Source organism: Mugil cephalus, chromosome 18 (genome assembly GCF_022458985.1).
Source record: "Mugil cephalus isolate CIBA_MC_2020 chromosome 18, CIBA_Mcephalus_1.1, whole genome shotgun sequence".
Classification (NCBI taxonomy): domain Eukaryota; kingdom Metazoa; phylum Chordata; class Actinopteri; order Mugiliformes; family Mugilidae; genus Mugil; species Mugil cephalus.
In genome coordinates, this window is record NC_061787.1 from 13,061,258 (window position 1) to 13,205,436 (window position 144,179).

The window sequence follows — 144,179 nt, forward strand, 5'->3', positions numbered from 1 at the left end:
AAATAATGGAAAGGCAATTGATCCAGTTTAATTAACCCAATTAATTAAAAATGAATGAATTTCCCAAAATGCTGATTAGTTATTAAGCGGCTCCATAAGCAGTCCCTGTAAATAATATTTCCTACTTCAGTGATGCTATTGACAGTGTCTCTATTTCAAGAACAAGAAAATTAGTTCAATAAAGATGACAAAAATGAAATAAATCCTTTTTTTTTTTTTTTTTTGTCCTTTTACAGTCATTTCTGAATGGAAAGTTTCTGGAGCATTTCCTCCAGCACAGTCTGTGGGAGAGAAGAAGGAGAAGAGAGAAACAGATATGACACGCAACAAAGGCCTCCAGCTGTAACTAAACCAGGATTTTGTGGTTGATTTGATGGTGTGTGCCTTAACCAATGAGCCTCTAGGAAAAGAATGAAAAGTCGCCTGTTAGCAAGCAACTCCATCTCTGCTTTCAGACAAAAGATGTGATGTACATTCAGCATCGACTGGTCTACATGTAGCTGGACATCACGTGTGTCCCTGCGATCTGTCTTTTGTGTTAACATTTATTTGATGCCGTGCAGTTTGATCATGTGGTGTCACGTGACAGCAGAGGTAAACACTCCTGTAATTGCAATGGTATGACTTTAAGCTTTTGGCTTTTTTTTTTTTTTTTTTCCAGTTGGACTGGGTTTCCAAATTTGTCTTGACCTGAATCTTGGCACCTGAATCTCACTTCTTACATACTGCTGTTGGCTAGGCTAGTTAGCTGGTGTCTTCTTGTTGTTTGCTAGTTGATGGCTGACTGGTAGCCTGTTGACTGGGGGCCTTTGGGTCCTGTGGGTTGTGGCGAGGGGCCTCCGTGGATCATCCCACTTATGAATTTGAAGGCCAGGTCAACACTTTGCACTGTTTTTCATGTTTTTTGAGTTGTTCTTATGCCCTTTTTTGTGTGTGCACCTGTGTCAGGCCGCATCCTGCTGGGGATGGTTGCTGCCATCAAGGAATGTCATTGCTGTGGCACTGGGGTGTCCAGTCTGGTCTTGGTGGGTGGTACATGTCTTTGTCAGAAGATGGTCAGCATTATCTACTTCTCCTGTCAGTGGTTTTAATGATGTGGCTGATCGGGGTGCAATGCATGCTGTTATTCATAGATTGCTGCCCCTTTTTCCACGGAGAACTGGAATAAAATGCAGCAGAGGTCTGGCATTCAAACTGAGACCTTAGCTGCTAAGGGCTCCCGTAGCAACTTCTACGCCATGCTGCATAGCCACTGACCCCTTTCTCTGGCCTGATGTGCATCACTTTCCAAGAAATGCAACCATGTATCACAGTGATGCAAACCCCAACTGCTGCGACAGGTCTCAAATGAATCACCTTGTCCACATATCTCAGCGGTCGGACAAGATTGGAACATTCTCCCACAGGTGCCTTCTTTGTTTTCTGTGTTTCCACAAGTTCAGCACAAGTAACCTCAATATTTATCAACTTCATCTTCAAAATGAGCTGTTCAGGATACAGAGAGACTCAACTCTGACTGACTAGTCACCGTGTAATTACAGAACGATGTCCACTGCGCAGAGATATAAATGTCTGCTATGTCATAGGTTATTTGTAGACCCAACGCTGGAGAATCAAACAAGCTCTAGCGATCATGTCGCCTCATTACTGCTGTTATTTTAAAACACTCAATATAAGATCTTGTCTGTAAGTACATTTTTCTCCTCTAGCATGAACCCTGCTTACAGGAAAAACAAAGGAGCTCTGACAAATACAATGCATGATGCCCACCTGACAACAATGAGCAAAATTTATGAACCAGCTGGTGAAGAAGATTTAACAGCTGAGGAACGATATTTCTTTTAAGGACTTCATCCATAACTAAATGGATAAAGTATGAGTTAGTGGATTCATTTACATCGACAATATGACAAGAACACAGCCTCTATTTCTGATCGGAGACACATGTGTTTACACGTGCCCAAAACATCACACTGTATATTTTCAACACTGCCCACATTGATTCCAGCTTCATTCATCTTCTTGGCACATGTGGAGCAAGTATGCACAAAAAGAATGTGTAATCATCTGCAGCAAAAGCCTAAACTCAACACATTCATCCCATTCTCCTCTTTCCAAAACACACTCCCAACAATAATCTGTGATCGTTGCACCTGTTTTTAACCGCTTTGCACCACTCGCTTTTAGCTCATACTTTTGTCTTGTGCCGCGTGTTTTTATATGTTGTGTTTTATACATATTGTGTCCATTGTTTCACTGTAAACGAGAAAATGTTCTCAATTGACTCACCTGTTTGAATAAAGGTTTAAATAAATAATTTTTCTTTAGAGAAAAATGGTTCAAGCATTTACATGGTTATTAGTTATTACATGCTGCCAATTGATCGGATTATCAAAGCTTTACAACAGCCCTCTCAATCTGATTTAGGATTCCCTCTGATCGGGCTGGGCCTTTCCGATTGAAGTGGTTCCATGGCAGATTTTTATTCTGGCTGGGGGGTTACTCTGCTCTAAATTAGTGGAAATATTTCCTTCATTAATAATCAAAGACTGCTCATGTGTTTATCATTTCAATCCGCCCTTTTGTTCTTTCTTACCATACTGGATGTCAGGAACAAAAAAATCTACTGCTTTGGTCAGTTCAGAATGAAGCATGGCAGTCTTGAGGGGTTCTGGCTGTTTCATTAAATCATATAGTGAATAGCACTTCTGTACACTGCCTCCATTTTTCTTACAATACCAGTGTTGCATAAGAGGGACCTGCTCAGGTCACCAGGCTTTGTAGCCTCAGCAGCCTTCACACTGGGAGACTGCCGCCCTTGGCTTAGACCTCCATCAATAATTACTTGGCTTTAGAAGTTTCTTTTGGGAAGCTGTGTTATGTTGTTAATTTTCTCCTGCATGAGAAGACTGTCCGCGGGTAGCCTGTGGTGAAATTCACTGCGATAAGGTGATTTTCAGACAAGACTAATATGGGGTTGAGCGGGGTGAAGGTTTAGGAGCGGTCTGTGATGACACATCAGAAAATGGCTTCGCAGTTGGCTAAGTCAGCTTTGTTTACTTTCAAATAGCTTCACAAACTGCTTTCTCGATCCCTCTTTCCCAAAACGTGGGCATTTGGAAGTCTGACTTGAAAGATATCGCAGTTTAAGTAGCCACCAGTAGACAAGGATAAGAGCCTCCCCTTCAGAGACTGTCACTTGAGTGAGGGGGATCCCTTCTTGACGTCTAAACTTTACTGAGGCTCAACTTTGTAGCGCCGTGAGAGAATCCACTCTTGCACACTCACAACCCCCAAAAAGGCAAGTGCTGAGTGTATCTCCAGAGCAGATCATTGTTTTTGAGAAGAATACGGCTCCCTTGCCTGTCTTGTCACTGAAATAGGGCGGCATCATCTTGAGTTGCTTTGAACACTCTGACATGATTTCAAGAGGCATCTTAAGGGAGCAGAAATGTGAGAAATTATCTCTCAAAGGTGTTGGAACAAAGGCGAAAAGTTGAGGACTGTTGAAAGTTTTTTGCTCTGGAGCCAATGCCAGACTATTTTCAGCTGCATAACAATTGACTGTTGTCGATGGCTAGTACACAGACCTGCCCACGAGCATAAACATAGTGTGATAACCATTACAGGCAGAAACTGGATCTCATCTCCGCAGAGGAGCACCTCCATGTGTAGCTGTGGAAGGGTTTTGAAAACTTCCAGCAACTCTAATAATGTAAAGCTTTGTAGGAACATGTTGATGTATACTGTATATATATTAATTCATTCATAGGTCCATAGTGTCCAAACTTGTTCACTATATATATATATATATACAGTTTTTATTGTAAAAGTGTTGTGAGAATCATGCTCACAACGGAGTTAGAAGCATCACATGATCTGAGCAAAGGTTATATCACTATTTTATAGACAGACAGAATGGTTTAAACCAGCTTTTAGAATGTAAGTGTGTATCTTCTTTTCTTTTGGTGTTTGGAATTATATGCATTGACTTATAAATGTAGACTTGTTGTCAAGAGAATTTTACTTCTCTGTAAGTAAATGTGTGCATTATTAATAAATGTACAAGGTTGTTTTTGCTCTATTCAGAATAATGGAGTCACTGTTTGGTTAATATTAATGTCTTTTTATTGTTGTGATATGTACAGTATTTTGGGTTCTGTATTAGCAGATAAATAAATAAATACACGCAGAGAAAAGGGTGAATTGCTTTCTCTGAATTTGGATTAATTGCACCCCCAAGCAAAGGAGTTCATATCTCTTGGGATGTTACTCTCTGGTAACTGTAAAATGAAGCTAGTAAAGCACAGGTGGATCACATCACATCAGCTGTAATGTCTCAGGTTATGTACTGGACTGTTGTGGTGGAAAGGGAGCTGAATCATGTGGCAATTATGTATATATTTTTTACCAGTCTATTTGTGTTCCAACCTGTCATGAACTTCGAATTGGGACCCAAAGAGTACCATTGCACATACAATTGGCTAAAAATTATTTTTCTCTGCAGAGTGGCTGTGGTCATTCTTAGAGATTGGCTTCCAAAGGATCCAGTTGAGGTTGCTCTTACATGATGCATGTCCCCTTTGAGGTTTACTGGGCCCAATTAGCTACGAGTAGCCCCATGGGTAGACCTAGAAATGCAGCCTGGGAATGCCTTTGGATCCTTCAGGAGGGAATTAGCAAATGTTGCAAAGCAAAGAGACATCTGGAATACATTTCTTTGTTCACAATCTTCAATCAAGCTTTGAAGTAAGCACCATAAGAACATAATTGCAAAACCTGTGGATTCCTGTATGTCCACAGATCAACAAGGTGCATCCACGTAGAAGAATTGGAAAGTAAAAGTAAATGAAAAGCTTGGTTGAAATGGTTGAACAAAGAGCACCAGCTGGTTCAGAATGTGAGAGTGTGTTCCGTACTAATTGGAATTTGATAAAGTTGCTTGCTCAGATACTTTGACGATTGCACATGTAAATGGTGTTATAATAATTACGTATGATCAAGCACAACTTGGCAACCCCCCCCCCCCCCCCCTCCTTTTTTTGACTGAACTGACTCAATGCTTTTGGCAGAACGGCATGTGCTTCTTTTCCTTAGGGGTCCTCCAGACTTAAAACCATGAACCACAGCATTTCCACTTCTGGCCCAGGACTTTTGTTGTATTTTTCTCCCTCATTCCATGTCTTCTTTTCACTATAATTCAACAATCAGTGTGCATGTCTTGGAATAATTTGACAAACGAAGCATTGCATGTTTTTTTTTTTTTTAGCCTGTCAACTATAATATCTTCAAACAAGTCCTTCAGTATGCTAGCTTGTTGAGATAAACTACCTGAACAACCTTATGTCATTATTTGACTGCAAGTAGAAAGGCTGTAGGCAGCTGTCACTCTCTTACACCCGCCGTATATCTGGAAATGACTAGAATGGTAATGCTGAATTCAGCATGTTTCATTGTGCCATATGCCCCAGACCAAGCTTTTTATTTAAATATAGCGAGCACACAGGCTCTGCAGAGCTCTGGAGCCCCAACCCTTTTTTTTCTGACTCACATTTTTGGCCAGATTTCTGACTGACAAAACCCTAACTGCAATGTGAATAATGTAAACTTGCCACAAATCCAGTGTAAAATACAATGAGTCTTACTTCATTAGGCAAACGTCCATCTGTGTATGAATACAAGGCCACTCACCAGTGGAGATAAAATAGGGTCAATGCATTGTAGGAAATGCACTGAAGCCTATCGTGAATTTAACCGTTAGGCCAATATCGGGGGAGAAAAAAAAAAGATATATAAAGTAAGAGACGGGCAGTCATGGATGACCACACTGATCTCCGTATCTTCCAAACACAGCCTCGTTCTCTGGGGTCACCTTGTCTGACTACTCCACTGAGAGGGCCTTCGTGCATAATCCGCCACTTACTAGCATGCTCTAAAAACACAGGGCTTACAGGCACACAAAGAGTGAGTTATGCCAGCAAATCCTGTGTTCCTGTGTTGATCCACGTCTAAAACGCCCATGCGACCAGTCGAGCACACGAGGGACGCATGCAGATGAAGCTGGAGTCACTTGTTGTCTTACAATGAAATGATTTGCATGTAGCCTTGGAGAAGTGAGAACGCGGATTACGGTCAAGTATAATTATTTTTTTTTATGTTTTACAAAGTGGTTTAGCATGAATTGTGTGACATTGTGTGAGATCCTACCAGAATCAGTGGTGCTGGTGTGATTTTCAGGTAAACCGATCATATTATTAGCCTTTAAAAATTACCACAAGCAATTATAACATTGTGGGGCAACATTTAATGACAAATATTCATCGCTCTTCATATCAAGAGTCTTGAGCATTTGATGTTTATTGCCAGTTGTAGAACAACTCTAGTTTTTTTGTATTTTCTTATATATTATGTACATAATGATATTCGGCGCTGCTGTGGCTAAGGTTGCCCGCAAGCTAGTGGGGTTAGCAATCCGATCCCAGAGCATTGACCACATGCTCAAGTCACTGAGCCCTGGGTTGCTCCCAGTGCTCGGTGAAGGTGTGCGAATGTGTAGATGCTTGTGTGAACATGTGGGTAGACGTATCACTGAGACTGTAAACCACTATATATAAATGCAAGACCATTTACAATTTACCATACACCTGCAATATTAACACCAGGCCTCCAGCAAAGCCTCGAGCTGTCTAGTTACGCTAAAGGACCTTCTGTATTTCACACATACTATATTTGGTTCATGTTTATGAATGTGCTTGGAAAACCATTTGTAGTGTATTCTGTTCATCTAATAGCCTCTGGGGGCAAAGACCTGCTCAGATGTGATTAATCAATACTGCTCTAACCTACTTGGATTAAGGACAGAAAAAAGAAAGCTACTGTGATCCTACCAAACGTCCTGTCCCTTGCCTCCATATCTGTATTTGAATATGCAAAAATCTTTTATATAAGCCAAGTATTAAGCATTGAAGTAGATTTCTGGACTAAGCTTCAGTAACCTTTTGCAAAGCAACACAGTGGACAATACGGTGGTGGTACTTTCTGTTTGTATGTTCATGGGCTGGAAAATAACTACTCTGTTGTGGTTTAACATTGCTCCTGCCTTAATTGTTCTCTGTATGCACACTCTGTATTTAAATGTTTAGATGTATAATTCATCTTATTAAGGAAACTATTTATAGGATCAGTCCCTTGGTTTAGTCTTTGCTGGGTGTATGAAAGATATGAAGCTAAAGGATTCATGGCCCACACAGATAAAACACACACATACAGCGGTAGGGGAGAGACATTCAGTGTAACTTGGAATAAAATCGTATTGGAGTTTTTTTTCCCAGCCGTGGTTTCCCCTCAAAATTGTCCCGTGGGCTCAACCAGTCAACTAACTCTCACACGTTTATTTCAAAGAGGTACCGCTTATTGGCTGTGACACTCATCTGTCAGTATATTGATCCGTTCCACCATTACATCCATCTAATAGTTGCCTCTCAATGTAGTAGTTATAGAAGTCTCTGAAAAGAAAACTGACTGCACCATGAGCATATTAAGGACAAAAAAAAAAAAACATGCTCCTCGCAATTTAGCTCGAGAAAAAGTTGTATCCTTGGGCAACCCTGCGTGCGTTTCATGTTCACCAAATGCATCAAGTGTATGAAGGGATGACTAATGAAATAATCACGTCTGAATCCAGTTTTCATCCCTGGTTAGATACTTCCAAAGGCGTACCTGGGTAAACATCCAAAAAGAAGAATTATTTCTGAAAGCTCTATGTGGCTATGGTTACCAATGGCCATGCCTTGACTAAGACTGGCTGTTCTTGCCTGATTATATTGTGTCTTCCCAGAAACCAATCATTTCAGCCCTCTATGCAGGCAATCCAATTTTACTCAAACTATACACCCATAAATACAACCCATAAATAGCTCTTTAGCTTTGCTGGTTTGCGCAGCTGCTTTGGTTTGCTTTTATAACAGTTTATCTGTATGGGGTCACGGGACTGTCCATCCCTTCCTACAATTGATACATCCCGGGTAGGTCGCCAATCCATCAAAACACATTCAGAAATACCTAACACTGTCAATTAAAATATAAATCAATTGTATTGTACCACATAATATATTATAATACCTTAGGGGCTGTACAGACTCATCTAGTCAGTTTGTTGACTTCAGTGACTAGTTGACATGGTGTGTAAGGCATCATGGCAAAGCAGTGATCATGTGAGAATTATTTGTACGCCCCTGAGAAGACCGGTGATGGGCCCAGTGGGTCATTGCATCAGACCAGCAGCAAATTGTACTGTGATGTAAAGAATATATAAGTAAGGTCTGTGCACACTCACCTGAAAAGGCATCCGCTAACGTTAGCAGAGGAGTGGTCCAAATCTTCCGCAATCAGTTGATTTCATTGTTGCAAAGCATTATTTTCTACTTTGTTGTTATTAGCGATGTCATCAGTGACTAGCCGGTGTCGACTTGACTTTCATCACATAACAGTCGACTCTAAAAAAACGTGTTAACAAGATTTAAATAGATTCCATTTCAGCACCGTTAGATCAGGCGTTTTCTCACAGTTCTGACATTGCTAGTAAGCACTTTCCAGCATCACAAATCACTTTATTGTTGCCGAGAAACAGGACAACTAAACTTACCTTTGTCTCTCTGACCTGTCTGTGTCAGATCAGAGAGAAGGTCTTATTTGATGCTTGCATGGTCAACCAATAAACTGCCATGCACAAGACAGACATTTACGCAAAATTGCAATAATTGCAAGTCCAGGTGCTTCCTGTTTACAATATGGTGTCAGTGCATTTTAAACACAATTAATTGTGAGAGGATAAATGAGCAGTTGCATGTGCCTCCTGAGCTGCACTCTTCATCTCCATCTTTAATAAAACTCTCCATTCATGTTCAGAATCGAACTGTAATCATTCACACCATTGTTCAGCAGAATCCTTTAATGACACTGAGAAATATGGATACTTCATTTGGTTCTTTTTCTTTTCTGTCTTGTATTTAGCGTTAGAGTTAACATAGTAATGACATTTATGATGACATGTCATAAATAAAAAATGAAATTTCCTCTCCAGACTGCACATGTAGCCAATTAAACATTTCAGCGTCTTTAGATTAATATTCTCCATTCTGCACTTTTAATGTCAATTTAAATAAGCTTATGTATAACGACTATTGTTTCCATAATCCCTACACTTCGTTTTAATTCTTTATGTCCTGTCAGCACCAAAGACGGAAGAAAAAAGAGAATGTATATTAAAGGTAATGAGTAACATAGTATGATACTTCACAGTCGACAGTAATAAAACACAAAGTCTTGTGTATATACAGTGAAGACCCTTGAGAATAACACGCAGTAAAATAGCGGGGTACTTTGACTGAGACAAGTTTTCCCTCACTAAAAACTTTATCGGTATTTTCCACCTCCTCTGCGTTTAAAATTAGCTAAATTAATGTTTAGTAGTGGTTAAATAGGGTTACAGAGGTGAAATGATCATGAAATGAGAGGAGATCTGTAGAGTATTTGGCTCTTCTTAGTCAAGGAAGCCCGCACGCCTGAGTATTTCCTGTTCAGTCTTTCTCTGGGTTTCTTGTTTCTCCCCCTTTTTGGATACTGGCGCCTTTTGTTCCTTGGTGTGTTAGTTATTATGAAATTGTACGTTGACTTCCTACTCCTGCATTCCTCCATGTCCTGCATTTGGGTCCTACTTCACCAGAAATTTGCCAACCCAACCCAACTACCACAGCTGTCTCGAAATAACGATCTTCCTCAGCGACCATGACCACATTGTTTTGCATGTTTCCAGTAGAATATATACGTGGTTTGACATCATTGTTCTGTCACAAAAAAGTGACAACTGATCCAACAATTTGGGAACAGTTATAAACTGTAACAGGTTCTAGATTCCCATCATTTACATGCACAGCTTAATTGAGCTATGTTCGAAATTTGACTGTCTGAATGAGGTCCTTGTCCCAGTTTACATGTAACGGAGAAAATCAAGTAACTAAGGGGAACACGTCCTCCTCCTTCACAGTAGGTGAATACCATGTTAATACAGCCCCCTTTCCAGTTGACCTAATATATCATATAATAAACAAGAGTTGTTCATGCAGTACACCACCATTTCAAACAACGACCAGATGGATAATAGCACAGCTTTTTTAATCTCACACATGATGTGCCTGCTATTTATGGTGCAGGTAACATGCGTGCTATCTCTCAGCTGGTTCTTCTACTGGCTCTATTTACCTTCTTCTTCTGCTACCTGCTTTCTTGGGTGTTTTTTCTCCGGAGTCATACACCAGCTAAGCGGTGGTGGCACATGCGCACACGTGTTGCCCATCTATCTATCCCTACTTTCAGGTTTCTTTCAGCGGTTTAAACAAAAATTTCCACGAAATGTTGTTGAGGAAGAGCAACTAGCAACTTTATACAAAGTCTCCTCATTTCAGGGGCTCAAGAGTAATTGGTAATTGGATTGGAATTTTTTTAAGTATTGTTGAGAATCCTCTACAGGCAATGACTGCTTGAAGTCTGAAACCCGTGGACATCATCAAAAGCTCTGTTTCCTCCTTTGTGATGCTTTGCCAGGCCTTTACTGCAGCTGTCTTCATTATTGTTTGTGGGTCTTTCTGCCTCCAGTTTTGTCTTAAGCAAAATGAAATGCATGCTGATACACCTACTTCCTGGAGAGTGTTCTTCACTTGGGTTAATGCCGTGAAGGGGTTTTTATTCACCAAAGGCTGAAAGGTTGCTATGATCATCCACCACTGTTGTTTTCCATGGAAATACAGGCCTTTTTGAGTTCCCGAGCTCACCACTGCACTGTTTTATTTCTCAGTATGTACTAAACTGATGATTTAGTCAGTCATAGCATTTCCACTATACTTCTGACAGATTGTGTCTTTTTTTTTTTTTTTTTTCACCCAAAGGATTGCCTGTTTCACTTCCACTGACATGCGTTCACAGCAACAGCTTCTAAATGCAAATGCCACACCCGGAATCAACTCAGATCTGTTACCTGCTTAAATGATGGTGGATTAACGAGGGAATAGCTCAGGCAGCCCATGAAATCTTTTGAGTCAACTGCCCAATTACTTTTGGTCCCTTGAAAAAGAGGCGGCTGCATATGAAAGAGCTTTAATTCCTAAATCCTTCCTCCAATCTGGATGAAAATACCCTCAAATCACAGCTGAGAGTCTGTACTTTAAACCCATGTTGATTATATAACTGTATCTTAAAGGTGTTTTGGTAAATAGCTAACATAACAAATGAGTGTCAGCGTCTAAATATATATGGACCTAACTGTAAGTCATACAGATGATTGAAATCACAGTGGACAATGAGAGCATTCTCTATTGAACTCTATTGGCCACTCATGCAGTGCTTTTGGTCCAGAAGTCAAGAATATCTAAGTATAGCTTGGGCTTTACAGTTATATCTAAGTCCTCACATAAACATTATTTTTATTTATTTATTTGAGTCTATGGAACACCTGGTTTGCTGAGAGTGATTACCGTCTTAGGTGAAAGTTCCATCCTTTTTTTTATTTTTTACTAGAGTGATAATGAGAACAGAAATACATTGAAAACGTCTGCACTTACACCCGAATGAAGTGGCTAGTTTAGGGGTTACTATAATCTTTCCTTCATTCCCTCTCCGCCCTAGGCAATTGTTGAGTTAGAGCAGCGCGCCTCTCATCAGTGAGCAAAACTGACACGGGTAATGAGTTTCCTCATTTTCTCTTGGCATGTATCTATTTCAGCAACAAAGGTGCATTTGGCAAAGTCATAAGATCTGAACTCGTGCCTTTGTGTTTGTGTGGCCATATTTTCTGCATTAATTTCACCAAACAATTCAGCCACAGTCGTTTTCAGTCATCCCAGCTTAAATAAAAAACACTCACCCTAATGACCAATTTCAAAACCCGATGCACAGATTGTTTCTATACTTTCTTGTTTTTTTTGTTTTTTTTTACGTATCTGTAATTTCAATTTCATTCTTACCCATAAGGATATCTGAACTTTCACACATTCAGCATTCAGTTCTAGTGAAGAAAGATTTGGTTAAGATACTATTGAATGATTAGAGGATATGTCCCAGTCAGTGATCACAGGTGAAGTTTTGCAGGAGAAAGCTTCATGCTGAATGTGTGGAACTTCAGATATCTGTATTATGACTGATTAAGACTGATTAAGAATGAAATTTAAGACAAAAAAAAAAAAATGTCGAGACAATCGATCTATCATGTTTTATCGGTCATGGAGAGTATTTTGTATTTAAGCTGGTGTGATTTTTGAAAATTAGTCTGGCTGAATTGCTTTGAAAATTTAAATGAGTGTGTGCGAAAAATTCTGCTGGTGTGGATCTTTGGTCTTATTAATAGGAAGAAGAAAAAAATTACACTGCAGAAGCTGTTGCAAAGGGTGCCATTTTTGTGATAGAATATTCATAAGTAATAATTAATAGGGAGTATAAAGACATTAACAACTAAATCAATGATGAGCAGACAACAGAGAAGGATTAAGTCCATACAGTTCCAAGAGAGATTATATGAATGACATAGCCTGACTTGAAGATATCCTCTGACAGGATTAAAAATACAGTGCAGTTGAAGTCAGACTGAGGCAACACAGATCTTAAAACCCTGAATCAAAGGACTTTGTTCTGGGCATCTTTAACTATGAAAGGTCTAATAGATGGAAGATGGAATCATGCAGATCAAAATCTGTAGCACCCTCACCTTCAGACCCGCTAATCCCTGAATCCCTGACATAGACATACAGACCTTTTTTCTTTTTTGTGGAAAAAAAATATTTAGTAAAAGTTAAAACATTAAATTGTCTGAGTGTGGGGGTAAAGTAAAATCTATTCACTGCTCATAATTGACTCGGCCGAATGGTGAAGACATAATTACTATTATCAAGCTTTCTGAATTAAACTGACAGTGTGTGTCACTTCTCCACTGACAAGTAAAGCAGGCAGTGCATGAAAGCAAACATGCCGTCTTTGTGCGCCAACGGGGAAAGGCAGCCATTAGCGACATAATGTAACGAGGTGAATTGATAGCATTTACTTGCCAGCAATATTTTAAATGACAATGAAAAGCAACATTTATTTAAACAGCCATATTCATACAATAGAGCAAAAACATTCAAGTTTGAGACTTTTGTTCAGGAAACGCCCTACACTTAAGTCTTTAAGACATGGGGACAAACCAGATGCTTTTGTTAATAAAATCTTACTCCAAACATAATTAAAGAAGTCTGAATCTCAAAGTTCAGGTCCACTTGTGGTTCCTAGAGTTTCAAAAAGTAGAAAGGGAGGTAGAGTCTTCAGCTATCAGGCTCCTCTCCCTCTCTCCGTCTTCTTGTGAGCGCCTCTGACCTAGATAGAGTGCTGTATATCTGACCTGCAGAGTTCCATCACCTACATCTGCTGTCGTGGCCCCATCAACCGGCCCAGTCCTCATGGCCTGGAGTGCTGTGTGTCAGAGCTGTGGAGCTCCAAACTACATCTGTTGTCATGGTCTCATTAACCTGCCCAGATGGATGAACAATTCTCCAACCTGCCTATGATTCCTCTTATACTCTCAAACTGTCACATAAGATCATCAGCTATATCTTGTATTATTAGATTCTACATGTTTCCTTCAGCTCGATGTATGTATCTATGACAAAAGTTTGTTTATCTTGTCTCTCCTGTTCTTCTTTTCTCTCTATCTTCCCTGTTTCTACCCGGCTGCCCTTTGGCAGATGGGTCCCTCCATATGTGCTAGGTTCTGCTCAAGGTTTCTTCCTGTTAAAAGGGAGTTTTTCCTTGCCGCCGTCACCCTCAGGCTTGCTGTGGAGATTTTTTGTAAAGCATCTTGTGACAGCTTGCATTGTTATTGACACTATATAAATAAATTGAATTGAACTGGATTGAATCAAACTATATATGGTATGGTAGAAGAAAGTAGGGAATGAGAATGCAGTGTTGCCAAAGATGGATAAACATTCACTGATCAGACACAACATTAAAACCAAAAACAGGTGAAGTGAATAACACTGACCATGTTGTGACAATACAATGTTGTGCTGTGAAACTTTTGGACCGGACATTCAAATGGTTGTCTCTTAGATAGGTACCACCCACCTAGAACAGACCAGGTCCCCCCACCCCATAGCAATGACACTTCTTGATGGTAGCAGCCTCCCCCGGCAGGCTGGAGCCTGACACAGGCACACACACAAAAATGGTTTAGGAACAACTAAAAAAATAGCACAAGGTGTTGATCAGTTTGGAATCTCATTCAGAAGCCAGGTCAAGTATCTGTGGGATGGACTAGAACAAGCATGATCCACACATCTCCCCCCTTCCCTCAACCAATGGGACCAAAAGGCCTCCATTATTTTGCCAGAGGTCTTCCGAAGCCTATGTTCATTCTCTGCTGAGTTTAAACTATTTTGGAGGCACAAGGGAGATCTGCACAATATTAAGAAGGTGGTCATAAGGTTATGCCTGAAAAAACATGGGGTAATGTTGCCTAGACCTAAAATGGTTGTCTTGTTGAGCAGCAGCGGTAGAAAAAGCATTATTCAGTCATTAAGTAAAAGAGTAGTGCCACACTATAAAAATGCTCAAGTGATTTTCTGCAGTCAAAGGTATGCATTGAAAATTCTACTCTAGCAATACAAAGGTCGATGACACTAGGTAGGACTCCCAGTTCAGGCTCTCCCAAGATGCCCCTGAGACAATCCTGCACACAAAAGTGGGACGCAAGATACTTGCAGGTAGTCCTTCCATGGAACACCATGGCCAAGTTGCTGGCATGGTGGAGGAGAATGTACATCAGTATCTGGAAGTCTCCCAGGATCTTAGCTCGGCCAAAGGGGTTGATGGCTAACCAATCAGAGAAAATAGTGATGGAGAAATGGCAGAAGAGGAGTTTAGTGATATAGAAACTCGAGGAGCTTGTGGAATATCAAGGCCTGAACTGGTGGCTATAAAAGAAGCAGAAGGTGATTCTGCGTTGGACCCTCCAGCACCCAGACTTGAAGGAAGAAGGCCGCCAACAGTGACAAGAGAGGGGATTTATAAATATGTGTACGTGTGCGTGCGGTATTACTGGATTATGGTAATTGGTGCTTAAATTTATGACGAGTGTTTTTCCTGTTGTCCCCGAACACCTGCGTTTCACCGCAGAGTTGAATAGATGTGCCATTTCACAGAGCACAGGGATAATCGCGAGCCCTGTATAATACAGAGTGCTTTATACGGTATGGCTGAAATCATTTTTTGGTTGTTTTTCCAATAGAATGCAGAGCTTCTGAATGCTGCATCACTGACCCCGCTGGATGTACAATAGCATCAGTATTCTTTTCATTCTGCTGCAGCAAATGTATTCTAACATTAACTGTTTTTTTTTCTTTTCAGATCAGGCTCAGTCTGCTTCCATCACATTCTATTCAGCAGTTACAGTTATAGCCATTATTTAAATCCGAGACTTTAATTCATTTGACTCATCAAGCTGTACAACAGGTAGCAAGACAACAAACAAATGGTTAGAATTGCATGACCAGTACGACATATTTGCGGAATCTTTTCTCCTAGGAATCGCACAATAAAAAGCACAGTCCAAACTGCAGCAGATTAAAGAGAAGCCCTTGAAATAAAGTGCCTCCGCACTCAGTTTCACTTTCCACTGGTGCCACAAGGCTGCAGGTGCACGAGGTAACGCCTAAGTGCACAGCAAATTTGACAGAGTGAGAAGGGGAAAAGGTGTATTAGGTGATGAAGTGCACCTGAAGAAGGCTCTTCCAGCAGTTTTTGACTGGCGCATTTACAGATCATAGTGAACCAGAGGCAATGTTTTCATAAATAATAAATAACATGTTTTACCTAAGCAGAAATACCTTTATGAAGCTATGCCTTCATTAAAGGTATTACTTGGCGTTTTATGAGCTGTTTGCTGATTACTCCTGAACTGTGAGTCCGATCTATTACTTCAGGCATTCTAACAACTTATTATGTTTAAACAAAAAGTAAATCTTTTCCCCCAAATCATTAAAACTCTTTGTTGCTTAACCGAATCTGAAAGCCCAGATTATCTGCCAAATCTGAGTGTATTACAGATCCACACTTAAACCTTATGATTTTAACAGGGTTCCCCCGATGTCAGTTTCTGTGAGCAGTGCAAACACAAGACTTCTAGGCCTTGAAATCTAGATGATTAAAGTGGATTTAGACATTGAGAGACATGTTTAGGAGACAGAGAGGCTGTCGTTAGACCACAATACACATCCAGTTTTTTGAAGCTAATATTACACCAAGACCAGAGGCGATTCAAGATTCTGTTGGGCCCTATGTCCATACATTTCACATTTGTCCGAATGTCTCTCCCCGAGATAAGGCTAGACTAGAGGCAATCAGTTTAATATTATTCAATAATCACCTAGGACAAATAAACATATTCTATTCTATTCTATTCTATTCTATTCTATTCTATTCTATTCTATTCTATTCTATCTCTGCTTAACTTACCACTGCCATGTAGTCTCAGACCAGCATTAGGGAAAGATGACAGATACACATTAACCTCTTCGTCCCTATGCCTCCTGTGTGAAAATGACATATAATAATAAAAGGATTATATCTTCACAACTCTAAGGGCTGTATGAATAATTTTGGTCACCTGTGACACAAATACCAGTGAGATAGCTATAAAAGTGTCAGAATAAAGATATATGAAAATTCACCTGGAACAAAGTAGGAAATTATTATTCCACATCATTACACATTATTTAGAGTAAAATCCCCTGATATGTGGTTTAAAAGCCCAGTTCAAATGAATTATTAATGTAAAATCTGATGAGTAACTGTGTAAAAGTAGATGGTAAAAAGGTGAATCTGAACAATTTTAGAGATATTTTAGCCCATTTATGTCCAAGCAGAATCACACATTATCCCATTTTAGCACCATATGTGCCATTTGACCTTTCTCAGTTACCAGTCTGAAAAACTAATTTTATTTCACTGATATATCACTAAATACAAATACGTAGTAAGCAGTTTTGACTCATTCACCCAGACTGTGTGTATAAGGAGGCCTTTGGAGGCCTCAAAAGAGAATATCTCGAGGACCAATTGGTCAGTTTTAATGACTGACACCTCTATTGACCAATCAAAGTCTATAGAATCAAAAGTCATGTCGAAATTTACTGTAGCAAACACCAATGACAATCCAGAGAGAAGTAAACACAAAGATTGCATATGGTCAGCGACCCTACACTCCAACCTAGAATCCTCTTCCTTTTCATGTAAACAAACGGGAGCACCATGATTAATTTCAAACAGACACAAAGTTATTAGCCAGCCAGTTATTAGCCAGCCAGCCATTAGCAGCGCTTTTTGGTGCTAGAGTATAACTTTTAATCACAAAAACAGCAAAGCTAAGACATACTTTATGTGAAATGGTATTTTCGCGACTCTTTGGCTTCTAGCTCTCTGAGTTTTTAGCCTTTGTATGGCTATCTTGAAGTGGTGAGGTTAGCAGAAGCACTAAATAAGACCACGCCCTATTTGTATTTTAGTCATGTTCCCAATCACAATTGCTTGGAGTTTTATTTGTGTTTCATTTAGGTGGCAATGCCTGATAGAGGCTTTTAGATGAGTTTCTCCCTGTCATTTTGTTGTATTACATGTTAAGAATGGTGCATGCTATCATGCATTTAGACCGTCTGTAGTACATGTATCTCACCTCAGCCCCTATATGGGGGCCGCTCAGGTCGAAGAGCAGGCAGGACATTTTATTGGTCGTTCTTACACACATTTCAATATCCCTTGACTGAATCCAGGTTTTATTAAAATAACCGGCCTAGATAAAGTCTTGAAAGAGTTAAGAACTCTCCACTGTTAATCAGCAGTCTAATTTTACTGGTCTGTGTTCACATCTTCTCAAGGTGTTTGGGTTTTCCACACATTTACTGTATCAGTAGTGCTTAAAAGGAAAGCTTCAGGCAAGGATGCTCCACTAAATTCAATACTTTTGCTCTCAGCAAACTCAGACCCTGACTGGGAGCCATAGTGAAAGGTGAAGGAGTTGTACTTAAATAGCACATGCACATTGCTGCCTTTGACGAAGACTTGAGAATTGCATTTTAAATCATCTTGACCCAGTTATTTGGAGGCTCTGCTCATTGCAATCGTACAGAACGGACAGGTCTGGAAAGTTGGAGTAAACAGCTTCTTCAAGCATGCGAAATGTGCACATCCATACCTTTAATTCAGTATTTTATCAAATCATTTCAGGGTTTTACCAAGGCAACTGACCTGTAACAAACTTCGAGCAAAACAAAAAATAAATTCATGTTTTCTCATAAATGTGATGGAAGGAGCTTAAAGAGGAAGAAGATGACAACAGGGACAGAATCCCTACCAATATTACTTTATCGCACATTACACGGCCACAACTTTATGGTAGTTTGTTTGGTAATAACATACACATTTATATCTCGCCGGGCAGCTTAACCTGCTTTGTATTGGCTTTAAAAATAGCACATGCTCAGTCCCCCGGGGCACACACCACGTTGGAAATGGTCCGTGTCTGTTGATGTTAGTAAAGCACACAGGCATCTGACTGAATGAATAAAGAGAATGAGTTAAAGCCATGTGCACTCTGCATTTTAAGTCTGGAAACAGCACACAGCATACGGTGGTGAAATGAGAAGGTGCTTCTCCTTGGTTAATGAACTGGCAATGATAATAGCGACTGAGTAAATGCTATTTATGGATTCCCGATGGTTACGTTTCGTGCTTCCAATCATGAAAGCTACTATCAAAGTGTCTAAATCTCTTGAACTGTGCGTTACAGAGCATTTCTGAAATATAGTCGTTTATAACCGTAAAGTTAACATTTCCAGTAGAAGGAGATTTTGCACTACAAGATGCAATCGTTTTTGTTTTTTTTTTCATTTTTTTTGTCAGTTATTTTGAAGCATATGAAACTGTGTATGCTGCATGCTGTTATTTGCTGTTTAGCAAGGAGGTAGGACCCAACAGTGTTGCCAGATATAGGATAATTATGATATTTATATGATAGGGCAAATATATGATAGTTTGCCGTCTACTGGCAATCAATAAATCAGCAGTTTCATTCAAATGGCCAAGTGTTCATGTTTATTCATTAGGTTATAGGCTAGATTTTTCTCAAGTAGGTTTAGTACGCACGAGAGATTGGGTCAAATACGATCATTTTAAAGCAATAGTATGATATTTCTTCATTTCCGATCTGGTGACAGGGACGCATATGCAAATACAAGAGGAGACGGGAGCAGAAAAGCAGAGATCTTGAAGAAATGTGACATGTGTTAGATGTTGAGACCCGCCCACCCAATTCTCCGCTACCACTCAGCTCAAGCTACCACCTGTCACTCAAAGTGGCAACGCTTTTAATTATGCAGAATTTTAAACCTTAATAAAAAATAAACAAATGAGTTAGAAAAAATTCACAATATTAAGGACCTTTTGAAGAATCAGTGATCACAAATGTAGATCATTATATACAATATGTTGTCTCTCAAATTACAAAATAAGATTGAGATCAACATTCTTGTACTGAGTTTTGTTTTTATATGCACAACATGATTGTGCTTTTTCATTTTATTAAATTTCTTGAATTTTTTTTATTTCCTTTTCACTGCTCTAATGAATTGTTTCTCCTAGTTTCAGTCAGTATTCATTTGCATGTGCAATATGCAGCTGTGGAATTACATGGTGGAAATGTACTGCCAGGAGTGTGATGCCGTGCTGCACCATGAAAGTGTGCAGTCTGGCTAAATTTACCAATCCAGGTAACAAAACGTATTATCAGACATTTCAATATGAAATGGGTAATCCTGAGTATTGTGTGCTCTCGGCTTTTCTCACCGAACAGGCAAATAAAGTACGGAGTGGAAAAAGAGATTTAGTTTGACTTGTAGCGGGATCACGCTGCTGCTGGAGAACAGTGACAAGTTCTGTAAGACGCTTCACAGAAGGGAAGCATTTTGAAATTGGTGGATGGATTTAAAAAAGTTATTTTGTGGCTTAATTTTGATGTAATACATTCAAAGGAAAAAAAAACAAACAAAAAAAAAAACAACAACCCCGTTTTTGTATTCCCAGGCTGACTTTTTTCACTTTGTTCTTTTCAACCCTGTCTCTAGTGTAATACCGGAGATAGGTTTGTGTTTGGTAGCTGAGACTTCTTAAGGGATTTCCAATTAAATGAGCTGTACAAGTACCTTTATAGTGTCACCGGTGGTGCGACACGCTGAATGGATCACGGTGAAAATGAGCACTATGTTCACCCTCCCCGATACAGTGATACAATTAAATGCCAACTGTGCCCTTCAGAATAAACCCATTCAAGAACTCTGTAACACTGTGTGAACAAAAAGTCAGCTTTTAAAGTCTCATAAAGATCCAATAACTTTTCTATTTAATTGTACATGACTTTGGCCATGTAGATTAACCTAACAAACTTCTCATTGTACGTTCTCCAATCAAAGTGCTTTTCTCTACATTTTCCTTTTTTGGTTATTGTTGTTACTCTATCACAAAATGTCTTCATTATTGCTTAACACCCCAGTAAACATGTTCTTAAAGTGCTGTAATGACTGCTATGTTTACTTACTTGCCTCTGTCTGGAGGTTAGTCATTGCTGCTGCTGGTGCATAATTAATGGGGTTAACCAAGGTTAACAAAGAAATGCCTGCACACTAAGATCCTGTACAGCCGACCTGTCAACTTGGAGAAGGCTCGCCAGCCGTGGTGACAGCTTTATTTCCATATGCATATGCAGCAGACTCTCAGAAAACACCCTGCATACAGAATAATACAAAGTGACTGTTATTAATTAAAAGTACCCATATGGATCAGAACTATAATCCCTAACCTGCAGCTGTGTGCCATTCAGCGGGTTCATTAGAAACTGAGGCACATTTCCATAGCAAACGGAAAAGTAATAACATTGTGCTATTGGTGATGCTGCGTATTCATTTGTTTCAGTCTAAGCAAATTGTTCAGGGCCTACAACAATGACGGGGTTTATTCAAAAGGCGCCTTGACAACTCGTTGAATCATGACAGCTACGCTTGTGCGGACTTGTGTGACTCAGAAATTGAATGCTGCAAACAATGCTAGCGGTGAATATGAGTGCCTTATAAAATGTGATGTTTCCAAAAGTTAAGCTGTGGTTGTGATACAATTGTCGACTTACGAGAAAGAGTCGCTCCGCTAATGCTGCAGAAAAACGGCCAGAGAGGAGTCTGAACAATGAGACTGGACAGTGTTGTTCTCTGGGCCACATGAAGTTGTTCCCAATCCAATACAAACGGTGTCAATGCCATCATTTCGTTTTGCTTTAACGTCACGGTTACCCTCCCCTGAGCTAATGGATGGATTGTGCAAGTTTTTTCATGTGCATGCGGGACCCACCATCACTCCTGTTTTAGTGCTGATGTCTCTGTGTGGTCTGTCTACACACAACAGGGCTTGAGTCATAAGTGGCGAGGAAATGGTGTGTTCTGGTAAAGCATATGTTTGGAGGAAGTGCAATGTTTACCGATCGCAACTGGCAGTTGTTTGAATTCAAAGGTCTCTGTCACCTAGAGTGACCACACACATGCGGGCAGAGCTAGCGGTTATTCTCACTGTTATTTCCCTTCAAGAAAAGATGAATAAATTCATGTCCACACTCCCACATCCCAAGATACTGTCTTGCAATTGTTCCTTTTTTCTTGATAACAGTTCTGGATGTGTACATGTTCACAGCTCTGAGGCCATCTACTATGTGTTTAGACAGGGTGGTGCTTTGACTTAAATGCCATCGCTGTGCTAATCATCCCAGAGTGAAGATTAAGGAGGTATAAATGTTAATCATGTTCATAGTTTAGCCTTTAGCTTCCTCACATTTCTAAGTAGCCCTAAACACGAAGTGCAGCAAAGGTTGATGAGGATGCCATATATTTTGCTGACGTTTAGTCAAGAACCAACGTATCTAAAATCATCTACATCTTCTACAACGTGACAAAAAGCCATAATATGCAGCATTATCACTGCTCCTGTTGGTGTCATTTATAGAGCATCCTCATTCAAAAGGACAATTCCTGTCGCCTGCAAGGATCGTGGATTACTAAATGTCCATTTAAACACAATCACAACACATTTACTGAAACTCTGCCTTCATAAACCTGATGCGTACCAAAAAGGGAAATCACTTCATAGGTATTGGTCAAAGCTCGGCATTGTGTGTCACTGCCTTCCATTATGTCATCACTAGACCATGACAAGAAAGACCCAAGTCACGCCATCGGGTCACATGGAGAAACGAGTCATTTTGATACCTATCTGAGCCTAAGTGTGACTTGCAATTCATCCAGCTTGATTGCTTTTCCTCAGCGTGGGGTAGTTTAGTTGGATCTGGAAACATTCACTCCTAAACATATTTATTTATTGATTTGTCCAAGGAAAACCAACCCCATAAGCAGCAAGAAGACATTTCTTTCATCTTTAGCATGTTTGTCAAGATATTTACAGCTGACGAAAAAAATGGACCATTATCTAGCCAACATTGGCACCTATATTGCCTAATTCTGTTTATAAAATAGATATAAATTGACATTTGTGATTTCATGTTTCTCTACCCTGCTTGGTCTTGGGAAAGACAAAATGCTGCTTGTTTTACATTTATACAATTCTACTTCCTGTATAAATTCTTGAGTGGTACGGTACATTAGTTCTCATCATATATACTAAACAGCTAAACATTAAAACCACTGATAGGAGAAGTAAAAAACACTGACCATCTTACAATACAATTGTATGGCAACATTCTGTTCCCAGGCACCACAGGACACCCTCAGAAGACCCATGTCCATTCTCTGATGAGTCGCAACTGTTTTGGAGGCGCAAGGGAGACCTACACAATATTAGGAAGGTGGTCATAATGTTATGCCTCATCAGTGTACATTACATTACAATAGCAGTGGTGGATGAACTCCAATAAATCAAATACGAAAAAAAAGTTTCTGCCCAAGTGTGGTTTATTTAAGAAAACAGTGCTTATTACACGACTGAACTGCGGTATTTAGCCCTAATTCTTTTTTTTTCCTTTTCTTTTTTACAACTCTAGTACAAGTCTATTCACATGACCCACCAAACAGAAACATACATTTTCATGTGGGCCTTGATTAATTACAAAATCTTCGAGTGTCTCCAAAAATAAAAAATACAGACTGATGACTGAGAGATAAATAGATAAATACACAAAACAACCGAATCAAACTCAGTCAATAAATAAATAATAACAATAAATAACATTCAAAAACATCTTTGGCCAAACTCGGGCCACCTCATTGTCCCCACAGAGTTGACGTTGGTCTCGTTAGACGCCTCGGCCAGCATGGGGTTCTAAGAAACATCACTGAACATGTGGCATGAAATAGCAAGTGAAAGAAGAATCATATTGAGGCACTTTAAAGGATGTTCGAGGAAACGGCAGCATTTCCGTGTGTTTGCGTATTCCCAGAGAGGAAACGAGATGTAAGACAAGAAACAACTTTCAATTGAAAGGAAACTGAGTGGCCGCTTTGCTCATCTAGTCACGTTACCGCATGTTCTCTCGTGTTTGTTTTTTTTGTACAATTTTGGGACTGAGCCTGGTAAAGTACCACATGAAATACAGTGAACAGTGCGCTTGAAGAGAATGGAAACAGATAACATGGAAGAAAGATAATGGTAAAACATAGTGTGTCACAATCGACCGAAAAAACACTGTTACATATTCGCTTTCGGAGTCTGTGAACGACATCAATGTGTGTTCTCTGTTGTTGTTGAGTCCGACTGAGATTCTGATTGTTCCCCAAAAATCCCTGCCAGTGTCTTAAAGCGGGGTCCCCAGTCACTGAGGTAATCATAGTCTTCCTCGAGGTCCATTGTGCGAGACTCAATAGAGCTAAGCGACTCGGCCACGGAGCCATTGCCCTCGTAAGCGTACGTGGCCAAGGAGTCGTAGGGCGGGGCTGAGTTGTCCGTGTCATGCTCCTCCAGTCGCTGGTTGATGAAGTCTCGGATGTCAGAGCTGTCCTGCGAGACAGGCAGCCTGGGACCTCTCTTCAGCTCAGGTTTGACGTCCCTGCGGTACAAGTTCTCTTTAACAACCTTGGGATTGCGAAGCGTGCCCATGTCAAACGCGTGTGTGTCCTCCTCCCCTCCTCCTTCGTCGTCGTAGTGGATCACGTTATCCCGGATGTCCTCTTTGGACGACATGAGGGTCTCCTTTTTCTTCTGCCGTCTCAAGCCCATGTAGAGGACGACAATAACTGAACAAATAAACACAATCACATGTTAGTGTACAGATCCAGACAGCTGCACCTCGAACACTTTTACCTGTGATGAACAGACAGTTGGGGGCATGGTCTTCAACAGGGTCTTCAACATTTTTCAGGTCAAAGACCCCCAGACTGATGGGAGAATAAGTAGAGACCTCCTACCTACTATACGTGTTCTATATTAAACTTGGCGTAGTACTATTTATAAATATACATTATTATCATCATTTTGCATTCAATGCTAAGCTATAGAAATAATACACTCGTTCAAATATTCATTTTTTTTTATAAATTTCAAACACGCAACGGTAGGGTGGAAATTCTAATTTACAGAACATAAAACATAGCGATCCATTTTGGCCTCAGTAGTTGGTTGATAATAATAATATTGCAGTGTACTTCTGAATAGGCTTTCAGCCAATTGTGGGGAACCTGACAGACTCAACGTGTGATATGCGGCCTCGTGATTGGCTCAGACGTGATAGGGCCTACTGTGTACAGGAAGGTTAGATTGACAGGGCTAGTGTGACGGTCTGTGGTACGGTGCGCTGTTTAGGCAGCTGCTTGATCTCTGAATAAGCAAAGTGTTGACTGAAAGATGACATCTTCTGCCTCCATTTATCCCTTTATGGTTTTGATGGATTTATGGTTTTTTGATTTGCAGCTCAAAAAATCTGGCAAGGTCGATCCATCTGTTGGTTGTTAAACTCTTCTCAACTTTTTATTGACTGAAATTGCTCTGGACATCACTATGGCGGTGAACCATCTGCTGGCAATGCCAAACATGTTATATTTAATATGACCTCTAAAAGTTTTTTGCTTTAGATGTTGGTTCATGACAAAACCAATGTTATGGTCACGTTGTCAGCAAGAATTCTGAGATATTTAAACATCAGGTTGGGTATGTAGGACGCCTAGCGACTGGTGAACCCTAAAGACCTTGAGGCTGTATAGTTGTTGAAGGACAGGGAAGGTGGAAGAGGTCAGAGCCCTTTTAGGATATCTAGGTTATTACAGGACGTTTACACAGAAAGGATAGCCAAGCTGTTTTTTGGGCTCGTAGAAAGCTCTACTGAGTGTGGTACACAATCCAACCCAGTCAGATCAAAGACCAAGCCGAGGGGTACAAATAATGGTCAGCCTTCTTCCAAAACACCTGTACTAGTACAGTAAAAGCTACCTCAATCATTTCAAAGTAGCCAGTCTAGCAATATTAGTTGTCAGACATCTGTCGGATGTGAGTCGTGCCACAACGTTGTAAATCATATCGTTGTTCATTATTGTGGCGACCATATTTGTTGCCGCAGGAACCATGTCGGTGTATTTAACAAACTGTAACAGATACTCCATGCTGTTCTGCCGGTAAGAGCACATTGAGAGAAGGTGTAAAACCTACTACACGAGCACGACTGTAGACCTCAGCGCTGTTCAGACATTTAGACTCTGCCTCATCCGTTGTTTCAATTACATAGTTAGTCTGGCGTCTCACTTACATAGTTATTAAAATAACAGTTATATGCAGCCTCAATTAAAAACAGTATTTCATTTCATTTTAGCCGTTTTTATCCAGATGCCTTGACATCTCCTTAGCTGTAATTCAGTGCCTTTGGGGATTTATTTATTCATTTATTTTTTTTTTGCTTTGGTGGCTTGTAATAGACAGCCAGCACATTGTCAAGGGTAAAACTGCACAGTTTATTGTTTTAGAACACAGCCCACCAGCAGTCGCTCGAGGGATTCTGCATATTTTAGACACTGTACTAACACCCGGTTATTTTCTTTTCCAACACACAGTGTTGCAGTAAATATCCTACTCTCCCTTCTTCCTGTCACTGCAATCTGTCTCTCTGTGTCTGTCTCCCCCTGTGTCCCATTCTCGGTCTGCTCGGTGAAATAATCCAGTAAAATATGTGTTTTCTTTTCTTTTTTTGCCCCTCTAGGTTTTTTAATATACGGTTGCATCTAGGAGGTAGAGTAATGGCCAGGATAAAACGGAAATCATTCAAATGAAAGAGTTCAATAAATACATTCAGAATGAAAAACACCCTAAGTAGGTCTCTTCCTTTCAGCCTCTCTGTATCTCACTTCCTTTCTGCCTTCCTGCACTCCCCAAGTGATTTTAATCTACCTTAACGTAGTGTGCCAGCTCCCCCCAGTGGCGCCTTTGCAGATTTTTAGACGGTCATTACAGGCCACGCTGGTTGAACGCGGCTTGTCATTAACTGCAGCCAATCCACAGCAATTTGGAAGAAATAGCAATGCAGATGAAAGTCTCAGCAGCGGGGTTGTTTAATTTACCTCATCGCTTCTGCTCACAGGACAACTGGGTCATCCTGACAAATCCTGCACAGAAACTTAGTGACTCTATGGAAATGTTCTCAGTGTGAGTTCTGATTTTCTCTGCCACTTCCCTTCCCGGGGACATCGTGACAGTTCAGCGTCACCCTCAGCCTTAGGGTTGAGTCGACTTGGAGCTTTGATGACAGTCTTCTCAGATGAGCCGAGCACACCGTCCAAGCTCCGCAGCTCTACGGCACACCACTGCAATCTACTGTGCGCTTTTATGTTCAATCACATATAGGACAAAGGAGCTCAAGACCATATTTCACATGAATACATTCATGAGGGTAATGAAAAGGGATTAATGACGAGACACTGTTGGAATTCGACAGTGGATTCTTCGTCGGGCCGTAAATTAGAAGGAGATAGAGAAGCGTAAATACACCTAAATTCAAAGGTCACGACTACCCTTGACATCCAGCGTAAAATGAGAACTTCTTTAACGACCGTCCACCTCAGAGTTACAACTCAGAATACGATGTCATAAACCTACATTCACGTCATGCAGACGAGTTCGGACAATAATAGTACAGAATTAAGGGGGGAGTTTTACAACCGTGACCTTGCGGGAAGTGTAAAGGCTTCAGGTTTGGAGGCGGCACACAGAGCAGCAAGATGGGATTTAGTTTATGGAGCCGAGCGCACCTCCCTCCAATCTTTAAAGTCGTATTGAATGGCAAAATTAATATGAGTGCTATAATTAATTGTGGTGTGATTTTAGCTCTGTGTATGTGGAACCAGGTACTGTCAGTAAAGGGATTTAGGTGTACACCAGCGCACATATTAATCTCTTCTTTTGTGATATTACAAGCCATGCACGGTCAAATAAATTGAGGCGTGAAGAGCTATTGCTAGGATCTAAAGAGACAATTATGGATTTTTTTTTTTCATTTCGGCAGAGAATCTCAAAAATGCATCACTGTAACTTTAGAAAACTCTAAAATGAACAATAATAAAGGCATAGTTGTACAACAGAAAAAGGTGAACAATTTCATAAAATGTCAACTCGTGTCTTTTTGAGGAGAGATGAGAAGACAAGATCGATGCCACTCTCCCTCTTGTCGCTACAAGCTTGCCAGGCAACCGGAGGAGATGCCAGGATCTCATCGCACGCAGCCAAGAAATAGTTGAGAATATAAAGTCCAACTCCTAAGACCTTTACGCTTATATGGATTAAGCAAATGAGACATGATGTGTCGTGTGTTCGTTTGGCAATGTTGGACTGAGTCGGGCTAGGAGTTTCCCCCATGCTGCCATGTTTTTATTGCTATTACTAAAGCAATAGCAGTATGTGAAAATGGTAAATAAATCATCTCAACTCATGCCAGACAGTACATATATTTCCCAAAATGGGGAATCTTTCACAAGTTTTGGAGCTGCCAAAGTGTAAATTCGATATTCAACCATTCAGTTTAGACACTGTCTGAGCCAAAAGACGTCAGATCTCACCTAGCAGGATGATGATACACAGAAGTATGGCAATCAAAGCTCCTGTGCTGAGACCCACAGGGAGAAAGATGGCCTCTGCGCTGCAAGTTAACAGGGAACCATCCGACTCACAGCCGCATACTCGGATGGTCAAGGTGCCTGTGCCGCTCTTGGGTGGGTAGCCATTATCTTCAATCAGCACCGGGAGGAAGTAGATCTCCTGCAGACGTCGTCTGAAGCCGCCCCGCTTAGTCACGATCCCGGCTGTATTATCTAGAAGACAAGCGAAAGGGGAGAATTTCGAAAGTCTCCATTGAAACCGCGGAGAAATCCTCAAAACAGACACTCAAAAGAATCTCTAAAATTTGCACGGAAATGCCCGAAGTACTGAAGCGCCGGCTTGTGCCTTGATCTGCACAGGTTAGAAAGTGTTCTGACCGAAGTAAAAAGAAAATATTCCCCCCGGTGGAACTTCACATCTATCAGACAATTCTGTCAGCCACATTATAAGTCTGGAGGTCCAAGTGTGAGAAAAAGTGAAACTTTTTCTATGTCTGTTATCTCTTCAAGCTTGATATCAGATCTTCTCCAAATACGCCTCCCTGAATGAAAAACTGCAACATATCAAAGGCTTCTCTTATCAAAGCGCTCCTCATTCTACACCACTTACTTTAAAAGCTGTAGGAGCCTAACCAAACCCACTACAGTATTCCTTGAAACACTGCAAAGCGTTTTCTGTCTGACTGAGTGGGAGCTATCGGTATCCGCTGTTGTTGATATTACTTTGTGCCAGCAGAAGCACTCTAGAGAAATGATACATTAAGAAATGATAGAGGACAGATTAAATGAATGAATGAATAAATAAATAAATAAATAAACACACAAAGGGAACAGCTTGGGAGGACAGCCGGAGGTGTAAAGATGGCGAGTTGAATACAGGTCGACAGTGCGTACAGGGGGAGAGGGAGCGTGTCAGGTTGAACCTGCACGGTTCTGTCTGCTACAGCTAGACTGTCTGACCCCTGTCAAGCCGGGTTTGTTCCACTGACGAAGCCTAGCACTTTTTCTTGACAGGAGGTCAGGCATTTTAACACACCTTGCATGTGGTGCACAACTGTGATTCGCTTTGCGGCCGCTCTCCCTCTCTCTCGCGGACCTGTCCGCAGTGCCCGTGTTGTTTGTATTTCCTGTCCTTGCCTATCAGATCTCACTCTGTGCATGGAGTGTGCGCTTCCGAGGCTCCTGGCTGGCGGGGAACTGCAAGGCAGTGTGTCCAAAAGGTAAAACTGGATCAGAAGTTCGAACCGGGGCCTTGTGAGCGGCGGCGAATGCATTAGTCTCCGTGGCCTCATCCTCCCATGGCCCACTTTTCATTACCTATCTTTTCTGGTTGAACTTCAAAGGGCTAGACCAGTGCACGCTGCAGAGTGTCATATGTGTCCTTATCATAAGGCTGGGTCTCGCTATGTGTATGTTATTTTTAGCACTGAGGCATTTTGCTCTTAGAAGCTTGGAGAAGCAAACCTTTCAACAAATAATTGACCTTTTTTCCCCCCAATTAGTCGCAGGCAGACACTGGAGACATTTGTTGCAATATGTGGCCCCTTAACTAAATTTTGCATCATTTTTTCCACTATGTTTTGGTGCTGCTGAAAAGAAAAGTAATTTATCATCTCCTCCATTCCTAAGAAACTTCATATTGTATTTGAGCGAAAAATAACACATTTCAGTGTGACCTTTTTTTCGGTATTTTAGGGAATTAAGATAAGACTGTAGTCTCAGACACATCATATAGCGCCATTGTAGGACTGTAAATACTTACTTCCGAAGTCCCGGATGGTGAAATTCTTGTTTTTGATATCTTCCTTTGGTGATCTGAAGGAGAACTGTTGTCCAGCAGTTGCCAGATCCTGGTCTTTTGCACTGAAGGTTTGAATGACCTGATGAAACAGAAAGTAAAAAAAAAACAAAATAAGATAAAACATTTACTTTTAAAGGGCATTTATTATCTATCTTAAACTTCCATTGTATGATTGTAACCTGTTCATCTAGAAACTCCCAGAAAACTGTGTGCGGATTTCCACAGTTGGAAGGTTAAAATTATTCAGCACTGAATGGTCTTCAGCTGACAACATGTCAGATCTGTCAGCGCTGAAACAAGGCGGTGAATGGTTCTCCCGGACTTCTGGACACACTCACTGAGCACTTGATTTAAGACTTGTTGAGATTTCGAGATCACCTCAACACATAGTATGATGGATTAAGTCTATTTACAACTGCTGGTTCTTGTTCAGTGGTCAAGAACAGAGACCAGCTGTTGTATATTGAACTTATATCACAGCACGTCCGCCGTAGTATAGAACAACACAGGTTTCAATCAATCCGACACCGTTTTTTTTTTTTTTTTTACTATTACACTAAGGGTTAGAACTCCTGGTTTCCACCCAGGTGGCCAGGGTTACACTCCCAGTATGGGGGGAACCCACTGTGGCGTACTGGTTAGAGAAGCAGTCTATGGCTATGGTGCCTTGAGCAAGCAACTAACCCAGATTGCTCCCTGGTTCCCAGCCCGCCCGCACACACTACTGAGTGCACACACTACTGTAGAAGAAAAATGGACTGGTCCAATGCAGATCACGCATGTGTGGAAAGAAATTTCCCCACGTGTGATCAATAACGTTTAATAAGGTTTTACTCAAACAGTCACTAGGCAACGAATTGCGATCTTGTCTGCACTTCCTCCTTCCTACACACAGTCCTGATTCAGCCGCCAATGTACCAGACTGCTGACAGATTTTACTTTCCTATGTTCCCCAAACGTCTCAGAGCTTTGCCCGGAACCGACGGATTGTCCTGCCAACCCAGCTGTGTAACCGGTCTGCTCTCCCTCACTCGCTGGACTTGACCAGCCGGAGACCCGGTGCCTCGGCCACGGATCCCCCGCACGTGGGAGCCACTAATCAGCCCCCCTGCCCTGTTATATCACCCCAAATATGTTGCTGTCTCTCCTCCCACCTCTCAACGTCTGAATCAAATTCCCTCCAGGGGAGTAAACCTGACACCAGGTGTGATGAGTGTTCCGTCGTCTTCCCCGCGGCAGATGTACAGTTCACACTATTGATTTCCGGCAAGCAAATTAGCATTGTGATGAATAAATCCAGCTCCAGCTAATAGTTGTTTTCATTAGTGTTTTTTCTATCGACCTTTTTCTGTCATTTATGTCAGAGATAATGGCTAATGGCCATCAACGTGTACCACAGCCCAAAGCAATATTTTTCCAGGTATCCTAGCGGGAGATCAGTTTGTCCATAAAAAAAAAAAAAAACAATATCTCATTGAAAAACTACTTTGTTTTCATGCCATGACATTCATCCCACATCCCCTGTCAAGGTCAGGGTGGGACCACCAGGAAATTATGTGAAAAAACAAAAAAAAGCTGCAATGTTTTCCCAGCTGCCAATGGGCAAGAGAGGACAGGCCAGGTCACCAGTCGTTTATAGAGCTAGCACAGAGGAGAAAACAGCTGCTCAATATTCAGTTCAATTTAGAACCTGGCATGTCTTTAGACCAGGGCCCCCAAACTGATTAAGTAGGTATCCCTACGTACTAAAAGTGTTCTACTGTATATTAAACTTAGCCTAGTGCTTTTTATAAATATATTATTATCATTATTATCATCTCTATTATCATTTTTCATTCAATACTAAGCTATTTAAATAACACTGGTTCAATTAGTCACTATTTTTATTTCACACCGTGCAACAGTAAGGAGGAAATTAAAAGTTAAAGGGAGCAAGCTGCACTGTTAGCTTTTCTTCTGCTATTATTGCAGCGTGTGTCTGAATAGGCTCTCGGCCAATTGCGGGGAACCTGACGGAGTCAGTGTGTGATATATGGCCTCATTGATAGGTGCGGGGCCTATTGTAGACAGGAGGCTTAGACTGACATGTCTAGTGTTGGCGCTCTGTGAAACGGTGCGCTGTTGAGACGGCTCCCGTATCGCTGAATGAGTGAAGTGCTGACTGAAAGTCACATCTTCTGTCTTCATTTATCCCTTTACTAAAATATGTTGGATGCGTGTTGATGTCTATTTAAAGAAATTTAAATTAAATAAATAAATAAATAAATGTCTAATCAACCAAATATTTTGCAATCCCCCTGCAGTACCTGCGCCGACGTCCTAGGCGTCACGGAAACATGCTTTAGAATATGGGGGGAAGCACCTGGACAGAAAACCCACCGAGGCATGGGGAGAACATGCACGCAGGACCCAGCCTGGCGACAGAAACGTTTCATTTGTCTGAAAACTAAATGTATTTGGTTCTCAGTTTATGGAAAAGCAACACTTCTACTTTTACGTTACTACTTTCACAAGTTAACACCACCAAACTGTTCCCACATAACACATGACAAATTACCACCCTGTGACCACCAACTTATTATCAGGTAAGGGACCAACAAATGCCTAACTTAGCTTTAACATAAAATAATTAAAATAGTAATATCAATGCCAATCTGACTGTATTAGCCCTGTGATAGAGAGGTGACCTGTCCAGGATGTACCTTGCCCAATGACCCATATAACCATGCAGGGATAGGCTCCAGTCCCCCATGACCTGGTTACAGAAAATGAATAAATGAATGAATACTTCCACCACTAATTTAGAGGAGTGGAAAGTCCTGCCCCCTTTCAGTGGGCCATCGCATGGACCTTATTTAGAAAAAAGTGTAACCTACTCTGTCTATCTTTACCATCGGCGTCTCTGAGTAGCTTGCAGACGGAGAAATGATGATGTCACATGTCTGTCAACTCTATGGAACTTTGTCGTAATTTCGATGACCACAACATCATATGCTGTTCATTGCAATTCATTGAATAATCCACACAAGATCAAAAACTTCTACCACACAAATGAAATTAAAATTCCTGAGCCAGGAAGCCTGCCCGAACTTCTGTATATAACATTTTTGAGGGCGAAAGTCCATCTGCTCCGATCCGACTTGATTATGTCAAGGCAAAGATCTGCCGAGGTCAGTCAAATAAATTCTGGGTTGTTGTCTGTCTCCATGGACAGAAGAGCAACTGAAATGTAATTAAGCACATCAGCTGAGAGAAGCTGAGTTGATTCGGTTTATGACAAAGTCGCTCTGAAATCCCAATGACATGCTACAAGACGAGTATTAGTATATATATTTTTGACGTGGTTCTTCAAATGTATTATCCCTGTCAGTGTAGAACCAGTGATTATGTTGAATGTTACTACATGGATTTCATAGCTGTAATGACAAAACCTCAGTAAGTGGTATCAGCTCATTCTCATTCTCATTTTCTATAACCACTCTAGAGTGTCACGGGGGTGCTGGTGCCTATCCCAGCTGTCATCGGGCAAGAGGCAGCGTACACCCTGGACAGTTTACCAGTCTAGTGGTATCATTTTTTTTTTTTTTTTAAAAAACAATAACATTTCCTACATTTTCTTGCCACATTAATTAGTATCTGTCATGTACCAAGCCTGCCTTTCCTGCACTCAAAAGTGTTTCCCGCCTCTTCACAATGACAAGTGCAGCCGCTGTTGCAGTAACTGCCTATTATTGGGCGCTATTGTATATGTTAAATGGCTTCAAGTGTATTCTGCTTTTGCACTCGACTGCCTTGTAGCTTAAGTGAGATAAGAGCGGCACCTAAATGCTGTCAATGTAAATGTAATTATTCCAGCATGACAAATGGGCTGGCATTTCAATTCAGCATCATGAAAAATAAAATAAAATAAATAAATAATAACACGTCCGATGGCAAGAACATGTCACAGCACTGATGTGCATCTTATACAAGTAATATGTAGAGCACTGCGGTAGGAAATAACTTGTTTTATGTTTCCTTTGTGGTTGAGTTTTCCTATTTCACACTTGACCAGTTGACTCAGAGTACAGGGAAATTATGAAACCGTTCTGTATAAGTTTGACAAAACCCTGATCTTTCTGTATTTACAGAGGCTTAAAGGCCACTATCCTCCCTGCTCTTCGCACACATTTACATGAAAATAACCAACCGCTTCTCTTGCTTGGATTCATCCTGGCTGCAGACTAATTTCAATCAGAGGTTGCACCACAGGGTGAGGCACTCCAAAACAAGCGGCTTGCATGTTTTTTTTTGTTGTTTTTTTTTTTTTTTTTTTTCCAGCCCTGCGAGTGCGGATAATCATCCGGGGAAACATGTGTGATGGATTTTTACAAGAGAGGATCTGCAATTCTTTATCATCCACCAGCTGCGTGCGGCACCTGGTGGAATCATGCTGTGGCAACCCAGCGGGGAAGTGTATATTCTGGAATGGAGGGCAAGGGAAGAAGAAGAAGAAGAAGAAGAGGTAGAAAGGAGTGAATTAAACTAAGGGAATAAAAAGATCTTTGGAAGAGGAGATAAGATGCTGCATTTTAGAGAACATATTGCATGACGGCTAGGTTACAGCTCGAATATAAAGCTTTCTTTTTTCTTTTTTACACAATAGGTTGCATAACCATTGTAATTTTCTGCACTGTAGACAAGGTTCTGCGCCGACTAACTGTCTAGTCGACTTAACTGCTAGTCACCGGTCACAAGACGCCAGCAAACTAGCAGCGGTTCATCAAGTAGGTGGAAATACTTCACTAAAGATGAAACCCATTCTCACGTGACACACAGAATATCTAAGTTAGTCTTGAACTGTTCAGTTTAAATTCACTTGTGTTGCGTTCTATTAGTTGACTTTTTTTTTCCCAGGGTAATTTATACCACTGCGCAGGGCTACGCCAGAGCCTTACGCATGCTTTGGCTCACTCTGTAAAAACCCAGACGCTGTGTCTTTTTTGCTAGTCGGGTCCATTTTGGTTTCCACTTCCTGCTGCACTTTCAACAATGGCGGCTGAAACTTCCGCTGAAAGTTCACACACATTCTCAAGCCTCAGTAACCTTGGTGTGAAGTCTCCATGGCTTATTTCGTATGAAACGCTACAATATGTATTCAGATCAAGAACACAGATTTCACTGTCATTACTTTCTACTGTGTTTTTTATGTGTGACCTCATCGAATAGTCAACATCAGAATCAGAATCAGAATTACTTTATTGATCCCAAGGGGAACTTACTTTTCATTTCGTCCTACTCAAAGTATACTAGTGTTCAGGACAAAGAGCAATGTAGGGAATAAGAAGGTAATAAGAATTAGAAAAAATAGGCATTGGTGTGACAAATATAAGAAATATATATAAAATATGTACAAGTGAAGTATAAATGAACTGTGTTCCGAGTTGTTGCTCTGTAATAACATTAAATATAATCTTTTGCACGTGGTGAATCCAGAGTCGAATAAATTTATAAGGAAATATGTACAAGAACATGTAAAGAAAGAATCGAGCTTTTCAAGTCACATAATTAGTTATGTCTGTTGTGGATTTTTCCACTTCAAATTTCTTAAAATTCCTTCTCTCTGAGTGGAGATTCAAACAATTAAGAGAACTGCTGCCTGATACCAGCATCAAAGTGTCATGCACTAGCCTTGATGGCAGAAAACATGGCACATTCACATGCCAGGGAAGACGAAGGAAGTGAAGCCTTCAAAGGGAGTGCAGAGACGTTGTTTTGATTGCAGCAACAGGCCCGAGGAGCGGCGAGACATCCTCAATGTGATGAGGCGTCTGCAGCGATTTGATAGACTGCCAGAGAAGCTGTTCCTTCACAACGCTAACTGCATATAGATGCTGGTTAATGGGCTAATTTACAAGCGCAGGTGGTTTACAATGCGCACAGACGAAGTCTCCAGTGCATCTCGAATATATCATCTGTAATGTACTCTCGGAGCCTGATATGCAAAGGCGTCAATGTGGAAGCTAAATGTGTATAGCTGTATGGTGCTCCAAATAGGAGATAAAAGTCAATTTAATCTCCAGAAATTCAGAGTGTATTTCTGCTCCACACTTTGCCTGCATTAATAGAAATCCACACCTTTCAGACTCAATTTAACACCTTCAGATAGTTTCCATCGACCACCTTAAAGCCATGTCAGGCTCTGCGGGAGGTTCCAATGAGCCGATGTCATCTCAGTGAAAACTCTCCTTAAATGTAGATGTGGTTGATGTCATGAGCAGTCGACAGTAACCGTGAACGTACCTGTCCGGCTTTGGCATTTTCACAGACAAAGGTCTCATAAGGACTGGCAAGTTCAGGGGGGAACTCGTTGATGTCCAGCACGTGAACAGTGACGGCCACCCGGCTGGTCAGAACTGGACTGTCTGGGGGAGAGAGAAGCACAACATGACTGCATGCAGGTAAAAAGACTTTTTTTTTGTCGGTGTTGTTGCTCACAGCGCTGACACCATGTGGACAGCTGAGGTACTGCAATCTTATGACAAGCCGATGCTTTGAGGCTTATCACTGTCGCAGGAGGATGGCTGAGTAGTTAAAGAGGCTGCCATGCCTGAGTGTCCAGTCACAGTGTCCTTGAGCGGATGCCTAGTAGCCCGTCCACCGGACTGTTTAAATCCTGGGAAACCTCTGATGTGTCTGGAACGTGGTGATGCATGAATCGCACCTGGATGCTGGGCACTTTATGGCGCTTTTGATGGATGATGAGAAGGAGAATTAAGTAAATACACGTCGCAAATACATCCCATGTGCTGCCCAAGAATAAAACATCACATTATGGAATACGGCTCTACAGAGAGACAACTTGCTCTTTTACTCCCGTTCTGAAGGATTTTAATTATAACGTGAAGGCCCCCTTGAGTGGGACTAACTTGAAGCCAGGGTTGTTTGTTACAGTCTTTCCTCACTACGGGGACACGTTGGGGAAATGTTATTTTTGTGCGGATGCTCGAGTAAAGTAAACTTTATGGATTCGATGCGGGAATTGGTTTTTCCAGTGTTGTTCAGTGGGAGGCTTTGTTGTGTGAGCGCCGGTGCATAGGTGCATGGGCTGCTAGGTGTGTGGGTTTGTGTGTAGGTGGGTGGTCGAGAAGAATGCAGGGTAGGGAGGGGGGGATCTGTAAAGTCCTCTCACGGGAATTGGAGAAGCAGCCACGGCTCAGTTAGTAACCTGTCTCTGACCTTGATGGAAAAAAAAGCAATTTTCCCACCAAGGTAAAAATGACACAGAGCATGGGATTTGCTGCTTTGGTGTGGCGCCTGGACGACTAACAGTAACGGTCGTCTGGCAAAAATGCTATTTGTAGCAGCCGTTGAAAAATAAAATCAAATTAAAAAAAAAAATAAATAAAAATGTCTGAAAAACTTCCTCTAGATCAAAACTGAAAAAAAAAAAATGTTTTAGCACTGGTCTTGAACTTTCAAAATTAGAGATACTTAAGTTTACAGTCTTCCTCTCAGTTCTAAATCTCCATAGCTGCTGTTGCAAGGAGTAATACACCATTCAGCCCACTAGATGGAGCAATGGTATAGAGGTAGTTAAATTCAAATCTGAGTAGATGCAGCGTTTCAGCCCGACAAAACATGCTCTATTTATTTTACTGAATTAGATCCTGCAAATGCTGTAGAATGCTTGAGTGATTAGCCGTGCCTTACACCGCTTTGCCACTGTATATTACTTCTTTTTTTTTTTTTTTAATTAACACATTTTAATAAAAACGGGTTTAATCTCTGGAAGCAATCAACCACAAATCTATAAAAATGTGGCGAGGAACGACGACAGAGCAATTCCTTGTGGATATCACTCTGTTAAAAGTGCAGTTGTATGCAGAATAAGCAACACAAAACTCCTAGATAAGTGTGAAGCTAAATTCAATTGCTGGAAATAGATAGTAAGCGCGCTATCCAATTGCCTCCAGCCAAGGTTGTTATTGCATTTAATAGATCTTTCTCTCTCCTTGACTCCTAAAAAAAAAAAAAAAAAAAAAAATATTGCCACTGGGCATGAATGCCAAACAGCAAACAGTTAATCTGGCCCCGGCTCTCATTTATCGCGCCTTCTGCCTTGCTCTGTGTCTCAGGAGATCAGGATACACTGCTCTCATTTTGCTGCATGACCGTGTAGCGTCTGAAGATGACCCACCCGATGTCCAAGGTTTCGTAAAAGCTTACAACTCAGTTGCTCTGGTCAGGCGCTCGAATCAAGGCACCTTTACTCAAGGAAAAGAAATAGCGGCACATGTTGTTGGATATTTTGCTTTTTGTAACGTAACGTACAAGCTCTGGGTGGGCGGTGCTAAAAAAGCCGTAGCAGCAAGGGCACACAGTAGGTGCACAAAAGATTGCAGGAGAACATTTTTAACGCGTGCGCATGACCTCTCCCCACGAAATGCATTATTTGGTTGGGTGTTAAAGGTATCTTTGCTTCCCGGTTTATTGCTGTTCCTCGTGGTTTAAAGCCAGAGTAACAGCGAGACAGCCTTCCAACAGTGACAACAGAGCGCAGTGCAGCGAAGCCATAACAGCCATCCAATACCCAGTACACAAAGTTCTGCCAAATCTAACTCAAGGTCAAAAGCAGATTTGAACTCGAGCTGGGACAGAACCTCTGGAGTGCTGGCTTTATCTCTTTTCCTACCGCACCAGTCCGACTATTATTTTTTAACACAGACTCGGGAAGTATTTTTCTTTTCTTGTCAGAGAGTAAAATTGTCTCTAGATGAACAGCGGACCTCTGAGAAGGGCACCAGAGGAGCGCTTTCAGAGCCCGACTTGCTGGGAGTTAATAAGAAAAGAGTAAAACACAGGTGGGTGAGGTCGAGATGAGCCGTGATGCCTGCGTCGTGTATGGCACGCTGAACGCTGACAGGCTGAACGCGCGAAACTTCCATCTCCTTAGTCCTCCTCCTGCATCCTTTCAGTCTAATCCCATTCCTTGACTCTTGTGCACAAAAGCCACTCAAAGAAGCACACACATTGAAAACGGAATTAGCATGTGACTGCCATGACCTTGAGGGGAAGTGAGTAATATCAGTTTCCAAGGCGACACTGACTCAACTTTTAACAGCCCATATTTCATAGTCTGTCCTAATGAATGTACAGCGTGGGTAATTTTGATTGAGCACCAGCCTGCCTCTGGGATAATGACTTTGACGGTTCTTAGCAGATTTGATGACTTGATGACGATGGATTTGCTTATTTATCCGGAAATTTGCTCCACTTCCTCAGTAAAAACATAATTAGCTTGATGACATGTCTTAAAGCCACAGCCATCTTTTTCTCAAGGCCTGAGCTGACGGAAACTGCCGCAGAAACTCCGTGAGGCTCACATCTTTAACTGCGGTTTAAGTAAAAGTTGACTCTGGCAAGAAAAGCTCCCTTCCGATGCCAATGTCATCAAACGTGTTTGAAAAAGTATAATAAAAAAAGGGCTGTTAAAAATGAAAACAGAGCCGAGACAAGTACGCTAGAGGAGACAATGTCCTGTAGGTACATCCCTCCGGGAGAGCCATCATGGTTTATAGTCACCCATAAACCTTTCCCCGCAAAATGGGATTGAGTATTGACTTGAGTAAAAGTGTGTTAAATCCTTCACAGAGATTATGGCTTGGGAAGGACGACGACGCCCGCATGAATCATAATTGATCGGCTCGTCATACTTACTAAGTTTGGTTGCCACAATGGAGATGTTGTGCTGCGCGATGGTCTCCCTGTCAAGGAGCTCGTTCGTGGAAATGGTCCCTTCCACCGGATCAATGTCAAAGTAGCTGTCCATGTCGCTCTTCCAGTCAATGGAGTACCTGAAATAAAATGTTTATTTTAGCCGCATTCATTTCCATCACAAACCACGAGAATGAAACCACTGTGATTTCTCCCTCCGGGCTCATGTATATGAGTTAGGTGTAATGTAATGTTGCTGTAGCCTTCATTACTCATTCTGAATGGTCATTTCCAGTAAATGTGCTGAGGATTGCACATAATGTCCAATCTAGTAATGGAGCACACGTACTTCAGCCGTGCTGAGCTAATGGTTTTCTCTGGAACATGAATGAATTTTAGGCACTATTGGAACTGTATCAATCCCTCACGGTCTATGAACAACAAAGGCATAAAATGCCGGTGTCTGAGGATCAAACGTACGGTGTCCTCTCGGTTCTTACGCAGATTCTCTGAGGGCACGCTGTGATACACAAAAGAGATGTGAAACTGCACCGCAGTGACAGCGCCATTCATCACTTAACGCTATTTGGTCTTTAAAAGGCAGTTTTCATTAATAATTTTGTGATCGTCTCAGTTCCAAGAGGATACCTTTTTCGCAAAGGGGTTCAGCGGTTAGGGATTTAGTGCATTGCTCATGAGCACTTCTCAAGGCCTGACGCCTAATTTCTCAAGGGGTTGAGCCTGGACTTTTCATTAAAGGACAGCCTCGCCATGTCACCCTTCTGTTTCTTCTTCTTCTTCTTTTTTTCTTTCTTTTTTTTCTCGTGGTAAGCCATTTGATCTTAAAAGGCTATTTCTCATGAATATTAATCACACTTGTTTTCTACACCACAGAGCTTCAAACTGGACTTAGTCATTAAGAGATGCAGGCCCAGCATATATTCACACCCTGAGGTCTTTTAGTGTAATAAAAGTGATAGCAAAACCGCTTCAGTATTTTTTTTTTTTTGGTTCCATCAAATTTTCTGTTTCAGTTTTGATTCGTCCGCGTACTCTCTTTAACTCGGTGCCACGTGCTGCATTGAAGTGAACACGATCGTGTCAGAATAATTTAGCGTGAGTCTCTTTGATAAATATTACAGCCAAACTCCCATCAAGAGTTCAGAAGATCAATGGTTTGTAATTTTTCCTCAGGGCAAAAGTTGTTTTTTTTTTTTTTTGGGAGGTTTTTTTGTTGTTGTTGTTTTTAAAGAGCTCTATTGGAGTCAAGCTGCTGGTCAAGCATATGTTTCACAGGCAGTTTGGCCCAGGGGTTAACGAGACCACGCAATTTCCAGAATAAAGCGGGTTAAATGACAAAATGACACTGGAATTCAGTCCGCGAAGACGACAATTCCTTATCAGCTCAGTCACAGCCTCTCAAAAAAAACATACATTTTGTATTCAAGTGAATCAGTTTTACTTGTAATTAGTTGCATCTCTAAGTTGTCTTCAAACACAACGGCGCAAATCAACAGCTGCGAGAAAGAAATCACAGCTCTAAAGTGTTCTTAAGCCCGACTCACTACTGACAGTCGTAGATATGAAAATTAATTACAGCCTTATCTCCTGCTTTGAACTGCGGTGATGTTAAATCACTCCAGTGAGCATTACGCACAATGAACAGGGTGATTTAAGAAAAAAAAAAGAGGTGTGTTTTAGTTTATTTTACACAGTCCATGATTTTTAGAGTTCATGGTTTTTCCTTTGGCTGGTTTTTTAAAGCCCGCGGCAGGTCTTGAGCTTCATGTGATGTGAGATATTACCGTTTTAGAAGGAGGCTAAAAGTTCCTTCTTCAGGAGACATTCAGTCTTTAGGAAGCTCTTTAGAGTCTGCCAAAAATGCAGTATTCATGATCCCATTTTGTTTCCCCATCTAGGGATAACTTGATACTATACTGCTAAAAAAAAAAAATAATAATAAAAAGTTTAAAAGCATTATTCCCTATGCATGATGGGTCATTGGCTCTATTGTTTTGAAGTGAGAAACGCAAGGCTGCTCCGTGAAGGCGCACAAATGAACAATGTCAGCTGTAGTATTGATGAATATTTAAAGTGCGGGAGACAAAGTGGAGTGCTGGAGGACATTAGCTTTTTGTTATACAAATCTCTGCCCGGGCTATTCTTTTGTTTGTTTTCTACAGGATGAAATATTCATAGTATTACAACCACGGTCCGTGCAACAGGTATTTTTATTTATTTTTTTTGTTTGCCATTTTTCGCTCCAGTGATTTATCTTTTAAGAACCATTACTGTAAAGCAATCTGTAGCTAATAGATTTGAAAAAGCGCAAGGGCCCTCATGCATTTTTTAAGAATGCTCCTCTTTTGTCTTTGCATGGAACAATCTATTGTTATCTTCCACTTAGGTTTTCTGATGGAAAACGGGGCGCGCAACGTTTTGTGAGTTTGCTTGTACGTGTAAAGGAAAAGGAGCGAGGGAGAAGAGCAGTGACATGCCTCGAGTATAAATCAGGAGTGTGTGTGAGACATCTAAGATCTATAAAACTGAACAGGGATGTTAAAATGTCCAACCTGATAATTAAAGGGCTCAGAGAGATAAAATGGTAAGCAGTCTCTATTAATGCATGCCATAAGACAGCAGAGGGAAAGTATTTGCATTCATTTCCGGGCTTGTTTCTTCTGTTTGCACTACTCTTTCGGATTAATTTTCTACAGCCGTGTTCCATAAGTTGCTGCCAAGCAATGTTCTGATTGCTTTGTGTAGGAAAATACCAATTTTGTTTAAACATCAGCTCTTGCTTTTGTGATCTACCTTAAATCAAAGTGGTTACATGTTGTAACACCGGTTTCTCTGAAAGCTGCGATCTCAGGATGAGGCTAAGAGCTTTGTGGCAACAAGAGACAATTAAACATTAATGGAATAGTATGGAGTTATAAGGGTAATGGGTGAAAAAACAAAAAAAACGTTGAGGAGATAAAGTGGGTGATCTCAACTTTAAAGCGATGCAATTGAAGCAACACAAAAATGAGAGAATTGCATGTAAGTGGATTGACACATGACGGACAACACATGCTAGCCTAAAGTTTACCACAAGGTCACAACTTCCCACCTGAACCTGAAGGTGGAGCAACTGTAGCTTTGCTGAGATGTTCATGGCAAAAAGAGCCAGCTCTGTCCTTTTTGTTTGTTTTGCTTGTAAGATCGGGTCAAGGTTACAAAAGTGTTACCTAGGCAATCAGAGCCTGGAAAGTCCATCAATGTCAGATGAGCAACAAATTAAGTGCGGACAAGGCTTGAACATTGACTGTAACTCCTCTACTGTGGAACATATAATCACTACAATGGAAGCTGCACAACAGAGTCAGTCAAGGCAAACCCATCCACCAACTGAACCAGTTGACAGAACTGTCAAATATCTACAATCAATTAAACAATGCTAATTTCCCTAATAAATGTAATTTAAACCATGTTATGTATATGAAACTAACCCTGATTTGCCTTTAGACCACTTTGCCACTTTGTAAACTAATTATCTAAAGCATAACCACGTAATACACTCTATAATTAGGTAGAGCATTTTTCTGACCCTTAGCCAAATGGGTTCACCTGAGTGCAGCGCGATATGTTAAACACCTAATCTCATTAACATAGGTGCTCTGAAACTGCGCAGCTCTAAATGCCGCATCGACACGCTTGATGCGAAATGGAAGCAATGTGATAATTCCTTATGAAACTTGAAAAATCGTTTTACCCCCAAGCTGCAGTGTAGACTTAGTCTTGCATTGAATTTACTGATCCACAAGGGACACTGCTTGGTCATAGTAGCTCAGCTCACTCTTGAAAACTGCTAGTAAAAAGAAAAATGGGCGTAAGATAGTAAAGAAAATAATGGATTTTAATGGCTTCCTACCACTTTATTCTAGTAAAACTGAAGACAGGGAGCGTTAAATGTCCAGCTACAAATAACTTCAGGATGTGCCACGCATCAGGTTTAAATAATAATGAAGACCCTCATGGAATACTGCCGCCATGTCTCAAAGAAGCACGGACAACACATGATGCCAGAAGGATTTTACATGACAGTGTCACATGTTCTACATGCAGCAGATTGATTAGTCCTCAGAATGATGAGCGAAACTGACAAAACTCTCAAGATTAAAGCTATGATGACGGTGATGAATGGAGACTGGAGACACTGATGAATGCATTAGGGACGTGAAACCTTCAATCAGCGGCTGCAGGATCACTGCACATCCTCCTTTAGTTCTTTTATCCTCAAGGGAATAACAGGGGATATTTGGCTCAGTAGTAAAGCTTCTCGTGATGGATCATGTGAAACAATTTAATATGCAAACGATGACACACTTTGGCACACATTTATACTATAAATAATGTGCTTCTGGTGTTCCTAAACTGTAGGCAACACATCTTACTTTATTACTTCTTAACAGGTCTCTTTATCTTAGTCTTTAAGCAAAGAAAGAATTATATAAAGAATTATATAAACCATTAGAATGATTAATTGAAATGAGTAAAAGCAATTTGTTTTCATGTTTGGCTTGTCTTTGAAACTAAATTCAAACAAAAAAAAATCTACTGAAAGTGAAATATATATTTTATCAAACTTTAATAGCATCCACAAACATAGATTTGCTTTCACTTTGATAAATCGCTGCGACGGAGATTTAACAAAGTGCTTTTTGATATAACGCCACCGCGTAACGCCGCGTGCAGAAATTTATGTGTAACGAATCCAGTGAAGAGTTTAACTTCACCTGACTGGACTGCTGCTGGCATCTAAATCCTGTGCAGTCACCGCTCCGATGATGGTGCCCGCGGGTGTGTCCTCATACACATCCATCACATAGGAGGGCTTATTGAACACCGGGGGCTCATCCACATCCAAAACGTTAATCTTCACCGTTGCTGTGTCTTTGAAGGCCCCAAAGCTCTGAAACCGTGGATCCAGATGAGCATTTGAAGCGTCTACCTTGAAGGTATATGCCTTCTTGGTTTCATAGTCCAGGGGCTGCGAAAACACAGAAAAAGAGTAAAGTTACTTTTACCTGCAGCTTTTTTCCCCCCCAAGTCATTATTGTGTCACGTGTACGCACTCCTGCTCTAATTTGCTTTCCCTGTAGTGTTCACCCTGTACGCGCTAAGAGCTCTTGAGGAAATGCTGTAACGCAATATGAGCATCAGTGTTGACAGCAGTTTGCCCTCAATTTATTCTGTTATTCTGCCATTTTCAAGCATGAGCAACCACTATCAGATGTCAACAGCGGCCCACTCATATCAAACAGTATTTGGGTGATTTCCAGTGTTTAACTTGTCACTCAGAGCACATGCAAATAGCATTGTTCTCACCTGCTCGGAAAAGCAGATTGAAGGAGTAAACACTTGTGTAAAAAAAAAAAATGACATGATAAGTATTGATTGTGAGTATTTTTTATTATTTTTTTGCTCTTCAAATGGCGCTAAATCCACGAGGGACACACAGTAGGTCTTGGGTGGGTTAACGTTTCACCCCCTCTGAAGGAGAAAGTCAAGCTGCACTTACTTGGTTCAGCTGAACTTCACCCCCTTCACAACAGTGCTCCAAACAACGACTTAGGGGTTCACATGTTCCCCCTCTTCAAGCCTTTGACATAACAAGGTCAATTAGTAAAAAAAAAAAAAAAAACAAGTGAAGGGAGGAATCAACATCCCTCAGCCTGTCTGCGGCCGAGGTGTACACATCCAGCACCAATGACACCAGCGTTCGCGCTTCCTGCCCGTCTCCTGCCCTCTCATGTGTGACCGACCACACTTGGCGAGCTCGCAGCCAGTCACGCTCTGCTGGCCCGGAGTCACATGAGAGACATTCCTTTCTGTGTATTTCAAATTGACTAACATGCAACCGCTATGGCGGCAACGCTATCTCCCCGCCCCAGGACTCGGGCCTTCTCCGGCGCGCTATTTCAGAAGAGCGCGGAGTGAAAACAGCTGGTAATGGCGCTGAGAATTGCGAGCTAGGAGGTGCGCTGGAGGATGCACAACAAAAGGAGGACTTTTTTTTTGTGTACGTGTGTGTGTATGTGTGTGATGCGAGATAAATACGACCAATCATCTCTCCAAATTAAATGCACATGAATTAGCCATCTAATTAGAGCCCAACCACTAGAAATGATCAGAGGCTGTGCAGTCATGATTTCGCACTGATAGCAGATGCTCCTCGAGCCCTCCATCTCTCCTCCATCTCCATGGTTTCGCCGTCTCGCAGCTATACAGCAGGTGTCCGTAAAAAGAGGAAAAAAAAAACAGAAGAAAGAAAGCGAGAGAGAGAGAGCTATGTGAAGGCAAGCCAATCTGAAAGCAATCATTGACCATCAACCACCATGATTGGTTTGATTACAGGGCACCAGATGCAACTGGCGCGGCGCAGCTATAAGATCCTTTAACAGGAAATACACTCTGTCCCTTTCAATCACTCTCATGAAGTGACAACACAGAGAAAAGACCGGGCTCCCTGAAGCAACAGTCCTGTATGAAAAAAAATAGAAACGACAAGAAGAAAACGGAATCTACCGTGGGTGTCATTCAAATGCTGAGCCCTGCAATCAAAGTAAAAGACTTGCTGCCAATGCGCATCCACAAAGCAGCCTAGAACGTACAGCAGTCAGTTTACTGCCGCTTCCTGTGAGTTCCCGCAAATCAGCTTCAAGAGGAGCTCCGCGTTCTTCAAGAAAAGTAATCCCTCTCAAGTTTACTGGACTCGGAACCAGCACAAATAAAGGCGAATGAAAAGACAGACAAATACGCGAATAGCTAATAATAAACCGGCTCGGTATGTTCCACCGTTCCTGCGCCGGCGCCCGCAGACAGCCATGCATAGCTCAGCGGAAATCCGCGCACAGGTGGAGAAGGAGGAGGGAAGGCGATGTTGGGAAGGGGGACAGCAGGAGGTGTGCACCAGGCCTCATTAGCCAGAGTCTCGCTGGGGACGGGGAAAGGCTCGGCTTTCCATCTCAACATGCCGCATCACCACAATTAGGATACAAGCCCAAAATTTCACCCTTTATAACTGTCTAATTTTCATGTAATCCTCAACTAGCCGGAGACAGTGTCGTGGAGCGTGCTGGGGAAGACGCTCTCCTCACACACTGACACTGCCTCGGTTCTGACACAAATCTCCTACCAAGCACAGCTGGCGTCTCGGAGTTCCAGCTGACAAATTACTTTGCGTAAATAATGCCTGAAAACAGCTGAGCGTGAGAAATAGCATTTAGGTCCAGGTGGCTTCAGAAGTGTTAAAAGTGCCTGTGTGATTAGATATTTAGCAACTTACTTGCGTTTAACTTAGTCCGTCTCAAATGGATTTCATGTTGTTTTGACTCTGGAACCGAAAACCCCAAATGAACCATGTTCCCACTTTTACAGCTAGGTGGTAGAAGGACAGCCTAAGGACTTGAATGCTTGCATAGGATCCCTTACCACAAAGGTAGATTTTTCAACATTTGACGCAGGTTATCAACTGGGGAAGTGTCCACCTGTCCTAATACTGTGTTGGTCTCCCTTGTGCCCACCCTCCAAAACAGTTTGACTCATCAGAGAACGGACATGGGTCTTCTGAGGGTGTCAATGGTTTCTGGCGACAGAATGCTGTTAGTGTGGGACTTTGGCTCCTATGGATTGAGGGGAGGGGCCTCTGTGGATCAGGCTTGTTCCACTGCATCCCACAGCTACTTGACCAGTTTAGGATCTAGGGAATTTGGAGGCCAGGTCAACACCCTGGGCTGTCTTCTGAGTTGTTCCTAAACTGAATTTTGCTAAAGATGGCTGCTGGCATCCAGGAGTGTCATTGCTATGGGGTGTGTAGGGCCTGGTTTGGCCTAGGTGGGTGGTACATGTCTAAGTAACATCCACATGAATGCCAAGTCCATCCGAACATTGTCTTGTCATAAGACAGTCAATGTTAGTTACTTAACCTGTCAGTGGTTTTAATGTTGCCTCACCCTTGTGATGTGTGCGACCCTTGGCCTCTAGCGTCTGCTGCTAAATAAGTAAAATCTTACAAAAAATTAATGAAAAAGAGACTTTACAACTTTTTTCTTATATTGTTTACCATCTTACTAAAAGCCACTAACTAAATCTAAATCAGATAATCTCAGCACATATTTAATTCATCCAAAGTTTGAACAAAGTAACCTGAATTTGTTTGGTTTTCGGGATGATCTTTTGCCATTTATCCAAGGAGCTTCTTCAGCTCCAAATGACTGGTGAGAAGTTTACATGTTTTATCAGGAACACATTTGCACCGTGTCCACCTGAAACTCACATAATACTCACTTGTACTTGGAGGAATAAGTTTTGATCGTGTTATTGTTTAGTTTTCTTTTTGCAGTGAATGGTACTCTAATGTGTTAACCCAAGAAATCCACTTGCCTCTTTTTAACTTTGTCTTTGGATAAACCATGACCCATATGACTAACAGCCTCCAGCAGAATACATATTTGAGCATTGTAAGTTGCTTGAGCTTAAAAATATTTCATTGTTTTCTATTGCACAACTGGATTTGTGAACATTCCAACATTTTACTTTTCATTTAGGAAGGTTAGACAGATTTGTTGATCGTTTGTACACTGAGGAGGGAAAAAGGCAGAAATCAGAGACTGTAGAATGTTACAATGGTTGCTTAAGAACTTTTTTTTCTTTTTATTCACATGTGGCTGAAGTTACTAGTTTTGTACATTAACAGTTACCAGCGTTGGTGATGGCCGTTTTTAACATGCCACTGCTGTCGCCACTTTGCTAATCAGATCCCCTCTTTTCCTCAACAGCTTTGTTTGCGAGAATAATTCTTAGCTAACCAGATGCTCTGGTTAGTTTGCTAACAAACTGACATTTTCTTGGAAAATCTTTCAAGATGGCCAGCATGTCCTCCAGATGGTGAGTTACACAACCTGAAAAACTGTCTGCGCTGAAGGTTTTTGTCCAAATATTCTGTCACATTTCACTCATTGAAAAACATTATCTACATACTTAATGTGTGTGGTGCGTGGTAGCACAGTGCGTCATCAGGATTTAAAGGCTTTGATAGTGAGGCTGTCATGAAACTGGAGCAGCGAAAAGAGATGATGTCGCAGGAACGAAGCGAAGCCCATTTCCTTAACAAATAGAGGAGAGATGGAACAACGCATGGGCAGCAGCATGATTAAGTGTCAAGCAAATTCCACAGATTGATTTTAATGTTGTAGGTGCAAAACATTAATGTTAAGAGCTTGGCTGCTTTTTAAATGTGTCTGAGACACAAGATGGCCCAAGTATGTCTGGGGTGGCTGTGGTTAAATTGGAATAAAATGGGACCAGGAGGGGGTAATGAGAAACTCTGAGTTAATGAGAAGACGTGCTAATGTGTCAGCGCTTGACTTAGGGAGAATCAAATCAGATCCCCAGGCCATAGGGGAAATTTCCCAACAAGGAAAAAAAAAGTCCATTCATTGTCAGACTACATGTTTCATTTCACTACTTTTCCCCCCTTCCTCGAAGATGACCTACTTATTCGCTCAGAACCAGCGCTGTATGACTAAGTATTACCCACATCCACACATATATCATCCTTAAACAAGTTGCACGCACATATGCATGTTCAATTACTCGTTTGAAGTGTCTCATTAGGGCTCCGGTTGTTATGCACCTTTTATGAGTTACTGCGGACACAACAAGGAAGTGTATCAACGGTGGAATTTGTAAGGAGGACAGACCGAGTTCCTCTCATGTCAGTGCTGCTGCTCTTCAACATCACAACAGAACACACTTGAAATTCTAGACATGGCGCCGCGCCCTTTGATATGTAAATGTGCACCTTCATTGCACTGGCAGTGATACTGAATGAAGGAACTTTTTTTTTTTTTTCTTGCCAATTGAACCTGTTATGTTGCAAGGGAATTTGTTAATTTAGAACAGGGGACTAATCAAGGGATCGCGGTCTCGGGGGTACAGTAGCGTACTTCTTGCGCATTAATGATTCCCCCGCATGTGCTTTCACATGTGCGAATACAAAACAATGGATGGTTATGGTGGATGATACACGCGGAGATAATGTAAGTCCAGAAACTGAAACCTATTAGTCATTTCTGTCGTTTTCTGCTCCCCGCCATCACGGCTTATCTCTCTGTACAGTGTAAAGTGTTACTTGCAGCTGCTTTTTCATCTTGCCGGTTATTTTGGGGATGGGAGAAGGAGCATCGCATGCATATTTAATAGGCTCTCAGTTTGTTTTTGTGTTCATTTCAGTATTACAATACCCGAGTTCAATAATCTTCTTCACCCTTGGCTATTAATATGGAGGATAGTTTTCTGGCAATGCCTGAATCCTGTCTTTCCCCAATGAAGAACCGCTATCACAGCATGCCACGTCATTAACAGGCTGATTTCACCTGCTTGTGCTGAGCGCGTGTATTACCTGAAGAGGCTAAAGATGAAATGGGCGAGAAATACTGCGGTATTGTTAAATCTGTGATATGCAGAGCAGCCCTTAAATCCGTTTAACCACAGTATTATATATTTACAATACCACTTATGAATCATTAACGTCCCCACTCCCATGATTTCTCTCCTGAGAGGGAATCAAAGGGAAGCCAAACATGTGTAGAATATAGCATGTTTCTAATTGCAGCTGCGCGTATCTAGCGTTTGTCTTCAAGTCTGGATGTGTGAATACTTGTAAGTTCATTCCCTTATGGTCCCACATGGCAGCAGCCATAAAGTTTTTCCTTTTCTTTTAATCAAAATGCAAAGCTGCTTTTATGCAAAAGCTCCACTAATGTTCTTAGCTAATTAAGACTCAGTTGTTTGAGTCTCTTTTGAATGAGGGACCTCTTCATAAGGTCACTGATATTTGCCACGTACATGCAAACTAAAAGACCTCCAGCATCTATTGCGCCATCCGCATCAATCTGACCACCACCAAAGAAAAGTCTGCATGCCCCGTGGAGCCATTCCATGTCCCTCTGAATACCGGGGGGTCTTAACGGTGTGAAGAAGATATGCTCACTTCATTGTGTTGCCATCAGTCACATCTGTTTGTGTCCTTGGCTGCCCAGTGCTCGCAACAGTGAAGTGTCATCCGAGAGCCTCGCCAGCAGCCCTGTCCACACCGCCAGCCGGGGGGAGTGACTGCGAAAGACTCGCGCTGCCACTCTTAATAGGACGGGGTTAGCCATGGGATGAGCCCCGAGACACTAGTTTAATCTATTACACCCACGCCTCCATAGGCCACCAGAGAGAAGGCACTTCATCGACTGCTAGCGTCACCTCGGCCGCCTCTTTGTCACCCTCTCCTTCTCTTTCCTCGGTTTCCTTCTTTGTGCTTATTCACTGGCACACGGCGCATGCATACGGACACAAAGGCGCCCTCGCGCACACACACACACGCAGACACACATCGCTCCCCGCTCGGCCGCTCGGCCGCTCGGTGAGGTGTTATTCGTCTGTGTTGGGCACCTGAATGTCCTGCTGTTCTGAGGTATTGTTTCCCCCCCCCCCACTTCTTTCGACTCCTTTCACACTGGGCCCTAAAATAACTCATTTCACCTCCCACTGGAACATTCAGCAGCATAATCAATAGATTAGTTTCAACTCCTGTCTTTGAGCAGACCTCAGTCGGTATCACGCTACTGGATGAGGCGAGCGCGGCTCAGTTTTAAGATAAAGGGATCTGCAGTTATCCCACAGCAAACTAAAGGTGAGATCACGAGGACGTTTTGTTATTTCACCGTCTACGAATGTGCCCTTGTAAGATCTGTAGTGTTCTCCGGTGTTCATTCGACATTCCTCCCCGTTTCCTGGCCTTAAAGTGAGCTAGTAGTTTCCTCATTACGCTTGTCATCTGACCGCTGCCTTTTCTTTATACCGCTTGCGAGTTTCTCCGCAAGATTGAACGGCGGCAACAAAATGCATCCCCTGAAATGATTCGTCGATCAAACAGCCCAGTAATAACATGTCTGATAGAGAAATTGGACTCCACTCACGTCGTGGCTTTACTAAAATTAAGCCCTTAATTGATGGCTAAACTGACGAAAACAACCTCTTGTCTCCAAACGGTCAAATGACTCTGGCGAGTTTTTTGTTTTGTTTTGTTTTGTTTTGTTTTTTTAAGCTAAGGCAATCTATTGGAGGTTTGTTCCTTGCATATGCCGTGGAAGAAAGTAGCAGGAAATGCCACCTTATGCAAAGTGGGTGACTCATAGTTTCACCTGATTAGTGCAAAACCTTGACAGAATTGTGTTTGTAACTTTCTTACTTTGTAACTTACTTGTTAAGTCCTTTGTAGTACACCAAATCATTAAGCTAGTTTGGAACCGGTGTACTCCGTCTGAACCCTTAAAAACCAGGCTCTTTTCTGTCTCTGTCCATGGTGCTGGAACACTCAAGCTCGCTTCTTACTGTCTGAAATGAGTCCTCTGTGCTCTGGTTCATTATTCCCCGTGTAACCATATAATTCATTTTATAGCAAGCAGTAAAGTGAGATCTCTGGCACTGCTATTTTGACATCCAAAGCTGCAACACGATGGATCATGGGATTGTCTTTGACTCTCCGCCTCCCGTTCACACGTGTAAATTTGCAAATTTGCATTCTGAATTATACGACTACAATTACAGAGACAAACGGTGGTAAAAGTGAAATGAAGAGGGAGTGATTTCTGACACAACCACACTTTCTCCGCCACTCTGGAGATGTTTCTTGACCTTCGCAACCTTAGCAACCACCATGAACATACTAACAGCAACCTACCACTCCAGGTAACAACGCTGCAAAACATGGAAACCATGCTCCCGTGTAAATAGGCTATAGCACTGAAACATGGTAGGAGAAATCACTTCACAATATCCCTTCTATTTACCCATTCACATCTCGTCAGCAACTCGGATCCAATGTCTTGCAGTGTTAGTCCTGCAGTTAATGGTTTTGCTCTACTTTCTGACTCATAGCCAACTAATGGTCATCAGCTATGGGAAATCATGGCAACCACTCCTGATCAATGAAGTTACCTTAGCAACAAAACACTCCAGAAAAAAACACCTCAGCCAAATGCCAAAGACCAAGCAACCATTAAGTGACTTTAACCTAACAGCCAAGTGCACAAGCTTTCTTTAAAAACAGACATATTCTAGTTATTTTATTGTATCTGGACGGTTTGCGTGCGGGAATCTGTAGTTCACAAGCCGCCCGTACTCCTCTGCAACGTTGGACCCCTCTGACACTCAATAGACTGCAGGGGCGAGAGATTTGGAATCTGTGCCAGAGGTCTGCAGCAAACGCTCTTCATTCAGTGCACTGTGGCTGCTGGTGGCATTCACTTTGTACAGTGAGGAGATAGTCCCGTGTTTAAATGGGTTCCTCGAATGCGAGCCAGCCAATGTTATGACACACGTGCTGTCAAGAAACAATGCCACTCCTTTAGGCTTAGGGCCACACATTTCAATTATGCATATCTGCCATCTCCTAAATAAACATGCAAATGGGCATATACCATTTAATCTGACTGAAAGCTATTTCACCGCCACGACACTAGGCTATCAGGCAGAATGCTTCATTGTGCGGAGGTACTCTACATATGTGTATTTAATGCAGCTTTATCTTTCCATATTTCATGTACAGTATGTCCCTCTGTATGCACACATGTGTTTGTATGTTTCCCTGGGAATACATTGGTGGATTTGTCTATTGTCTCCCATAATCCTATGTCTTGCAGATGGGATGTGCAAACCCCCTCCGTGCCTCTGCACCTCTTTTTTTTCCCTCTCCCCCTGTATCGGCAGACTGGGGAACAGACGAACATCCTTTGAACCCATTACTCAGCCTGATCCTCTTATCATAACCAACCTTCCCGAGTCTCTAATTTGGGGTCTGCCAAACTCTGCTCTGCGCACAATGTGGCTTTCGTCTTCATCCTGCCGTGTTTTTCATTCCCTTTGCGAGGGAGGGAAGTCGAAAGAGAAAGAAAGCGACAGAGAGAGGATAGGAAAACGGTGTGTGAGAGAGAACAAGAGAAAGAGGGGTTGTCTGCACACTTTGCACACCTGTCTCTGGGGATATGCTACCAATCTGAAATAAGACAAGTCTGTGGGCGGGTCAGTATTCTGGGAACACAGTGAGCAACTCATAAAGGCTTCATCTCCGGCTACCTATACTCCCCACACCTTTCCAAAGCACAGCTCATTCTTTCTTTCTCTGCTCCCCGTACCACTTTGTCCATGTCCTGCTAATATCACAACCCCATTCGGTTAGGAGCACATGTTATTTGGTCATTTACACCGTGGGGGGCTTGGTCAGTAAAAGGGGCTCAGAATATCCCCTGTCAACGACAATGGCTTTGTTGCTCTCCGCTGTAGGGAATACACTACAATGCCTCATTGTTGTTATGGCAGCATATCAAACATAGGCTGTAACAATAGCAGGAAAGATGCCTCCTTGCTATCCATCAAGGGTATACATGATGTAAACGAATAACTATCGTCATTTACATCTCAATTGCTTGCTGTCTCATTGTGTTATTCCTTTGCTGTCAATAAGAAGGTCGCTATACAATGATCTATAGCTCTTGTCTATAGGCGCACGTTCAGCCTACACACACACGCATGTATGAATCACGCAGAGAGGTTTGCACATGCTCACGCACGCTTGCATGCGGCAGACCTAGGGAGCGCTTACACTAAGCAGGGAATCAATTACTCACTCAGCTGCATATTTTTGGGGATCAAAGGATCACGCACCTTTGTGTGCTCGCGCGCCAGGGCATGTGCTAAAAATGCACCGGTTAACGAAGACCTCGGCCCGATAGATCAGGAAAAACAAACGCGCATTTGCATTTCCCCAAAGAGCATTTTAGTCACTTACATCAGAAATGCCCTGAAAGGCACAAAAACAGAGAAAAATTGGCTGCGGGTTTTGTTTTGTTTTTGTTTTTTTTGATTACTTTTGCAATCAGATGAAATATATAAAAAAGACTGAAGCTGCATTTTTAGTAGCGAAGCAACATTTATATTAAGAAAATCGAAACTTCTGTTGATTATGTTGTGAGATCATTATAAAACTTTTGATATTTTTTATTTAAAAAATCCTTCATTATTATATAATAAAAGCTAAACAGGTCACAGTTAAACATCTGATCATGCCTCTACAGTTTGTTTCTGAACGTATCCATATCTTAGTCCTCATCTTGTCATTTACACGTACATATAGTCAATTTTTTTCTTATTTTACTTAACTTGTTCCATGGCATCCAGTACATTATTTACTCTCAGACCTAGATTTTGTGTATCCAGCTCTCAGTGATACATGCATTGCCAAACCTCTGTAGCCTGATGTGCACTATGGATGTGCTTATTGAAGCATAAATATCGATACGTCCGATCTAGAAGTGTGTTTTTTGGAATCGATCGTCACGTGAAAATATCGATACCAAGTGCGCTTTCACAAGAAATATTAATACTTTCATGACACTGAATCTCTCTAAAAAATGAAAAAGTGTGAGAGAGAGAAGAGGTGCGGGGAAATGCACCCACACCTGAGACAGACCACCACTATGATGGAAACCCGCAAATTCAGAGAGGCAGGCAACATCCAGGTATATAGTGAAAATGCATCAGAGGCATATACACGTATATCATGTTAACATGCTATTATTAATTCTTATTTTCAGTACATTTTCAAAACTACAATTCATAAAAAAGTCATAATTTTCAAATTTCACTATATTTTAATAATACTTTAGGCGACGCTTAAACATGCTAGAAAAGCTGCTCTCCTCCAGAAAGTATTTGCATGTGCACTTTGAAAATGTTACAACAGCAATGTCTGACACTAATACTCACCCGAAACCCAAACAGTATTCTGGGGAAATTCCTGGCAGAAAAGCATCGTTATTCTTTCCTGATATCTACATTTTCTCCTTTTCCACGTTGCGGCGACATTGTGCCTTCTGCATTATGCAAACCCAGCATTCCGTTGCCGTTTTCACTTGAATCTCAGTGCCACTGACATCAAATGGCATTTAAACTCACCACAGGGGTCTCCTGCATCCTAACAAAAGGAATTGCAGGCACGAATGCGAAGGTGTCAACGCGCGGTAGCGGCGGCTTGTGCGAGGAAGTCAGACTGCGAATGCAACACAGTAGCAGGTTGAAAGCTTTTATTTGTTTGCCCGTGCTCGAAACAGAGAATATGTGAGAATATCCATACAGTATGTGTGCGCGATTTGGTGTGCGTGGCTCATTTAACACGTTTACGTTGCCTCTTTTACTGTTATAGTTCACGTTCAAAGACGCCGCAGGGCCAAACGTTTGGCAGCTGTCCCGTCATGTATTTTTGGCCGACGTGGGAATGCATTTTCTCTTATTCAGTTGTGGCTCCGAATGTCGGTGAAAGGTAACAAAAGGAAGAGGAAAATGCTGTAAACAACATGCAGCACAGTTTTGTTTATTAACCTCACTGGCCTGTGATGCTGGATTCTGTCGCACAGCAGACAGATTAGAGAGGCAAACAAGTAAGGGAGCCCGGCATCCCCTGCACAGACCTTTTTTTTTTTTTTTTTTTATTTCTATTTATTTCAGTTGAAGGCATGGAATCAATTTTCCATTTGTTCATAATTCTATCAATGTCCTTTATGCCATTGTACCTCTGAAACATTCATGAACTATGCGAGGCTTCTTTTATCCTCTGCCCATGGAGCACTTACAGATGAGCATTACCCACCCACTGTCATCGAGCCAAATGCTTTCAGTGTCCAAAGAGAAATAACATCATGCTCTTGCTTTCTTCAGTCAAGCCCGTGGGTATGGAGTGATATTATTTCTATTAAGTATGTTTGGACATGATGGATCTGCAAGTCTTTAACTAGGCATACCCCGAGGAGAGGGTCACGACAGAGAGCGCCCAAACGAGGGAGGGGATTGCTTTTAATGGGGAGATTTTGCCTCCACAAACCAAAACAACATGACCGCATTAGGAAAGCTGACATTAAGATTGATGGCGGAGTTCACTCGGTGTCTTCTCATCCAAGTTTAAATGGGTTTGATTATTAGAGGAATTGTTTGGAGAGTGGCACTGAATTGAAAAAGTTATTTTTAACCCTTTTTTCAATTTTAATGGTTGAGCTGAATAATCCAATAGAATTTTTTTTACTTATTTTTTAACATATAAGCTAAGGTTGGTTTCATAATCAGTCTTATTACAGCAGAGCTGTGTAGCAGATTTATCCCGCACCGCTATATTTCTCGTTTTTGGCCATAACATCCTTCTTCTCCATCTCTTGTGGGTCCCCCCACTTGAAAATGAGATGATAGATATCAAAGGGTTCTTCCTGGGAGTAATGCATTTCTCTAATGTCTCTGGAGCTTTTGAGGCACTTGGCATTTTGTGTGTGGCGACACCGCGGTCCCGCAAATGCTACGCGTGGTGCAAGTTGGTATTAAATGAGACGCTTCGGCTGCGCCGTTCAAAGAAAGCGCAGCTAAAAGGTGGAGACCCCCTGCTGTGGGTCGCCATGCTGTGGATGTATTAATCCATTTACCAAAGAGAACATGTGGCATGCTAAATGAGCCTTGACGTGCTGAGTGAATGCTTTATATAGCGGCGGATGCTCGGAGAGAGTTATGCAATAGCTCCGAGCTGTGCTTTAAGGCATGGACAGCGAGGGCTTAAACAAAGAGCTGCATCACGCAGCTGAAAGATCACAGGTTCAGCATCTTTCCATTTCCCCCCGCTGGTATTATGCAGCACCCTGCCAGGAGAAACTACCTGCAAGCTAATAGTCACTGAATTATATCAGTATTGATATTTAAATTTAACTTCCACCACCACTAAGGTGAGTTACAGCTGTCACGCAACTAAAATACCAGCAATAGGTTTAAATATAACATATATATATACACACACACACACACACAGTCCCTCCTCCGAGTGGCTCAGGTAGGCGGTTTATTTATATATATGCACAGTTACAAGATTTTTCCTTTTTTTCCCCCGTTGTGTTACATCCCACTTCTACCGTTCCCCATTGCCCGCAAATACCTTTTTCTATTTTTAAAATTACTGCGAAGCAAAGCTAACAGATGCCGCGCGTAGTGCGGTTCAGTTGTTTCGGACAGGATTTAGACGGCCCCAGCATGAAAGAGAAGCGACAGGAGTTCAGCTGCGGCGTCGAAAGGGCAGCAAAACTTTGGAAGTGCAGGAGCGTCCTGAGTGACAATTCTGCACCCTCCCCTCCCACAGCACTCGAAACACGCTCCTGTGAAGGATGGCACTGGCGTACACGCCATTTCCTGAATGTGAAGGTATAGGAGAAAAATGAAAACGCAGCATGAATGCTCAGAGGCTGACTTTGAAAAGCAGAGTTTTCTCATATTCCGTGATGACCACTTCCCGGGTTAATGCAGCCAGAAACCTCCAGCTGCTTTGCTCAAATGGTTACAACCACAGGCTGGATATGTATGGACAACGTGTCTCGACTTCGTTGCATTGGCCAAACTGACGCTATTTTCCCGGTGATACAGGCAACGCCATCTTGTGACTTTGGAGCCAGACTCTGCACAGTACGGTGGGATATCGATGACCCAGCCACAACTCCACCAAACTCACTCTCGTTTTAGTTTAATTAATACTACACTCTACTCTACCTCCACCAGCTACAAAGTAATACACTGTACTTGATTTTTTTTGTTTGTTTTTTTGTTTTTTAATTAAAAGTCTCATGGCTCCATGGGACCAAAATGAAACTAAAATAGACTAAAATGACACAAACCATCCTTGAAAAAATAAAACATTTGACATGTATTTTAATGTTTTAGTTTGCCACCACAAGCAGGAGGTGGAGCTTATGCTGCAGGCGGTCACCAGGGGGAGCTCTACTTGCTTTAGCTTCACTTTTGAAGAGCAGTTCCTCCACCCACCTTTACCCACCGTCTATGGTTGCAACGTAGGAAGTCGTGGACTTGCCATTCAAGAAGTAATATCAGCTGTGGGTGTAAAAGAACCTGCTGGCATCTGGACACTGTAGAGGTTTGGCGAGCTAACAATGGGCTCATCAAGTTTTCACCTTAGAAAACGAAATTATAACTTGCTCGCATTCCGTTTACATTTCCGAAAGCATCTCCAAACACATCAAAACTGGCAAAATCTTCCCAGCCTTTCCAAAAATTTCCACTCACAAAGTTGTGAAAGCCATGAGAGAAGCAGGGCGTTTGTTTCTTCTCGCGAAGTAAACACAGAAAAACGAGCATTATGCATATTTCCCTATTACCCATATAACAGACTCACTGCGTACTCTCCACTCTGCTGCTCTCAGTTTCTCATCTCGAAGGGAGTTTCTGTGTCCATAAGCCAATTAATTCCAGCCCGATTGATGCTCAGACTGTGCCCACTGCTCAATACTCCCAGCAGATTTTATAGACTTTTGTTTATTATTTGAGACTAGGCCATAATTTTTTTTTTTTTTTTTTTTTTTTTTTTATGAGAATGTCTGAGACAAAGTACCCTTCTGAGAATGATGATCCCCTCCTGGTTGTGCTCGTTGGTGGTGATATCAAACATGGCGCCTCCATCACCTGGCACGATGGTGTACTCTACTTCAGCGTTCCTCCCGATGTCCAAGTCGTGGGCTTTGATTCTTCCCACAGCGGACCCCACTGCAGAGGACTCTGGGACTCTCAGGTGAAAGAAACCTGCCAAGGAAACCGCATCAGAGGGGAGTCAGGCTCATTTTTTATATCATCACTTGACATCGTATGAAAACCCCGAGCTCCTCTCATCCTCTTTTAGTCTTTTATGTATTCTCCCCCCCAGCTGTGGATGTCTTATCATCCCACAGGCAAAGCAGCTGATATTTTCTCTGTAGTCTGAGCTGCAGCTCCAGCCATGATATTATTCAATTTTGACATGTTTGGACATCAAGGCCGGTCAGGTCCTTGTAATTGGTTGGCTCAACCTGCAAGACCAACAAACACAAGAGTCCAAAGGCTTTGATACCACTTACAGCGGAGATCACGGCTGAGGAAATCTACAAAACAGCAGGCCGATTGATTATCGCTTACGCCTGACAGTCAATGAAAACGAATCATTTCTGCGCCTCTCTTCGCTCTATGAGTTCGGGTTGAACTTTGCTTTCCAGCAAAATAAAAACTTATAGCGTCTACACCTGCCGCTATGATGGGGGCATTGTGGGCAATTCAGCTGCACCGTAATAGTGTCAAAATGATTTGCCGGAGTGTTTTAGGGTAATTACGCCTCTATTCTCACAATGTCGTCAGTTCAAGAAATGTCAGGACATCGATGTAACATTCATTTCGAGCACTTTGAAGCCGGCGCTTTGTTCAAAAGGAGTATTTATTTGGGCCCATTCCTTAGCGGCTGAATGAGTGACATTCCGCGGGCGCCTCTCATCATGTTGCATGACCCGCCAGACCCGCTTCTGTTTTTCTGATCTCAACACATTTGTCCATTTAATTCAACTTCTTAACATGCTCCTCTCAAAGACAATAAATAAATATATTTTTTTTTATGAAAAAAATGAAAAATCACCACTTCTGAAAAATCACAATGATCGGAATCTATTTTGGGGATGGTGGTCACCAAATATACAGCCTCTATAAGAGGTTCTCAGCATGTGCCCATGAGTTATTGCACTTTCTTTTCTACTCTATTGTGGATTGCAGTTTAATTCCTCAGCGTTTATCCAAGAATTGAAAGAGGTAAGATGAGGCCTGCAGATCAATCATGGTGTCACAATTTAATTAAATAATCAAGGACATTTATTGTTGTTCTTTTTTGACCTCTTTTTCCAAGAACAGGATAAAAATCTTTAATTTTTGTTGTAGAATGCAGGTAGAGCTGGGGAACATACCGGACGGGTCTAATTGAAACTGAGTTTGTATGATCGGGAAATGCCTAAATGGCAAAATGAAAAGTACACCTTTCACCCCAAAGCCGACCTTTAGCTGAAAGTGGTGCTGCACTGCTACGCATTCTGGTGAAAGAGAGCATAGTCTGATGAATGTTTCTCCACTACCGGTAGTTGCCTTGTAGCTCTGATACTGGCAGCGCTATTTTATTTAAGAATAATTTTTAATAATATATGTATTTATTTATTTATTTTTATATATTTATGTTGAATATTAAAAAGCAGTGAGATTTGTAAATTGTCCATAAAATGAAATGAATTGATTGAAGAAATAAATATTTGCATTGATTTCATTTTATTTTGTTCCTAGCCATACCACCAAGCCATATCTGCAGGTAACAAAAGTGGTGCTGTCAAGGGGTTAACAAGATTCTAGGGAAGACAGGCGCAGGCACCGCACACCACTACTGGTAATGACACCGGCAGACAGAGGATTGACAGCTCACAAATACATAATCTATATGGGCAAGACTAAAAATAAGACAGGTGTGTCTACAGGAACTGAGTCCCCTTATGAATTTTTTCTCCACATATGACCACCACATATTTTTTTTCCACCAAACCTGTAAGCCCCGTATTGATGAGAAAGGGAAGAAGACAAAGGAAGGATTTGGGATGGGGCAGAGGAGCCGCCATACTTGGCCCAAATCTCTGTGCTGTGACAGCATTATGGAAATATCATCTTTTCCTCGCAGCCAAAGGAGCTTGACCGTCTGAGCGCCTGTATTTACATTCAGCGGAGACCGCTCGGGTTCACCTCAAAATACCCGAAGAGGCCGAATCAATACAGAACCGGATTTTTTTGCTTTTCTGTCATACGCTCTCCGTTTTTGAAGAATAATACATTGTGAGTTTAATATTTATGCTCCGCGTATGTAGAGAAGCTTTCACAGATCAATGATTCTGTGTATTTACTTCCAGCTCGGCTTCTTACATGACCTGGTGAGCGGCACTATTGAATTAATCTGGTTTAGCAGCTTACATAAAATACTGAACAAAATGCAGGGTTTAAATACACTGACTCAGTTCCTGATGCAGCACCAACCATGCTCAAATCTGATCTAAATATAGTAGGAAGCCCTGCGAGCGTAATAACACCAACCCTAGTTTATTTGCCAGGAGCAGTATCTGTAGATGCAATCACGCTAGATAAACAGGCCATCACTTACGACAGCGCATAATAACAAATAATGAAAACTAATTACAAAGAGTAGATATGATGAATGCCCCCTGCCCTGTTGTAATTGCACTTTGTTTGGTTCATTATATAAAAGCAATGTGCATGAGGCCGTGGGTATTATTATTCTTCGACAGAAATGGATGCTGTTAAACAGCTACTGTGTTCAGATTTTTATTTTACACAATGGGCTACTCACTTTTAGAGAACCTGGGTGGGTTGTCGTTGACGTCGCTGAGGGTGATGTTGACGGTTGTGGTCCCGGCAAGCCCCCCCAGCTGGCCCCCCATGTCCTTGGCCTGGATTAATACTTGGTATTGTTCCTTCACCTCTCTGTCCATATTGGGCAAGGCTGTCTTTATAATCCCTGGTGGAAGGAAGATTGATGAGAAATACAGATAGTAAAGAGGGGAGAAAAATAGGAAAGAGGAGAAGATAGAGAGAGGCAGAAACAGCGAGATAAAACACAAAAAGGGACGGAGGTAAACATAAAATACCTGGAAATACGTCCGATGCCACATGTGCAATTTACTGCAAAAATGCACCATACATTTTGCAGCTAAGGAGCTTGTTCGCTGCTAAGAGGCATCGCACATGTGATTCTGACCGAGGCTGAAATAGAGGTCATCTCACAAACTTGAAACACTTGACATTCAATAGGGAGCTCTGGTGAAGCCATATAATGATTCACTTGAGGATGAGAGACCCTGAGATCAGAGAGCGTTTGTACTGCAGATTAATAGCTAGGTCAGTGGGAGGTTGGCAGGCTAAAAAGGAGCAGGCAGCATAGGTGGGTGTGTGCACCCCCCCACTCCCACCCCACCACCATTCCCTTCACTGATTCCATTTAATGTGGCGAAGACGTCCCGTATGATCCACAAACTCCTCGAAATGTGTGATTCCAGAAATCAAAGTCCATGATTATTTCCAATATATGTCATCTTTTTTTCTTTCTTTTTTTCCCCCTTCAGACGTGTTGGCCTGTGACATCCACGGCAATTTGTGCATGTAGCTCTTGTCTCTCTCTCCTTTGCTCACCTTTCACATCTCGCTGTTCGTTCCCCTTGTTTGTGTGCGTTTGGAGATAGCTGCAGATCCAGCGGAGCAAACATTTGCTTTAACAGTTCAGGTTTTTTTTGTTTTTTTTTATTATTTTCCCCAGCGTCAGTTTGAAATACAGTCGCAGTGTGCGCTCAGCAAAGCTCCGGGATGAGCGGCATAATCAGCAACAGATTCCGCCGTATCTGGCTGTGTGATATGTATGAACCTATTTTCATATGCTTTGAACTGCCCCAGATACCAAGCCAACAGCGGCCCACTACCAGCAAACACTGACGGTGTGAAGGTATTTCAGATTTTGAGCAGTCATCTGCCAATCCCCCCCTGCTGCCACTCCACAACCTTTGTAATGCCATTTCCCTCTCGTGACACATTCCAACTACTACAAGAAATTGCACATATAAATAAGGCGAATATTGCCAACGCTGTTAATATTGCAGCAGGGAATGTTATGATGTTATTTGGCTTGACATTATTTAAGGCTGCACTTACAGAAACTGCACGTGTGACGAAATAAAATGATATTCCAAATTCATCACATTGTTGATATCGTCGAATGCTTGATATCAGTGCTGCTTGATTTAAGCGCAGTGTTTGCTCCCAGTCACCCTTCCTTTTATACCTGTCAAATAAATAATTCAGAGTCTCTGAAGGAGAACATGTGTCGTGCTCTAGCGCACTGATTTGTGGAGTGCCCCAAGGGTCATTTCTGAGCCCTGTTTTCTTCTTCTCATACACGCTTGCGTTGTTCTACATGAGGTTGTGCATACTTATCGGATGACGCTCGACCGTCTCATGCAGTCCAAATGACCGAGGCGACCTTATTTAACCACAAGATGGCCACACTGCAAATACCAGGCACACGTAAAGCAAAGGGTTCTCACATTTCTTTGTCACTTTTAAAAAAAATAAATAAACAGGAATATGTAATTTTGTCAAGATTAAGATTTGTTATAATGTAATTTTATTTTTTTCCCAACATGCTATGTATTGCAACAGTATATTCATGTGACATACAGTACAGTTATTTATTGTTTTCCAATTGCAAATTATATTCCCAAAGAAAAACTGCTCATCTCATCTCATTTGATTATTATTCCTGCAAAATGGCACTACCTTGTATTAAATGTTGCATGCACCTGGAAAACTTAACACAGTCTGACTGAACCAAATGAAAATTCAAGGGACTGATGCAGATTGATTTTATTATTCGTCTACAAAAATGCTGAATTCAACATTGCAGTTTATCTAATACTATGCAATTACATGACGTTTGTTTATTGAGTAATATTACCTTTTACCTCCTTTTTGGAAAAAAAAAAGAAAAAAGAAACTTCTCTGTTTACCATCTTTAATATATAACCTTTGGAAATGCAAGTTTTTAGTTTACCTGTTTTAGGATCCACAGAGAAGTACGGCTGGCCATGGAGGATGCTGTATACAACTCTAGCACTGTTTCCGTAGGTTGGGTCATCTGCATCCGTGGCTGTTACCTGCGTCACATACGTCCCTGCGGAAAAGAGTGGGAAGACATATTGACTTCGACTTAATCTTCTCCCCTGCCCCCGCGAGACTGAAATCCAAACTCTCTGAACTTCATCAGTTTCCTAAACGATCCTCACCTGACACTAATGAATGGTGACTAGCAACTGAGAAAGCTACTTCAGCTAATGCTAATCAGTCAGAGCCCCCGACAGATTGCACTGAAGAGGAGCATGGAGGGGGAAATAATGTGCAGGGAAGTCGTTCAGTTTCCCATTTGCGTGTTTGGATTTGCACATTTGCACCATTAGAAGTTGCCTATTATTTGGTGGGGGGGGGGAAACGGAGGAATGGTAAAAAGCGGCCATTTATTGCCACAATTCTACCATTAAGAAAACAAAGCCGTGGCAAGAATAGTATTAAGATGGCAGTCTTCCAAAGTCGTGCAGAACAAAGGACAGAATAATTACTTGTTGGAGGTTTAGTGCATCCCTCTTAACTAGCTGGCGGTGAAAACACTATTTTACTAACGCAGCCCTAATTCAGCACATTCAATCAAAAGTTCCCAGTTTAAGCAACAAAAACATACATGGACAGCCTGACTATTTAAGAACTTTACAACGCAAGCCAGGGGCAGATGGCATTTAAAAATACTACTTGCAGACATGTTAACATGGACGCCTTCACAGGCAAACAGCTCAGTGAACATATGTCCATGTATCAATCACATACCCACATCTGGATAGCCTAAAACTATTCTGTGTAAAAAACAACAGAAGCATATGTGTGTTTGATCACCAGGCACTGACCAGAGGGACGCCATTTACACGGTCATTTTAAATTCTGCTAAGCTTCTTGTTGCCTGTAAAGGAACCCGTTATAAATTAAACAGGGTTTTCAGTCTGAGCAGATGGCAACAATGGAATTAAAACATTAGGTGTGACAGATTAGTGTTCCAGTCCTCCCAAACAAAGTCACACATCCCCGATTAAACAAACGTTAAACACGAGTGTACAATAGACGAGATAAAACATTAACTCGGTTCATCTGAGGGTAGGAAATCCGCGGCGGCGAGAGCTCAGATGTGGTGAAAGTTTAAAGGGCTTCAAGTGCAGATGACACCTACGCTTTTCCACACAACAAAGAAAACACATTTTATATAGGAGCGGGGCTATAACTTGAACAGATTCTATACAGACAAGTATAGAAATTCAAATGGATAAAGAAAATAATGAAAAAATGGGTTCCAAGTTTATTTCTGATATTAGAGACTTGGAATGCAATGAATTGTTTGTCCACAGCAAGGATGATATCAACAAATTTATGAGGGCATACACAGTAATTAAGATATTCGCCATCAATAAGGGATTACGAGTGACTGCGAGTGATTTTGTTACGTTTAGCCGTAGTTTAGCTGCTTTAACTGACTATTGTTGCGCATCTATCTTTTTCAAATTTTTATGTGTGCAGAGACGACAGGGAGGATGTAGCAGCTAATTAGCACATTGATCACACTTCACTTGCTGGTGTAAATATTGATAATGGCATTAGCTGGTTTGAATATAATGGTTACATCTCATTATGGGCCTACACTGCTTTGTTGTTTGCACTGGAGGTAAAACAAACTCTTGACACACTAATTTAGGGTGTGGAAGATTTGGCGACAAATAATGATTTTACAGATTCTTTTGTTTTTGTTTGCTAGTTTCAAAGAGTGGCAAAATGAATGTAATTTCAGTTGCTGACGCACTATGGCACACTAGTTGCAGCACTTCTGCACAAAAACAGTCCCTTGCTCAATCTTACCTTGACAGATGTTGTGGTATTCAGCATTGGTAAAATAACTGCCAAAGCTGTTGATTCAACTGTTCTTTCAATTTGAAGGCTGTGATTTTGTAGTACTGTTGAATTGCGTTGTGCTCCTTCCTGTTATCTTGACAACCTTATCTTGGTCAGTCTCCTTGGCTAAATAACATAAACTATTTGTGTTTAATTCATTCAATTTAATAGCACCACAAGCTCTAAAATAACCATCAGTGTAGGGAAGTTAAATTGCAGTCATTTTAACAAGTGTAACTAATGTTTTGGCAAGTGATTACCCTGATTGTTATCAGAATTGGTTCAGTTATGTTAGATCTTACACAAATAACTCTCTTTATCTGTTAAAGGGCCATTCCAGCGTAATTACTCAAGAAGTTCATTGTGCAGAAGCACGACTGGTTTGTGAAAAACAGTTGTAAAACATCTTTTCAGTCCAGATGATGTCATTTAGATACTTCATCTTGAGCTTGAGACTTTCCACTTTGTGGCAGAAAGCCAGCGTTAGAAACTGGTGGGTGTGTTGTAGATGTAGTCATTTGTCTCATTTACCAATACAAGATGCTATCCATCTGCTTTATGGGCAGCGTAGGAGTTTTGGGGCATGACTCCTACTTGGTGAATAAAAGCCATGATTTCACCACCTCTGCGGTTTTGAGGAAGGACATATTATGTCTTCCTTTTGTCTCTTACAAGTAGTGAGGGATACATCCACAAGTACTAATATTACCCTGTGAAACAGTTGAAACAGATGTGAATAAGCGTGTTGTATGTAAATGTGGTTAAAGCATTCAAAACAAAATGAAAACATGAGAAAAATGCACAAGTATGTTAACATTATATATTTTTCCTTCAATTGACTGGTTGGTCAATTGAGTAATCAGTTGGCTACTTGCATAATCTCTTGGGTAAAACATACTATCATATAGGTGGTTCATATTTTTCAAGTTCCAAGGAAGTAGTAGTAGTGGTAGTAGTGGTAGTAGTGTATTTTAGTGTTTTATTTTGGTCCATGTCCCATCCGTCAACATGGAGGAGGTGAAAATTATAAGCTATACTGCAGCCAGCCACCAGGGGGAGCTCTACTTGAGTTGGTTTCACTTTAAAGGAGCAGGTCCGGCGTCTATATTTATACACATGGTAAACATGCAGAATGTCGCACTGAAGGAAAATACTCACATAAAGTATAAGTACCTGACACAGCTATTTGACATGTCCAACAACTTAACGGAAATGACCTACTAAATCCCTGGATTATGCCTTTAAAATGTTCATGATGAGGGACATTTTAAACTGACTTTTTGAGGACTATCCAGCATCAAATGATGATAAAAAAAAATAAAAAAGTAAATCAAAGGGAGGCAGCAGTTTCCAACAGAAGGAAAATTACAATGATTTTCTAACTGAAAGCTAAGCAGCTGTCTGTCACTCATGTAGGTGATTATCTGTGTGTGATGCTTAAACTCTGCACTCTGGTCACAGGGAGATGTTTTTTGATGAAACAGAAATCCTGTCTCTTACAAGCGGCTACGCTGCAGCCTGTGATTTAAGGTGCACACTGCAGTGTTGCTCCTGCTTCCCCACCGTACTCCAGAGACTGCTGATTTTCAAGTTTTGAGGGTTTCATTGCAATTCACATCAAGAGGAAGCATTCTCCCAGTGAATCACCTTGATCTGTTTTCCCAGGGGGGGACATGTAAAGACAAAGCTGTGAAATATACTCAGGGCACGCCAAGAATAAATGCTTCCCTGAGATGTCAAAAATCTGTTGGAGGCAGCAGCCCTACCCCTCTTATGGAACCTGTGATGCTCCTCAAATTGAACTTTTTGTGTGCAATAGTTCAAGAAAAGAAAATAAAGTTCTGACTGCAGAGAGCGCCAGTCCATTAAGGCGGAGAGTATTGACTTCTCTATCTTTGGTGCATGGTCACTTACCGACTGGTGACATCTCAGGAACACTGGCTGTGTATGGCCCCTCCAGGAACTTTGGCTCATTGTCATTGATATCTTGGACCTTGATTACAAATTCTGATTCAGGCTCTAGGGGCCTATTGGAGCTGATGTCAACAGCCTGGGCGCGCAGGGTGTAGTAAGGCTTCTCCTCCCTGTCAAGACTCCTTAAGGCATGGATGTCCCCCGTTGTTTGGTCAATTGTGAAAATGGAGCCAGCCCCTTCCCCCGAGAGAGTGTACTTCACCGCACTGTCCCCCTGATCGAGGTCAGTGTGCAGCTGCAAGACAAAAGAGGAAAAAGACAGGTTGAGTGCAAACATTGGCACAGATAATGATTCATTGAAAGCACCGGGGAGGAGCTGTCAGGGAAGACTATTTCACAAAGACAGTCAAGGAAACTGACTGCGCATCAAAGAGCAAACTCATTTCTCTGCAAAGATCTGCAAAACACTAAGTCATGAGAAAACTAAAATGGTCGCGCTTTCAGGACATTTCCCTGATTAATGAGGCTAAATCTCTCATAAATAATGTATTCTTTTGCTGCATTACGGCCCATTCAACATCATGGAACCATTTCTATTCAAATGGGACTCAAAATCTTTTATTTGCCTCTTTGAGGAAAAAAACTCAAAGAGGCAAAGATCAGACTGCACGGAGGTGAGGTAAACACGTGTTTTCCACAAGAGGGATGTGTATAATGCTTTCACCTGGCAGTGGCCAGAGTGCCCTGTGCATAACTGGGAAATATCCCAGAGAACATCTTTGCTAATATAGATCCAGCTCTCTTCGTACAAGGCAAACTAATTTGGACCGGTGGTGGGGAGCTTATTGACAGGCTCGTGTGTACCCTGCCACGGAGATCAGTCATACAGTTCAAAGCTCTTTAAATATTTAAGGGCTCTAATGCGATGTAATCATAGCCATGCATGGATGTGGATTTTTGCCTTCTTTTCAATGGCGTGAGATTTCCACCAACACAGCAGTCTTTTTCCTGCAGTCAGAAACAGATATTTATAAGCACCAAAGGAGGGTAAAGCTGGTCCACTAGGTTACCAGTTGCCACGCAGCAACAAGGACTTATTTTCCCACGTCCAAAGAAATATTCTCTAACTTGCACTGAGCAACCCATAATACTATAATTGTTGATGGACTTTTGGGGACCTTTTACACTGACCGCAGAATAACTGAAATTGCCTTGAATAACTGTATAAGAAGGTCGAAACAAGTACAAGATCCTTTGTCAATTTGTGCGGTGTTGTATAATTTGGAAACTTTCAAATCTTATATGTCTGTACACAATGTCCTTGGTAGTAGGAATGAATGAGAATTGTTTTAGTACATGACCTCGGTTGGGATGGAAATGTTTTGCTAAAGCTAAGACTTCTGAGATAAGGTACTGAACTCAGTGTTGTTCCGATGACCTATTTCCTAATCTTGCCTCATCCCAACTTCTTGCAGTACTCTTCAGGTGTGAGCTAGGCTTTCTAGCTAGCTAGAAACACACACTGGCTGTGCTAGCACCAACCTGTTTGCGGCTTTTGCAGTTGCTGCCAGAGATGCAGCTTGTCAACAGGCAAGGCAGGCAACTGCTTGGGACTCCACGCCCCAGTAGGCACCAGTTGTTAGCCCCCGATGGCTGACAAACTTTAAACTACAACAGTGGCGATATGCTAAGTTTTCAGTGACCGTATGAGACCGGATGAGACACACCAGACACAACTCTGCAAATTAATCTGGTTGCATGACATGCAGGATTAAAGTGTGACAACAGTGTGAGACAGAGGAGACAGTATTTTCGCTGATGGATAACATCATCTCATAAGAGCTACGTGTCCAACTCTGTTGCCCTTGAACAAGTCAATTTTTGCATGTGGGCCCCAGTACAGTAGAATTGCCTCTGGTTGCCACCCACAAACACAATTTGCCTTTCTACATGAAGCTGGCCTTGACCTGGCGTTTGGCTCAACATGAAATGTATGTATATATATTATTGTGTGTTCTTTTAAATTAGTACTTTTCTTCCTCTACTTTGACTCAGTGTTTCCTGTACAGTTCTGTGGTTTTTGAAATTCTGTTTATACAGAATTTACTTGAATTGAATTGCCTTGACATTTGGTACATTAGGTCACACTTACCAAATGGGTGCGTAACAACCATTTCAGATTGAGTTTTGTATTACTACTGTTTCATTAACAATTTGCCATGCATGTAATGAAATGTGTAAAAAGCATTTCTCTTTATGACTGCGTCAAATTTAAATGTTCATTTATTTTCATTATTCATTATTCAACGTGATATGAAATGCATGTGGCACGCATACAAGCCTCACACAATAAAATGTACAACATTTACTATTACAGGTAATAGGAAATTATTATCATTTTATTTCTTTATTTCATTTCCATATGAACTGATTACTGTGCTGTAATCGCGTTCTTATTTGTGCCCTGCCTAATGAGCGAACCAGGTTCACACTCTCACACTGACTTTTTTTATAATTTTGTTTCCCCTCCATCCCGCTGGTAAATATTAAGCGCTCATTTGCACATAGACAGTTTTCCAGCGAACTTCCAAAGCCATGCCAGCCGAGGAGAACAAGAGGAAATATAGAAACTCTCTCACACACGCACACACAAATATTGTGGGAGTAATTGGTGATTCAGTGCAAATTGTCAAGTTCACACAAGCACAGCATGGCATTATAATGTTGTCAACCACGGTGCATTATTCATTGCTATTCAAATGAATGAGAAATATTTATAGTGTGTGACCCATGTAGGGTGACAGCGAGACCTCTTATTATTTTTTTGCATAGAGCAGGAAATCTGAAATGTAGATTATTTATTGAATGTTTTGAAGACACACATGTGTTTTTCTTAGACAGTCTACAATAAAACTCAGTTTTATCTTCCGATACAGCAAGTCGAACACTGTTAAAGTTATGCATTTAAACATCTTTCTTATTCTTTACATTAACTTTTTTTTTTTTTTGTAGATTTCCACTTTAATTATGTTTCTTTGGCAAAACATAAGATTCCCCGAATTATTATGCCATTAAACGTTTTACATGCTAAATTAGTTTTGATGTGCCATTTTTACATATGTCTGACAACTGGGACACACTGCACCACTTACTTGTGAATATAGAACACGAAGAAAAATATAATTATGCTCAAGATTATTCAAACCAGTAGCTGTATAGGCCTAGTTTATGTGACACACATAATTTGCCCATGACCTATCATGTCCTTAATGCAAACATGTCACACATATGTAGTATTTCCAGGCATTGTGAGTTTTTTAAAAAAAAAAAAATGAATGGATGTTCCACAAAGTTATTTTGCAGGATGAATTTGAATATATGGCTGCAGTTCTTGCGGGAGGAAGACTTTGAGATTGTGGCGTGACAGTGAATGCCTCATCACGACAAGTCGGGGAAAGTGATGCCTGAAAACATGTAGCAAGCACACACGCAAAACAGTTGGTGTTAGTGAGTCAAAAGAAATCGTCCTCCCAGTCATCCTTGAACCGTTTCATTTTCCACCCAAGGTGTTCTCATTTTTATGATTTATTTTTATTTTTCCAGGTCTTTTTCCATATCTCGATAAAAATATATCAAATATAGCACTATTTGGAGGCCGTAAACTCTAACTTGTTTGGAAGTGCGTCACTTGAATTGGGCGCTGTGCGCAAAAAGGGGGCGGAGCAAGTCACATGCAGTTTGATAGGCGCCTCAGGTGAGGCCGCCACCTGGTAGTTAAAATGTGAGCTGAAACAAGTTGGATATAACAGCAGAACATTAAATCACCTTTTATTCAAGGACTTAAAGAACGTTGCGCATTAATATGAACCTCTTCGGTCAGTGGAGTGAAACATTGATGCGCGAAACCACATGACCGTTGCCACCTGAGCTTCAATCACCCCTCAAAACGTGCTAGCTAGCTACACGTTAACGATCGAATGTGCATCTGGCCACTGTGACACAAATTTCCGATATATAATGTTCGCTACTGCGTGACACACGAACTATGATTCCTAAAACACGCGGCTTGTCCTCCACTTGGACGCTTGATGAACTCGAGCTACGAGCTCAGCCTCGATGCAGCATGGCCAGATATCCTAATGACTCCCAAAGTTGGAAAATGGAATCCTGTGGAGTTTGGATTGCCAATAAGTTATTGCGGAGCGGACGGAAACACAATCCCGAGGTACCCGGTGACAGCAAAAAGGTAGGAGTTCAGTCTGCCTTGCTTTATTTTTTATTTAACTGCCGCTTATTTGTTTATTTATTTGCCCTGCTTCCGTTTTCTAATGCTGGCTGCTGTTTTACATTTGCTCGTTTGAGTTCTTGTGTGTGTGTGTGTGTGTGTGTGTGTGTGTGTGTGTGTGTGAGTGTGTGTGTGTGTGTGAGAGTGCGTGGGTTGGCTGATTGCCCTGGCTTCCCTTGTCAATGGACATATATCTACTAGTCATTAAGTCAAAATGTCTGATTCCCGTTTAGATCATTTGAAAGTGGCATTGAATGCATTCGACAGAAATATGATGTAAGTCGTAAAATCTGTTATTTCAAATGTGTCACCAGTCTTGTGCACCTGCATGTGTGCACAGGTTGATGTCATTGGATTCTGTGCTAGCTGTTTTGGCTGCAGGCCGCTGTGCCATTGTGCTTCTCTGCTGTGCTCCTCCTGTGCTTGTGGATGCGGTGCGCACAGATTTGTTTGGTGTGGGAGTAGAAAAAAAAAGTAAAATTTGTGATTATTTGCACTTGTGTTTTGTTTTGACATCTGGATTCTGGGTCTGTTGTGCTGTTCCACCTGTTGCAGGGCTGGCGAGTGACTTATTTTTGGAACGCTTTTCCGTAAACTTCAGTAAACAGATTCTCAAACGACTGTTTGCATGGACGCTATGTAAAGGCAGCTGATGTGTGTTTACATGCCTCAGAACATAAATCGGAGTTGCAAAGTGGTTCTGGTTCTGAAATATAACAGAGGGTGACTGTTTCTTTCCTGAGCTTTATTGGGATTTCATAAAATTGAAGTTGTGTTTGCCTGAACAAAATACTAGTTTTGCTGCCTTCGTGTTCCTGCCACTCTTGTTATTTAGTGCTAATATTGTTCCCACTGAACGTCTTACAAGACCCCTCTTAATTAAATTAGAGTTTTTTCCCTATTGTGTTTTTCAGAGGAAGAGAGGCGGTCACATTGTTTGTTGTGATTGGGCTATGATTGAAATTATTAAGCCCCTACTCCATTAGCGTCCATGTAAATGTAGCAACCTGTGAGAGATGAGGCAAAATGCTGAATTGTGATGACACTAGGGTTTTTGGTTTAACTGCATGCATATATAGCATATATGTAGTATATATAGATCTTTTCTCTTGAATTTAGACTGTTGATTGTGAAATATACATGGATTTGACTCAACAGCGCAAGGACACTGTACTTTTTGGCTGTCTACCCGCACTGTGCACCCACTCATTATTGCAGTGACGTGGTCTTTTCTGTTCTCTGTCTACGCTGCTTGGATTGATGCCATTGTGTGTTTTCTTGGCTACTTGGCACTTGCACGTGGGCTCGCCCGTGTGCTCATGAATTGTCGGTGGCGGTTGCTTACTTTTCAAATCTGATTTCGCTGGACACTGACTCCTGTCAAATCTCCTCCGTGGAGAGCTCCCACTCTAATTAAGCCATCCCCGTCACAAAAAAAAAAAAAAGAGAGGTACTTATTTGAGCTGTAATGATCATAGTTATCTGTCATTCTGTGATTGTGTGAAATGGCACGTCTAGTGTGGCGGGACGGTAATTACGTGCACAAAACCACGAAGATTTGAGCATTTCAGCCTCGCAGGTTTAAACCCTTAAAAATCCCAGTGTGTTTATCTGTAACCCTTAACTTTGACTACAATTGACGTACTCTAGGGTGTGGTTTGCTTTTCATGGGTTCATATAATGCAAACACCACTGGTGAATGTTTGTATTTTGTGAACTACTCTTGAGGTTGTTTAGTCGGATACATAACGGATCGTATGGCTGTTTCATGTAACTGTTGAGTCATTATTCATTCATCTTTTTTCCCCATTTGTAACATTTGGTAATCCATTCACATGATCAACTAAACTCGCGATATGAACTCTAGCATTTTATCAATAAGTCACTGGTGAAATAGTTACTTGTTTGCTTGTGATATACCGGCAAGAGTGTGGTGTGAGATGGAGTGTTGCAAAATTGTAGACATGGTAGTCTAACCTTAAAACACACTGTTGACAGAACACACACAGAGGTGCACACGCCAACATAAACGCCTGTCAGACTTATGCAATCCAATCCAAAATGCTTGCAACAAAATGTCTTCTGTTTTTTCTTCGCAAATATAAAGATCTTTTTCGATGACATAGTGTTTGCGACTGGGTTTGCACTTTATTACAAGATGTTCATCTTAATAAAGGTCTGAACAAAAATAACAAGCTCTTTATAATGATGTCCGTCCTTTATGGAGCCGAATCAGCACCTTTTGACACACTCTCAAAACGTAAGCGTTGCAGGCTTCACAGCGGCATCTCTTGCTGGACTTTCGTCTCCGGTTGCATAAGATGGATGAGATGTTTACAGCGTCCTGCATCGCTACACCACGTGCTGAGCTGCACGCGGGCGTGTAAAGGCAAACGCAGGGAAAAAGTGACACGGATTCCCGATCTTTTTAACAACGTGTTCACTGGGTATTCATATACTCTGCAGTAAACTAAAAGCATTTCTGCATTGGTGATTATCGTGTTTATTGTTTTCTTTATGATTAATGGAGAGTTAGCTTGTTTTCCTTTGACCGACAAGACAAGGAAAAGAAGCCTTGTCTTTAGCACGTTATATATTTTTTTCCCCCCACATTTGCAGTTGGTTCAGTATGGGCACTCGGGGGAGGCACCTGCACTTTGATTCAGAGCTGCGCAATTAGAGATGAGAAAGAAATGCAAATCTAAAATGAACGGGCGCATTGCCTCATTAATTATAGCTGAAACTTGACTGATATTAATTAAAAATTCCATTATGCTTACAATAGAAATCAATTATATGAAAAAGATTCATTAAGGAGGCAGACAAGGGCTTTGTTTAAACTACAAACCACCCTTTGCTCTCGGTAGACAAGAGGCAAAACCACTGGCGTAACCTTCAGACATAAAAAATATGCTTACATACATATATACACACACACACATACACATTTTTTTAAACCCACCCAAACTGACACTCACACTATTTGTTATTTTTAGCCTTGCTGATACCAGATTTACTTCAAAATTTTCACTCATTACTGTATATTCAATTGGTAAACCAGTTGAAAAAGCTTTCTCACCAGCTTCACTTCCTGCCCATTTACTTTTTTTTTTGTTCAACGTCACAGATGTGCGGGAAATAGGTTAGAAAGCAGCATGGAGGACAATGAGAATGTAACTGTTGTATGTGTTCCTTTATTTTACTCCTCATGCAAAGGAGATTACATGTTGTTCCCTTACTGTAAAAGCAACGTCAAGAACTTCCATGTGCGTCATAGCAATGCTCAAGGTAAATTCTCACATGCCGATTTCCATCGCTGCCGACTGGACCTCGAGTCGATATATGCTTGTCATACAAATGCAATCTTTACCAGCGAAGACAAAAGCTAGACTTTAATGGATTTTTCATCCAGCGCGAAAATTGCTACCAAGGTCTACGAACAAGGACCGTCACTCTTTTTCCATTTTATGTGAGATGAATGCTTTTTTTTGAAGTAGACGTTCCAGTGATTATGAATCAGTCCAGATGCTTGATGAGGTTTGCTTCTGCATGCCACATGGCTTTTTGAGGATACAAATTAAAACCTGATTTATAGTCTTTTGTGAAGATCTCTCCGACCAATAAACCAGCTTGCCCTATCTGAACCAATGAGGCGATGCAGATGGGCAGCACGTGCACTAGCAGCGTTCCCGAAACAACTATTGGCAATTCCATTATTCCTCAACTATTAATCATCAGTGCAAAATACTTTTATTGACTGAAGCTACTCACCCAAGGTAGAACAGATAGAAATAGTGGCTCCTCTTACGCCTCCTCTCTTAAGGACAGTGCTTATGCTTTACAGGGATTTCTCGAGTCTGAGTGAGGGTGGCGTTCGCTGTTACTTTCAGGATTTGCAGCACGCGGGCTCCTCATTGGCTATGCAGCAAACCCTCATATTGATTAATTTGAGTGATTTCAGAGGAGAACGTAGCCAACCTCTGTAGAAATTGCTGTAATTGGATTTCTGCAACCAGGATTATGTGTAGCTCCTCTCAGGAATGCATATCACAGCCGCAGCTCTTAGCTGAAACTGAACCAATGTTGCTCCTCGAATGTTGCGGCTATTACAGATCCAGGAACATTTAGAAAAGGGTTAGGGTATGCTACAGACGCTAAAGGGCCTATAGATTCGATTCAATTCGAGGGTTATGTAATTAAATGTGCTTGTTACTGTTCTTTCCTTGAATACAATATGAACATTGTCTTCAGACTGGTGTCTTTTAAATACATTATGCTTTATGAATTAATAGATTCTGATCCACATTAAATGGGCTCAATGATGAGCTTAGGTTCTGTGCTATTCTTCCAATCAAAACTAGTGAAACCTGCCGTAGGCTAGATTGAGGGGTACGGGCCTAGTTGGCGTTGTAGAGTATTGTCAATGCACTGTAGGACGTTTATAGGTATAAGAGGGCTTATGGTTACCATTGCAATATATGCCAACATGTAGCTATCTGGGGACTTCCTTTTACATTTTGCATCCACATTGCCACCAACAAATGCTTGGTTTGCCTGTCCTTATGGTGTTCCACTGTATGGCGTGTTTTGCTATGAGCAAGACCAGGGCACATACTGCAAGCCACCCGTCAGAATTCACACTGTGTGACATTTAATGAGCGTAAACCATTCAGTATCCATCAGCACTCTGTATGCAGCTGTCCTGAATTTATTATTTTATTTTTTTTTACGCTGCTATTCATTATTAAGTGTGAAGCAACCCTTCAACCAGCTCAGTAACATGACGACATAGTGGCAGTACGTTGGCATGTTGAAGTTCACTTGCCACATTGCACTATACCATGGTCGCTGGCGGCATGATAAGTTTCCGCAGGTAGTTGGTGTGGTGGTGGGCAGCTGATGGGGAGGGGGAAAAAAAAAAAACAACGCTGTCAAATACCGCAAGCTTATTAGAGCTGATCGATATTGGCTCGCGAGCCATTTCTTTGCTGCCGACAGCTTCGAGCTACCTATCAGGGTTGTGTCATGCCTCAGTTAGGTAATAAGGATGGAGGGGGAAAAAAATGCAGACATACAGACATGATGGCCTACTGTTAGACATGCAACCCCAGAATGTGTGTGTGTGTGAGAAAGAGAATGAGAGACCAACAGACAAAGGCTTGACTGTATGACAACAGAAAGAAGTTGATGAGCGGTACTGTTGATGTAAATGGTACCTGTAGGTCAACAATCTGAGAAGTAATGATATGCGATAAGCAGCAGCTTCATGATACATTACTTTAAAGCACGCATAATGATGCACGACAGATTGTGACTTATCACATTGATGCACATGATTGTTATTGATCTCGGAGCCCACAGCTAAGGTTTGATTCCCTTTTCCTATATCACACTTGATTAAGCAACGTAGTGATATTGATACAACATACAGAATGCAATTTTCCGCCCAGAATCACAACACTATTGCCCATCAGTGTCAACGGACAAATGTAAAATTTTGACCGTTGCCATAAGTGATACCGATTGGGACATTAGCGCACCATTTGGAAGTATGATCCCGGCAATTCAGGAGAAAAGTCCATTACCCACGAGGAGGAAATATGTGAAAAATATGACGTTGGCAGGACAGATGAATGGCGTCATTAGCTTTTATTTCAGCTGTTCTACGCCAAATTTCCCACAACATTCATCATCGGCGCACATTACCATTGTAAATGCTCTCAACCTCTTAATATGTTCTAACGAGCAGCTGGATCACCACTGCACTTCATGCATAAACTTCAGGAGGGCGATCCTTTCAAATTACTTTGTATGTGACAGTGAATTATAGGCAACGTTTTTTTAGGTACATTTAGGAGCTGTTGCATATATTTTTTCGAAATTATAAAATCCTAGAATCTAGAGTCATTGTGTGCCTTAATCATCAGTGTTTGTAGTATCAGGCAATTAGTCACTGCATGATTGTTGATAAACCAACAGGATTGCCGTTTGGACCATTGCTCGGTCAAGAAAGAATAGTGCGTGTTGCACCTGTACTTAACCGCAGGTCACTGAGCGTAATTCACTGCAGAACAATCAAGCTATGATGCCTCTGATGTTGGGTTCGGAGTTAATTGAATGCCGCCACATCCTGCAGTCAGTCCCACTGAAGTGTAGCTGACATCATTGTAGCATGTAAACAAGGTGGATGCGTCCATACGAGGAATTCCGGCGCATTTAACCTGAATCATACTTGACAATGTGGAACGCGCTGGGAAGGCTTGTAAATTTCGTCCGGTCAGCTGATGGAATCCGTCTTTGTCGGGCCCGGTGTTTAAGTCTTGTTGAAAAGGTTTTTATGTCCTTCTTACAGGTCCTCATTGGAAGATTAAATTGCGGGCTCCCCATCAGCAATAAATCTCAGCCAGGTGTGGGGTGGGACTGGGAGGTAGAGCCATCGATAAAAAGAAGGATGGCCATTCCTTGTCAGGCAGGAAGCAAGGGAATAAACAAGTTGTAGGAGAAACTGGGCTGCCCTTTCCAGCAAAAGTGGCTTATTGACTTATATGTAAATTGGTGACCTTTTGTCTGCAAGTGTGAGAGACGGGACATCGGTGCATGCCATTGCATGCTCTGTATTGCAATGAAGGGTACTCAGAGACTTTTTCTTCCTTGCTTTTTGTCGGTTCCCGGTGCAACTTAACCCTTAATTGATTGTCTTTTTCTTCCTTCAGTGCGTGTGCCTTTGTGGTTTACATATTCGCTTTCTGAACTTAATAGCTGCAGAGTTTTTTTGTATGGAAATATTCCCCATTGGAATTTTCTTGCCAAGTGTATAATTTGTTTAATACCCTTTGAGAGCATCTTGCACACTGCTTTGCTGTCATGTTTCCATGACTTACACAAAAACAAATCACGGTTCTCTTTAGTGTTAACACAGCAGTCTTTCTGATGTTTTTAAGGTTCATGAAAATTTAGAAGCCAGCTTATTTCTGAATGGGGCCCTCCGTATACCATCCTCAATGTACTTTAACTCATAGACTGGAGCCTTTTTTGGTATTGTACTGTCACACAATGCAGGCAGCGGTGCTATGTTGTCCATACAGAATCACATCCCGTCAGAAAATTACAGATCAGGTTGACAAGCCTAAGCGATGTATTGGTTTTCCTTACACCTCAGTTGATAGGAAGCGATAATCATATTTCTTTCTTCGAAGTGGCCCGTGCAGTTCCTCCAAGGGGCTTGTGAAGCTTCACTTTATTATAATTCTTTGGAAATAACATCTCATTTTGCGACCATTATGTTCAAAAAGAGAGAAAATCGGAATCAACGACGTGAGAACACATTATGGAAAATAGTTGTGGAACTCACTGCAGAGTTTAATACAGAGTGAGAGGAATCAGCTTGGCTAGATATACCACCGTGCACTTAATGGCAGTTTTCTGTTTTTTTTTTGGAGATAATCACTGCTGAGCACAGGAAAGGCTTCAGCATTATCTAATTGTGAGTGCTGAGGGTTGTTACATTAACCCCCTTAAAACCTCTGAGCTTTACTTGCTGAACTGCAATAATGTCATTCTCATGAGGAGAATCTCTAAAATTTCTTGAATTAAGTGCAGAGATGGTTATGGTTTTCATCACTATCATTACCTCTATCAATAGTGCCACAGCTTATGGGATTCAAATTTATAAGTGTGTGAGCAAGTGCTTGAGTTCCTTCCTAGCCATTTATTTTATATTAAAAAGAAAAGCAAAGTGGCTATATTCTGTTTAGTGGTAGGATGAGAGATCTAAAGGTCGTATGGTTGTTCTTGAGTCATTTAGTGTGTGTGAAAGCCAGTAATGACTGTTTTTACACATTGTTGTTATGGGAAAATAGGGAACCTACACCTCATTTGATAGAGCACATGTGCATGGGTGTCTTGGATGCTTTCAAAATAGGTATAACATTAGATGTAAGAAAGCCTTTGGGATCTATGTCGTACATCAGATCAAAAAGTTGTACGTTGTTGACAGTGGGAAGATGATAGGAGCACCAAAGTCTGCCTCTGTAAATGGTGTACCTTCTGGAGATAATTAGCCCTGTGTAGTCAGACTTAGACTATAAGGCCCAACTGTGGAGTTAGTTTGCCTTATGCAAACTGAATTGAATAACAGCATGAATTGACTGGTTGTGAAAAGTAGACAGTGGAACAGCTTCACTTTATACTGTTCCATGTAATTGTCTAGCTGTCCAGTGTTGGCTTGCGGGGTTTCTTTTAGCCTTGTTCGCAGCATTTTATTTCACATTCCAGAGAATTTAAACACGGTGGCGGTGAACTGGCCGCTAATGATTAAGCGGCCAGTGTAACTTTACTGGCCGCTTAATCATTAGTGGACAATTAGACACCAGGAAAAGTTAATTTACCAAGAGGTGAATTAAAACGCTGAACGTTAAGCACACAAATGAATGACTTTCAAATAGTGATAGCTTTATGGAATGTAAAGTGGCTTGTAATGTGTTGTAATTGGCACAAAATGTGTTTTCATATTTTTAAACCACAGTGGGAATATTGCTTTTTTTTTGGGTTTTCTTAATGTCATTGGAGCTTGGGAGTTTCATTTCTTTTCACTCAGAAGAGCAGCCTCTTTTCCTTTTTTTTCTTAATGTCCTTGCCAGGCGGCTTTTTATTTATATACAGTGTGAGTCAAATGTGGCGATAATACCTTCATTGTGCTATTTGAAAAGGAAATTTGATTTACTTTGAATCAATAGTCTGCATCTTCCACAGAGGTTTCTTACTGACGGAGTGACTCTTGAGAAATTGTGACTGTATTGTGTGGGAAAAATGGCTTTCCTAAATACTGTTCTTGCTGGCCCTGAGCGGGAGAGAAGAGCATTTGTTCTCATATCAGTGCTGGCAGAGGGGACTAGTTAGTGCGAAAGACAACAGTGGATCTTGACGTGACCTTATTTGCACCTCAGGGAGCAATGGGGATAATTAATTAAGTTGTGCGAGCAGGAGCTCCGAGTGGTGACCGCAGCATTTCGAATATTCACTTCACGACCCTTCAGGTCTGCCACCTCAACTTCACCAACCATAAGGCATTTCCAGCGAGAATCTGTATTAATTCTGACATGAATATTAAGATTAGAAACAATATGAATATATTATTGGACTTTTTTTCCCCCACAGTTCTCAAATTAGCTTGCATGCAATAAATGGTAATAAAAACTTGAGTAAGAATTAATTCCCTTTGTTTATTTCCTAAAGTGGAACTGCAAACATTGCACATCTTTCTACTTGTGTCGTAGAAGGAAAGAAATGTTGCTTTGCTTGCACTCATTACTCCAAAATAGACCAGACCAAGTGAATACTGCTTTCTTTACTGTGTTTGTTTCCTGCTGCTGTTTAATACAATTTGTTGCACTATACTAATATTTACCTCAACTCCTGCACCAGGTTGTAAATCTGGAAAGGCCCTAACTAGGACTTAAATGGGTTTAACTCTTAAATGTATCTAATCAGCAAATGAAATTGGTTGTCAGTAGTAGTCATATAGCCTCCAATAAAGGCCAGGATACACCAAACCAACAAAGCTAGATTTTGAAGCCACCTCATGTCGTCTGTGTTCGGACCAAAGGTTTGCACTTTAACACACAGCAGAGACTACAACAGATGGCCAGTGTGCCTTTATATACCAGTAGTCAGTAGTTGTCTGCATTTGTCTTTCTAACGGAGGAAGACACAACATTACCTGGTATGCAAACAAGAACTAAGAAATACCAACTTGATGTAATAATCTTTGCAAATTTTACTGTTCTGATGACATGCACCGTTTCGTAAGGTTCATCAGCCAATCAAAGAGGTCGTCCTGAGTGACTCGTTCAACTGCTGATTCAACGTGCCGTCGAAAAAGCTGCCAGTGGTGTCTGAACTAGCGCCAACTGTGCACGACACGCCGCCAAAACTGGGGCCAGACACTCGCATTTGCCCAAACACTGACTTTTTGCCTGGTGCGTCACGGCTGAGTAACAGTAACCTCAGTTCACACCACTGAAACTGCAATAAATTAGAGCTAGATTGGTTGAACGGATACACTGACTGATACATTTACTGCAGAGGCGTCTTTGTATGTATGTCAACCCTCTACTGTACAGACATCCCAAACTGGGTTTGTTGTGCGAGGTGCTGAATTTGGGATAAAAATATGCTATTGAAATTGTGTCCACTTTCGAAGAAGTGGGACGCTCAGAGTGATTTATTTGTTTATGCGAGACAGGTGCCTTTAAAACTAGGATACGCACTGGAGTTGAGTGGTGAAATGAACTGGTACCCGTGTCGTTACGTCTTATGAATTCTGTTTATGTGCTTGATATAGACTCAGTGAAGTCTCCGAGACTCAGATGTTGTGACATTTTAATAAAAAAGAAGGCAGTAAAGCGTTCCCAAGGACAACCACATGTTATCTCGCTGTTCTGAAACATCTGCCTCTTCCACAAACAACCGCTGGTGCATTCAGGCGAAAGTCGCTAGTTAATAGGCAGACGAGTTGACCCGTAACACCAGTACTGACTGTGCTCCATCATCAGCGGCCGGCCCATCTCCTCCTCCAGTGCTTGTCTTGCATTGTGTATGCTGTCAGGGCTGACAAAATTACCACATCTTGTTAGTAGTGTGAATTATGGTTTTAATGGCCAGCACTAATTAGTAGAGACTTTGCCGTCGCAATTAGAGTTGGCAGTGATGCATTTAATGCTACGTTCTTGGGATAGGTTTTTATTATTGCTGACAAGGTCAGGTTTTGGTGAAAACATTGCAAGTATTACAGATATTAGATACTTTTCTCGGTTTAATTGCTCTGTGAGGCAAAATAGAAACCAACCCAAAAGATTGAAACCTTTTTTTTATGTATCTTTTTAAACGTTGATCCAGAGACCTCAAATCTTGCAGCCATCATGACTTTGAAATTACAACCGGATAACAGCCAACTGTTTCACCTTTACACCTGATTAACTGTCACGGTGGTGACTCTATTTCCATTTTCTTGTCTTTTTAATATGGAAATGTCTTCAGCTTCTTTACAAAAAAAAAAGAATAAATAAAGAGATGTTGCCCAAAGTCGTTACACTAAATGATAACAAGGTTAGCAGGATGCTGGTAATAGCAGGAAAGCTGAAGAACTGGTGGGATAATAAGCCGTGTATTTGCAGAGTTTTGGATTTTCCGGACAAATTGGCTTGCTTCTCCAGCGACCCTGAAGCCAGTTCAGTCTCCCCGACTTGTTCTTGCAGTTATCCTGTATTGCTCTGTGTGTGTGTGTGCGTGTGTGTGTGTGTGTGTGTGTGTGTGTGTGTGAGTGTGTGTGTGAAGCAAAAATAAGTGAGCTGTGATTTGGCTATAGGAGCTAAATGACTGATGATTTGAATCGTCAGCGTTTGTTTAACTGTTAAATAGAAGCACAATGCTGTTTGATTGTAAGCATAAATGTATGTGTCTTAGGTGATTGATGATTAAATGAGTTATTCACATTTCAAGCAGCTACACAGATATTACAGTTTGTTAATTACCGTGATAAGGGTGACCTATAAGCAAACAAAAACTACTTTATTGTCTTTTTGTATTAAGCAGAAAGACATACACTGCATGGAGGCAGAGGAGAATGGAGGTGCATAATACATGGGGTGAAAATGTGTCTGCTGTCTTCATAAAAAGCCATTATTGTGACGCCATCCCAACTATTAAATTTATATTTTTAGTACAGTTGATCGGTTCATTTGCATGAATACTAAATGTAAGTTGTTGTTGAGACATGGTATTCTATGGGCAAATGTATGAAAGATTAGACAAAGTAGCAAAGAATAAATCTAGTAAACCGCTGACTTGCAATCTGCTAGCTAGCTAGCACTTGTAAAGGTAAGTTATTACACATTTCGTCTGGAATTGCTGCCTTCAGGTTTTGACCAACTCTTTTTAAAGAACAGATAACAACAGGTCTTAAAAAGTGGCGGTAGCATCAGTTATTGGTGTGAACTACACAAATGGCTTCACATGTCACCTGAGTCGTCTCTGCCATTTTCTCCGCACAGAGCCGGTTAGCGGCCTTTGTGTCTAAGTGTTGGCGTCTCGGGGGAGCAATAGGAAAAACAAGTATTTCCAATTCATTGTGAGACCAGTGTGGAATAAATAAGACCCTGGTGGGCTGCCATAGTATTAAGGTGGCATGGGAAGCTCTGACGTATGTATGTATTTGGGCCGCAGATGTGAGTTTTTGACACACCTAATGATTCACATGTGTCACGGCTAATGTTTTTAATCCAGCTTAGCAAAAAAAAAAAAAAAAAGGTCCCACATCTGCCATCTCCATATTTTTTTTTTCACTCTTTGGCTCTATTGCCTCTCTTTAGAGGCTGCTGTCAGATAATTACTCCTTCAATTGGTCCAGAAGGGCACTTCTGCCACTCAGGAGAAAGTAACTGTCTCATGAGCCACTATAGCCCAAGCGCTCTGCAGGTCAGTGAATGGAATTCGTGTTTACACTCTGGAGCGAATACATTACCACAATAAGGCGTTGATGTATCGTAAGAGCAAACAGGCTCACCACTCATTAAGACCCATATATGAGCCTCGGAAACAAAACTCTTAGCTGAGGCCTCTGTGATGGCACTTGGAGAATATGTGTCACCCACACCCTGTCCTCACAGCCCCCAGGCATGATCCCTTTTAACTTTTGATCATGTTGCAGCTACAGTCATTAAGGAGCAAAATCTTGTCCCTTAAGAGGGTCTCGACAAAGTCCAAGCATCTCCGAACGCTTTTCATATGTTGGAGTGTCTGTCAATTATTTTGAAGCAGTGCAGCAGCCCAGGATTAAGTGACTTACAAGTGCAGCAGACAGCAGCCTCCCTCCTCCTGCTTGAGCCTCAGAGACTTCCACAAACAGCATGGCATGTCAGGGCTGATTGCAGAGTCACTGGGGCAGATAAGTCAGTCTTACCATTATCCTATGTAAGCTAGGAGTGCCAAATTACAACTTTAGCCTTAAAGCCCCACAGAGTTTGCTTACGAATGTCTCGAGCCACTGCAGTGGATAAAATATTCTATACTAAAAAGAGACATGGTCAAGGTTTGATGGGGGACAAAAAAGAGTCTGATATTATGTGTGTGTATGTGTATATATATCTCTGGATTTAGTTTGAGCTGTTGGGACTCTCCTGTCTTTTTATTGCTGTCAGCATCTTCCCTAGCTCATAACTATGATGTCCTGACAGCTTTACAAGGACTGTAATTCAAATTTATTTCCACCACACCATCGATTTACCCACCACTTCAGTGTCATGAGTTCCAGCCTTCGCTAACATAGAAATGTCGTACATTTCCACTAGCATGTACATATTTTTTTCCCCCCATGCCCAGCACTGTTTATGTCTTATGCAAATTAATTTAAGACAGTTTTACAATAACATTATTAAGGTGCTCAGGCTATAGGTACAAAATGACAATGGGCAACTTTTAAATGTAATTGCATGCACAAGTTTTATGTAAATTGTTGTTTTGATTAAGAGTATTTTGGTGTAAAGGACTGCCTTACCGAAAAGATTGTTCAATTTTAAGGTTAGTCCGCATTAGTGTTCTGTACTTTCCCCTTTCTCCCATTTTATCTCCCTCACGTTCTATTGCTCCCTCCATTTACCACCAATTCAATTTCTCCCAAGCTCCTTACAATGTGATTTATGACTTCTGCTGCACCATAAATAACTGCAAAAAAAAAAAAAGAAAGTCTTTTTACCTTGCCCACATACTGTGGGTCTGACCCCATGTACTCCTCCAGAACAAAGAACTGGTTCCACACCCAGCCCCTTTTGACCCGCTGAAATCCTGCTGCCCCATTCTTCATCGGGCCCACCAAGCTCCTGGCGCGCTCCCTCCCCGCCCGGCTCCGTCCCAGTGGCTGCGAAGGCGGACGTAAAGAAGAGGCTGAACCCTCGTTGACAAGAATCCACAGGAACAGCAGCAGGCAGTTCCTTGTTAGCATTGGCGATCTGTGAGGTTCAGGTCCCCAAGTTAAAGTCCAGTGACGAGAACTGAGCCACAGTGAAATGATTTGAGACAGAGCGTATGGGGGAACGGGTGTGGTCTGGGGCTGTGCTGGGTGTGATAAACCCAAAAAGGAGATTTCCTGGGTCTGTCAGGATATCCAGTCAAAGAGTCATGGAGCTCATCACCTGAGGGAAAAAACACAAAAGCGTAGTTAGAATGATTTGTTCTGAATCCCTATTGCCTGCAGTACCTAAACCTATAGTACATTTGCAATATCATTTTGATCAGAGGCCGTTTTCATCTCGGAGCAACTGTGATCATATCCAATTCTGTACTTTTAAGGTTGCCATCCTAATTAAGTTGATGCTACGAAAGCGAGTATCTGAGAACATATCTGTGAGATGGAGAAAGTAATCAGTGTTGATGCACTTGATGCAGACATTGATTGCTGCAATAGCAAGCCAACGCAATATATGCTAACTGGACGAAGCACCTGGTCAAACACAGAAAATATATTATAAAATTTGATGAGTGTGCCGTATTTGATAGCTTGAACTCCACCGAGATCAAAAAAATGGCTAATGGCGATTTAAGCGCAAATATTACAGTATACAAGCACTGCAAAGCAAGCAAAACGATATCAACTCATATTTTAGAAAATCCGTAGTTTTGATTCTTTATTTTTACAGTATTGTTTACAGAAAGATTAAAGTAGCAAAGGAATGTACCATTGTGTTTTAATTCCAGGTGGCAGTTTTGGTTCAGATATGAATGGTACCCATCCCAGATCATAGTAGGTATAATATCTTGCTCTGCAGCCACTTTGTGACCTGCATTGTTTTCCACCACCTCCCCACCTGCTTTGGTTTTAACTGCTGAAATGATAAATGATAGTACTTTAGTTCTCAAGCATGAAAATAAGTGTAGTAATTATTTGCCTGGTGATGGATTACCTCAACACCAAGCGGTTCCCATGGATGCGTGCTCTAATTAGTTAGATTACTTATCTCTGTAGTGAAAATTGTGACTTTATTTTTGCTGTCAATTACAGGCCACCGCACACTGTGCCACAGTCTTGGCAGTTCCTTGATTACCCATAGAAGTTGAAAGTCATGTATTAATTAATGACACTTTAATAAGAGGGTGCCGGTGAGCTTCATGGTTTACTTCACAAATTTTGTCTTTTGATCAAACCTATCAGAACGATCCTGAGAATTGCAATTAACCCTTAGTAAAGAAGAAAACTGACAAAAACCTGCAACCGTCCCATTGAAGGCAATCATCTGACTGTAAAGCATGATGCGCTGGCAGTTCATATATCCCACTGACATGTGTAGTGTGTGAAATGTCAAAGCAAAGCAGCAAGTTCACAGTGATTTCTTTAAGATGCCTTCCCTTCTCTCAGGCATCACTCTGGCGAGGAGCACAATTTGACAGCGAGTGGCCACTGGAGATGGACTCTATTGCCGTAGCATGTCATTTGATAGACGTGCATTCTTTGAAAGTGGCACCTCATACAGAGAATAACCAATATTTGATCCAGCCCACAGACACGTAATTGAATATTTCCACTATGGTTTGGACACACAATTCAATAGTTTGCGCTCTAAGCATCGCCGGAGTGCAGCACGTTACAACATTATTCTATCACAGCGTTGAGTCTGATTATGTATGACAGAGTAAAACGCATTCATAGTGTAAAAGAAATAGCATTTCAAAGGCTCGTTTTACAACAGATCTTATACCATCTATTATTTATGAATAATTTGAATGATCTCCCAGCCTTTTATACAGACCTTACACAATTTGTCCTTCATTATTGAAATGGACAAAGACTGTGTGGCAACCCTAGGTTCTGAGGTTCTGAGAGGCCCCTGGCAAAGATGTACGTGTGCGTACAAGGTTCATCTACACGACAATACTCTATACAAGTACTGTTGATGCACTGTAGGGCCTTTGTAGGTTAAATGGGCTTTACTGGCATTGCACAGTATACTGAAATGTAATTTTTTTTCATGGGTCCCCAAACAATTGCTTGGCTTTTCCGTCTTCATAGCTCACCCATGTTTATGTGTACCTAAGTGCATATAGCATCATCACCTTGTGTATGACCCATTTGCATGTGGAAATACATCAATAATTATGACTTTGAAACCACAAGATAAGTATGTTAATTACATTATTTACTGATGTCAGGCTAACTTTCATTAAGACACCCTGCCAGTAATTGGACAAACAACCCATTAGAAACGAATGAAACATTACAGTACCTGCCTAATTTGTTCAACTTCATTCATTATTGACCAAATGAGCGTGCCACTCTCTTCACATATTGTTTACAATCTTGACTACCATATCAACACAGCTCTGGCCTTGTTACAAGACCATTAATTGTGCTGAAAACAAGAGAGAGGGACCTCCAAATGATTGGAGTGAAGAATGGAGCTAATGGTTTCCACACCTGGTTTATTGTTTGTCTCTCCCTCCTAATGCACTTACAGCACTGGACAGCAGTGGAAGACAGTGTGCCTCTAATTTCATAACCGGAGCCCTCATTGACACCATTGTCTTTGATTAATTGTACAGACTTGGAACACGGGCTTCACAGAAAGATTGCTTCAGCAAGGTTATGGTGTGCTCCCAGATCCATTTATTCTCACTGTCACGGCAGTATCTTAAAAGTCAAAACTGATCTGCAAAGTTCTCAGTACAAAATTGGCAGGAACTGCCTTGACATGGGTCAGACATGCCTCTCGCGCAGGTCACTCCTCATTTAGCATCGACATAATGGAAAATGACTGTTCCCGTAATTCCTGCAAAATCACGCCTCTGCCACTGTACGGTCTGGGGAGGGCCTGATGCATATTTTATGAGATGAGTTCATTAGCATATGTCAGGCTTCGGTTGCGAGCCTTGACCCGGGTTGTCTACTTCAGATAACACAACGCAGTAGGCTGACAGTGTTCTCACACATCACCTTCAATAATCAAAGAACATATGGCTAGCCGATCTGCTGCTGCAGATTACCACCCACAAGAAACTCCCACAGAAAGTTATTAGTCGTCAAGACCGCCATAAACATGGCAAGGAAATAAGTAGGCATTGACTTCTGGAATGGAGGGGAGAAATTAGTCATCTGGATCAAGTTGTTGTTTTGCATGCACTTTCATTTCCTGATGGGTAAGTCGGCAGATACTGTTGTATTTCCTATTTGGACAACTGTAGTGTTGTGCATTGAGAACTGGCTTTATCATTCGGAGACGCAGGACACGTTCAGGAACTGCCTACTCATGATTCTGAGAGAAATTTAAAGCTGGATGCAATTTCATATGTAAAGAAGAAACATGTAAATGCTTATAATTCAGTAAACTATATCAAACATCATACATTTCATAACTGAGAGAAGGTGCAGGTGAGTGCATGGATATGAAAAGGAGTGTATGGAAGCTTATAGTTGTGCAATAGTTCTGCAATGGGCGCCTGGTTTGCCAGTCCAGAAGTGACTTTGGACCTGCAGTGGTGCAATTTATACTTTACACTTAGACATACTGAATATGCAGTGGTGTCCTAAATGTGACAATTTTAATGGCTTCCTGTAACTTAGGCAATGGCCATTTGTGCAAAGTCCAATGGACCAAAATAAATAAGCTGTTGTGTATTGTTTGTGTGTGATTTTCTCAGGTGAGGAGTTGTCTTACTTTGTCTTAGTAATATTTTCCATTAAATTAGTTGTTATTTGTCAATAATTGGGGGAATTAAATGTGTTCTTCTCTTTTATTTTCGGCATATTTACAGTCCACAGAGTGAAGAACCACTTTGACTTATCAAAAAGGTTTTTATGATGCATATACTCCGATCAGGCTTAACATAATGGCCACTGACAGGTGAAGTAAACAACACTGACTATCATGTGACAATGCAATGTTCTACTGGGAAACTTTTGTGTCTGGCATTCATCTGGATGATGTACTTAGACATGTACCCCACATAGAGCAGACCAGGCACCCCCACCCCATAGCAATGACATTCCTCGATGGCAGCAGCCATCTCCAGTAGGATACAGCCTGACACATACTGTACATGCACACAAAAACAGGTCAGAAACAACTCAATGTACAGGTGTTGACCTGGGATCTAAATTCCCGAGAAACCAAACTAATCAAGTATCTGTGGGATGCGCTGGAACCAGACTGATCCACAGAATATCCTCTTCAACCCATAGCACCCAAAGGCCCCCACTAACAACATTCTGTTGCCAGACACCCTCAGAAGGACCATGTCCGGTCTCAAAGTCCATTCTCAAAGTCACAATCTCTGAATGTATGTTCAGAATGAATTCAGTTTGAAAATTGAAGAAATTTCGAAGATATAACCAAATGAATTCTGTGTTGATATCCTTTGCAATCCCTGAATATCCTCATTGTCTCCATTTGCCATATTGTTCCCCAAGAAGTACCATTTAACGAATGTTGTTATTATAACTTAATTGCACTAGAATATTAGTAAGCCTGGTCCTCAGTTCATAGTTCCTTCACAATTACTTCATTTTCCTACGTCTGCCTTTTTTTTTAAAAAAATGTGACTGTCATCTAATATGTATTTTAAATGTTTCCCCACAGTGTTGAGTCATTCAGCTCTCCATAATGGTTAGTGTCAAGGTAGAGCAGGAAGTCTATTAAAATATGAATCCAATCCATGCAATTAAATTGAAAAAGGAAAAACAAAAGGCTGGCAAAATACATTAGACTGCACATACTGTACACCAAAGGACCTGGAGCATACTAGTAAAGATAACATTGTTTCCGGCGTGTAATTGCAGCAGAAGGCCCCTCTCTCTCTCTGTGCACTGTCACCACAATGGTTAAGATAGCAACCTCAATTGAACTATAGCCCTGACTGATGAGGAAATATGTGCGCCAAGGCCGGGGCGATGTGGGGAGAAAGCGTTAGTAAGGGAAATCACTGCGAGGACATTGTTTTTGTAACGGCTGAGGCAGAAGAAGACGGTAATATCATTGAAAGCCTTCAGGGAATGAGTGGGAGGAGAGGAGTGTAGGTGGAAGCCATGTAATGAAAATGGGAGTAACAACACAGCTGGCCAGTCGAGCTAAATTATCAAAGAACACCTCATGCGTAGGTTATAGCACAACCAAAGTAATGAATAGTGAATAAAATGGCTGGGTTAGTTACTCGGATACGTTTCCTCATTTGCGATGCAATTTGGCTTTTGCCATTCCGTTGGAAGGGGCTTTATTCGTGCCTGAAATAACAGGGGCTGTTCGATGCAAAGCACCGTTGTTGATGTGTGGAAAAGAAACACTCTCGCCTTAACAATGTTTTCTTTTATGGGATTCATTAACAGTGGAAACGCTGGCATGACGTGCCCTCGTTCGTGCGACATCCCCGTGCGCGTTACATTTAGGGGAAAGCCAAAGGATGCTTTCAGCTTGCGCCAAGGCTGAGTAGTTGTTAAATTTTGCGGCGGACATGAAATGCTACAGGCAGCCAAAGCAGGCTGTTCTTTTTCTTAGACAATGTTGCCCCTTGCTGTGCCAGTGGTGTTCCATCTATCCGAGTGCAATTTTCCAGCCATTAGACGTCATTAATAAAAAGTTCACTCTGCACTTCAGCACTTGTAGGATAGTAGCGTATGAAGACAAGTGTCTCCTACTTATCCGCCCCCTCTGCATGCATCTTGGTTTTGACCACCAGCGCAGCACTTTGAATTAGATATGCTGCCAACAAACTGATGCAACCATAAATAACCCCGGTGATTTAAAAGAGATGATACCACTATTAAATGCCAGTAGTGCTTCTTCTGAACTATAGATTTTGGACTCTTGAAGAATACCTCTATCTTTCATTGAGTTCATTAGAACACCAGGACAGTGGGCCAAAACACATTCCTTTAATAGTGACAAATGGCAACCACTCTAGTTGCCAGCACTATTTCTGTGATAAATGTGCTTTGATGCTTACTGAAGTGCTACGTCGGCAAAACCAAGAAGTCTTCACTGGAAAGAGACTTTGCAGGGTGTTTTCGTGGTGCACGGGGAAGCTGTGAACTTTTTAGGTACTTGCCATCGCTGCCTCCGTTGTTTTCAGTATCAGCACGGTGGATGTGTGACACTGCCAAGTAGGGGGAAGCTGACTGCTGCTGTGTGGAATGTGCGCGGCTCTGTGCCTGCTGTCATCATGATCATGACGTTTTTTGTTTTTTTTTTGTTTTTCTTTCTTTTTTTTTTTGTTTAACAGTTGCTCTCCAGTGCAATAAAGCGGTTCAAAATGTGTTTATATTTAATTGCATTCTGCTGCATATTGTCCACTTCGGTCTGCCAATGTTGCCACAGTCAGGTTGTGCAGTGCTGCAGCTTATTTGCATAAATGTGAATTTGTGGGCACCATTTCCAATAAGTCTCATCGCTCATATCATGACACCTGGACAGGCAGAACAACACCATGCATAATCAGCTGCTCGTAGCTGCTGTCTTTAATTAAACTCAGTGAGGAACTCCATGCCAGTCCAAAAGGAACCTTTGTTGTCAAAGTGCAATCTGCGGGGTGGCGACTGTTCTCAACCGAAGATCTTGTGTGCCGCAAGGATCTCCACTCTAACGCTATTGTACAGTCATAATCTTCTTTCCGTGGGTCTCATAACTCCAACAAAGTGAGATAGCATCCATATTCCCACTGAAACTTTCAATTAGCTTATCCGCGTAATAGCTTTTAACCATGACCTTCATATTTGGCTGAAGCAGCTTGTAAAACAATGTGTGCCAAATTGAGTAGCTCTTATTTCAATATGTCAGACTCTTGCTGCTCCGCTTTACACATGGTTTGTTCAAAATTAACAGAAAATAGTGAAGGGGCAGAGTAACGTTTAACTTTGCTATTACATTTAATTATTAAACTGACACGCTTCAAGTCTCTAATGAATCCGCTGCCATGTTTCTGTTGGTGCATCGAGGGCTGATCATCAAATTGAAGAAACCTGACTTGGCAAACCACTATTCACACTCATGAACAGGGATGAACCCAAACAATGAGTATTTGTTTTCCCTTAAGTTCCCTATACCCCGATAAAGCAGCTGCCTTTTGTCATGCCCTTGACATGTGAAGTTTTGACAAGTACAAATATTCAGAGTCAGGAGAGATGCCTGATCTTGTTCTGGAGCACTGAAAGACAGGCAGCTACTGAGATGAGACAAAACAGGCCTGTTGCCCCAAGGCGACTGTGGAGCACCACTGGTGCACAGGCAACTGCTACAATCCAGGCAGACGCTTTTCAGTTGTGTTGGGCTGTAAACAAATTTTTTTGACCCTATGACGTTGGCTGCCTATGACCTATTTATAGTTGCTCTTCTCTTAAGTCGGGACTCTGAGTTTCAGCATTTCACATCCTTGTATTTTCTTGAAGCATAACTTATATGAGAGAAGAGGATCTAATTGGAATAAGGAAAAGCCAACCTGCAGCGCTGCTATCTACACTAGATGTGTGTGGCCTCGAATGGTCCATGCTAGCAGCTTTTGAGACGTTTGAGGTTCCAGAAGCCCTGATAAAAGTAGTGATTACCTTATATGTTGGACATTTTCGCACTAATTTAGTCCAAGTAGGGCTCTCTGTACCACGGACTGTATATGCCCAAGAGTGGAGGCACGCAGAGCCGCGATATCGATGACCCGTCCACACGCATTTTTGTTGGATTAATGCTACACACTGCTCTGCCTCCACCAGATACAAGGAAATGATGAATTATACACTGTACTGCTTTATTTATTTTTTCCAACTCTCACAAACCTACAGGGCTGCTATATGGAGCGGTTGGCATGGCAACGCTTGGTGATTATATAGCGTCAAATAACTAAAGTGCAACTTATCAGAAAAATGGAAACTTGAATATTTATAAGTATTATATTAAATCCCTAAAATGAGTGAAACCATCCTTGGAAAAAATGTATGTGTTTTTTAGTGTTTTAAGTTTATCCCATGTTCCATCTAGTAACTCCACTGCGATCGATACTGCAGCCAACCACTAGGGGAAGCTCTGTTTGCTTTAGTTTCACTTTTGAGTACCTGTGTCAAGGTCAATCTTTACACAGCCTACGCTTCATTGGAAATTTTTAGGGTTCCAACGCCACAGGGGTGGAGTGGGAATAAAAATCTGCCCTGGCTTTTGTCTCAGACAGACACACCAAAGCCCATCCCGAGACACACCATCACTTACAGCCTGTGTCCACTTTATGAATCTTCTAGTAAGCAGAGGTTATATTAAGTGTTTCCATTGTTCTGTCATAAAGGTGAAAGCAGACATGATCACAGATCAAGGATATTTCGTTTCGTGAGTTAAGTTGTGTCATCTTAGGTGGTTCATATCGGCGAATGCTCCCTCTGATGGTATATCACCTTGACTATAATCCAGTGCTTATGAAAAATAGATTAGCTGCGTGTCCTACTGAATGAAGGTTGCCTCTCTGTTAGGAATTGAACTTTTCCCCCCTGAAGTTATGGAAGGCTTAGGTGTAGAGACAAAACTGGCCTGCGGCAATAAAGAAGCTCCACAATGACTCAACTCTCCCCAGCGTGAGCACGTCTGGATCCCTATCCCACAAAATCTATGATGCAACACATATTGCTCCAGTGAAAGGTTATGATTAAAAGGGATATGCACTCAAGATCAGGATTTAAATTTTTCTTACTTCTTCTTAGATGATGTGGGCAACTTTGTGACATGTCACATATGTGAAATGTCGCCAAAGAAAAAGTACCCTTGAAAGTGGAACAGTTCAAAACTAAAGCCCGGTTCCTGTTGTGTGAGTCATGGCTACTGCTGTTCTCTGATCTGAACTGAACAAATGTACATTAAAATAAAAGGTGCGATTGTGTAGGCCTGTCAGTACTCAGCTTGAATACAAACCCAGAAGCTAAACTGACAGTAGGGGCAATCTGCTACAATGGGGCATGCACCGCAAACTCAGATAGTGTTTCAGCCCCTGCTGGTTCAGTTTGAACTTCGGAAAGAAAGATCCTGAGGCTGAACACTGAACCTTGTCACAGAGTGTGCCATAACATTTTGCTGAAGGCAATCCCTAGTATTGACAGACAACCTTATAGAGGGCGAGTCAGATTATAATGAGGTAGACTACGTCAGCGAGGTGGTCAATCACCCGTTCTCCTACATGTGAAAAAAGCAATAAAATAGTTTATGTTCCCAAAGACACATATTTAATCAAACCTGAATTATAGATTTGTTTTTATTATAACTGCTGTCCTTTCACAAGTGCTTCTTCAAAAAGAGTAAACGGCACTGTGGGATATTAGGTTGTAAACAATATAAAATCCTTTTGCAAAAATAAACGCTTTTATATTGTGAGAGCAGCATGCTGGAGCTTCCTTTGAAAAGTGTTATTCTTTATTCCACACAATGAACAATTTAACAAAGTTGCCGCTGTAAGCACTGTAGACTGTCAAATCGTGTAATAGTTTTCTGCCGCAAATGAGGCAGATGTGCATCAATGTCCCACTACAGACCTGTTTGGTTGGTTCGCGAATCTCGAGCCACTTTTCGGAGAGTTATTTAAAAAGTGAGGCTCACAAAGTTCTTGGGGGAGGACCATACATTCCTGCGAAAAAGACAGTCTGAGCTGCCTTTATTGCCCCTAATGCCTTATAAATGCAGAGTCCCCCGTACTTTGTGAGGCTGACGACTTGTCTCTTAAATATAGTGCATTAAAGTCAGTCATGGAGTAAATCCCTTGATGACTCCGAGGCTCAGTCATTAGGCGTCATTTAGATGTTGGTTCCCTTGAATTCCCCCTTCTGAAGCATTCACCGCTATAATTTTCCAAGCTCGATGGAGTTTTAAAAGCGCAATTTTTTATATGGGTTGAAAAAAAAAATTAAAAAAATAATAATATTAAAATAAAATTGATTCCAGTTTCCAGGTGGGTAGTTTCGGTCGCATACTTCTGAAATACTGCAAAACGCTGAAATATTTTAAACAATATGAGCAAAGTAAGTAGCAAGTAACGATTATGTGTAAAAAAGTTGAAACTGTTGACTCACTGCATGGCATGCATAGCATGGCGTGTCATTATTATTTCTCAGCTTGTGTCATTTCTACTGCACGTGGACGCTGGTGGCAACTGGTGTTTGCGCCTGCCGTTCGTCAGACACTGCTGCAGCATATAAATCATCCACCGAGCAGCTTGCATGATGATCTGCTGGATAAGCTACGTGAAGCTGTGGCTCCCAGGCCTGGCTCCGATGGACGGTGGGGGCAATTTGCTGCGCGGGAAAGCGGAGGCATGCAGAGAGGATGGAGATCCATGCAAGGCTAAAAACAAACTCGAGCTGACCTACTATCGACCTACTACCCAGGTCCCTAGCCGAGAGCTTCGGGCATGCTTGCATTTACCGTTTCACTCATTGACTACCTGTCCTTGACGAGAGGTCAGAGCCATAACATAAAAAGAAAAATAAGCCTTGTGTGCTGTGCTACTTCTTCCTTCTCTCAGTCTGGACGGAAGGCAAGTTACATTTACACTTGCTCACTCTCTGAGCTCGTGTCACAAATCGGTAGTATGAAACATGCCACGCAGACGCTAGCTGGTTAGCATATGTTAGCTAGCTGACGTCAGCGTATTTTAAATGCTAAATGTATAAAATAAAGGGTTCCCTTCTCAACCCCTGTAGACAACTCCCACTATGCTGTAATTCAATACTAAAATGCAACACATAACATCAAGTACCCAGTAAAAATTAGACCCTTCACATTCACCTAATTTTGATAAACATTGTTGCTGGGTAGTAGATGGTGGATTCATTATTTTACGACCTTTTCACATCTGCTCAAATTTGGTTTCACGTTTTAGATGGCAGGAAATATGCAATGGAATGTTTTTTTCCCTACAAGCTATCATATAATCTTGTTATTCAGCAGACATAATGCTGTTACTTGATTCCACCTATTAGAGGCGGTGAATGCAGTTAGTCGTCAGAGCAATACCAGGAAAAATAATCTACAGTTAATCTATCATTTTGGAGTCGAAAAGAAAAACCTCACTCGCTCAATTTTGCCTGCTTGTTGGTGTTACATCACTTTAAATCCCTTCATTACCAATGAGGTGCTGATTCAGTGTTATGTAGCGGTTCCTGCGCAGCTAATTAGTGTTGTCTTTATTGGCTAATACTTATTCTGTACTTGTAAATGTTGTTCAGTCCTTCAGTAGATGTGTTAAATTGACAAATTTATTGCCTTTTGTGACCTTTACTGGTCGTTTGCCGAACTTTATTAACAAAGAAAAGGGAAGAAAAAAACAACTGATATAGTGCGAGTCGGCCTCTTTAATCACAGCTGAGCAGCGTTTGCCCGTTACGGCTGTTGTCTCCTTCCAATTAGTCTCTGATCTAATAAGTGCATTTGCTTGCTGTGACAGACACATATCCCAAACTGTTATGACTGTCATTATCTGGCGGCGGCATTTTTCAGCCGGCGCGCTTCTCATTTTTGCTTAATTAGACAGTGCTAAATGTTAACAGATAAAGCTTGGGCGAGCAAGTCAGTCCGCGTTCAGATTTATACCCGGGCAGAGCAGATGGCAATAAATTAGGTATGAGAGAGGGAGAGAGAACCGGGCTAAACGATTCCTGAACTCCTGTTTAATGGAAGCGGAAAAAGAGCCAGCTGCACTCCGGTTTGTGGAATATTTGAACGCAGTCGCGTCTGCTCCAATCAACAATAGTGGATCATGAACAATTCCACGTTTTCCACGTGCTAACTGCGTAACAAAAAATTAAAAAAAAAAATCTTGCAAGCATGCATCTGCGTCATTTTGAGTATTTAGCAAAGTGTGAATGCGCTCCACATTCCCCAGCAGCGCTATTCATCTCCGCAGTCAGCCGAACGCACGGTGAAATCACAAACTCCAACTCCTGCTCAGGTACGACGAAGCAGTCATCTCTCTCCCACAGCGGGCCGCCAAAATAAACTCCTCTCAACTTGGAAGTATAAAATAAGTTCACGCCGAATATATTCTCCCACTTTTGTTCGTGCCTTTTGTTTACATTTTCCTTTCTGCGGTAATGACTACAGTCAGCCGCGGGATTGTCACCCGACGAACGCCTTATTATTTGATTATTCCAGACAGCTCTAAAAAGTGAGCGCGCTTGTGTGTGTGTGTCGAGGCCTGGTGATGCTTAATTAAGTGGCTCCGATGCAGCGGATCCGTCACTTTTTCGAAGTGGAGGACGGATGCGAACTGAGAACAAATTAAGTCCCTTTTGCTGTGCACTATTGACAAACAATGCAGAGCTCATGAATACGAAAATCAGCATTTTGATGTGGTGGGAGGCAAATTCCTGAAATGACTGAAGTACAATGGATTAACCATGGCTCGTGCAGCTATACTGTACAACAATGGTGTTATTTTTCCTTTTGGAGAGATCGTAAGCAGAGAGTGAAGGTTGAGGCGTTATTGGTCAATATTTTCCAGCTTTTCCAACTTGCTGAAGTTTAAGTGAAGGATTACACATGGAAAAAGCAAGTGTCAATTTACGGAGCAGAAAATCTGTAGTCCCATGAATGGTTCCAAAAGTGAGTCTCTAGATCTAATTTCCCCATTTATATCCGCTCAACAGAGGTGAATTTATTTATTTATTCATTTATTCTGTTCATTTTAATGTAAAGGGCCATCACACATTGCCAGCACTCTGCCTAACCATCACCTTCCGGCCTCAGCTCTCCCGACAACAGATCAATGTTAATTTGCAAGAGGCGATTCCTAAAATTCTTGAATTGATTTTTTGAAAATACACAACATATCCTGTATCCTATCGTCATCGTTTAAAAAAAAGTATTACAGAGAAGAGATAAGCTGGAGAATCTTGTGGAAATACCACATGAACCAAGGCGATGTTAGCGGCGGCCACCGCACTCGAAAACGCGAAGACGCCCGACTTCAAAACTACTGATGAAGCATTTTTGTTCTGTTTTGTTTTTAAGGGTTAAACTGGAGGGCACGGATGAGTGAGGCAGTACCAGCTCTTTGCATTTCTTTGCTCGTGCTCTCTGTGCCGACACATAATGTCATTTTTTTCTTCTGTTCATTCAATACAGCTGAATTCCAGATAATGCTCTTCTCATTCACATGTTTGCCAGTATCTGTTGTCAGACAACAGAATTAGCGTGAAATAGGGACTGACGCACAGCCAATTAAGACTCCATGATAAGCGCTCAGAGCATATTCCGAGTGATTTTCAAGCTGCTGCTCTTCACCGCTGGAATACATATATATATATATATATATATATATATATATAACCATGGCGTCATCGAGCAAAGTCACTTTTCACTGTAAGTTGCAGACAGTGGTTATCCTGTAGTTTTGGCCTTACTTACATGTAAAATGGTGACTTAGAGAGACATGGTTCTCTGAACTGAAGGAAGAGGGTGTTGATGTTCTTTTTTTTTTGTTTCATGTAAATTCAGAGCCCTTAAGACTGTAGATTATGGCTCTTCAGTAGGGGGCCCACAACCCCTAGGGGGCACTGTAAGGGGGTCACAAAATCTTTGGTTGATTAGACCCGGGGTCTTCAACATTCTTCAGGCCAAGGAAAACCAAAGTGATTGAGAGATTAAGTAGGGAGCCCCTACCTACTATATGTGTTCTATATTAAACTCCTAAATATACATATCCACCATAACTTTCACCACAGTTTTCCTCCTCAAACACCCTATGATGTCACAGTAAACCAAAATTAATTTACCTCTGTGTTATTTGAATAGCTTAATATTGAATGCAAAATGATAATAATAATGTATATTTATAAATGGCACTAGGCCCAGTTTAATGTAGAACACATATAGTAGGTAGGGGGGTCCTAAGATAGTGTCTTGAACCATTTTAAATGCATACAGTTGTGTGGCGTTTATGTCAATATTAACAAAAGCCTTGTTGTATTTTATCATAGCTCCAAAAGCACATTTAACAGGAGCTGCAGCACACTTGAAATGATGGCGTTGCTGAATAAATCACTGAGTTGATGATCATCGATCGGGTTAATCAGGGGGCCATCATGACAGCATCTGTCTCTTTTTTTTTTTTTATGCAACATGTTTGTTTTCACATATTAATAAGCGGCCTAACTGCTGCTGTTTAGCCACGACGGTCTGAACCTGTTTGAAACAGAGTGTAATGGATTCATCATAATGTATCCGAGTGTTTAACTTTACAGTTTTATTCAAAATACAGCCGCACTAGTCTCTTTTTTCGAAACAAGATTCATCACCATGGTTTTTCTATTACCGGCGTAATCTAAATGCAAATTCCGACTGTCCCTTTTTTCCACCAGGATGATGCTTCTGGCACAGCGTGTGCGCTCGAATTGAGATGTGCCTACCTACCCCTCCTATCCTACCTCTGTTACACGGAAATTTAACTTCCAGTGAAGACTGCTTATCGTGTTGACGTATTGTGAAAGAAAATATGTAACTAATTGAACAAAAGTGACAAATCCTCTCGGTTAGATTGTGATACCATTTGTCCAGATCTCTAACAAGCCGACTTATGGATGAGTGATGATGCTCTTTCATGATTTTGATTTAATCTCATCAAATCAATTTTCAATATCCGCTCCTTTTACATTTTTAAATGCAACCCTAAGGGAATGTTGTCAGTTTTTCACGTGGACTTAAAGGGATGTGTTGCAGAGTTTCCCCCTCTCTGAAGGTGTCATTTTCATGGCAGAGGGAATGGGAAACACACACTATGCACACACTCAGTGTGATGCCACAGACGTCCTAGGTACACTGAAATGGATTGGTGGCAATGAAAGGCTTCATCATTCCTGCCTTCCTTCTTGGCCAGTCATCAATTTTCCCTGCATGGATATGGTCCTGAGTGACACGTGGTGAGTTGCTTTCTCCTATCTGTCCTCCTCCCCGACACTGTAAATACATCCATAGCACCGGAGCCGAACGTGCCTGTCCTTGTATAACTTTTAAACCCATGTGTTGGTGGTCTGATACCAATAATCTTCCTCAGCACGTTGCTGCTCCCGCAATGCCACTCAGTTGTAGTCAATCATCGTGGTAAGGGACATGCTGTGGTCCTTTCTTATCATTTTTTGGAAATGTGCCGGCTGTGTAATATCTGAATCTGTATCATTTTGTTTGTCCACTGTCTTTCACCGGGCAACTGTTACCTGAAAGCAAACGCGTCTGCCTCTGGGTCACAAAGTTACTCCGCAATTTAGAAATGGTGGACAGTCCATACTAATTATTACAGATTCTTCTGTTCATGGCAGTAAATTATAGCTGTCAAGGAGTATGCAGTGGTGGACAGGAAGTGCTGAAGTTTGTTCACAGGTCAGAACAAAATGCCAGATCGTAACCTGAGACTGGTCGTAGATCGTAAAGAAAGCTGGTATAAAAGAGACTTCACTGTCCCATGCCCACTTAAAAAACAGCGTGTGAGTTTTGTCAAAAGGAGATCTCCCAATACGTCTTGACATTTTTTCCTCAAAACAGGACGGACAAAGACCAGAGTGATGCCAGCACCCTGGGCGCTGGAAGATGCACCTGATAAGAGACTGATGAGTGCAGGCGTGAGTGCTCTCTCACTTGAAGCTAATTATACGTTTTACCGCCTGTGCTGACACACTGTGCAGCCTGAACGTTGTTGTCAGAACGTAAAGGAGAATTTAATGTTTCAATTAACACTGTGGCATTTGGTGGTGTAATGGTGAGCAGACTCAGAACTATTTTTCTAATAAATCATTACTGCGGCCCGCCTCCTTGTCACATTCTGCTATCACTGCGTGACCAGTGGGAACAAAAAGAACTGGCTAGGGGCAGTTTAGATGATTGTTGTTGAATGTGTGCGTAGAAATTTGAATTGTCTGGCGTTAGGGTTCTGATGAAACTTTTGGACCTGGCATTCGTGTGGATGTTGCTCAGGCAAGACCAGACCTAGACCAGACCGGGCTCCCCTACCCCATAGCATCCCATGACACTCCTTGATGGGAGCAGTCGTCGCCAGCAGAATGCACCTTGACACAGACATGCACAAAAACAGTTTAGGAAGAACTCAAAAAATACGAAAAAGGTGATCTCGACCTGATCTCGAAATTCATTAGATCCCAAACTGATTACGCATCTGTGGGATGCGCTGGAACAATCCTGATCCACAGAGGTTACCCCCACTCAACGGACCCAAAGGCCCCCCACTAACTACAAAATTATATCGCCAGACACCGCAGGACGCAATCAGAAGACCCATGTCCGTTCTCCGACTATTTTGGAGGCAAGATAAGGTAATCATAATGTTATGCCTGATCAGTGTACACTAAATTTTAGTTAAAGATCTCAGTCAAAGTTATTTACAGTTATACAAGATATGAGAATAATTACCATAAGTATTAAAGTGACATGAAACAATGAATTAAAGGATTAGCTCTTTAAATGTATTGTTTTACAACCCGGTCTCACCGCAAACATATTAGTCTGGATTTTACAGTATTTCAATCATCTCTTTAGAGGTTGTGTTTTCATATGGTAGATATGGGTTTGTCCAAACATTTGAATAATTTCTAATCTCACATCTAACATAGTCCAAGACACATTTAGAGTGTTTTATCACGATGAAAGGTCTGCTTAATTATTTAATGGCTCAAATGGACTCAATAGTCTACAATAAATGGACGGCCATCAAAGGGAGGATAAGGAGAGGACAATTACTTCACCACAGAACCGCCAATACACAGAGGGCAATTTGAAAAATATGACGACTGTGACTGCAGAGAGAGAAATTGAGTAGTTGTGCGATTGCGTTTGAGTCTGTGCACATTTTGGTGGATTTAAGACAAAGGAGCTCCACGGGTGTTGGCGTTGTTGGCCTACCTATGTCAATGCAAATGCTGACGAAGATGCACTATAACTGCAGGGAGTCCACTGTAGTCCTTACACAGAGAGCAGCACATTAACATTTAGATTTATTATGCAGAACCATTGTGTGCGTGGGTTCAGCGCGCCGTTTTATTACCTTGTGCGTCTGAGGACTCAACTATTGACAGGTTTGGCCGTGGATCGAACGTTTGAAATTCTATTTCAGGGCCGTCACGACCTCCAACATGAGGAATAGTTTAGGAGTATTGATCTTGACCTCATCCCCTTATGTAAAGATTCCCTGAGCTGGATTACTGTCATTTTAGATGAATATGGATCGAAGCTATAAGACATGTCACACTGTTATCAGGGCATGCAGAGTTTTCAGCGACGATGGTGTAGAAAACTCTGTTTAGCAAGAAAATAAACTGATACATAAACACCAATCAATTCAGTTTTAATAGGAATAAAACACTTTCTAATCAGATTGACGATGTATTTTCTATTTGAATAGTCACTGTGGACCTATGGTCATGACCCACTGTTGGAGGTTAGTGGATGTATAGTAGTGTTCAGCCTATACAGTGCTTCAAGTTGAGTTTCGCACTAAACCAGCTATTGCTTGTCCTACTTCACACTAATTACACCAAGCAATGCCTCAAACTAAGAATAAAACCCCACTGTGCAAGGAAATAAATGGCAAGGGATCCACACTGCGTCTTCTTCCTCGGTCGGCAGAGCACGGGCATACATTATGAGCCCTAATGACAAGTTAACAAAAAATAAAAATAAAACACCCTTATAGGCCGCTGTGACATATAGCGTGAAGGTTCGGCTGAATGATTTTATGTAGTTGCAGCCAGGGTAAACATCCCAGTGAATCCGCGGTGGATGACATCCTTTGGCCTTAATAAAGACAGTAATGGGCCGGTGTCTGACAGAAGTAGGCAGGTCTGCTAGACTTCCTTTAATCATGTGAAATGGATGCATTTTCCACTCTTCACGTGTTGATATGCATTAGTGTCTGAGAGGAGGATGCACTGTGGACAGTTAAACAAATGCCCCTTCCGTCTGGAGATCAATATTTCCTTCAGCGTAAAGCATCAGAATGAACCCTTAACCTAACTAATTTGTTTATCTAAAATGAGTCAACTCAAAACTTGGCATAAGTCTAATTATTCTGTCTGTAATGTTCTTTTTTGTTTGTATGTTTTGTTTTTTGTTTTCTTTTGTTGGGTTTACCTCCCAAGTTGTAATTAGTTGTGATTAAGTTTTCACTGCTTTTGTTGTCTTTGTTGGCTGATACCAAGGGCAACACGTCACTGTGCCGGATCTTGTCTTTGTTAGCTGATATCAAGGGCAACACGTTCCTGTGCCGGATTCGTACATATCACACATCTTCACGACATTGATTCAGATCAGTTTGTTTGTAACGTTCATGAGCTTTTACCAAATTGCTCACGAGCGCAAAATTAAAAGGGATAGTTTAACATATTTAGTGGCATGTTACTCTGACGCGAAAGACACAAAGCTGGTTTCTATTCAGTTAGCGTCCAACATACTGATATGTGTTACGGCTTACTTGGTTGCAGTAAACCCCTTCGACGGACACTGATTTTATTTTCAAAATGGAAAAAATAAATCCAAGAGCACGAGGCGGAAGCATGTTCGCGAATATCATATCAGGAGTACAGCACAGCCGATTTCTCCTTTATCGGAGTTCTTCATGTCCTTGAAATGAAACCTCCAGACGAAGCACTCTGCACCTAATTTCATTAAACGCTAGATTTTGCCAAGTCAGTGAACCCAAAATGATGCAGTTGAACTCTCCAGTCTCCAGTCTCTGTCAAAGAGGGAGAGGAGGCGGAGGGAGAGTGGGAGTGAATCCATGTTACACCGGGTTACCGTGCCGTGGCCTTCAGTCAACCTCAGCTCCTCCTCTAAACTTGCTGTAACCTTGGTTTTTAATTCATCTCTCTTGCACTTTCGTGCATTTTCTGCTCAACTGTGCCGCAAAATATATTAAAAAAAAAAAGAGAGACAAAAGCAAATATATTTTTCATGGTGTTATGGGCTATTAGACACACAGAATCACATTAAGCTTAGACTCATTATCAGGGCAAAGATAAGCTCAGAAAGCATTAGGGTTGGAACTCACTCATGTATAGTTATGCCCATCACATTGCTTATGCAAATGGTTGTCTGTGTTCGCCGCGTGTTTACATGCTAGCCTAACGCTCGCACCAATCGGTGCACGCATTCGTGTACAGTGCATGTGTGTGCGTGAGAATTTGAGAGCGAATGCTCTGTGTTAATGTAAAGCGACAGGCTCATGAGGCAGTAAACATTTCCTTAAAGCTTTGCACTTACTTTCCAACTGTCCAGACACGTTGTCTCAGACTAATGGGCCATTATGCCCATTGCACACACTGGAAATTCAGTGCAATCATTTACTAATTAATTAATGACGATCAAAGGAAAGCAAGCAAAAGAAAAAAAAAGTGTTTAGGATTTTGCCTTGGGCGGCCCTTAGTGACCGCCATATGTGATATAAACGATACGCCTCATGGAATCTCATCTTCCTCCCCTTTAGCAATTTGCACTGCAAGCTATTGATGTTCGCAGCTTTGCACTCTGCGCTGCTGGCTGATGTTCCTCTCAGATAAGCGGCGGCAAAAAAAAAAAACGCTCCACTTTAACCCGTGCTGCCTTTTGTGCGAACAGGAGAGGAGCCACGTCGAGAGTCGCTGACTTTGAGGTGGCTGTTCCGCGGGATTATCTTCGCGAAACTATTGTGATCCCATTTATTTGCCACTTCCCTCGCCTGCTGTCGCCTGGCTCTGATTACCGAAAACAATGTGTGGCACAAAGCTGACAGAGAGCGTTAGGACAGACAGGGGTGATGCTCTTTTCAATTAAAAGAAGAAGTATTTTTATATATAAATATATATGTATATATTCACGGCACGGCTCAATAGGCAGGTGCTTGCTTTAAACTGAAAACAGATTTATAAGCAAAATAACACAATGCGTCATGCGTCTTGATTCACTGTCTGATAATCTGGTCCTTTGAGAGTCTTCCATTTCAGAGCATGGTTTGACTGCCGTGCCTCTCCCCCTTCCTGAGGACGCATCTGCAGACTGTCAAGCCCCCCCATCTCAAATCACAGATAATCTAATGGACGCTCACTATTAAAGCAGAGTGGTCTGACCTCAAGACATTCAGAAAGCTTGTGAAGCACAAGTGTTTTTCGGCACTTAATTAAAGTGACAAGAGCAGTGTTCATAGAGTGTTTAATCAAAGCATTCTTGAAGGTGCGACAGCCTTTATTTCCCCATTTTAGTTTTAGCTGCTGATGAAAGTAAATTGCTACCTACTTTATGTGGCCTACCCTGGAATTAAAACAAATATATGACTGGGTCGTATCCAGGTTGTAAAGTTCGGGAAATTAATCTGCATTGTTTATTGATTAATATTTGAGAATTCAAGGGGCTACCCCGAATTCTGTCACGGAGGGCCCATCAGCATTCTAAATCGAGCATCACAGTTCAACATTATTAGCCTCAAGCAGCGCTGGCATAATCAGTCAGCCAGGTAATATTAAAAGGTGGGCTCGTTCAGCCTCTCAAGTGACATAACTGCCTTAATCAAACAGTTATCACGTAAGAGGCCAGAGGGAGAGAGAATAATGAGAAAGCAATATCCTAGATTAAGAATTAGTCTTTTCTGTAATGGCTCTGTCTCACTGGGTCAATGGTGCATAATGGCATGGCATACACAACCGTGGTGAATGAGATCTGAGGATGCTGCATTGACTGTTCTTGATTCGCACTGATGGGAAGAAAATGGAGCTGATTTGTCCCGTGCAAAAGCAAAGAGTACAGGAGCTGAATGTTTTACAGTTTAGTCTGTCTGTTTCTCTTTGGCTTTCTCAGTTTTGAAAGCTGTATTTGCCACTGCATCTGCGCACAGTTTGGGTATGGCGTATTTCACGAAGAGATGGTAAATTGGAGCGACAGATGGACAGGCGGACTGGTGCGTCAGCAGTAATGCGAGCACAGTAGCGGACTGTTGTGGCCAAGGAGGAACTGAGCTGTAAGGGAAAGATTTCGATTTATCAGTCCATCCACATTTCAGCCCTCACCCGGGGTCATGAACTTCGGGTGGTGACTGGAAGAATGGTGTTGCAGAAACTGTTACAATTTGTTTATTTCCGTAGAGTGGCTCGGCTGAGCCTCGGAGAGGTTGAAAAGCTCAGGCATTCGCGGGGAGGTCAGATCGGCCGGCCCAAGATCAGGGGGTTGACCCAGAAATTGCTAGAGGGATTACATATCTCATATTGGCTGGGAACACCGCCGGATCCCTCATAAGGAACTAGAAAAACGTTGGTAGAAAGAGAGACACTTGGTGTATAACTTGTGTACTTTGTTGTAGATGAAAATAGAGGGACGGATCAGTGTGTCTGCTGCATTGTTAAGAAGTTAAAATTTTCCAGTGGAAAGTCTCGTATTTAACAACAAGCATGTATTAACTCCTAAATGAAATGCAAAATGCAAACCTCCCTCGTTCTGCATGGGCTAAATTTTTAGAAAGGATTATTCGCTACTTCAGACAGAATATCATCTTTGGTCTGTGTGGCAACAGTGCTGGCCCTAAAAGTCCCATCGGGAGGAGCTCTCTCACTCTCTTTCTATTTGTACTTTATTCTTTGCAAGCTGTATTGAAATATTGAATAGACGGAGTCTAATGCTGACAATGGCTGTAAAAGGCTTATGAATAACTTCACACACCGCATTTCATCTCCCCTACATTATTCAGTCCCAGTTGGCGAGTAAACTTTGAAAAGCTTTTGCCATATGTTCGGGCTGGTTCAGGTTGGTTCAGGTTAAAGTGAGTTTCTTAAAAATGGGAAAATCTTTCCCCAGACAATACAAACTGTTCATCCATAATTCTTTGAGCTGCAATGAATTTTAAACCATCTTATACATTGTTTCTTTGTCAGCGCCTGCTCTCACTGTGCACAGGCGAGGAAACGGGGTACAGTCCTCCTTTGCTTTTGATCGCATTACTCTGACCTCAATCTCAACATGCGCGATGATGATGTAACAGAGGAGCTCAAATGTTAAACATGCTTTATGCTACGCCATCCTCCAAAAAAAACCCCAACATGCATAAGGTAGATGAAGGTAATTAATGACTAAACATAGCATCCATAAAATTCTTGTAAATGTATGCGGTGTAACACACCCATGTGCTGCTCATGTGCAAAAACGAGTCTTAAAATTGATTTTTCAACACAAGGCAAAAATGATTAAGGGTCGATACGAAGCTACAGGGAGGCATCATCTGTCTAATGTGATGCCACAGAGCTGCTCCGTTTTTTCCCTTTTCTTTTTTTTCATTTCCAGCAGCTTCAGCCGTCAAATCGTGATTTCCCCTGAGCAACTGTTAATTATTTAATTCATGCTCTCCAGATAAGATAACAGATCATCTGTGTGTTTCTCGAATGAGTCACATGTAGGAGTTATTTGTCTTTTTTTTTTTAATCTCTTGCACCCCTGTCGTGCCATGCACATGATCGTTGCTCTCCACAAAACATCTGCAATTTATTTTAATTATATTTCTTTTCGTGTAAGGATTTATTTGTCTCCTGTACTAGTTTATTTTCCCCCCTATTATTAAAAGGAACTTTAAATCCCACATTTTGTTATGTACACTGTTGTGGCGATGCAAGCACTGCAGCATAACCATGGTGACCTTATCTTATTAGCCTCATCTCAAAATATCAGTGCACTTGCAGAGTGTGTATTACGAATGCATTACGGATTCGTAGTAAATGTGCCACATGGCAGAATGCATTAGCAGTCACAAGAGCATGATAATATCAACTCCGCTGATCTATGGAGTTGTGGAAGGAACGAGGAAATGTCGAAGACCGCTACTAGAATGTAAACATGCATAGTTTAAGACTAATGAAGGAATAGGGAAGGTACTGCATTTATAAAACTGTGTTTGACCTTTAAGATACAAAGGCTTCTGGCTAAACACATTTAATATGTGAGTCACTGTGTTCACTCCAAAACTGCTCCCACCCCCGCAACATTTTTTTTGTCTCAGAACTAATTACGCCCCAGCAAAGATTTGCCGGGCAATCCAGATCATTTTGGCAGACTTTATAAGGTGATCAACAGGAGAGTGACAACGAGGTGGAAGTGTAAGTCAAGTTGAGCTCAATTTGGACATTTATAAATGACAAGTACGCAAAAATACGATTGGTACGGGTTGCGCAGACTAGTCGATTAGTCAGTTTCACTGCTGTGCCAATGCCCTTTAAAAATAAGGGGGACTAGTCACCAATCATGCCAACATTGACGCTATCATTTCCCCAAACTAGCAGCAGTTAATCAAGTGTGTGTGGAAATACTTCAGTGAAGATGAAGACCCAAACTACTACCATGACATGCAGCATATGTCAGTCAGTCCTGAAATACGACAAGAGTACTAATGCAATGCACGCTCATCTGAAAAGGAATCCGCTGACGCCAGCAAAAGAACAGTCCAAATCCTCTTGATAGCAGTCAGTTAACTTCCCCGAACGCCCTGCGGTAACGGAGAGAAAGAGGCTGCACATCAACTGTTTGTAGGTGAATTTCATTTTCCAAGTTATTAGACCTTTAGCTGCTACACACAGCAAGGGCTTCAGAGGAATACCTCATTTACTTTTTTATTCCAGCTATACTATTCCATCTTACAATACGCTGTGAAATACTATTAAATACCATTGTCGATAGCAGTGGGCTATACACATCGGCAGCTCATGTGTTTATGTTCAACTATGTTGTGTTCTTTTAGTAGACATAGTTGCTGTAGTTGTCGAGTGTTTTTTGTCCTTTATGTCAGTAAATGCACCACGCGACGGATGGAAGTCATGGTAGCGCTAAAAGTTTGCAGAGTTAGACCCGCATATTTTGAAGTGTCATACAGAGGGGTTTATGGTGTTGTCGTGGTCTTTGGCCAACAGTAGGTCATGTTGAAGCTTGAATAAACTTGTAGAAAACCCTGCAAGCCTGCAAACCATTACTTTGTACCATGTCTTTATCAACATCATCAGCAACTGGTCAACTTGCCTTTTAAAGTCATTCAACCCCTACTGGATAGGAATTGGTCAGATGCATGCTTAAATTGGAACAGGCCATGGACAACAACTGATTCAACCATCTCATAAGTCCACAAGAACAAAAACACTCAAAGTTGACATTAAAATTACTTGTTGGACGATCCGATCCGATGCATTTTTTTCCCCCTCCCATTGCTGGAAACATGGTTCATAATGAAATCCCAGTGCCGTGTTACCCGACTCAGATTCTCACAAGAATTTAATTGTACTCGACTAAAACTTCTCCCAATTATCATAAAATCCTAACTGACAAATAAAATCTATGGAAGCCTCGAAGTAACGTACTTCGGTTTGTTCTTCGTGAAAACAAGTGCGTACCTGCCAGTCAAATACACTTTAATGAAGGCAACAGTACCTAAGGACAATGGAAATGTCAAACTTCAAATATACTGCAGTCTTAACGCATTTATTTCCTGTATGTCAGTAAAAGACATCACATAAGTCCACAGACGTCCTTTTAAATTAAGCTGTGTTGATGTTGGTATAGCCTTAATAGTGTTGCTTTCCTTTGCTTGTCATATCCTCAGACACCTACTCCCCGCATGATTAATAATGACTCTTAATAAAGGAAACATTATTAAGTCGTGTTTTGTCGTGCAATCACAATTCATTCATTAAAACAGTTACAATCTTCTGGTCGTATTTCTCAACCCTACATACAAACAATTAAGTTACAACATGGACCCTTTTATGATTTAATAGCACAATGCAGCACCGAGGTTCCACTGCACGATATTGTATCCAAAGTTATCCAATTTGAAGTTAAGATGTTTACTGAAAACATTTCCCAAGTGATTTATGGCTCTATATAAGAAAGATGATAGATCTGTCAGTCCACTGGATTGTGGAGACGATCAGAAATTGAGCTGGAGGAGGCCTTTCTTGCAGAAGGGTGATTGAGCACATTGTTGTTTATCTTCTACACAATGAAGTCAACGGACCCTCGCTCATCAGGAACACTCGGCAGGCGAGGTCACAGCTGTCAGATACCGAGCCGCAAGGCTGCACGGCTTTGTTTGAAATCTTGCTTTTATCTGGTCTGAGGACAAAAAGTAGAACAGTGGAAGTTTAGTAATAATACGTGTCGCTCATGAGAAATTGCTTCAATTTCGTTTGAGGCCTTAATACCAAACAAACCAGCCAAACCATAGAGTGACACCACACTTAGACCATTCACAGACATGACTGCAGCCTCTCTGACTTCATTAACAAACCATGAAATCAGTCACGGACCATGAATAATATCAAAAGTGGTCCAAGACATTCTTTGTTCCACTAACTGCTGAATTGAAGTTTCCATATCTGCTTTTCATTGATAAAATCTTAAGCCATTAAAGTGTGTATTAGAATAAAAATGAATAAAATATGTAGTGATTGTGTGGGACCTAATAGACATGGTGTAATGTGTTGAGCCTTAAATGGGAATAGTTAATAGTTATAAGGGATCCAGAAGTCGTGCAACCACCACCTGCCTGGGCTAACGTGCACTAAAAGGTGCCATCACTAATCATCCTTTAAAAAACCCAAGCTTCCACATGTCACTAAATGCCGTGGTTGTGACCGGCAAACAAAACTACGACTAAAATTTGTGCAGCAGAGAACTCTTCTTTTGCACCGTCCATTCTTTTGGTTGTGTTCAGTTCTTGGCACAAGTTACAACAACCAGTTCAAGGCAGGAGGGACCGTTTGATGCTGCTGCCACAGTTTCATCTGTCTGCGGCATTTGATTTTCAGAATCCACACTCTGTTCATATCCTCTCATTTTCAAATACTGTTCTCTTTTTCTTATTTTCTTTGAAGCACACTGGAGATGCATCCCTTTCCTCCATAGTCAGGCTGCCGTCTTGTAGTGCTCTTGTAGCGTTCTAAAAACTTGGATTTTTCAACGTTGGAACTCAACTTAAATTCAGCTGAGAGAAATCTGCAAAATCCTCAGGATGCACACCATGTAAACACAAGAAAAGTGTAACATTTTTCTCCACATTTCACTGCGTTGAATTCTAAGCCGCACTTAAACAACTGGTCTCCTCTGGGGCTGCAAAGGTGCATCAACATAATCGATGACCTCCATTATGTAATTATGTTGATTTGCGAACACTCCCAATTACGGAGTCTCTGGCAGTGTAACCCAATTTTAAGAAGTGTTAGAATTCTGTAAACGCACAGAAAGGGACTACAGTCCAAACCAAAAAGATCTGCTAGCTTTCTGACCTCAGAACAATAACAACAACGAGACATTGGTATTTGAATTACTGGACAGTGAGTCTGGTCTGGGAGTCGATACTCAACAAAGACCCATGAGGCAGGTGGCTAGCAAGTCTATGGCGCTTTCCAGCATTTATAAGTTGTAAGCTTTTTCTCTTTGTGAGTTTAAAGTTTTAACTTTCAAAGAAATAAATCTTAACTAGTGCCATTAGGTAAACAGATAAAGTGGTCCCACATAGATTTTATGTGTTACGTTGAGAAAATGTCTAAACAAAAGTATAAAGGTGTATGTTGTGATTCTCATGTAGAGGTACATTCACCAAAGTCTTAATAATGATTGAAAACGTACTTCTTGATGATATGACTTGCCAGTGAGCTCTAGCTTACCTTAAATAATGTTGACACCTCTAATCATTGGATATGATTAATTCATTAACTGATCAACCTTTACTCTCGTCGATGGGCTGTTATATCTGTGGAGAAATCATTCAACAGAGATCGCTTTCTTTTGTGATTTGACCCGTTTGACAGATGGTCGCTATGGATTGGCTTTAACGGACGTCCCGTCGTTTTAATCTTCCCCACAAAGAGGCACGCGGCTCTCTATGGCCTCTATTTACACGTAAACACTATACATTAACCGCCCGGGTTGTCATCCCTCACATCCTCTTCCCCCGTACGCTGCGCTCTATTCATCACAGCTGCTGCACGCGATGAAGAAAGTGCGATCGTGGCTGACCTTGAGGAAGTCTCGCTCATAAGAAAGGCTCACCTAGGCCAAGATCTGGGGTCTGTCAGGATGATTTCTTATTCTATTTAATGGGAGTAGTGCAACGCTTTATCAGTCCCCAGGTTCATGGTTTATATAAGGCATAAGGGCCCCCACCTATTTGAAATGGTAAGCTGTTAAGTCATAAATGTGGCATGCTCCAAAAAAAATAATAAAAAATAGATGTCCTTTAATAAAGTGATTTGGGTTTGTGTGCGGGGAGGAGTAAATGGGTAATTTTATTTTTAAAACTGGCACAACTTTGAAAGTAAGAAACAGGCGACAGTACCCATCCTTTCTCCCCCATGACATTTCCCACAGAGGCACTTGGAGGAAGATAAGCATGAATGAATACTAAGGAAAGTGTTTCTTTGTCCTTCCGCTCTCAACTACGACCACACTAAAGAGTCTGACTGTTTTTTTTTTTTGTGGTTTTGATTGGGCTGATCCGTCTGTCTGGCAGGTTCGCGTTAACTTCACTTACATGTTTTCTTCCCAATCCTATTGCATTTTAAAAAGCAACAGTAGTTTTGAATGAAAATGAATTTATGATAATTAGTTCTTGTTTCCAACATTGCCAGCATCTCTTTGAATTTAGAATGTTGCTGCAAAATATTAATAATAATTTAATAAAAAATCTGTTTTTAATAAATTAACCCCCCCCCCCAAAAAAAGACACAATAAATTACAATCAAAGGCCTGTAATGTTCTGTAGCTGTGGTCACAGAGCGGAACCACCATTATATCAGCAGCAGTGGGCGACATGACTGGCATAAACCCCGCATATGCTCCGGGCGTGATAATAGTACAAACGAGGCGGCTGATATTTTGCGGATAAGTGTAAGTGAGTTTTGCTGTTAGTTCCCGTATCAAACCGCCGCCTGCTGCCGTGCTAGCTCAGCCTCTGTTCTACTTCAGTAAGTTATGATGTAATTTTCCTCTTTGTCGCGATAACGATAAGAGGAGGAGATACCAGCAGGAGCGACTTCCGTGGGTAAATATTTCAGCTCCAGCTGGAGCACGCACACAAGCCGCTCGATGCGCACGGACTTAGAATTACACCTGGTATATTGTTAATCATTTGGAGCGGAGAATGGTTTGCGGGTGCCCTCTTTGTTCTGTCAGTTTTCAAAAACCTTCATACAGTATTCAGCATTGTTCGACATTGTCGGTACCTGAATTTGATGTAAGATACCGTGAAGAGGTGGGAAATAGAGTGAAACATCCACGCTGCACTGGCTGCATTTAGATTACCGTATATGCTAGGGAGGCCCCCTGCTTGAGTGTGTTAAGCAAAATATGAAATGTTGTATTTTGTGAGAGGTACTTCACAAGAACGTGGTGTCTGAGGCATCTAAGGCGTTAGATTTAAGCAGCACATTCTTCCTTTAATGAAATGAAGATGAGTTTTGACGTGGATGAAAAAAGGGAAAATTTTATGTGGCATATACTCGAGGACAGAATTAATTGCAGAGGGTTCTTGAAAATAGGGGGGAAAAAAAGGGAAGCATCATGTTTTTTTTATGTTAGACCACAGACTCGAGTATATTTCTGACTTCGGTGTATTTTTAGCAGCAATAAGATGTGACCATATGGTGTTGCGTTAAACGTTAAAGAGGTTCAAAATCTCCCCCCGCCCCCATGATCACACTTTGATAGAAAGATGCCGAAACACTATGAAGACATCACACCAACGACATGTAAGAAATTGAGTATCTCACATATTTAACTAATTGATAAACTGATTTTATATTGCAATAAGAACTAGTTGCAGGCTCAGCAAATTGTGCTGTACCTCGGTGGTTGTCTTATCATTACTGCCAACATGCTCAGATGAAAATTAGAGATGGGATTCATGGCTCTTTGAAGGGAGCTGTATCGTGTGGATCCATTCCTTGCAAATAGCTGTTTAAAAGAGTGGCTCATTTTGATATCAATTTATTTTTAAGATGGAGGCCTAAGGCTAAGTTATTTTAAATAAGCGCTGTGATCGGGGAAGATTTGGATCAGGATCATTCAAAGTCAGATATTCCACACTCACAGTTAGATATCTGAGTCTATCTATGTCTAATATAGGTTTTAAATAGACGGATGCTTTATTTATTGTGTGACAAGTTCAGTAAACATCCTTGCACTGACCGGGATTTGAGCCATGGTCCGTTGCCATGCTCACCATGTACCATCTCCATCACCGGGACCATCTTAAAGCCAGGAGGAGGAGTTTTTGTGTGAATTCTACAAGTCCCATCTTTGGATATACCATGACCTGGATGACTGAGAATCTCCACAGAGTTCCGTGTGAAACACATCAACAGAAAAAGAATGGCTTGCAGCTGCGATTCAGTTCCCACTGTTTGTTTCAAAGAGCCGCTCAATAAATTCGGTTCGTTCGCGAATGTCACATCCCTAACGAACGTAGCCTACTAACATTTTGATAAATCTTAAAGGATGGCAGAGATGGAGTGTTTCATGTGTGTTTTCCTCCCGTGTTTTCCTGCAGGATTGCGACACTACTGCTCTGCCCTTAAAATGAAAGCCCCCCCAGCACCCTCTCTAGAAATCATTACAATCTCCCTCTACCTCTAGGGTCAGTAAACTAATAGTCATTCACCTGTGTGACAGAAAATCTTTCCGAAGTTGCCACTGGGGGCCGGTGAGGTTGTGTTTAAGGTTATGGAGTCGAGTCCGGCCAGAGAAGACTGTTTATTGTTTGGATGGATCCCGATGATTAAATGCGCGCCGGATCGAAAGTATTTCATCCCGAATGCAAAGGATGGTGATTACATATATAACCTGCTAATTGCCTGCCTTTCTGAACCTGGCAAGCAATGAAATCCTGTTATTCAGTGCTCGCCAAATATGGACATGCAACAAAGAACGACTTTATAAATAGTGGAGTGAGTATCGTGGCGAAGAGACGCCCCCCCTCATCATCCACTTGTACTTGTGCCTGTGCATAGCCTCCAGTCGTTTTTATGACCGCCACTGTTCTGGGCTAATGTTGGCTTGGAGTCTGTAGTGTATTCCTCAAAGGGATGGCACTAATATATTCAAAGACGCAAAGGCCCGAGGGTCTCTTTGGGATATTTTAAGACTTTGCCGTGCAGGGTTGGAAATAAGAAAGTTCATAATTACTAAAGAAGAGACTAATTAACTGACCTAGCTTTGGAATGAAAACCAGTTTAATAATGTCAATGATGTTTAAAAGCAAATGTCATTTTCCTTGACAGACTCCAACTGTGGCCGTTCCAAGATAAGACGCAGCAGTGCTCAGATATGAGTAATAATCAATGTCCAAACTCCGCACAGTTGGCTCCCACTGGACCTGCTTCACCTTTTATCTCCCACACAAGACCACACTGCGCTCTCTGTTTTGTGTTTTCATAAGCTGAAACAATTGTGCCCTCGATGTAAAATGTTGTAGTACGGTAACAGCCTCCTTCCTACTTCTATTTTCACCGCTGCTTCAGACAATGTACCACCGGGGAAGGTATATTATATTGGTTTGCATTCCAGAAAAAAAAAGCCTCCGCGTCAGTGGGCTGCAGAAACTGTGCGGTTTTTACCTCTGCAGGGTATTCCCACCATGCAGAGGAAGAAACGCCGTCTCTCAAAATCTGACAAATGAACCCAGACAAATCTATATAAATAATTGCTAAGTGGAGTGAAGAGGAGATGCCCATCATTCAGTGCGAAAGCCTGCACAATATCTCCTGGAAACGGAGGGTCATCCATCACTCTAAGACTTTAATTTGAGGTGTTTAGGAATCTTGCTGATGATTGTGTGAGAGCCAGGGAGAGCCCGGTCTTTGAGGTCTGCGGGGGTCTTTGCCGAGTGTATCTCGCCATGTGAGGAGCTGCCACCTGACACAAAGCGCGTTCAGACAAGTACAATACCTTTTGCCTGAGAATGGCCTTGAGTCTAGAGACGGAACAAACAAATCCATTGTCTGGTTTGCATTCAAATGGTTTAAACTGTGCAGGCAGGTTTCTTGACAGTTGGGTTATTACATCTTGTGGTGCTAGAGACAGACACACATGCACACATGCACACACACACACACACACACACACACTCGGACAGGCCTCATTTAGAGCGGAATGATGTCAAAATTAGTCCATTGACTGGTGGGCAGAGATTGAGGAGCCCACGGTAAAGAGAGTCTGGAGACTCCAAATAATCTCAAGTATTGATTCATTTTTAGCCCAGGGCTCTTGATGGACACTCACTTTAAAATGCTGTGATAGGTGGCATATCTGTATGACTGATCACTGAAGTTGTGCTTACGGTAAAGGTTGCCGGCCGTCCATAAATAACCGCCCGGTCTAATCAAACAGAGCGAGCTGATCTGAAGACATGATGACAGCTTAGTGGATGCGCGCCGTAATTTACCGCAAAGCACTCAGTCTCGCCATTAAATTTACATGGACACAGTGCAGCTAAAGGCTTAAAGAACAGGTTGGCTTTACATTCTCCCGTGCATGCCTTGTTTTAGGTCACAATCAACGTGCTGTAATTTTGAATCTCTTCTGGTCTTTCATGATCATGCAAGGCGCAGTTAATCGAAAATAAGAGTTAAAAGCCGAGTATACTCAATCAACGTTTAAGTCTGTGTAAATAAGGCAGCAAGGTACCATGTGAAACAATGCAATCTGATGTAACGCTATTCAGTGTGATAGAATGCTGCTTCCTCTTTTGGTAGAGAACTTTCATCTGTCAAGGGCAGTGCTGAAAATACTCCGTGGACGACTTCCACAAACCTATAAAAAGTCTCCAGGTTAACCGCGTTCAGAGAAATGTTTTCTTTCACCTTGCTGTGACACCAGATCGTTGAATTTATGGTCACGATACGCAACCGAGTCAGCTGGTATCGCTGTCATCGCTTAATATAGTGCAAGTATATTGCGTGTCTCTTCATTTATCCCCTCTAATGCAGTTATAATACCTGAGTGGTTGGTGGCTGCATGCCCTGAATGCTCATTTTTTTTCGCTGCACAGTCGCCTCTGTGTACTCAAAGGGTCCACCTCCTCTTTTCCTCTGGAAGTGGAGTCCTCGGAGCGTAATTTGATTATTCCAAAGCAGGTGTTTTCGGCGGAATGCTGATAAGAAGACTCAGTGCCTCTGACACTAAAGTGAGTTACATTAGATGTGCTTAAAGTAGTGGAGGGCAAGAGCTTATTATTTTTATTTATTTATTTAAATCTAATCTGTACGTGAAGATTGAATTGACTTCGAAACGCTCTGCTTGAATTCACAAGGCATTCCTTTAGTCAAACCGGAATAATATGTGATGCGTACAGAGAATGGGGAGCGAGTGATCTGGATTAATCCCGTTGCGGCCGTATTGAGGCACATTGCCTCAAAAAGTCCAATAAAGAGACTTTCTCTGTCCATCTGGCTGCGGGTAGCGCACACTTTCAAGAGATGCAAATTTGATGTGCTTAACATCCCACAGCGGGACCGTTGATGTAACAGTCAAATGTATATGTACGCCGCAGATGGATGTGGATATGATGTCGCTTGAAGGTACGTCCCCACATTTCGAGCCCTCGTGTGCATCCTTTCTAGCTCATCTGAGTAAGCATCTGCTGCTGTGGAATCGGGGCAAAGTTGCATCTGCGAGCCGGTGTTTCTCTGCATATCAGATCACGTCAACCCTCTTTGACATCCTCTCGGATTGAACCCTCTAATCCCTTTCCACGGCAGAAGAATGGTCTTAGCCGCTAATGATGTTGCAGATATACACTGTGGGCAAACAAAAGGAACAATCTCAGGCCCGTGATTGAGTCATCAGACCTTGTGCGCTCTTCCCTTTGACTGAAGACACTTTTTCGATAGCGCTGCACTGTGTAAACAGATGTGATGCATCTGTTACATTAAATGCAAAGGCTTGCCCTTGATGGGATGATTTCCATGTGGAATGAACTAGTAATTTATATCCAACGAGTCCTTTTCATACGAATTATGCAAGGAATTATTATTATTTTTTTTGTGGTTTTGTGGCACAGCTTAGATCAACTTGCCAAAACCACTGGTGTGATAATCGGCGCTGAACACTCTCCAACAGGGCTGCATAGCCTTTCAAATGCAGATGAACTAAAAAAAAATAAAAAAGAAGAAAAAGAAGGAAAAAAAAAACTACAAATGAGGTCAGCACATTCAAAGGGAAGTGTTCCCTGACATGTGTCTAATTGACTCTTAGCAGAATTCTAATTTCATCCCACGAGTCATCACAGAAAGCATAAGCGAGGAACGTAACCACTGAAGTGTCTGACTTAAACAGCATTACAGCGCTGTCAAGGGCACAGCCGATACACATATCCTCGCACTTAACCAGCTGCTAGACAGATATCTTTTCACCGTGTTTGCCAGGGAAATGATACCGATAGCTCTGACAACAACCTATGAAAACAAACACAATCCAAGTGACTGAGGAGTTGCTGGAAATCTGCTTAGTTTCTGTCGGGGTAGATGTGAAGACATAGAGAGATGCACTTACCTTTAGTGGTAACTTTAGGGCAAAGATGTAGCCACTTTAATCCAAATTTTCTCTGAATCAAACTGTCCTCCACCACCTTTTACGCAAGCTCTCTCCACCTTACTCCTTTTTCAGTTCCCTCTCTCACCCTGCTTTCTTCTTTGGTGCCCGTCGTTCATTATCCCGCACTCCGTGCACACTTTGAGCCCACGCTGGAACGAAGCAGATGCTTGGGAGTGCATGCACTGCACGAGGTGCCGAGGCTGCGGCGGTGGCGGCGGTGGCGGCGGCGGCGGCTTTGGAATAGCTGGAGAGAATACACAGGAGCTGTACCAAAAGTGGAGTGCGTCCGCGCGGCTGCAGAGCGACGACTGACTGAGGGGGAGCGAGGGAGGGAGCGCTGAAGTGAGAGAAAGAAGCTTGTGTGTGTGGGGTGGGGGGGAGTCAGCGAGAGAGGAAGTGTGTGTGTGTGTGTGTGTGAGAGAGAGAGAGAATGTGATTGTGAGCGCTGCTGGCTTGGTGGAGAGCGGCAGCCGTGATTGCGCTGGCGTAAGACAGTAGCGCAGCACCTCACCACCAGCACCACCACTGCCCTGAAGCCCCCCCCCCCCACACTCTCCCGTTAGGTCTCCTGAGCACTGAATCTTCATCATCAAGCAGATTAGAGCCATCTAGCAACCCCCCCCCCCCCCTCCAGGCAACACACACAGAGCCAGTGGTGTGTGCTGTGGTCACTGGGGACATTCTAATCAGAGACGCTTGGAGATGCTTCTTTTGTCAAGAGCTCATGTGGCTGTTGATCCTTTAAGGTCCAACTGAAATTAGACAACTTGTCTTTCTTTGCGGCCAGAAGTGAGTTAACGAGTCTTTTCTTTTGGAGCACATTCAATAGTAATCTGTGAGGAAGGGTTGAGGGCTGTTGGACATTGGAGTGACGGGAGTCTGGTGTCGGGAGGGTCCGTTATTCTTGACTGACTGACAGCTGAGACAGGAGGGTGAAGGGAGGGGTGGGGGTGGGCGTGAAATGCAAACAAGCATGCTCTATCAACTGCGACTTTCAACCAAAGACAGTTTTTGGCAAAATCGAAGGACTGCAGTATGTGCCGCAACAGTGTTAGCCGTGCAGGAATAAAAGCTGGAAATGTGCCAGCCGTCGCTTCCAAAGCTGCCACAGTTGACTACCCACTAACTGTGTATCCAACCTAATGACATTGACAAGTGCCTCTCAACCCTCGGGATATTTGTTTAGCTGTCGGGTACACTGTCAGTTTGCCAAATAGTTGATGTCCCTGTGGTTATAGACATTGCAGTAGGCAATGGACCAACTCTATTGTCAGGTCATTTTTCACCTTAAAGAGATGCAGCTAAGTAACCACCATTTATACAGCAAAGAGAAGCTGCGAAAGAGCCAAATTTAGTTTTCAGCTAAACTGAAACGTTATATAACCTGGGAGCCAGCCCAAAGTCACCAGCCCGCAAAATTTTGGTCTGGAGTTGCTCTATTGGGAACTGATTATGCTCTGGCAAAGATCTGCCAGAGCAATCAGCTCGTTTGGCACAGCACGATGAGTCTGATTGGCTGTAGGACAATCTAATTAATGCAGAAGTATCCTTTTCTCAATATCGGTTGAAACACGCCACTTAATGAAATCATGAATGTCGTGTTACCAGACTAAGAATCGAATATGGCTAGGCCAAGCTAGCATTCATGAAGCCATGGTCACAATGATACGCTATTTAAAAATTCTTAACTTGAAAACCGAAACTTAAAATTAGGACAGGTTGGACAACTTCAAGGTCAGGTTTTGGTTTTAATTTTAAAATAAGTATTTGGAGGTGACATTAGGAGCATGGCTAATGTTAGCTAATGGCCAGTTTGCTAATGGAGGATACCAGCTTGCAGCAATGCTGGAGTCGTGTGCAGGTGGAAACTGTTGCCGTTGTGAAATCTGTCTTTACACGGATCTATAAAAAGGTTATATGACACATGGGTGATGCGAATGGTGATGGGGGAGGGGTCTCGGAGATTGGGAAGCCTGGTTGAAAAAGGGGGCATCAGCTGGTTGTTGCTAATACCCATAACCTCTCAAAGAGAAGGAGCTAATAAAGAAACCCAACGGCTCCCCCACTCTATTCCCAACAGAGAACAGCACAGAAAGAGAATTACATCATCTGAACATCAAAACTTTAGGCGTTCCTCTGAAGTCTGGCAGTTGTCACTGATGGTGACCTAAATTCTCTTATTTTCATGTTGTGCATGATTTTAATATGCTGCCAGTTGCCTTTCTTGGTCATGCATAGAACACCGATGTCATCTCATCTCTCTCTGACATATTGAAGAACAACCACCTGCTTTAACCTTTAAAATTAGACCTTGATACCGTGGGGGAATCAACTGTGGCACACATCGCTCTATGGAAAAGGTTATTGAGGCATTAGCATTTAGTCCTCACCATATTTCATTCTGACTGTCTTGAAGATGGACAAGACGCTCAGTAAAACAAAATTCTCTTTCTTACCCTTTTCATTTTTTCTTTTGGTAAAACCTCTACTTTAATTTCACTCAAGAAAGCTAGTTCAAGAAATACGTGTTTGTATCTGGGAGTACGTAATTCTCCTTTCTATAAGATAATACATGTGTATACTTCAGAGTACTTTTGATTTGTCCTCAAAATGTACAAAGTGGTTTGAGTCAAGGCTCTTCTGTTAATGTGTAAGCCATCCCATTTCCCTTTCATTGTCTTTTAATATGACGGCTAACGGCCAAAATTAAATCAAATAATCTTCCGCCACTGCTGAGATGAAGTACTGTAATAGAAAAAGAAAAAAAAAGCATTCTAAAAACCCGAAAGCTGTATTTAAATGTAGTTATGCGGTATATTATGCGCTCAGCAGTCCTAGCTGACAACCCCGCTCCCAGATCAACTCTGTCCAGATGGCATGGCCCTGGAGGACTCCATTTTTAATCCTCTTGGCAGCAGCTTTGCTAAGCAAGAGGTGGAACGGATGCTCGGAGTCAGGCGTCAATCAGGGCATTTCAGACTGGCCCACTGCTGTATGGGGCACATAAGAGCCCCCACGCTGGCATGCATACGAGTGCATGACAGGAAAATTCTGGCATCATTCTACACAAAAGATTGACTGACATTTAATTGAAGGTCATGATACATTGTCACTGGCATGTCACTGCTGATATGTTTGGAGGCTCCAGCAGTGGAAGCATTCTGCAGCAAATGGGGAAAATTTCGTGTCTCAACTTTCTGCATCTCATTTCTTCAGAGAACTACGAAATGCACTGTCGACTTTACTCTTGACGTCAAAAATGAGCTACATACCAATAGAATATGGAGACACAAGAAGGAAGATAAAATTTTACACTTACAACAATAACTCGTAAATACTGATTTAAGCCACCGGAAAGGGCTTTTTTAATTTCAAATTGTGCTATGCATGCAGGGAGATGTATGTGTTGACATAGTAGCTGTGTGTGTTACTGAAGTTGGCAGGGATAAAAATGCATAAGAAGAATAATGAAGATTGTTCAGGCTTAGAGAAACAGCTAGAAATCTATGCAAATGCAGTTCAGTGTACTTACATGGCAATAAACCCTTTATCAGGCGAGGAACCATATTTCGTACCTCCCGCACACATTTAAAATTCCATCTCCTTGTGTCTTGGTGAGGTTTAGAACCATGTGGTTTCCACCCAACCGACTGACCACGATCGAAGCAACATTCTCAGTTGAAGTGTGGTCTGCATTCACGTAGAGCTTAAGAGCTTTATTAGCTAAAAGTGGCCCAATGGGACAATATGTATGCTGACAACTGCCTGAATCATCGCTAAACTTCTAATTGTCTAAAATACATGTTCATATTTATTTTTTGCCACTTAAAGTATTTGTATGACCTACAATGACATTCTAGTGTTAAGATTTTTCATTTGCAAGTATGTCTGTCAAACTTATAAAGAGGGTTAATCGTTTAAAGTGCAAGAGTGATCTCAGAATGTCGCTCCACCCATCCGTTAATGTTCTGAAACTCAAAAGAGAAATGGGAAAACTCTCTGGGTCTTTTGGGAACCAGGATGAGTAGTGCCTGCGTAGTTCAAATAAAGTTAAGCAAATATTTTATATTAGCGCTCTAACCCTGAAGATTATTTATTCAGACCAAAATAATTCTCTACTTTTACCAGGTTTGTCACTATATAACTATGTTTTTCTGTGAATGCATGCAAGTCCGTCAAAGGGGGTTTAATTTAAGCAAGTGTGCAACACTTGTGCATGATGACAGTTTATATAGGTAATGCTGGCAGGATAGCTTGGTGAGGAACCCAAATCATGTTCTACACAGTTACTCAATAACAACACCTTAGAAATGCTATTGGCAATTGGAATATATTCATTTAAAAGTTGCTGTCTGAGTGACCAAAAAAAAAAAAGAAAAAAAAAAGAAAAATTCCTGTCCAACGACGCAAATCACCACTTACTATTTCTGGTGAGACTTTTGTCCCGTGGTGTTTTTTTTCTTTATTCTGTACATGTTTTTGATCGAGAATAATGTTAGCTCAGGCCTTCAGGGGGAAAACAGTTCAATCAAAACCTCGGTTGTGGGGGTCAGAAATATGTTTATTGAATCGCTGCGTATGAACACTGTGGTGACTGATGTCAAGTGAATTGTTAATAAGCTAGGGGAGCGCTCACACTGTAAAACTAATGCACAGTAACAGTTCTGAATTAATTGCATGTGGTTTGTGTGCTTTAATTGGCCACTGGAGGAGTGCAATGGTTAAATTTTGTCTTCCTCAGGATTTAAAGGTTCAACTAGACAATTATACACCGATCAGGCATAACATTATGACCACTGACAGGTGAAGTAAATAACATTGACCATCTTGTGGCAATACACTGTTTAGCTGGGAAACTTTTGGGCTTTGCATTTGTGTGGATGTTACTTAGATATGTACTACCGACGTGGATCAGATCAGGCACCCCCACCCCATAGCAGTGACACTCCACGATGGCAGCAGTAGGCCCTAGCAGGATGCACAGACAAAAACATGAAAAAGAGTACAAGGTGTGGACATGGTCTCCAAATTCCCTAGATCCCAGATCAGGATCAAGTGTCTGTTGGATGCACTGGAGGAGGCTTGATCTACAGAGGGTTTCCTCCCTCTATCCCATAGGACCCAAACCCCCACTAACAACACCCTTTGGCCAGACACCACAGGAGATCCTCAGCAGGCGGTCTAATGAGTCAGAATTATTTTTGGGGGCACAAGGGAGACCTATACAATATTAGGAGGGTGGTTATAATGTAATGCCTGATCAGTGTATATGTGTGGACAGTAATGATATAAAACGGGGCAATGCAGACATGTTTGAATAAACCGAACCAAGTATGGCCGCTATAACCTTTTGGTGCTTAATTAATTTCGCCAGCAACAACATGCACTAATTACGTTCAAATCGTTTATTTCTGTTCTTTTATACTGTGTCATCCTGGAGCATGACTGTGAAGAGAGAGTGGGGTGCAGATGGAAAAGGGAAGTGTTGCAGGACAACGAGGACCCAGGTGTTGATTCTTATTAGGGGTTAAGCTAATGGAATCACCAGTCTGCCTCTCGCTGGATCATACAGCTCAAGACGAGACGAGCCTGTCCTGAGGGAGGTCTGGCCCAGAAGTGGGCATCTGGAGCCTCGGCCTGCCTCCTCCTCTCTGGCACACTGCAGTCACTAGTGGGGCTGAGAAAGAACACAAATCCACCACAGTGTAATTTCTGCCTTTAGATGACTCTTTATTACACAGTCATGGGGTTTTATTTTTATCCTCATAGCTCTGTGTTATGCACTTTACTCTACACACCATAAATCTGTTCATTGGGTTTGTTATATTCCACGCGATATGACCTTAACACACCACGTATGAAATGCGTGGAGTACATACGTGAATGTGCACTGCCTGACCAAAAAAAAAAATAATAATTATAATAAAGCCACCACCTGGATTTAACTAAGCAACTGGGTAGTTATTTAACCCCAACTGATGCAATGAGTAGATTCTCATTTGTTAAACAACCATATGGAAAGACATATCCTGCGATCATGGGAAAGATATTGGTGTTTGAGAAGAATCAAATCTTTGACATGCATCAAGCGGAGAAAACACCTAAAGAGTTTGCAGAAATTACTAAAATTGGGTTAAGTGCTGTCCACTGCATTCTTAAAAACTGGAAGGATGGTGGGAACCATCATCTTGGACAAAAAAAAAAAAAAAAAAAAAACGATCGGGAAAAAATCCTGCTTGATTGTGACTGGCGATCACTTAGACGTTTGGTGAAATTGAATTGAAGAAAAACAACAGTAGAACTCAGGGCTATGTTTAATAGTGAAAGTAAGAACATTTCCAGATGTAAGATGCGAAGGGAACCCAAGGGATTGGGGCTGAACAGCTGTGTAGCCTTAAGATCTATTCTAGTACTCCACACTATCTTAGGCTTCGGGCAATGTGCAACAGCAATCAGCACTTGCACCTGTCACTTTACTACCGGTACCGTGCATTTTCATTCCCACTATCTTCTGGTCTGTAATGAGGTGATACCTTGTTAATTATACTGATGTATGTGTGTTCTATGTGAAATGCCACCCATTTTTATGCTATGATTAACATGTATGTTTCTGTCAAACACTGTCTCTGTCACTCTCTCTTTCTCCAATTTCTGTACGTTTCATCTTTTATGTTAACTTCACATCAACTTGCCCAAGGGACTACAGATGGAAACTAGCCACTGCCTACAGTCTGTCATATTTACATGTTTAGGTTCTTTAATGTGTACTGTCCCAATAAAGAAAGTAAAGAAAATTGTGAATCAGTGGTTAGTGAGGAAAATTCTACCTAACTTCTGAAGTGGCCGCAAATTAAATTGAGATTTTACAGAGCACTCATCCAGTCAACACTGGACTCAGTGGCACAACTTTTAACTAAAACAGTAAGTACAAAATCTACGCCCCGTGGAGAAGTGAGTATTGTAAAAAAAAATAATTGAAAAGGAAATGCAGGAATGCAGAAAGGAAGTGGAGAAAACCCAAACTGACAGTTCATTCCGAAATATTACATAAGCAACTCAAAAACCTATAATAATGCCATCAAACAGGCCAGATTATAACACTTTTCAAAATGCATTAGCAACAATAAAAACAACCCCAAATTCCCTTTCTCTACCGATATATTAACCAACTCCAATTTTAATAAATCTCCAATGACGGCAATAGCTGTCGTTTGCAAGGATTTTGCGGACCACTTTGGAAGTAAAGTCAGTAATGTCAGATCTGGTCTTTTAACTCTTCAAAATATCAATATTAACACACCTGAACCATTGCTTTTACCTGAGGAAACATTGGAGAGTTTTCCCCTGGTTGATCCAAAGACACTTGGTCAAGTTTTCTCCCTAGTAAACCCAACAACCTGCCTTTTAGATCCAATTTCCACATCACTTTTAAGAACATTTTATGAATTCTTTGAGGGAAAGATTTTAAATATTGTAAATTACTCTATTCAGATGGATGTCTTGCCCACTGCCTTTAAAATGGCGGTGGTAAAGCCCCTTCTTAAGAAGATTAATTTAGACCACAATATATATATATATATATATATATATATATATATATATATATATATATATGTATATATGTGTGTGTGTGTGTGTATATATATATATATGTTGAACCATAGTACTGAGATGGCCCTTTTAAAGATTTTAAATGACATCAGCTGTAACATGGACTCACAAAAGCTCATGGTCCTGGTCTTACTGGATCTTAGTGCCGACTTTGATACAGTAAACAATCACATTTTATTCCACAGTTATGCAGATGATATGCAGCTGTACATCACCTGGGTGTGATTTTGGCCTCTGAGCTGACTTTCATTCCATCAAAAACATAACAAAGATAGTTTTTTTTTTTTCCATCTTAAGAATATAACCAGAGTCTGCCCGTTTCTCTCTTAGGCGAACACAGAGGGGCTCATGCATGCTTGTATCTCCTGTCATCTGGATTATTGTAATACTGTGCTTTCTGGTCTTCCCAAAAAGACCATTTACAATTTACCAATACTACAAAATTCAGCCGTACGAGTGCTGACGAGGACCAGAGGGTGGGAACACATTACACCAGTTTTAATATCTATGTATATCACTGCATTGGCTCCTCATGCGTTTCAGGATCTAAGGATGTAATTTTAAGGTTCTTTTAGTAGTTTTTAAATGTCTTAACAGTGTTGGGCTTCTTATTTGTCTGACCTACTTTTACCGTATCAACCTTCGCAAACCCTGTGGTCCTCCGGCACTGGCCTTTTAACCATACTACAAGTTAGATCTAAGACACATAGGGAGGCAGCATTTAGTTATTATGGCCTCCGACTGTGGAACAGCCCCGATGGAGAGCCTCAGGGCTCCAGAGACTGTTGATACTTTCAAAAACAGGCTCAAGACTCATCCTTTTAATCAGGCTTTTACATGATTTTATTTCTTCTTAATTCTACTTTATTACATTTGATGATTTTAATTCTTCTTCTCAAGCATCAGCACGGTGCCATGTCTCATTAACAACTTTTAGTGTGTACATGCGTGTGTGTGTGCCTGTGTGGTGTGTGTGTACTTGCATGTGTCTGTATGTGTATATATGGGGGGAGGGGGGGGGTTCTTGATTTTTTTTTCTTGTTGTAATGCTTTGTTTGTATTTGTGTAAAGGTTAGTGTCACTAAATGCATGTGAGCATTTTATTTTAAATGCACAGAAAATACATTCAGCAAAATATACATTTAGGTGAGCATAACTTGGTTTTCTGGAGGTCAGAAAGGGTCTGTTGACAGTGAGTCACTCTTTACCTGCTTCAAAACATGTTCTGTCAGCCATTTAGCATTAAACCTTCTTTTCTTCGTTTCGCACACTCTGTCGATATTCTCATCCCCTGCCTCCTTCTTCTTGTGTGTTCCAACCACCACCACCGCATTTCTTTTTAATTCTACTTTTTAACTTTACTGTTTAGCTAGCTCCCTCCTCTTTTTTTTTTTTTTTTTTTTGCAGTCTATGCTCTCTGCTCTTGCTCCAAGACCATTCATTCTTTTTCTTCGTCTTTGTGTTTTCTGGCAGATACTCATTTCATTCATTTCCATGGTTTCTCACACTGGTTGCTCTGCAGACTGTAGCGTGCCTGTGCGCAGCCAATGGGCATCTGATATGTCATTGCATAGCATTACTGCAGTGTTCATGGGAAACGGAGGAAGTTCTCCAAGGGGGGCAAAAATGACGAGAACAGTAGAGCGGCTCTGACTGACATTGCCTCATGCATCACTGGCGAAACTGGCTAGTGATTTTTGGCGGGTGTTGATTTAGAACCCTGGTTATTCCATCAATGGAATGGATGGCACGAGCATATTCCAAGATGACAATGCCAGGATTCATCGGGCTCAAATTGCGAAATAGTGGTTCAGGGAGCATGAGACATCATTTTCACACATGGATTGGCCACCAAAAAGTCCAGACCTTGACCACATTGAAAATCATTGGTATGTGCTGGAAAAGGCTTTACACAGTGGTCAGACTCTCCCATCATCAGATCATCAGCACTTTTCATCTATTCGTATTGCATTACATGCTATGATTTCCAAGGATAATATTTCATACTTGCTATTGGTGCGCACGTGACTTGTTTGTTCAAGGAAATCAACTGGAAATTAGCAGAAAAACATTTCGATTTACATCTCCTTTCAAGTCCTTTAAGTGCTTTGCCTTCAGAGTTGTGTTTCAAAGTGTTAAATCAGAGCAGAATAATCTTACATTAAGCCTTTTTTTCATGAAAACAGACCCTTCACAATCAAGACCTGAGGCATAACAAAGGCGTTTATAAAGAAATACTGAATACTGATCACAATTACCAATGCCGCATTGATCTGAATGGAGCGGTAATTAAAACAGCCATGTGTTCCAGAGAGTTGCTCGAATGCAGCGACCCAGCCACTCAGTCTGACAATGCCCCTGCAATACAGGTTGCCATTAACAACTATCAGTGCAGGCAGTGGGAATGAGACATCTAATCAGTTTCTCAAAGCTGTAATGCCAGCCTAATGAAAGAGATTAAAAATGCTTATTTGAGAGAGGCTGAAGCATGTTTCCCTGATCATGTTTTCCTTCTTTCAGATGAAGATAAAAGCAAGGTAATAACACAACATGAATTATTGTCAACCACGGTTTAAAATACTGAAAATGGAATTCCTAAGTGTGTGTGTGTGTGTGTGTGTATGTGTGTGTGTGTGTGAATATATATATATATATATACACATACAGTATGCTAGAAAAACCCACATGCAATTTGATTTAGAGTCACATCAGGCTCTATCTGCAAAATGGGGATGTCATGGAAATTGCCCTACAAATAAAATGGGGTCACATTTCCAGCAGGTAGGAGTGAAAACTGTCTCAAAGTTTGGACAATTTGACAATTTGATCAGCAATCTTAGCAAGTAATCAGTTCTGGCAGACACAAGCCCACTCCTGTCAGCTCTACGGGCTGCTGCAGAATGAGCCCATTTTACTTGTCTGCTGCAAAGGCTGGAATGTGTTGTCAGGCTAGCGTTTGGCCGGGGTTTGAAGTAAGAGTGGGAAGGAAGGAACACATTAAATACTGTGGAGAGATGAAGCGGCCAGTATATGGGGTCCAGCCTGCAGAGCTGGAGGTATATTGAGCGAGCGAACGAGGACGGGCTGAACAGCCAGGAGGGCTGCGGTGCAGAAACTGCCTGAGCTCTCCGCAGGCTCTGAATTGTGCTCTGCAGCTCCAGTATATTACATTTTCTTGCTGTCCACCCGAATGCAGCCTACAGCCTCACATTAAATCCTATTGAGAGCATTCCAGTATAGGATAATTGTGCCTCCAGTCCGGCGCTGTGAAAAGGATTTTCTATTGTTTCCACATTTAAAAAGAAGTAAAATGCTTGCACGTGTCATCGTGTATTTGTACTGGGATGTTGTGCATTTGTAAAGACCCGGTGTTGTATACATGACACAGTTGCTCCACTGCCCACTGGCCAGTCCAATACGATGGGATAAGTACTGTGGTCTGTCATGTTAATGGTGGCAAGCCAACTTGGATGTTATGATGAAAACGAGAGACATGTAATCTCAGAGAGACGACCGATGCCAGAGAAACGGCTTTCCTGCCTGTCCACGGCACAGATTTAGATTACCTGATCCCAGCTCTCTCCCACTGCCTTCACAGGGTTATTATTTTGAATACCCATGGTTTAGCCAATCAGCAGATGTATTTTAAAGTAGAGTCTGTGTTCCCTCTCAACTGGTGTTGATTTATAGATATATATATATATATATATATACTGTCTAACAGAACATGGCAAATTTGTCCGGATTGCCAAGATTCCCAAATGAGGTTTGTGTACACCTGACACTAAGTGAATCCTTAATCCTCTGGCTAAAATATCAAGCAGAGGATTTAACTCACTTTACAAGTAAAGTGGTGGTGTTGTGTTATAAAAGGCAACAAATTAAAGTTGCAATCTCGCTGATTTTGGTATTTATAAGTGTCAGTGTTTGTTACCAAATGAAGTAACATAATGGCGATGGAGTCTACAGCCCGCTGATGAAACTCTATGAAAGTTTTTGCATTTATAGTAACGTTTAGTGGAGACATTCCTGTGTAACATCAAAGTTGGAGACCTATGATCTATTACACAACAGTCATCTTTGAGACAGAACTACACTACCAATCAAAACTTTGGACACACCTTCTCATTGAATTGAATGAGAAGGCGTATACATCAACCAGGCGTGACATTATGACCACCTTCCTAACATTGTGTAGGTATTATTGTGCCTCCAAACAGTTGTTACCCATCAGAGAATGGACACAGTCCTTCTCAAGGTGTCCTGTGGTGTCTGGCAACAGGGTGTTGTTAGTGTGGGCCTTTGGGTCCTACGGGTTGAGGCGAGAGGCCTGGTTGGATCGGGCTTGTGCCAGTGCATCCCACAGATACTTGGTCATTCTGAGATCTAGGGAATTTGGAGGCCAAGTGAAGTGGGGTGGGGCCGTCTGGTCCGGTCTAGGTGAGTGGTACATGTCTAATTGACATCCACTCGAATGACTGGTCCAAAAGTTTCTAAGCAGAATGTTGTATTGCCACAAGATGGTCAATGTCATTTGCTTCTCCTGTCAGTGGTTTTAATGTTGTGGCTGATCGGTGTATATTGCAGTTCTGCAGAAGTAATTTGAAGTAAAATCCATAATATTAGTCACATAATCTACACGTGTACATGTGTGTTTGCATACTTTAATGTTAACATACAATAATAACAAACATTATTAGCTAAGCAGTCATCATACCAGTGTGTTAAACTGTGATGTAAACAGGTAACAGAAGGAATGCCCGCACTGCAAATGTGTCATTTTACACAATAACATTGTTTGTTTTTTTTGTTTGTCTGTTTGTTGTTGTTTTTGTTTTTTTTATTTGCAGCGTGAATAAACACACAAGGGATGTCATAGCCTCTTTAGCTATAATAAATTGAATGTTATTTTTGGACTGTGCCAATATTGGAGTTCCCTTGTGGTCTTGCAGAAAAATGAAAAGCCTTTGGATGAATCAATGATGCATAATTATTAGTCAATGACTGTGAAAATTACAACAAGTGGACGCGCATATAGAGCATGGCTGTGGGAAACCATGGGGGTATCTTGGCTGAAATGGCGCAAACTGATTACAGCTTGAACAATTTTCAAACATTTAATTATTGTTTAAGCGACTGAACTGAAATTCAAAAATCTGTTCAAGAAAGAGAGAGAGATGTATTGTGTTGCCAGATTGTTAAACACGAAATAATATGTCTGATGTAGAGATCCACTCAGAAAATTTAAAATGGAATATATGTATAGTTATTGAAAGAATATATCACTGAATGCATGTTTCTGGGCTGCAAATTCTATAAAACAAATCTGGGAAACACAAAGATGACCCTTTGGAAGTGTTTCGGGCCACTGAAATAGTTAGAAAGTTAGAAAGAGTAATCTGCATCTAGTGAAGTGAAAATGGTTTTCTTCTAGAAAAAAGAAATATAGATAGGCACGCAGTATACAAGCAAGTAATATGATTTGAACCTAAGATTCTGTGGCTACACTGTGTGCCTCTTAGACTGATTGGCTATTAGGATACCTCTTATTTTTTCAGTGGGTTTGCTTCAAAAATAATGAAGAAATAAGAAAATGATGCACACGATCCTTTTGTAGTTTGGATATTACGAACGTGCACCTTAGCTCTGCGGCAGTTACACCCTAATCCGTCACTGAAGAAGATGATTCCAGCAATTTCTGTTTCAAAATTGGGTCAATAAATTGCTGTCAGTCTAATTCATTTGGCCCTGTGTCATTAAAGCCAGAATGATGCTGCCGTGGCGCTGCTGCATCCGCCACTCTTGGCAAGCAGGACTTAAATTAATATTTGGCCGGATTGGTTCGGATGCGCACAAGCGGGTACACACAGAGAGAGGCAGATAAAGAGAGTGGGAGACACACAGATTATTTAAAAATTATAGCACTGGCACAAGCTAATGACTCCCTTCACCTTCTCTCCTTCAGGGACTGCTTTCACCACGAATAACAACTAAAATTCTGGGTGTACGTACATGCGTACATAAATACGTTATCACCTGCTGTATTTCATTAGTGCGGCCCATAAACTCATCAGATTGCGTACAGCTAGTTATTCTAGTGCGTGAATCCGCCAGCTGTTGCTTGTGTTTTATATGGAGCCATACCCTGTGACCATAAAACGCGGTTGTAGCATTTCAAATTCCTCGAATTGCACAGTGTCATGCAGCGTATGCTTAACTGTGTCATTTAGCAAATTGGATACACGAGATGCCCAATCCATTAGGCATACATGGGTTTATCAGTGGTCAACATGTGTGGTAAATTAAATGAAGGGATATTCCCTGTTTCTATAATTTCTGCTCCAAATGGAGAGAGTGCTTGCTAAAAATGGCACCACATTTCTTGCTGTAATCTCTACCAGGGGCTACTGGGACTTGCCGCTGCCTCTGAATATGTAAGCTAATAACGGAATATCTTTTGACATGGTCCTCGGCAGTGAACATAATTCGTAGTTCATAGTACTTTTCTTTTCCAACGCACATTTGTGCATCGTAGTAAGGAGGATACAAGCTTTGGCTGTCGGAATCAGGCTCTTTGAGGCAATACAGTGTGTGATCTTCTTACATGCAAATGCTTTTTTTGAATTTTCTCCTTTTACCAAAGGAAATTAAGTTTTCAGATGTTCCGCATTTTATGTTTTCTTGGAAGGGGGAAATCACAAGGCATTCTTCTCTGATGTCAACACGCTTGTACGGGACAAATAATGCTCTTCCCCGCTTGAATGCTCTTTGAGATTTAAATCTGCATGTGCTTTTCTATTTAGTCAAATCCAAAAGAAAGGGGGAAAAAGGCGCACACTACATCTGAAGTAGACAGAATAAATTGCTATGAATACTTGCATCCTCTGCTGGGGACTTATTATGTTGCTTTAAAACATAGTTGTCATTTTTATAGTAAAGTAACACATGCTTTCCTGTGACATGTCAAGAGCAGGTGCAGCCTGCCTGGTAAGAGGTCTGGTCATTATCAGACTTAAATTACAGTAATGGTGAGTGCTACACCACTATCAAATGGTTTCTTCCACTAGGCGCAGGCAAAGAGTGGTGTTGGCAGCCTTAGGCCTCAAGCTGTTCAACCTTACGCTCACTAATTGCTCTCTGTCAAGAAGGCCAGAATGTGTCAGCTCAACAGTGTTCAAAGCTCAGGGAGGAACTCTGGTAATGAATCTAATTTAAGAAGCGGAAAGAACTGACCCGCATGTGGGCTTCATGTTGGTAAACATACGCAATATGGACTACTAATGAGCCACAAAACATTAGTTTTAATCTTTACCCCTGGAATGTATGTAAGACATGAATATGGTGTAATTGATTATCTCCTTTGTTTAGGAGTCTATTAATAAGTTCACTAACACTATAGTTACTCAAATATTAAATATCAGGAACGTTAACTTTACTATTGATTTCTTTGTTTTGTGTTATTTTGGTCATTTCTGCTCAAAGGCTGTGTGTGAATGACACTGCACACCTTGTATGACATTGTGTATCGATTCAGCTCTGCTCCCGTAGGTAATGCTACAGAACTTCTTTCATACCCTACTCTGTCATCTCTAAGTAAAGTTAAGTTAATCCATAGTCTTTAATTGGAAAAGATGAGCAGTAGTGGTAGTATCAGGAAAGTATCATGAGAAGACAAATTAAAAATTTTCTTCAGTGTCATAGATTTCATTTAGGTCTGAGTGGTATGACCAAAAATGTATATCAGGGTATTTTTTTTTTTTCATGCATAATCACCTGTTCACAACATTTTCTGCTGTTTGAGAGAGGAATTATTGCAGTAGATTGACTAAAGATGGACTGTTTTACTGTGATGACAAGTAAATATTGTAGAATAATCCCACACTAGTAGTAAAACAGGTTTGCATGGCCCCATGATAGCACTGCCTGGTGATGTGGAAATCCGGGGGCATTTACAACAGGAGATAAAATAATAATAATAACAAAAATAATGTTATCAAGACAAAATGAAGAAACAGGGACAATTACGGTTTAAATAAAAATATTAAAACCATCCTAGTGTAAACTGTCCAAAACTCTAAATTGTCTTTTTGCTTTATTTAACTTTTTTTTAATATATATATTTAGGCTATAAATGTCCCACCAATAACAAAATTTAATAAGGCTACATTTTAACACAACATGACAGCAATTACAAAAGTAATTGACTATTGATTACTGAATGCATCATAATACAATTCAATGTAGCCTCATAACTGAGTGGGTGCTTATGCTTTACTGGGACACTGTCCACAGAGATAATATGTGAAACATACAGACCACTGCAGAGAGCTTACAAATTAATAACGTTCAGTTAGTTATACAAGGAATCGTTGCTCTACAATGAACTGGTGACTTATCCGAAGTGTAGCCCACCTCTCACCTGATGACAGCTCTGATGTCCTGGGTCTCTGCTCTGCTGCTCCTATTCCTAGCCTCTCTCTCAAGTCTCTTCTGGTGTTCAGATTTGTGTTTTATAGGGCCATCATCTTAATTGATCTCCCTCTCTGCCTGCTGGAGTTTGCTCCTTTCGCTCACTTAATTCACTTGAGGAAGGACGAACCATGGACCGAACCATTTTTAAGAAGGGGCCAAGGGGGAATTTATTAAAAATAAAATATTGGGTGACTGTGTGGCTTTGTTTTAGCTTGGTTTCATTAGTATGAATATATATTAGTTAAGTTCATGTATAATAATTTAGTCGTAGACGCTTCTGGGGGCTGTGTGTGGGCTCCAATGGGCTGTGGGCCTATATGGTGGTGCTGCGTCTGGTCGCTATAAAAAACAAACAAACAAACAAAAAAACAACCAACACTGCATCTTTTATTGAAACAAGTCTTCTTGTTCTGTGCTCCATGGACGTTTCCATTTTCACCACGCCTCACAGTGATGCAGTCTCACCATGCTACATTGAAAATGGTCCAGTCTGAAACAGTTTTTCACGGGCATCATTCCAAACACTGTGTAATCAAATACACTGGTATACCAGTATATTAAAAATTCATATCGTAATGGAAAAAAAATACTGGTATTCGGTATGAACCAGTATATCGCCCAGCCCTAATTTCATTGTAACAATGATATCAAGTACCTGAGTAGTAACACAAATATGTACTCTGGTCGTTACAGAAGTATAACTGGTATGTTATACACTGAACTTGTTGCTGGGTAATGTCGCTCTGCTCTAGTAGAGTCAAGAAAAGTTTCCATTTTCCCTTTGTCTGAACACCAGAACATTCAAATGTGATTTAGACTCTTTCGGTGCAGTCAGTGCAGCCAGTAGCTATGTTTCTTGACTGATTGTGTTATTCTTGTCATCGGAATACATCTCCATGTGATTAATTTCTTGTGGTTCTCTTGAGTGGAGGCTGCAAACTCGGCAGTCGCCCCTTTATTCGGGGAAATCGAGATGGGAGCACAAGCAATCAATATAAAAAAAATAAATCAATAATGCAAAAGTCCACACAAAAGGTGACCAGAAGGGAAAATAAAATCAGATTTGGGGAACAGTCGTGTAGCAGAATGCAGAAAAAATAAAACATCCATTTATGATGGCTTACAGTTGGCCTTTTTTTTTTTTGTAGGTGTAAATAGTAAGAGCTAATTCTCCTTGTTGCTTGTTTTTGTCGATTTGTTGTCCAAAGAGGTACATGACAAAGATGGGCAAATAGTTAGTATAATAAGAAAATCTATCTTAAGCACCCGGAAATCTATGTAGGGGTGAGTTGCTGTGTGAGTCACTCTGGCCTTTATTGTCCTCCCCCTTCCATAGTAGCGGAGAACAAATGCATTACGCCTCTCACAGCATATAGCGCTGGAGAGCCTTTGAAAGAATAAAGAAGGTCAGTTTGTGCCGTTTTGACAGCTTCCCCTTTTATTACACTCTATGTTGCCTTCTCGGTGTTCGGCCTGGTCGCACGTAAATATGATGAAAAGGAAACGGTCCTAGAAGAGGAGACATCCGTTCATTTTTAAATAATAAAATCACACAATCTATTATTTATGCTCCAAATGTCCAGCTTGGGATATCAAATGCACTTTTGAAGTCTTGAAGGGGTATATCTTTTCACCTTGTTTGAAGCCGGTCCCAACGATATGAAAGGAGGTGGGTGTGTACTGAGAATATCAAGCTGAGTGTGTGTTTACTTATTTATCTGTTTCATGCATTTAGTCTTTTAGGGCTCGGTTCACAGGAAGTGCAAGGTGGACATCTGAGCCTTTTGGGTAAGGAGATTTCATAAACTGCAATAAGCGTTGTGCGCCAGCGGTAACTTCTTTCCCTTTGACGACAATTCAGAAGTCCTTTGGGAGTTAACATATTACTTTTTCTACCTTATCACATCTGGAATGGAAGCTGGTGTCCAATGTACAGTAGGTTACTATCGAAATAATGACTAAAGTTACAAACTTTGTAAAACCTTTCCCACAGCGGAAGATGACTGAGATAGAAAAGTTAATAACTGATGGCAGTAGGCTAATGCATCTTCTAGTGTGTGTGTTTACACATCCAGAGTTCATCCAGAGATGGTCTCCATCTTCAAACATCCAGAGGCCTCCAGACATCCTTATTGTTTTATTGGCTTTCTCCTGACCTTTGTCTTGATTGACAAGCTGACTCTGAAGATTGCATTCACCACAAAGATGGGAAAAAAAAAAAGTATTGGCTGACTTTTTCCCTGCATAGTACTGGCCACTAAGCTCTGCCCCCACTGTATCGATTATTGTGCTCATTTGACGCAGCCTCATTTTATAATGCCATTTTTCTCTGAATACACAGTTAGGTCCATAAGTATCTGGTCACTGGCACAATTTTACTTATTCTAGGACATAAGTGGTTTGGTTAATGAAACAGTGGTATGGAAGTTAAGGCTTACGTGCGTTAAGGGCAGACTTTCAGCTTTAATTTGAGAATATTTAAGGTGAAAGGTGAAATGTTTAGGTCCCATTACTACTACTACAACAACTACTACTACAGCTCTTTAAAATGTGGACCCCTCTATTTCAAATATAATTAAACAACATACACAAAAGCTGTTATGGGCATATTGTCCTTCATTATCAGCATCATCATTAACCGCAGTTAAAAGGTATGAAGTTAAATAAAAGTGTGGCATTGGCATTTTCATGCTGTTATTTTACAACATGCTTTCAATGAGAGCTCTCAATACATTGAAACAAAACCAGAGAGATGGCAGGAACGTTAGGAGAGGACAAATAAAGGCTGTTACATACATGCTTTCAGCCAGGAAGTACTTATTTCTCATGTCGAGTCCAGCAACTATTCAGTGATTGGTCACATACTGGAGTGGGTGTGGTTAATATAAAATAGAGGAAATTATAGCGTCCACTCTGTGAGCTGCCAGATGCTAATATTCATGATGTGACCGCTAATCTCTCCTGGGTAGAGATTGGCATAGTGTGAAAAGGGCCTCTTGTTATCTATCTCCCAAAATGCTTAGCATGTGTGGCGTATGCTGCAGTGGGAGGACTCTGAGGACATCCCCGAAGTTTGGCACTTGAGTTTCTCGCGAAGAACAAACCATTCCTTGCTTCTCACGGAGCACGTAACAAGCTGTACAATGACAATAACTGTGGTACATTCTGAGAAAGTCAGCAACATAAATAGATCTGAATATTCATTGAGGGCAACTGAGGACAATGTGGACATGAAAAAGTCCTTCACAGTCAAACAAGTAAAGAACAGGAGGCATGCGTATCATTACCCAATTATCCAACAATACCATGAAGAGAAGTCTTCCAAAGAGCAAACACGGATGGTTTGACACATGTATAGGAGATCCAGATTAAACTTTTTCTAAATAAGCAGCGTTGAAGAGTGGATAAAACTCGAATCAACCTGCACGAGAATGAAGAAAGCACGGTGACGACTTGAAACGACATGTGGGATTGGTGATTTGATAGAAAGAACTGGGTGAATTCTGAAGTGTATAGGGATTCAGTTGAATGTAGCAATGTCAGTTGGGCTGATTCCTAAAGCAGTTGGCCAGAATGGATGATAGTAATGTGAAAGCAACCCACGAGTTAAAGGTAAGTAAGTGGAAAGTCAGTCAGTTACCTCATTTCAACCCACTCAAGCATGCATTTCACTGGCAGAAACTATGGACACAATGGCTTACAAAAAGCAAGTGCAGACAGCTGCTGTGAAGGCCTTGCAAAGATATTGCTTGCAAAAGACTTTCTTATTCTTGATTTTCTTATTTTCGTCCTAAATGTCTGTGAAGGTATGTTGATGTGCCAGTTCTGTTTCTCTCTTGATACAAAACAAATTCAGGCCAAGGTGAAATAAAGGAAGGTCTTGAATGCTTTTGCAGGACAAACGTGGCGTTTTGCTCTGCTAAATCGTTCAGTGACAAATGCTGTTCTATCCAGGGCACTGGTCGTTTCAGTGAGTTTTTTCTTATGAGATAATATAATTCACAACCCACAGAGGTTGTTCATAGTTCATTAATTACCTGAGGTCTTCACATAACGAAGGCCTCATGAGAACAGGGCTTAAGGCGTACTTCCGTTGATGTATTTCTCTGACGATGAGATGCATGTACACATTGAGAATACAGAATATCTCAATCGGCCCTCTTCATTCACAACCACCATCTTATTAAGCTGAGCAGCTGATGTACAGTACAATGTTTTTGCAGAAGGGGGAGCTGATGATGTCTTCCTCATTCAAACCTTGCTTTTTCTAGTCCACCAATGTTCCTGGTCTGATCTGCAGAGACATGAATCCTATTTTGAGTGTCCATCTGTTTTAGAGAAAAAATGTATTTCTCATGCAACTTCAGCTGCTACCAAGGTGCATGGCGGAGAGAAAGAAATTGCCGAAAGGTCAGGACTCCAGCAGCACTTGTAGTATGGAACAACTTCATTAGACATCTCTCGAAAAAATGTACGGCTGAGGAAATCATTAGTTTCCAATGACTTTATGAAGCCAAGAGAGCATTGTCGTACTGTCTTATGATCCCAAGGAAATCTTTTCTTGGTGTTTCAGTTATTGTTCTCAGATTATGAGTTGGTATATACCAAAGGAAGGAAAAAGCATTCTCATGAAAACATTTGCATTTACACATACCACCCACTACTTGGAGCCACACTAATATAAATAGGTGCATCCAGGTTTGTTAACAATAAAAGGTTCTTATTTGAATTCTACATTTCCTTAAATGGTTTCCTCAGAGTTTCTGTACTAGGTATTTCCCTACTCTTCACACACTGTCTCTGGTGATAAATCCCAATACCAGTGCCCATTACTCATGCCAGAATAGGTCTGTTTTCTTCACTGTGTAGGGATTCAATCGACTGTGCTTTCAGGGTGAACCAGTAATGCGGAAATGAAAGGAAAAAGCGAAAAGTTGCAAATTAAAGTCCTTGCTTCCTCTGGCAGGTTCTTTTCAAGAGGAGCTGACAGGGCTTGACTGGAGAGCTGATCTCACTCAAGGAAATGATAATTAAATAATGGAGGCCCACGTCTCACAAATTCCACCGTATGGATTCAAGATTTCTCAGCAGTTTCACCTTCCCCACTGTGCCACACAATCAATATTTGATCAGGGACCCAAGTCATCAGAGTCTGTGCATCTCTATTTTGACTTTCAATTCCCTACACAGATGTAATTCCCTTAAACTGGGATGGCAGTGTTTGCCAATATTTGATTTTCTAAGTGTGCAGCCACAGACTGTGCCCTTTGAACTGTATAATTTCAGGCCTGAGTACCTTCCTTTTAGTTTGAATTGACCAAAGATTGTGATCTATAAATATATTTAAGCCATGTTCCCGCACATATGCCGCATGGAGAACGAAGCTGGTTGGTGGAAATGATATTGGCCAGCATTGATCAAAACAAATATTTGTCAGTCCATCAGGTTAAAGGTTCCCTTAATGACCTTCGTACTTAAAAAAATAAATTACAGAGAGGAATTTCTTATACATGTTAATTTGCATAAGCACATTCGAAGTGCTAATGAACCAAACCAAATGGATGGTCATTTTTCAGTTTAGTGAGCATTTAAAGGATTTCGAGTTATTTTCAGGAGATTGTCATAACTGGGGTAAAAAAAAAAAAAAACTTTCTGCAACAACTTAATTTCTTTAAGTCTGTTCTGTGACAAGGGAAGCGAAATCACAGAGGACTGGTTCTAGTCCCTTTCCAACGAGCACTTTGATGCCACTCGGAACGGCCAATAATTAAAATGCTATTTGCATAATGTTCCTCAAAAACTTTATGGACAGCAAATTTAATTAAATTACCATACTTGCACACCATGACCTTGTGGCAAATTGAAAAGAAAAGAGGAGGTGCTATTTTTTTCTCGTCTTTCAAAGGTATGCTAATGATACCATTTGAAAATATTTTGGACCCTTTCATCTTTTTTTTCTTTTTTTTGACACACACCTAAAAACTCTCGAGTGGTCACATTAAATATCAGTATGACACTTTAAGTTTGAACTGGTAAGCAGGACAATTAGGAAGAAACCTCTGCGGTAAATATTAAGCGGATAGTGTGTGTTTGACTAGAAATGGGGGATTAACGACTTAAAATGTTCTTCTTGATCCCTTGACTGGACTTCAAAGTGAAGTTTTGTTGGAGAAAGAGTATTTGAGAAGATGGGGCATTATCTTGCGACCCCGTCGTGCTGCTGACACTCGGAAGTCACTGAGTGCTTCCAAGAAAGTTTGAACCCCGAAGCATATTATGATTACAATGGACATATTGCTGCATAGACATTGCATATTTGATGTTGTGAATATACAGTGTTCTGTATATTTCTTGTGTAAACTGCATGACAACAAAAAAGGTATCTAAACAGGGTATGGAAAGCAAGGGTAAATTGCAAGCGCTTATATAGAATTATCCAAACGATCTGAAATTGTTCGTCATTCTTCCAAAGAATGAGCCCAAGACACCGGCAATACCATGTGAGCGACTCCGGTAAACGAGACACGAGGCAGTATGTAGCAAGCTAGCTTTTCATCAGGGTTGTAGTCGCAGATTTCACTTCTCACAACTTGCCTGACCAAAATCTGCAAAAACAGTCCTAACCCGTCAAGGCATGGACTCGTGTAAGTCCTGGGCTCAATGGACCAGACTTTGTCCAGCACATCCCATAGATGCTAGATTTGATTGAGATCTGGGGAATTTGGAGGCCAAGTCAACACCTCGAACTAGTTGTGCTCCTCAAACCATTCCTGAACCATTTTTTGGGTGACCAGGTGCATTATCCTCCTGAAATAGGCCACAGCCTCAGAACCACCATTAACTTCTTCCGCAAGTCGACCGACAGGAGGTCGTCCGTTGGATCAGACCATGGCTCCTCACGTGCATCAGTGAGCCTTAGCTGCCCCTGACCCTTTCCACGTTTCACCACTGGCCCTTGTCAAACTCACTCAAATCCTCAATTTTTTACTGCCAATTATATCCAGCTCGCTACCATTCATGATGAAGACAAGGAGATAGTGTTACGTCTGATCGGTGCATGTTGCTGTTATTCATCTATCCATCACTGCCCAAATGACATGATTTGCCCGGAAGATGTTTGCCTGGGACTTCCCAAAGGATCGACTCCACACCAACTGTTTCACATGAAAATTACTTAGATGTGGCTTCCTGGCCATCAGTGATATTGCATCTTCTCACCATCCTCGGCCATTGTGCTGGCTCACCTTGCCAGCCAATCTGGGTACAGAGCTGGGCTTTCATCTCACTTGCATACCTGTGTGAATACAGAACCATCTAATGTTCAAATGTTTACAAGCATTTTGGATGCAGTGTTTCAGACAGTCCTTTGATGTGCATGTTCACACTGCGATGCAGATGAAGAAGTAATTCATCCATCGGCACCAGTGTGGACACCGTTATGATTTTTCTTGAAGTGGCACGGCAGCAAAGTCATGAGAACTCCAAGAGCTGTCTGTATTTGTGCATGGAGGCAGACTATGACAGCATTTTCCCTTGTATAAATAGCATTTTATTCAAACCTTCCAACTACACCTGTTTGTCCCTTGTGGGCTTTTTACAATTAAGGCGAGGTTTGCTGCGATATAGCATAATTAGTCTTGGCGCAGTTTCACAGGCTATTGGCTGTCTTAAACACTATTTGTAATAGCTTAAATTTTTTGGGCCAAATATAAATCATCGGTGTTACTTTACGTTTCAATTTATTTTGGGCTTTTCATTGGCTCTCTGGTGAGCGTGTTTTGGAACTCTGCTACTTCATAACACCAGATCTAACCGCAAATATTTTGGACTGCTTTCATGTGTAATAAAACCGTAAGGAACCACATCGCACCACACACCTTTGGAAGACGCAGAAGGAAAGACACCAAATGCTGAGCGCAGTGACACCCTTTCAATTACCCTTGAGAGTGCAACAATTTTAATTGCTCGACAAGCTCGACAGTAACCTTTGCCAGATTGTGTTCCATTATTCAGAGTATCCACTGTGTGTATTTAATTAAATGCGAAAATACAATTCATGCCACAATTTCCTGCAACAGATTGCTGTTTTACATCCAATGGCCCTTTTTCTAAGGATGTAGTTTAATGAT

General features: G+C 41.4%; 1 protein-coding gene across 1 annotated transcript; it reads right to left on the reverse strand.

The window, feature by feature from the left end:
- Positions 1 to 23,060: 23,060 nt before the first annotated feature.
- LOC124995598 (cadherin-12-like) lies at positions 23,061 to 120,386 on the reverse strand. Its single transcript, XM_047568095.1, has 12 exons — positions 119,926 to 120,386; positions 86,139 to 86,574; positions 68,104 to 68,398; positions 64,259 to 64,378; positions 62,009 to 62,176; positions 59,210 to 59,397; positions 44,469 to 44,722; positions 39,694 to 39,830; positions 36,277 to 36,398; positions 29,956 to 30,073; positions 28,155 to 28,406; positions 23,061 to 24,356 (listed from the first exon to the last, which is right to left on the reverse strand). The coding sequence occupies exons 2-12, from the start codon at positions 86,382 to 86,384 to the stop codon at positions 23,845 to 23,847; spliced, it is 2,412 nt and encodes an 803-aa protein (XP_047424051.1). The 5' UTR covers positions 86,385 to 86,574; positions 119,926 to 120,386; the 3' UTR covers positions 23,061 to 23,844.
- Positions 120,387 to 144,179: the final 23,793 nt, after the last annotated feature.

Excerpts from the sequence above, each read along its gene's own strand:
- LOC124995598 (XM_047568095.1), bottom strand. The coding sequence starts at position 86,384 with ATGCTAACAAGGAACTGCCTGCTGCTGTTCCTGTGGATTCTTGTCAAC. Across the intron at positions 68,399-86,138 it reads ACCCACAGTATGTGGGCAAG|CTGCACACTGACCTCGATCA; the intron begins GTAAAAAGACTT and ends TTTGTCTTGCAG. Across the intron at positions 36,399-39,693 it reads CATTGTGGCAACCAAACTTA|ACAGTCCAGTTCTGACCAGC; the intron begins GTAAGTATGACG and ends TCTCTCCCCCAG.